At 38.6% G+C, this 118,332-nt stretch overlaps 2 protein-coding genes across 2 annotated transcripts; one reads left to right on the plus strand and one right to left on the minus strand.

Moving 5' to 3' along the window:
• The first annotated feature begins 15,056 nt into the window (after positions 1 to 15,056).
• On the plus strand, positions 15,057 to 38,111 carry NSG1 (neuronal vesicle trafficking associated 1). The gene is made up of 5 exons (XM_027457396.3): positions 15,057 to 15,374; positions 15,807 to 15,957; positions 19,276 to 19,392; positions 30,068 to 30,178; positions 35,497 to 38,111. Exons 2-5 carry the CDS (start codon positions 15,829 to 15,831, stop codon positions 35,695 to 35,697), a joined length of 558 nt encoding a protein of 185 aa, XP_027313197.1. The 5' UTR covers positions 15,057 to 15,374; positions 15,807 to 15,828; the 3' UTR covers positions 35,698 to 38,111.
• On the minus strand, positions 37,352 to 102,287 carry STX18 (syntaxin 18). The gene is made up of 11 exons (XM_038178294.2): positions 101,919 to 102,287; positions 69,235 to 69,302; positions 58,156 to 58,271; positions 56,697 to 56,774; positions 56,513 to 56,579; positions 52,780 to 52,895; positions 48,486 to 48,574; positions 41,377 to 41,435; positions 40,956 to 41,025; positions 40,285 to 40,365; positions 37,352 to 38,593 (listed from the first exon to the last, which is right to left on the minus strand). Exons 1-11 carry the CDS (start codon positions 102,078 to 102,080, stop codon positions 38,498 to 38,500), a joined length of 1,002 nt encoding a protein of 333 aa, XP_038034222.1. The 5' UTR covers positions 102,081 to 102,287; the 3' UTR covers positions 37,352 to 38,497.
• Between the last annotated feature and the right edge of the window lie 16,045 nt (positions 102,288 to 118,332).

Here is a 118,332-nt window from a genome sequence, read left to right on the forward strand (position 1 = left end):
GGCATTTCATTTCTTTTTCTCCAAGTAATTTGCATGTCAAATCTCTCTCTCTCTCCCTCTCTTGCGCACCCTCTCTCTCCTGTCAGTGATGTCTCTCTCAGCAGCTGTCTAGTAATGAATCACTCCTGTCATCTGAAGCATATTTTTAACACTTCTGGACGTGCTCTAAAAGCAAATGCTGTTAAGCAAAACAATTTGCACTGTTTTTTCCTTACGCTCTCTTCTCTTCCCAAAACCTTTCTTAATCATGGTTTTAGAAGCTGGGTCACAGGGGAATCACGTACTGGAAAATACAACCTTTAGTATTTGTGAGAGTATCATAATGTTACATCAAGTCCTCATAGTGCAGGTCTTCCGTCTGACTTGCAGCAGAAACAAAATTGCCTGAAGCTTGAGAATTTTACTTCATTAAGATTCATACGAATGTTGCCTTTGGTTTCACTCATTGTAGTCTGTACCCTCTCAAGCTTGAACTTCAGTTTGAGTTTAGGAATTGAGCATACAAAAAGAAAATCGCTGTCAAAAGCTTAGTTCAGCTGCTGATACGGTAAAGTAGATTAGATTAGGCCATGTTCACTTCAGAGCAGTTATTTTACAGCCTGAAGTGGAGAACATAATCATGGGACCTGAAAAATTCTTTGTCTTGTGGTCATGAGTTTAAGTTATTAAGAAAAAAAAAAAAAAAAAAAAAAGACATCAACCTTTAAGAGCTTTTGCTCTTTAAAAACTTTCACTTCTCTCATCTCCTTGATGGAAGGATTCCTGCTGGGCTGTTAGGGTGCCCAGGTTCTTTGCTAGGTGCCTAGAAGGCCTTGCAGTTCCATCCAGTTACAGTCACAGAGGAAGAAAAGTGTATTTTTTCTTCTGCCACTGGCTAGTAAGTGACTACTCTTGCAATTCTAATATTTGTCGGGAATACAAGGTATTAAACTCTGGATCCAAATAATTAATTACATCAGCACATGAGAAAAATGGGAATCCTGATAGCTCCCAACCTAAAAGAACTTTCTCCTTCCAATTAAAATTTGGATTTTAAATGCCTAAGGCCAAGTCAGCTTTGATTTTTCCAAAGCCTAGAGGCAATAACCCTTAAGGATGCTTTTGACTGAAATCTTAGTGTAAGCATTACACAGACAGTATTTATGAACCATGCACTTCCACTTTGTATTTTCATCTGGAATTTGTTTTATTTTCTTGTTGCTTTATGTCATGCTTTTTTTTTTTAATGTCCTTAGAAGAACCCTAGTGTGACCAAGTATCAAATAATCTTAAAATATAGGACATAAAAGGATACTGTGTAATGCATTTCTGATAAGTATGGCTCTTGTATGTGGACTGCAATATGGATTGAGTGACCTGATGATCCTGCATATATCACGTTGTCTGTGGTAGTAACCTGGTTGTAGTGGAATCATCAGAGAATTATCACTTCTGAAAGTTTTGTTTTAAACAAGCTTTGTCAACCAATATTAATATTGACCCCATTCGGCAGCTTAATTATCAGATTTGGACTGTTTGCTGTTCTCAAAAGTTCTGCCCTCTGATGAGGTGAATTAAAAAGGGGCTAGACTTTGGTATTGCAAGAAAAGACTGACATTTTAAATGCCTAGAAATCAGACGATCAAAAGCATTTCAAAGTATTTGTAGCCGTTATTTGTAAGTCACGTTTATGATGCTTTAGGATTTACTCACTTGATTTTTGAATGAGTGGTTAGTATCAAGTATTGGATTGCTTCGCCTAAGTTCATAGAGGAAGAAGGGAGAGAAAACAATTTATTTCCTCCTATAAATCCACTGGGCCATTCTCTCCAGCAGTGGTCCAATATAGATTAATTCAGAGGTGTAAATCGGTTTGTCCACGAGGTGGCAGTGAAAGCCTGAGTTAATAAAGGTGAATGATTCCTGTTCTCCACCTTCTCTAGTTTCTCTTGTGTAGTCAATTGTTCAGCTGAGTATTACCTTCTCGTTATACATCGTAGGTAATCAGACTGTGGCTTTATTAATAGTGATAAAACTCATTTCTTTGTTAGGAAGATATAATTTGGTTAACTGGTTTTCTATCTATATCTTTAACAAACTAAGGAAACAATTTCTTACTCAAGGCATTCCCTATGACCATATCTTGAGAGAGAAATTCTAACAGTCAGAATATGGCTGTACTTCACACTTCTTGCTATTGTGATATAAATAGAAATAGTTTTACAACTGGCCTTATCACCATATATTTTGTGAGCACATGCTTCTGCCTCATCCCGTACTTTACAGCTGTTCCTCCTGCTGCAGATTGCTGCACAAAGCAATCCAGCTCCCTAGCACTTCTGCAGCAGCCCTTTGGGAAATGTTCTGGCCACCTGACAGAGCTCTGTAGGCTGTGACTTATACTGTTCCTGATACGATTCTTTAAAGAAGCCCTGTACTACTTCTTCCACATAACCAAAAAGGATGCTCAGCACACCACGTAGTTTGAACACTATTCTATACTGAACTTATTGCTAATGGCCTGTTTCTTTCCATCCTTCCACTGGGTGATGCCAACCTGCTAACTCAAGAAGTCATTCCTCACTAATGTTCCCTACAAAACTACTGTCCTGGCTCTTACTTTTGGCAAGGATATGAATGCATTGCCTGGCTGCATATATTCAGACTGAAACAGTGAGGATCAGAAGAACCAGTCAAAACATAGTCTAAGTTGTCTGTGTTCAAAATGATTAAAGTGTTTGGAAGTTGCAAGACAGAAGTTGCTTTGCTGCCATGTCCCCCAAATGGGAGGAAAATAGGTCAAAAGTTGAGAAATAAGAATCTGAAAATGGTTCCTTTAAGAGTTAGCAAATATTCTCTTAAAAAAGTACAAAAAGTAGAATCTTATACTAAAGTGAAAAATAAAGATTTGGTCCTTACATGCAATTTTCAAGGATGTTGTAATATGGAATTGCAGTATTTGGCTTTGTGTTTTTGGCTTTGCAGGTTAGTAACAGGTGTAGATGAAACATTATGATTGGTTTTAATAGCTCTGGCAGCAATTAAGACATCTATAAAGTATTATGAGTCAAATAGTATGACTTTGTCAGTACAACCTGTTGTTTTACTATTTGTGGTAAAGGCTGTTACCACTATAATTGGCATTACCTCGTTGTTAGTACCTGTGTCACTGCCAGAAAAGCAGCAGATTGCCCAAGCTGGAGCAAGACGTGCACTTCCCTCTTGCTTCAACCAGGATTTTACTACTATAGCATTTTCAACTCTGTTCAGTAATATTTTTTCCAGTGAGTCTTAAATGTAAATTTATTTATTTAGTTGCTATTCTTTGAAAGCATATTGCTTTCTATATTTCCTGAGTGCACAGCAGCTGATAAGCACAAGTACTGTGCTTGTTTTTCACATGTATTTTAAGTACTCATCTCTACCAGAACTGTCAATTGCTTTATTTATAAACGTTTTATACTGGAGATCTGTTAAAATACTGTTCCCTAAAAACATTCTAAAGCAACTTGCATCAATTATTTTCTAGAACACATTTTTTTTCATATGTTTTTAATATAAGTTGGTAGTGTTTTTGGTCAGTTGGTTTTCTTTAAGTAATCTAAATGAGTTATGTACATTGGACAAGGATATTTAGGGTATTCAAGTCTTTTGTTAAATTTGTAAAGTCACCTAGCTGTCTCAAAAAGACACTTTCTTATAGGTAGGTGCCTATGTATAGGCACCTGTAAGCTTATGTGAGGTCTTTAAAAGTTGGCCTTCAGTTTTGAGCAAAGCTCGACTTTCAGCTCTTTGTGTATGCAATTTGTGTTGGGTTGTTTAGATCATTGTAGTTTCACATGAACCATATTACTATCCATTTGTAGTTTATATCATTATATGTGCTTGATATAACTGTAATTTTTTCCGAAGAGGAAGAATAATCTTTATCAGTATGAGATGTCTTTATATACATAGAATTGTCATTACCCTATGGTGTTCTGTGTGCATATTGATACTCATCTGAAAATAAATAAATGTCCCCAACAGACATTATTGTAGTTTGAACAAAAATCATGTTTCAAAAAGGGTCTAAACTTTCTCTGAAATCCCATGAATTAATATGCTGATTCTTTAGAAAAATGTCTCAAGTAAGAAATTAATTAAAAGCCTCTCTATCTTAAGATAGCAACTTTTCTCCAAAAACAATGTTAGAGATTTAGATTTACTGAAGCTTATTATTATCTGATTTGATAAATATGTATATAAATATGTATATTATTTGATAAATATATATATGTGTGTGTGTATATATATATATATAAATTAAAATTTATCCCTGTACAGTGAGATGGGGGCAACCAGTCCCTGCTGCTGCTATGCATATTCTATATTCTAGAATGTTTTCATGATCTCCATAGCTGCATGGTACATTGGCACACTCAGCAGGTTAGCTCTTTCGTGTCTGATATCCCTCTTTAGTAGAAGTGATAGATACTTCCTTGCCTTTGTCAAATATGTCCTTATGCAGCTCTTGTTTTTGACTTTCTAGTGGTTGACATGTATGTGCAATGATTGGAGACAGAAGGAAACAAGAACAGACTACTGGGAAACTACAAAAAATGTCCATCTGCTCGTCTTTTTGTCCAGAGAGCTTTATGGTCTTATGACTATCCACAATTTTTTTTTTTTCCTAGAGCCAGTTGGCTTGAGTTCAGCTGAGCAAAATACATTTAGGCAATTGGGAAGGCATTAAAGTTGCCCTTTTGACTTTTTTGTAGAGATTATAACCTGAAGATTGTCACTAAACTTCTACCATTGATTAGCTTGGCCATCCCAACGCTCCTCAAAATAATTGTCCTTTTCTGTCCCTCAAGCCTCAGGACTGATTTGCTTTTCTTTTGGAATGCAGCTTTATCTATAATGAGAAACGGAGCATGGAAATATTAGTTCATCTCTGTCCAGTGCTTTGTAAATGTAAAGTATTTTTGGAAGCTGTGTGGTTCAATTGCTTATACTCTCCTCAGGCAAAGCAATCTAGCATTTGTTCTTCACAGCTTGCCCATAGCCTAGCATTCAAGGAAGTCTTGCTCCCCTTCTGTTCCCACAGGGCAACTGGATGCCTTTACTGCCAGTTCTGATCGAAGGTACTCATTCAAGAACCCATTTTATGGAGAGTCCTAAATGCGGTTAGTGGAGTTGCTGTACTTTAGTGCTCAGTGGGAACCCTGTCTTTTTGGAATTGCTCCTTCCTTGTCATTTTCTTCCCCTATTTTTCACTGTTTTCATTTTGACTTATTCTTTTTTGAATGTGCATCACTTCTAGAGATTTGATTGATTTTAAACACCTAAGATTAGAATTCTTAGCATCTAGGATGCTTAATGCCTTAAGATGCAGTCTTCTAAAGTTACATAAAATAATTTAAGTATAGTGGTAACATTGCGGCATATTGTACAGAATACAAGTAGCTTTTGTTGTTGTTGTTTTTTAAGTTCTCAGATCTCTTGCTGTGCAGTATCAGTAATCCTGCATCCATGGTGGGATCAGTAATCAACATCCATGCTGTTTGGGTGTAGCTAGTCTTGGTTTTCTTTTTGTTTTTCAGCTAGTAGAGCAGAAACTCTTCCTGTGGCAACCAGATCCTCTGGGGTTAATACTATTTCTAGGAAGTTTCTACAGATACTGCTTTTTGTCATGGTTTTTCAAAGTGTCTTCTCTGACATGGATTGTCAGTTTAAAAGAATGCAAAATGGGTTACCAGGATTGAAAATCTCGACTGTTTTAAACCAGCGATGAAGCTCTAATCTTACAAATGAGTGTGATGTATAGCATACATAAGATCTCGATGAGGTTTTCCTTTTATAGTTCTTAACAGCAGGCAAGATTTACACATGTAAAATCCTTTCCACACAGAATATAAAATTGGATTATTATGTGTTATGGATTATATGTGTTAATAGAAGTACATTTTAAGTCAAGGATACCTTTCTGATATTAGTTAATTGGAAGAGTTACACAGTTTCACTTCATTCACAGAATTGCTCCATTTACTTTATTTAATTTGCTTCCCCCTGGAAAACATTACTAGTCAGCATAGTACCTTGCTGTTTAGTAACATCTCTGTTTGTAGTACTGTTTTTCAGTACTGTGTTTAAAGCTTTATCATAAAAAAAAATTACTTGCAGTGGAGAGCTGCTGCAGCCTAGGCACCTAATTTTAATAATTCATTACTTTCAAAAAAGAGCAATTCATCCGTTCAGTAAAGGTAGCTGGCTCATTCATTACTTGTTTTGCAGGCTCTGTCTTATATTTCTTCATAATTTCACTCACTTGTTATTTAGTCATTTGAAGTGAGTAGATGTTTTGTATTTCTCTTTGTCTTCAGACATCTAAATATCTTTGTCCATAAGAAACATTTAGGAGATACAAAACAACATGTGTGAAAACTGCCATAGGCAGCATTCAAAATTTAGGCTCATCTCTCATTTGGTTGTTTTTGAACACTTTGACCATTTTTCTTTCCATTCATTTTAGAATTTCTTCTCATCATATATTTAGATATTGAACAACTTTTTAAAAGTACTGACCTAAATCATCAAAAACGACCATTAATTTCCCTTGCCTCAGACTTTGAGTGCTCAGATTCAGAGCTAATCTTGAGTAGCTGGCTCCATTCCTCACACTTTCTTGAAGCCTTTCAGTTTCCCTTCTAAAGAGAGAAATACCCAAAAATCACTTGCTGCTTTTGGAAATTTCAGTCTGGAAATGAAATGAAAATGAAATCCTCTTAGAATGCTATCACAGCTACAAATTGAATGAAAGAGCATAGCCACAAAGATACAGACATTTGAATTTGCATGTACATTACAAAATGCCTGATTGCTTTTTTTTTTTTTTTCTTCTTTGTCCTGGACAAGTATTTGCAGACTGAAATACAGCAAGATCAATGCCATATGTAAAAACTTAAATGGCAGCTTTTGAAATATTGCCCCATTAACCTGATGAGTTTCTAATTACAGTAAGATGTAAAAGCTTTTTTTCCTGTACTATGTAGGATTTTGTCCTAACAGATTTTTTTAAAGATACCCTGCTGTTAAAATAATTTAGCTGCAGTGTTTGAGTATAATTTGTCCTATATTTCTTTTGCTTTCTCTGAGGAGTTACATAACTTTTTTGTTTCTAATGACTTTTCCTAAATATAAATTGTGATGTTATATTACGCACCTCCTTTGTCTCCAAACCAATTAATTTGAAGTGGTTCAAGGCCAAAGAGAAGTCTAGGATTGCATCCTAGCATTTCTGGTGAAAGTTTTGTTTATGCAGCTTTTGTTTTAAATAAATGCTTCAATGGTTAAGTCGATCTTCTGTTGAAATTAATCTTATCTTTTAAGTTCATGTAATGCTCTAAATTAATAGAGGATCATTTGAGTATCTGTATGGCCTTGTGTAACTTAGATGCATTTTAAAATCCATTTGTATAACAGCTAAAACATTATTTTGCTTTCCTAAATCAGATAACTTTAGCCATTTAAAGCATAAGCAGGATTAACCTGGGAAGAGAGATCAGTAAAAGATCAACCTCACTTTACCCCTAAAGCAGTGCTTCCTATAAGTGTTTCTCCCAAATTCCTCTGCCAGAGCTCTGCCTCCTCCTCATCGAACTGTCATCTTTCTGCCCAGCTTCGCAAGGTGGTGGGTCTGCTAGCTGCGAATAGCAAGGGGCCTGGAGAACAATTCATCTCACAGCACTCATCTCTCCTGCTGTATTTTGGCACCTTATCTTCGCTACGAGATGAATCTGCAGCTCTACAGGCAGGGTGAGGAGGTATGCTACACAACCTGCCTTACAGCACTATTTCTCCCTCCTGCTGCATTTGCAAGCTCAGAGCACTGACTCTCAGAGCAATGCTTGTGGCTTTTATTGCTTTGTACTTTATGGGGTATATCACTGATGTTTGCTTCACCACGTGAGAAATACTGCTCTTCAGAATCTGCGTGCTTAGACCTTCCTCTGTCTCAGTGTTATTACAATGCATGGTCTATTTTCCTTCTGAGAAGTCTTATTTAGACATCTACATATGAATTTAGGATGATTAACATTAGGAAGACAGGCTTGAAGAATTGTTTGATGTTTTGAAATGTTCACAGCTTTCAAGTGACTGTTTCTCAATTTTTCCTGGTCAAAGAAGAATTCAGCCTCCTCCTTTTCAGTAGTTTTTGGAAATTATAGATACACTTTCTTCAATACCTTTATTTCCATTCAGCAGTTCTGCATGTCTAACAGTAACCATCAGAAACTGTGTTGGGTTGAGGTTTTTTTCTATTTGTGCTTTTTTTTTTTATATATATTACTCTCTTCTATTATCAAAAAAGTATCACTTTTGTTCATGCATAGAGGTAGGTTCACTATCATAGAATGGCTTGGGTTGTTCTCATATACATTTCAGCATGAATTTAGCATTTCCAGAGTGGTTCATGCATAGGCCTGTCACATAGAGAGATCAGAGAAAAAAATGCTAAGGAGGAAGGATGCATTTCATTGTGTAAAAAGGTAAGATTTGGCTTCATTGCTCACCAGGTGTGGATTTACTGTGCAGGAAGAGGAACTGAAGGGGCTACATAAACCTTAGCAGAATCTGGTGAGGTCAACTCCTTGTTTGTATCATGCTAATAGCCCTGTGGTTGGATGTACCTGTTTGAATTTGCCATGCATTTCTTCAATCTTCTTTGTCACAGCACTTAATCTGTTTCCCTATTGCTAGGAGTTTAATAAAATTTCTGAAGACGAATTGCTTTCTTAAAATGGACCTGTGGTTTGTGAGCGTGGATATGAATCTGTTATTCTCCTTTTGGTATTTGCAAGTAACCTCAGATACTGAAGGGATGGACCACTTGATGCTTTAGAGTAAGTAAACTGCAGGGACACCTGACAAACAATAGGTAGCACTTCTTTACTTCAGCAGTTTGTCCCTTTTCATGAATGCTTATGTTGCACAAGCAATTGCTGCATTGCACTGCATCAGCACTGTTCCTAATCCTGATTTGGAAACATTAACTGATAACTTGACAAAGCGTGACACATGGTATGTTGAAGTGTTTTCAGCTGCACTAACACAATAAATTGTAATGGCTCCAAAAGAGCCATTTCAGTTGATTGTGTCAATAAACTACAGCCCACAAAGAAAAAGACATGTGGCCAACCTGAATAAAGTACTGTCAAATCACAAATAAGAGGTTAATGGTCCTCTTTTTTTCCTCCTTTTTAGAAAAAAAAAAAAAATTTGCAGGGAAAAAAAAACAAACACGCTAATTTCTTGAGCATTTGCCTCTGATGAATCAGAAGTCCAGCCCTATCATAGAATCTTAGAATGGTTTGGATTGGAAGGGATCTTAAAGACTATCCAGTTCCAACCCCCTCGTTCCTGCCCATGGCAGGGACAGCTCCCACTAGATCAGGTTGCCTAGAGCCCCATCCAGCCTGGCCTTGAACACCTCCAGGGATGGGACATCCACAGTTTCTCTGGGCAACCTGTGCCACTGCCTCACCACCCTCTGAGTAAACAATTTCCTCCCAACCTCCAATCTAAATCTTCCCCATTTTTATTTTAAAACTTGGCATGTGATCTCAGTTTAGGTCAAAATGCAGGGTGTCCCATGCACTTGGTCTTTCTCCTGCTTTTGTGTGACATAGCCCTACTGTTTTTTAAGGAAGATTTCTCTATTTATTTCCTGGACCAAGTGCCAGCAGACACAAGCTTAGCATTACTTCCTATTTTTTCCCCATTAAGTAGATCATTAGGAAGAACTACATCTGCATGATGGTAGTACAAATTTTCTGCTTTCTTAGTAGGGCTGATGATACAGGCAGTGTATTCTTGCCTCAGTGAGACCATTAGAGTTTCGGAGTAAGTAAATCAGGGTACAATCTGACTTAATGAGACTAGCCACCAGGTCATCAATTCTGTGTATTGGCTGCTTTTTCCATTGCCTATATACCAGTCAAAACCCATGAGGAGCAATCGTGTTTCCTCAGAGATCGCTAACATTAGATAAAGATTGCAGTCTGTGACTCTTAAGTGCCTCAGCAAAGATGTGCGTTATTTGTTAAGCACCTGGAACTTGCTGCGTTACCCTTAGAAAACAGAGATAGGAGGACAGTCCTCTCCCAGAATTTACAGCCCACTGAATAACCATAGCAAAATGACCTACAGCGGGAGCCCTGGCAGAAGGATGTGTGCTAATGTTGAAGATAATGTTACTTTCCAAATATTCTTTACGTTAATACTTACTTTTCTGCATCCTTAAGACAGCAATTTCTGCCTAGAAAGCATGGTAGTTTTCTTAGAAGAAAAAAATGAGATAAATTACTAAAACCATTGGTAGCAAACTGTGGTTATTTAGGATTAGAAATGAAATCCTCTTAACTGCTTGTTCAGATACCTAGCAAGCGGAGACACTAACCACAGATATTAGTGTAATATACATACATCTTTTCTGTTTTATCATAGTATATAGGGTGAATTGCACCTAAAATGAAAGACAATAAGCTACTTGGAGTAGTATCAAGTAGCAACAGTGCAGTATCTAGATGCTTAATAAAAATACTGCATGTGGATTTTTCTGTAAAAACTGGAGAACTGGGTAAGACTGTGCCTAGTTAGGTCACAAAGGGCAGATTGCCATTAAAGAAAAGCACGGTGCCAAAGAGGAGAATAACTTGCACTGTGGATATGCTACCCAAAATTAATTTCTCTACAAGACACACAAAACCAAGTGCCTTGTGAGTATACTCAAATAACTTTTTTTTTTAAAAAAAGCCTCACCAGTAAACTGGGGAATTCACCTCCATTCATCTTAATCATACTGATACTTTCTCAGGCACGCACTAAATACCCAATGGCCCATTGCTTTTGACAATCTTCAACCAACAGGAGGGCTCGGCTATAAAATCACAGAAGCTGGAGATGAAAGGACCCAGGCAGTCAACTTGTTTAAACATTTGCTATGTTATTTTTTGCTCCCTATAGCATACTGTCAAGTGTAGTTCTGATATTCACTTGGACTTTGATGCCATTTGGATTCTGAATGACTTTGGCTTCACACACAAATGAATGGATTACACTCATCCATCCGTGGGTTATTCATCTGTTCACTACAAGAATATTTATTTGTAATACAAGGGTATTGCCAAAATTAAATAAATAAAGTGCTTCTTGCTTTTAGGAAACCCCTTCATTTCCTCTTGCAGGTGTAATTTTCTCTATAAATCAGGTAACATTTTTTTCTATTTTCATAAATTGTACTTGGATATTTTATGTTTCTCAAGTAAGACAAGTTTATTTTACACTTTATTTACTTAGAACAGAACACCGATGGGAGAAATAAATGAGATAGGCAAGAAGATCCATAGTCAGAGATGTGATTTGCTTTATTCCACAGCTAAGAACAGACTCTGTGTCCCTTGCATCACAGACCATTGACCAAAAAATAAATAAAATAAAAAAAAATCTGTAATGCATTTTGGATTGGATAACTGGAACAAACCACAAAAGAAATCAGTAGGTATTAAGAGCTAATGACTGAATGCTGGCTATATCTGCCAGACACATGGGTCAAGATGCTCTGAACAATGCTACAAAAATAAGGCATCAAGAGGGACATAAACACTGCTATCCTTATCTTGCTCAGGGGTAAATTCACTATTTTAGAATCCTCTTCTTATTTGGTACAATCATCATCAGCAACAACAACAAAATCAGAACTGCTTGCTCAGTAATTGAGAGGCACAACAATCAATTTCTACCTTGAGAATGTTTTGTGTTGGTCTGGGAGTATTCTGTTCTATATTTGAAGTATGGTATTCCATTGAGAATGTTTTAAAAATAAGTAACAGCCTACGGTTCATTCTCATCTTCCAGTATGTTTGTTTCACTGCTGCAAAGGTAGTTAGCCAGCCAGCAGGTTAACTAATTAGACCGTACTTCCCAGAACTGCACTGACGACACTAGCATTATCAATGACGTTTATGACAAAAAACAAGTCCAATGAAGGAAAATCTATTTTCTGTGCCCTCTGAGAAAGAAAGGAAAAAAAAATCAATTGTTTACGAAACAGAAAAAAAAAGAAGAAATTATAGTAACCACAGCATCTTTCTGTGATTCCGTGATCTTTAAGGGAGAGGAAAAAAAGCATGTGAGATTGAGATTCATTTTGATAGCAATAGGATGCTGAACAGTCTTGAATAAATTTCTTTCATTATCTCTACATCATATTCACTGAAATTCTCCTATCTGGAGTGAAATCATGACTATTGTAAAGTCAACAGACTTTCTCCAGTGACTGTAATTGAACTCAGATTTAATTTGTACTCTTAATACCCAATGAAGGGTTTGTAAGAGAGCTGAAAAAGGGTGTAGGTGACTAATGTTATTTTCAGACAAATGGGTATACCATTCTTAGATTAAAAGCAGTATTTATCATAAAACAATAAAATTTGCAAGTTGAGAAAAAAAAACAACAAACATCCAACACACCACAAGCACAGTTTTGCTATGCTCTGCATAGAAAAGCCTAAATTCCTATTAAAGACACAACATCCTGACTTTGAGGTAGAAGGGCTCACTCCTGAAATCTCTCTGACATTCTCCATCTACTATCTCAGATCTCTGTGGACTCCACATTAGGAAAAAATCCCACAGACAGGGAGCCTCAAGATCCCATGTTTCCACTGGGTGCACAGCTGCTGCTGCTAAACTGCAGCGAACGCCCCAGGCAGCAAGAGATGGCACACATCTTTGGAAACGTGCAAAATTAAAGGGCTGTTTGAAACTCGCGTGGTGTATATTCACAAGATCCTACCAACTGACATATGACAACTTTTTTATGGGGGAGTTATGTTAAAGTGGACGGCGTAGAAAATGTATATAGACTCATTTGGAATTAGTGAGTCATGCAAGTTGCAGAATAGAGGAAATAAAGTTTTGAGGCAGCTCAGGCTTGTGTCTTTTATTGGTCTCAGCTCCGGACTGCTGACATTTGGTTCCGGCAGGAACTGTTGCTGAGGAATGGTAAATTTAAATAAGGGAGCCTGCACCCCAGAAAACGGGCATGTATACAGTAGTCATATTACAACCTTGCCCATTTTAGAATTAGATCCAATCCAGCCACTGATGACCAGTGTCTGGTGCTGTTAAATGTGAAAAAGAAAAACCATGTCTGTAACGTACCAGCTTGTAAGATAAGAAAAGCTGTAAGCAGCAGGGCTTGACTTTTATCTGCAGTTCATATATGCCCCAGAACTGCTAAATCATAGAATCATAGAATCATAGAATATCCTGAGTTGGAAGGGACCCTTAAGGATCATCAAGTCCAACTCTTGACACCGCACAGGTCTACCCAAGTTCAGACCATGTGACTAAGTGCACAGTCCAATCTCTTCTTAAATTCAGTCAGGCTCGGTGCAGTGACCACTTCCCTGGGGAGCCTGTTCCAGTGTGCAACCACTCTCTCTGTGAAGAACCCCTTCCTGATGTCCAGCCTAAACTTCCCCTGCCTCAGCTTAACTCCATTCCCGCGGGTCCTGTCGCTGGTGTTAATGGAGAAAAGGTCTCCTGCCTCTCGACACCCCCTTACGAGGAAGTTGTAGACTGCGATGAGGTCTCCCCTCAGCCTCCTCTTCTCCAGGCTGAACAGGCCCAGTGCCCTCAGCCGTTCCTCGTACGTCTTCCCCTCCAGGCCTTTCACCATCTTCGTAGCCCTCCTCTGGACACTCTCCAACAGTTTCATGTCCTTTTTATACTGTGGTGCCCAGAACTGCACACAGTACTCGAGGTGAGGCCGCACCAGCGCAGAGTAGAGCGGGACAATCACCTCCCTCGACCTACTAGCGATGCCGTGCTTGATGCACCCCAGGACACGGTTGGCCCTCCTGGCTGCCAGGGCACACTGCTGGCTCATATTCAACTTGCTGTCTACCACGACCCCCAGATCCCTCTCTTCTAGAATATTCTAATATAATATTAGAATATTATTATTAATATTCCTGGGGACTGGCAGCTGAATCCCAAGCACAAACCTTTGGTCCCTGCCCCTTGTGGTACCAGGAAGAATCTTGTCCAAATGGTAGAATAAACCAACCCAGGGATGCAATAAAATTTGAAATAAGAGCTCTCCTAGCTCTCAACCACAGTCTATCTTTTACCGTTTCAGAACATTTTGCTTTGAATCTGTGCTCGCTGGGAGCACAGAAGGGAAAAGAGAGGTTGCCCAAGCCACCACCTGTGAGAAGAGGTTGGTTTGTTCCGCAGCATGGAGCCAGCTCTTGGCTGAGCCCTCGTCTCTGCCTCTCCTCTGGCAGGAGCTGCCCACCAGCCAAGCCACTTGTTGCGTCGCCTACGGTGGCTTTCCCTCCGCACACTGAAGTAAGGCACCTGCAGGGCTGCAAAACGAGCATGCTGGCTGCCTGGGGGTTAGGGGAGGCAGGCAGGCAGCGCATGGGAATACGAATCCCTGTATTTATTTATTTATTTTTAAACAGAAGAGATCATAAGATGTCCTCTTCGCTGGGGCTGAAAAGCTCTGCAATAGGCATTTACCTTGAAGTGACGCGAGCGTCCATTCCACTATCATTTTTTTTTTTTCCCCTCCCTCTTTGCAGAGAGGAAAATCCGATTTTACCAACCCGAAAAGCACCTTTGTCCTTTCCCTGTGTGTACTAGGGGAGAAGAAAGCAAGGAAAAATAAAATTTCAAAAAAAAAAAAAAAAAAAAAAGGAAAGGAAAGGAGAAGAAGAAAAAAGGAGACAGCTTAAGGACAAAGCCAACCGACCTGTGACAGAAAAAAAAAAAAAAAAAAAGGCAGCGGAGCCGGAGGAAAAGGGGCTGGGCAGCCCCCACCTCAGGGCCCGGAGCCGCTGTGAGGCGCAGGGCGGCGGCGCCCCTCGTCCCCTTCGTCCCTGTCTCCTCCCTCGTCCCCTTCGTCCCTGTCTCCTCCCTCGTCCTCTTCATCCCCATCTCCCCCCTCATCCCCATCTCTCCCCTCATCTCCCCCATCGCTGCCCGCAGCCGCCGCCCCGCGCCGCGCGGCTCCGCCAGAGGAGGAGCGCGGAGGGCGGCGCGTTTCGCTCCCGTCCCGTCCCCCCGCCGCCTCCTTCTCCTCCTCCTCCTCCTCCTCCTCGTCCTCCACCTGCTGCCGCTGCGCCAGTAGCCGGCTGGGGGGAGCCGCCTCACACCCCGCGGGGTCCCTTTGTGCTGCTCCGGAGCTGCCCCGGCTGCGCCAGGGCCCCGCAGCCTCCCTCTCTCGCTCTCTGCCCGCCGAGGGAGAGCCGCCGCCGAGCCGCCCGCTCCGCCATTGCAGCGCGGGGCCGCGGCGGAACGACGCCTCGCCGCCCGCCGAGGAAGGGCCGGCAGCCGCGGCGGTGAGCGGGGCGGACAGCCCGCACGGCGGCTGTTGGGGGTCCCCTGTCCCCGGCCCCGGCCCTGTCCGTCGTGAGGGGAGGCGGGAGGGCAGGGGCAGGGGCCGGGGCCAGCCCCGGAGCTCGCCCGAGCTGAGGGGCGATGCCGCACCGGGGCCGGGCGGGCAGCATCGCTGAGGGCAGGCTGACGTGTGGTGGCGTGTGGGTGCCTTTTTTGTTAATGTTTCTTAACGTTGCTCGTCGTTTTTACTTCACAAAACGCCTGATTTGTTCAAGCCGCGGCTTAACCCGTAAATATGTATAAATATTTCTTTTAAATTTTACGTTTTTTGGGTTCTCCGGGGGGCTGTGGAAGGGTCTGGTGCATCCCGACTTTGTGACAAATCGCTCTGGTTTGCGTTTCTGCGTGTTGTGTGTGTGCGTGTCTGCTTGCAGAAAATCCTGCTTCCCTGGAAGAATGGTGAAACTGGGGAATAATTTCAGCGAGAAGAGCACAAAGCAGCCCCTTCTGGAGGATGGATTTGACACCATCCCCCTGATCACACCCCTGGATGTCAATCAGCTCCAGTTCCCACCTCCTGACAAGGTACAGTAGGCTTTAGTTTCCACCCTGGAGAATCACACCCAAATCTCGGGCAAACAACAAAAGAATAGGTTACATGTAGCGAGCGGCTTAGAAATGTCAAGAAATACGGGGTGTTTTAGGGAATGTCAGTTCCCTCTGGGGGAAAAAAAAGCTGACAGCGAAGCTAATGAAAATCTAGTAGTGGTGATTTGCATTTATAAAGTAGTGGGAAATGTTAGCAATGAGCGTATTTGGATTTCAGTGCTGCTGGATGAGATGTATAAATAGGCAAATGCAAGCTTCTCTCTATTTTATTGCCATATCCCTCCTTACTCCACGTCTTTCTTTTTAATATTTGGGAGGTACTAAACATTCTCTGTAAATGAGGTGAATTTTCTTGTTTCAGAAAAAGCCCCCCTAATGGGGGGATAGAGCACTGCTTTGTCTCTCTGCAAGATGTACGTAGGCAGACCGGCCACAGAGAGAACTTCCATATTCCTTTTGTGCCTCAGCAGGAACTTCCTGCCTGCTAGCCGCAGACAACGTGAAGTAATGAAATGAGAACAGCCCACTGAGTTTTTCCTTAGCAACTGATTTGGCCCCAAACCTCCAAATAGAGGTGGTTTAGGTGCTCCGTGGCTGCAAGAGGACAGTTTGAGGTGCAGCTCACAGGTTGGAAAGGAAGCATGTATCGTGCATTCCTTATCACATGGTTTGAATACTAGGGATTTAATTGTAAGGATTTAGGATGATGATGTAGTAGCCCATAAATACATTTTAATAAATATACTCAAAATAAATGTTTCTGTAAGGGTTACTGTGGATGAGACATACAGATATTTTTTCAGATATTTCAGTATCCTGTTTTTCAGTATCATATTCAGTAGGATATTTAGGTATTTTTCCATGTATGTATCTGGTAAAGAAGCTTTGTGGCCTTTGAAAAATACAAAATTTAACTGGAAAATGGTAATATCATCATGCCGATTTTTATTTTTGGCAATTCCACTTCTAGATAAACTGGTAGGTATACGTTCCTTATAGCTCAAAAAAAACCCCACATAATCTTATATTGGGGTAAAGCACTTCAGCTTTTTTAATATGTCTTGGTAGAGTATTGCTTGTAGGCAATACAAACAAATTTGTGACCTCAATTTTAATTCCTATCAACATCATTGTGTTGTGTGTGGTGATGACCAGTTGGCAGGCATAAATACAATAAGCCATAACAGCTGTTACAGAGCCTTAGGGCCCATTTTCTGTCCTTGGTTACATGGGTGTAAATCTTGTAACTGAGGACAAAATTGCACCCTAAGGCTTTAAAACAAGTTAAGTCTTACTGTGTCTGATACGCCTGCCAACTGGTGACTGGATATAACCAATTACTGAGACCAACATCCAGAGGAATTTGTTACATTACTGCACCGTTAAGCAGAAGTCTGAATTAGGGACCTGTGTGGTAATAGGTTTAACCTGAGCGGAGCCTCTGTGGCAAACCCAGGAGGTTCTGTGCCAGCCTGGTTGCACCTACTAGAACTGCGCAGGACTCCTCTTGTCTTTACAAGGTTTGCCTTGAACAAAAGCAAACATGCACCTGGGCTTGGAACTTACATAAAGGAATATTTGATTGACTCTTCTGCGCTTTCCACTGTCTATTTGTATGATAGCTTTCCTTTCCTTTTCAAACACTGAGGGAAAAAAATAAAGACACGTTTATTCGTCCTACTGGCTTCCTTCTGTGGCTGTGGTTATTCATGTAAATGTCTTCACTGGTTGCTACAGACACAAAGGGAGTAGTAGAGCAACTCATGTGAAAAATGGCAGAAGTATTAAGTCAAGATTGACACATGGATCAAATTCTGAAGTATGCAGATGCTCATATATAATGAACAGGAGTACATACTTCATGTATCTGTGCTTATTACTCACTTACAAGACTCCAGCATGGCAGTGAAGCATAACTTCTTCAGCAATAGTGACTGTAGCGACGAGAATTTGATGTTTTTGACAGCTTCTAAATTAAATGGGTGAACTGATTTAAATTCATATTTAGGTATGTTAAACAAAAGAAGACATTATATAACCAAGCAGATAGAACTCTGTGTTCAGTGTCAGCTGAATGTGATTTGAATTGCCTGAGATTATGCAACATAAAGGGGGAAGAAAAGAAGTGTAATGTTAAAAGGGCATTTCAAATGGTTTACTTCCATGATGCTGTTGGGCAATTGTGAAGTTACATAGTTACAATTATCTTCTTATAGCCGAAAATAGTTTAAGCTATTTCCCTATGTCCTGCACATATCTGTGTACTGCTGTATAAGAATTTAGTAAGCTTTGTGGTACTGAGTCTAGCTACTGTTACTCATTCTAGATGCCATTTCAGGGAAATGAGGAGAGGAGAACCCAAAGCTTTAATTTCAGTACCTGGATACCTGTAAGAGTTACGATCTTAACAGCAGAACGTTATAGTTGCCACTGATGCTGCTCTAAAGATAGCATCTGATTCTAAAAATCTGAAAGGGTCTCGATATTTGTTCTTTGGAACAACAGAGATAATTGACCAGATCTTAATAGCACTGTCAGTGTGATAAACTGCACCCTATTTCATGTGTGGTACTTTGAAAAAAAGATCCTGAGAAATTGTAGAAGACAAAAATGAGGCAAATAGGTTAGGTTTGTGAAAATTCTGTACAAATTAGAATGCCTAGGAGAGTACTAGAGACATGACTGACGTAATGAATATTTTAGGAATACAGGTAAGATCCTAAATTGTGTAGCTCAGGGCAATAGCTCATAGCAAGGAATAAACTGAAATTAGAGAGCCTTGGGTGTATCAAGAAATCTCATTATCACATAAGGGTTTGTGTACATCTTGCTGCTAATAACTCAAAAGTTATCTGAGATGTTAAAAATCACAGTGTGAAGAGCTTTTGTCTGGCACATACTGAGTTGCAACTAGATGGGTCATCACCTTTAAACTGAAAATCCTGCCATCAGAGAACATGGCTAAAGAGCATGCCTCTCCTGAAGCAAATGGAGGTGGCTGTTTTCAGACAATACAATGTGGGGAGTGTCACGATTTGGGTTTGGGTTAAGTAGATGCTTAACAACTTAATCTTCCATAGAAGAATTAAAGCTTAAATCTTCCATAGAAGAATTACACAAAATGGGGTGAGAAGAACAACAACAAAAATATTGTGCTAGATGTGCTTGTAAGCATGTAAAAGGAGGAGTATTGAGTAAATAAGGTTCCTGTGATGAACTTTATTCTGGTGATGTGCTAGTAAGGTACTGTCTACATGGCTTTTTGATTTTTGATTTTATTTTTTATTTTCAAAGGTTGTGGTCAAAACGAAAACAGAATATGAACCTGATCGCAAGAAGGGAAAATTCCGTACTCCTAAAATAGCTGAGTTCACAATCAGCATCACTGAAGGGGTTTCAGAAAGATTTAAGGTAAGCAGTGCAATCTGAAGATGGTGGTGACTCAGTTTTGCTCCGAGATATGCTTAAAATCAATCGCTGATTGTAGCTGAGACTGGCTGGCTGTAACAGCGCGACTGTTAGGGGTAGAGCTGGAAATGAGAAAAGGAAATTCAGTGTTAAAATAGTTCAGTATTTAGTGATTAGAAGCAAAAGCAAACCCTGCAGCACTATTGGTCCTAATCCCTCACTGGCAGATGAATTCAGAAGGCAATTTTCTCAGAGGAAGCGTTTCAGAACTTGGCTGGCCAGGGTCTATGTGGCTGCATGCAGGTACCTCTCGTGGCATGGGCAGTCCCTGTTAGTGTTGAAGGACAAGAACCAGAAGAGTATATGTTTTCTTTTTGGCGTATTATTTTTCTGTGTAGCCAAACCATTCTCTTAAAAGCACTGTCATAGTCCATTATGTATTTTTTTATAGTTAAATGCATGACTTGGCAGCTTAAGGATGTATACCAGAGCTCTTTGCTTGGTCCAATTGTATCGTACAGCCTGGTGACGACTTACTGGAGGATGGCAGATCAGCAGGAATCTGACTCACATTTACTCGTTAGTGTCCACACCCTTATTACTCCCCTGAGTACTCCCAGAGGAAACCAGAGAGCTTAACTGATGCAAGGATTGAATTATCTACCCCCCTTCTCACTGGAGGGCAGGTTTTCTTGTGCTGTACAAGTAAAGCAAAGCAGGAAAGAGTGCTTCAGCTCTTGCTTTCCTATCAGTTCCCTTAAAGAAGAAGACTAGTTTTCTAGCCCTGTTAACCTAGCATCTTACCCAAGGATGCCAAAGCACTTTTAAACAGCAGGCATCCACACTGTTCGGTGCCCAGTTACAAACATGTTTGGAAAGTTTAGTCTGAGGAACAAAGCAGGGTTTCAGTAAAGGTGTCTATTTCTCTTGCTATTGCATGCATGTGACATCCCTCTGTGTGATGGGAGTTTTAGGGCATACACAAATATTCCAGTTCTGTAATTAGGAGCATAAAGCACAGAATTTGAAGAATAAAACACAGGAACTGTGCCTGACCTGTGGTTCTGAACCTGTCCAGGCCCACACCTTCCTTCAGAGGTATCTACAGCTCTCCCTGGAATCAGAGTGCACAAAACACACAGGCAAAGTGAAGGTTCAAGGAGGCATTAGGAGCTTTAGGCTACATTTGCAAAGGAATTTTGCAGTGTTGCTGGGACAAACCTTTAAGCTCAGGTCACCTGGTAGGGTCTTCAGCCATACAGAGAAGCAGGTATGTTCCCGGTGAGCTGCGTGAGGGACTTACTGACAGGACAAGAAACCAGTTCTTCTGTTACCCGATTTGGAGCAAGGACATCCCATCCCTCAGGGAAAATGCTACCTTCTGACTGACGTTCCATCTTTCTCCTCCTGACACCATAGTGCTGCTCCTTGAGGATAATCCCTGTCCTCTCAGGTGAGGGTGATGCATGCCGGGTTGTTGGCTAAGGTGCAGGTGGACAGCTCAGAACAATGACAACACGTTTGGCTGTCTTGTGTGTGTCTTATTCGAACTGAAGTCATCTGAAAATGCCCACTACTTTGTAGGAGTAAAGAGGGAGAATGTGATTAGCTTGAGCACCCTGCTAGGACCTTGGTTCTAAGCAACTGAGCGGAACCACTGCCTGGAGAGTTGTGTGCTTAGCCACTAGCTGTAGGGTCTAAGGGATCTCATCTCTCGAGCATTAAAGTGTAGATAAGGAAGGGTTTTGAATACCTTAGTTGCATCTAAATGTTTTACACGTCTCTCTGTAGATCTGGGTTCTTTCTGTCTTTTTTTGGGACCGTTGAACAAGAAAGACCTCAGTGAACATCAAATAAATAGCTTGTCATGCTGTTAGGTAGTCTTTTCTAATTTGTATAGCTGAACAGTCAGAAGCCTGAGCTTTTTTATGTTGCATTTTTATATACCTTTGGATGGCGTGCTTAAAGTAAAATGTCTTTTAGATATTACTTTATGGTGATCACTCTGGGATTAATCTCATACTACAGGGTTGCTAGGTTTTGCTGCTAGGTAACTACTGCATCAGAGAGAGGTTTCAGGAAGATTTGGTATCTCTTGGGAATTGCAGGATGATTCACACTGTGGCTGTAAGTCAGCTTTTAAAGGAGGGTGTGGGGGTTGATCAATTAGGAAAATTGTGGTTCAGGTAGTCAAAAACAAGAGTTTAATGCAGAACATTCAGAACCTAAAAATGTCCCTTAATCTCTACCTAAAAGTTGAGGAATTGAATTATGCTGCTTGCATCATTTTAAAGAGGACTGACTGGTTCTCCAGCAGGGCTGACTGTCATGTTCACCACTCCCAGTAGTAAATATTTCATGAATAATTGATGAAATTTCATAAATATGGAGATGAAAAGTACTGATTGTGTGAGGTTTTCTCCTGGGTCCTTATTAATTGTGAGCCATCATGTTAACTGCTGCTGTTGATTCTGAGAGAGCAAAAGGATATTTGTTTGAAAATTAAATATTTGCTATAATTATGAAATGCATTATTTAACTGGTGAGGCTCTGACTTTGGCTTCTGTTCATGAAAAGAGCTTCAGATGCTGTTTTAATGACTTTAATACTGTACATCACTGATGCATAAGTTTGCTACAAGACGCAGCCTGAATCTTGTGCTAAAAATAAAAGCAGTCAGTCATATTTACTAATATTTCACATGTGTATTCCAAGATGTAGTCCTTAAGTAAGGACAAAGCAGATTGCATTTTTGGGATTCAGCAGTGCAGAACATCGAACGCTGTGCTTCTCGGGAAATTATATATTGTAACAAATGAAGCCACTCCAGCGTGTACATATGTCATGTAGATCATTTGGTGTTTTAGCAGCCGGGTGAATATGCAATTACAAAATGTATTTTCTGCATTCAATCCACATTACTGCAGTTATTACAACAGAGCTGAGAATGTTTACAAAGAAAACTGCAAGTATAATTTTCCTGCTTGAAGTCACGTTCTGAATTCAAATCAGGATCTGTCATGAGATTGTGAACCTCCTGATTCTGAGAATGCTGTTGCTGTAATTCAGCTTTATGGCAGTAGCCACTCCAAGGAAGATGGGACTTTCACTGGGGAGTGTGTTTTTCATTGAGAAATAAAAGTCTCTCTTTTGTTCTTTGAACAGCGTAGAATAATGTGGGGAGCTGGCCCTTCACATCTGGAAAGCCACTTTGAATGAGGCAGATTTTTCTCTCCTCGAGATTGTCTGCTATACAGAACAGAACAACATGGCTGGAAATGTCATTTCAAAGGAGTCTTATGAATCAGCACGTAGGAGGAAGCAGGAGAAAATTGATGGTATCAGTTAGCCAAAGCCAAACCTTTGCCTCCAGTGATGGAGCCGTGTTTTTACAAACTCCACTTGTTTTTTTTTAGTGAGATGTCTGTTCTGGCCTCCGTTGTTGGGAGTTGACAATTGACAGTTGTGCACAAGCACACCAATTTCAAAAATTGTCCAGTCTATCAAAGAATGAGATTTTTTTTTTCTGTCTTTGGGGAAACCTCAATAAATAACATTCAGAAGTATTTTGAAAGCAACCCTTTCTGTTTCCCAATACATTTCAAGCCCTTAAATAAACCCAAGCTGTGGTTTGCCTTAAGCCATTTGGTTCTGTACAAAGGCAAATCAATTCTTCAGACTTTATCCTTGACATCTGTACATACATCTAACTGCAGAGCCGGAGCCTGGAGCTTTTTTCTGTGGTAAGACCATATGGTGCAAGCCATGTACTATCAAGTAGCAAGCACGAGGTTATGGAAGAGGAATCAAGACTTCTCACAGTTTCACCTGCTTATTTTAAGATAGAAAAAATGTATTAGAAAAAGTATTCCATGATTGATCTGTCTTGAAGGGACATCTTTTAAAACACATTTCTGCCTCGAGACTTTTTTACCTGTTGTTCTTTGTAATACAGATGATGATTCTTACTGAAAAACTGACTGGAGGCATGGAAAATACTTCTTGTTGGTTTCTGTGTCTCTGCTTCCACTTAAAACTCAGCTAAATGCCTGAGATGTCAGCCGATTCTTGTGCGGGATAGCACTTCCCCAAGTAATTCTTGGTCTCTCAGCTAGTGCTGGAAGGATGACAGGTGCTTGCTGCCATGTGTAGTTCTCTTTTCTTCAGCAGAACTACTTACACGATTAGAGTTGCTCACTGTTATAACAGTTTGGCAGGCTCTGAATTTTTCCTTTTATCGCTTTGAGCAAGACAAATAAAGGAGATTCTTCTTCCAGTGTAACTGCTGGTTTAAAACTATTGATGTAAATGCACTCTATAGCAACTGTCTTTATTCCCTTTTTCTTATTTCTGATAATTTCCTGATAGGACATTGACAATCCTTTTGCTAAATTTTGGCTAAAAGGAATTTTTTGTATGGTCAGAGCTGGCAGATCTGAGTAAAGTGGGTAATGCCTAGCAGCAGCTCATACCTTGTTAGAAATCCTTTTCTTGGAGCAGAGCCTGGTGGCAGGGACACTGGTGGCAGAAGATGCTTTGGGTCTCTCTAGATGCAACACTTCGTACATCACAGAAAGGGTGTGTGATCTTTTCCAGCCTTTCTCTTGGCCTCACTAATCCCTTCCAGGTTTGTAAGGCAAGGTAACGAGATTCTCACATCAGGGACACAGGATGTCTTGGACAGTTTCCTCAGCTCTGTCGGTAGCAAACAGATCCGTGGTGTCTGTGTGATGGAAGATGATGGGAACACTGCCATGAGCAGTTGTGTTCAGCCACGGTGCTGCTTAGGCTCAGGAGGCCACTGCCTTGTTAATCTGGTTTTGTCTAACAGTATCTCCCTCAGGTTTCATTAATCAACTCCCTTGCAGGCTTGCTCTGTTGTCTTGTGCTGTTGCTGCTAAGAAGCACTGGGTCTGTAGTTCCTTTGCAGTTTTCCCTTCATGAATCTGTCTGCCTTTCGTGCTGCTATTCCCAGTCATCTCCAGGTAAGCATCCGAGCCAGTTCTCTCTTCCTCTTTGCCCGTTAGAGAAGGAGTCTTTTGACTTCTTTCTTCTGTTCCAGTCTATCCCAAGGCTGTCATCCTCTTTGAGATAAATAGATCCCAGTCATACAGCTAACCGTGACAGGTCATATTAGAAACACCATTCTGCAGTGAAGCACCTGGCTGCCTTTTGTGTCACCAGTCATACTGCAGGTGGATGTATATCCCCATAACAAGTATGGGAAGCCATACCATTTTCTTCAAACGGAATATTCTTTATTCCTTACATACATTGCTTCAAACACATCTTTTCACATAAACTTCGAGGGACAGGCCCAGGTAACAGCGAAGAAAATCATTTTAGAAAACGCAAGAGTGTAAGGGGGAGCAGAGAGCTGGTGTTGGTGTTCTCTGACATGCTGGTAGAGGGCATTGTGTGGCAGGAGATGCAGGGTTTTAGTGGAGAGAGGTGAAATGGAGGTCACGGCCATTTGCAGGGAAGTCAATGTGATGTTTTACGAATTTTCGTCTGTGGTATGTAGCCAGACACAATCTATTGTAATTACAGTCTGCTTACCTAAAATTCTCTTGTAGTTTAAATTGGATAGCAATGATCTTAATTTCCTGTCCTAAATGGTTGTGCAGAGTTGCTGTATTTCATCTTAGGGGGCTCTGTGTTTCACTGGTGAGCGAAACATGAACTGTTTGTAACTCACTTGATACGAAGAGTGCTCTGTAAATGTATGTCTTCACTCTTTTTGTTTGCTGCTAACACCAAGGATGTACCTAGCACTTTACAGACAAATCAGAAATGAAAGCTGCGTTCCCAAGGGGCTCCAAGTGAAATAGGTAAGGTGTAGATGTAGAATAGAGCTGTGATGTGACCAAGGGCTGGTGACTGAGCAGTGAAAGTCACTGCATGTGCTGTTAGTGCCACTTCCCATAATAACAGGAGTGCTTCTGGGTGGGTTTGTGTGCTTTCTGACAGGTGTGTGGTGGAAGGAAAAGAGTGAAGGCAGGCAGTGCACACAAGTGCAGAAAGAATGGATTCATGCAAGAATTTCTGCCAAGAAGGGGATGCATGAAGAGAAGTGTGATGGTTAGGGCATGGGATAAGAAGATAGCACTAAGGCTTTAGTGGGATACAGGCAGAGCAAAAGGAGATAGAGCTAAGAGGAGCAACACAGAACTGTACGTGCCTTGAAACGTAGCTTGTAATTTGTTCAGGGAGGATGGGAGCCAGGAAAGGGTCTGAGGCAAAGCAGGCACAATTGGTGCAATTGATGCATTTTGCTGTAACATTCTGGCTTGATTATAAAGGGAGCCCAACAAATGCTAGCAAAGGGAGGGAGGAGACTGCAGCAGCCAAGCATAGAAGAAAATACAGCTTGCAGCCTTACGCAGCTGCAGCAGAGCAGGATACACTGACTGGGAAGATTTAGCAGATCTTGATGGTAGGGCCTTATCACAGGCTGTTTACGTGTTAGCGAAGTTGTCAGATCCGGTGAGTTTCATTTGTTTGGCTAAATGCTCATAGAGTCTGAAGGTAGCGTGTGTTTTTTTTGTGGTTTTGTTTGTTTTTTTGCTGTGGGTACACTTAGTTCATTCATTAGTCATCTCTCATTTCGATTACTGTAATGGCTTCTGGCTAGACATTGTCCTTCTTCTGCTCTTCACTTGCAATCTATTCAAAAAGCTGCCACATACATAATATCTTGTCAGCTTTTGTGTTCACTTAGTTCTGCTGCCAGTTCCCCTTAAAACTAACCTTAAAGGACACTCCTGGAATGAAAACAAACCCACACTTTGGGTTCCTAGTTCAAAGAAGTTGTTCGTGCTAGCTTCTAGTTATTTCTTGAAAAGTATTTTTAAAGCCTGTCACCTGTGTGGCGCAAGACACCGTGGTGTTCTGCTGGATCTATGTGGTAGTGAATGATCAGAGTAGTTAAAAGGCTTCTGTTGCCACTGTGTGAGGCCCTGCACTCAGCCAGCTGGATGCCACAAGAAGAGATGCAAGGATTCCCTGTAGGAAAGGGAGTGGTGCCTGCACATGGATTGCATCCTCTCCTGCCTCCACTGGAAGGTGAGGGCGAGCTGCTGCTAGTGCCCCTGCAGGAAGAAGAAAGCAAGTTGGCTTCAGGCTGTAGTGAGTTTGCACATTTTTTGTGGAAGAAGGCAATGAGATGTCAGCTTTGGCCAGGCCTGTGGTCTGCAGAGCAGCTTGTTGTCCCCTCTCTTTGTGTGCCTTGGGTTTTGAAAGGCAGCTGGGAGGAGAGGGCTCAGAAGGAGAGGCAGGGAGGGAGTTACTGGCAGGGCAAAGAGGCTGACTGGCTGAGGGACAGGAGTGAAGCTGGGCATCTAAGGACCATCAGTGGTGGGTTGTGAGAGGGAAGGAATATGGCTGTTAGAAGGAAGAGAAGGATTTTCAGCTTACAAGAAAGAAGCAAATTGGATAACCAGGTGATTGGGATCACCTTGGAATCCAGGGATGGATGTCTTTCCATCTGTCACTTGCATGTGCAGCTGTCTTTTACCTAAATACAAGTGACTTATATCCTGAAGGATGGTTGGAGAGGAGAGCTCCTCTTCTGCTAGGAAGGAGACAAGAGCTTACTTGATTAGGGATTTGCAAATGGAGTGTGATTGCAAATTATTGGAGATAATGAGAGTAAAAAATTTACATGCTAATACCAAAATTAATAACGTTAGGAAGTACAGTATGTGAAAGGGAGAGGTTCTGGGAGAGTTATGAAGCAGGAGCCCTGAGAGCTCTTCCCAGGGGCTTGCTGTGTGGCCGTGGAAGAGCTGTGGTGGACGTGATGTGCAGGCAGTGAGCACCCAGCCCCGGGTAGGTCCCTGGAGCAGGCAAAGGCTTGAGCCAGCAGCTTTGGAACTGCCAGAATCCCCCAGCCTGCACAACGCTGGGCTTTTGGCCTCCTTCAGAAAACTTACTGACCTTCCCAAACACCTCCAGAGCCTTGGAGATTGTGCGATGATTGTGGAATTATAAATATATTTAGATTGCCCAATATTTGATCTGAACTACAAAACAGTTTGTTAGCTTTGCTGTATGCTCCCAAGGCCTCATCTGTATGCCAGAATGGTTGCAGCTGGGGAAAAATATTAGGATTTTACTCTTCCCTGCTAGTAGGATGGGCAGTGAATGTGGCTAAAAATGCTTTGAGATTTGAGAATGCTTTTCAAAGCATTTTGAACTGTTTACACCTGCCTGAGGAGGAGTTGAGCTGAACCAACCCAGAGCACAGCAATTGTCCTGCTTGCTCTGTCCCATGTCCTAGACCTCTTCTCTTAGAGCAGACGTTCTTGAAGGCTGTGTAGAATATATCCTGAAGGGCACAGAAACCTCTGCAATAATCTCAACTGGATTTTGTTTACTTTCCACACTTTCTAGTATCTCTTTTCCCTCTCTATCTTATTTTCTAAGGGAAAGAGCAATGACCATCAGAGCAAATTGGACAGAGTTAGAGCCATTGGATTGTAGGGGTGGGAGGTGAGTGACCCCAAACCTGGGGACTGGGCCATGAGGATGCTGTAGAGCTGTTTGTTTGCTCCCTCCTTTGTGGTTCCTCATCTCCCCGTGCTGCCCAGCTGGGAAAAAGAAAGCTGTGAGCCCATGGCCCTTTTGTGGAAACTGCGAGCTAAGGGGAGAAAGTTCAGTTTTTCTAGAGCTTGGAGTGCAAGGAGGATTCCTGGGGGAGAACAGAGGATAAGGATTATTACAGCTGTGGGGAGGGAAAGACTCTGGAAGACGGGATTCAAAGTTTGGGCCAGGCCAGAGGGTGAAGGACCGTGTACATGTTTGTAAGTGGGGTGGCTGGGGATACACAGGAAGGAGCTGCAAAAAAATGGAGAAAACAAAAGGGAAAGGCCTTACCACACACGAGACAGGCCAAGGTAGGACACAGCTTGGCTGGGCTGGGAGGTGTGAGGAGGAGAGGTTATGGTGGTGGTTACTGACCTGAGCCACAGAAGATAACCAGGAGGGAAGATGCCCTTTGGGATTCATCAGTGACATCCTGAGACATGGGACACGTGAGCTGAAAGTATGAGATTGGCAAGGCAGAGCTAACCTTTGTGTATGCAAACGAGCAATAAACCTGGGGAAGAGTAATTGGATTTGAAAATTGATGTCAATGTGAGGTTTTCTGAAGGTGATTAAGAATACAATTTTTTTATTCCAACCCAGTGACAGTTCTGGGAAGCTGAAGGTGTTACTCTGAACCTGAAAGGTCCTTTGCTCTGATTTACATTTCTTCTGCTAATTTACTTTTTGATCTGCAGTTCTCCCTGCCCTCTCCTCTGGTCATCTTTTTTTTTTTTTTTTTTTTTTTTTTTTTTAATTTTCTCTCTATCAAGAATCTTTGGATTCAGCAGCACACTGCACTCCCCAGCCTTGTTCCAGCCAGGAAATTTAGCACGCGCTGTTGTGTGTCCATCATTAAGTTGGCTTCCTAAGTCCCTAGAAGTTCATCTAAGTCCTTCAGCATCCCAGTCTTCTGCCACACACAGTTTGCAGTGTTGCAAATCGTATTAGTTCTGGGCTTTATCATAACGGGAGCATGTGGTTGGTTGGTTTATTTTTCTGAGAGGCAAAGCTACAATTTTTTTTGGTTGCTTTCTGAAGTACCAGATTATTCTTGTTTGTGTGATTGACCCAAATGTCCCTACGTCCTCTTTTTAGGAGGTGTATATAGCTGGTTTGCTTGTCTGTCCTTAACATTTAGATCATACTACATATTATTTTAATCGACTAATCATTAACTTTAAAAGTTTATTACTTTCTTAGGCTGCAGGACATGCTGGCTTTGCCGTAACTTTTTTTTTTTTAAAAAAAAAAAAAAAAAAAGCTCAACCACTCTTACTCTCCTCTTCCTGTAATCTCCAGGAGCTACTCATTTATGTGTCATTAGAAGGTTTAGAATAGTAAAAACCTTATGTCTGGGACATTCCCCCAAGGTTTAATCCTGGGAAAGATTAGCTTCATAGTGACACCAATTTCAGATTTAATTTAAGGCATCTCATATTTTTGCTCCAACACAGATTCAAGACCAGGGAGGCACTTAGACAGTGAAAGTCAGTGCCATGCAATGCAGTCTGTGATGTGTAGATTCGTAGGCTCCTCTGCAAGTGCTGTAGAAGCAGAAACATCTACAGCGGGTGCAACAAACTCTTCTCCTAACAAGAGGGGGCAGCCGTTGCTTTCTCCTTGCCCTGCTGGAGTCACCTTTGTATCATTCGGATGACACCTGTGCTAACTTACTGTCATCTGACTCTATTCTTGGACAGGTACAGGGGAAACCAACATGCTCATCAGCTGACATAAACTAGATTTACACTTACATCATCCAAATCCTGAAAAAGCAGCAGACACGAGCCACCACCTCAATGTGTCCTTCTGGCCTCACGTGTGCGCTGAAAAGAGAAGCAACCCAAAAAGCCTTGCAGTATAGAGGCAATGGGGCACTGACCATACCATCAGCTTTTTTCAGGGAGAAGCAGGAGGTAGAAGCACATGTGTTATTTCCCAGATTTCCCTCAACAATTAAGTAGCTGTTTTTATTTTCTGATTTTACTGCAAAGTGCGTTTGTAGCTAGCTTCTGCTGCCTGTGGTAACAAACAGCGATACGATGAGCAGTGCATTACTAACATGAGCATGTTTTGGTTTTCTTTCCAGGTAACTGTGCTGGTCCTTTTCGCCCTTGCGTTCTTAACATGTGTTGTATTTCTGGTAGTCTACAAGGTTTACAAGTATGATCATACCTGTCCAGAAGGATTTGTTTTCAAGGTAAGTGCTGTAGACACTACAGAAAAATGGGAGAGTGTGTGATGTTCCCTGTGCTGTTTTCTGCATAGCCTCGATTAAGTCATCCTGTGTTGTATAGAAACTTGTGGTTATTTTCAGAGGTTAGTGTGCTTTCAGCTATATTTCTTTCTGCTTAATTTGTAATAGAGATTGTGACTACCACACAACTTTCACGTTCTTGTTATTTTTGCTAATGCTCTAAACCTTGAAAATACATCAACAGTGCCAACACCAGTATCCTGCAGACCTCCTTCATCTGCAGCTCTTGGAGCAAAGCACTCATTTATTGGGTCATACCCCATTTATTGGTGTTGCATGTTCCTCCAAATTCATTTGTCATATGAAAGAAGAGAATGATAAATCTAAAAACCTGGAGGAAAAAAAAATGGACACTGGAATATATGTCAAAGACAGGCTGAAGTGATGGTCTCATTAAGAGTAGCAGAGTTACCTTAGGGTTATTTTTATAGAAAGAACTTCTTGTTCTAGAACAGTGACCTCCCAGCCCTACTGCCACAGGCCAAAAGTGGTGCCAAAAAAGGGAAAACACATTTATTGGAAAAAATACTTGCGCTAACTGAAAGGGAGGCAGGGGCTCACTTAATTCTTACAAGATGGCAGTGCTGTCTCTTCAGCTCTGACCTGGGCTGGAAGTCAGAAAGGTAGTATTGATTTCTCTCAGCTGTAAATTTAGCAGGGTTGAATGTGGCTGTAATTAGTTAAGAAAAGCAGCAGTGATGATGGCATTCTTCCCTCTAATTTTTTAAGACTATTTAGTCTCCTAATGAATAAAAAGGGGATCTAATAGGATTTTCAAAATGACGTAAGAAAGAATGACTACCTCAGCGCTCCTGCCAGTCCTGTTCAGGACTTTTGATTCTGTCACTGTAGGCACATAAATATTTTACAAGAATCCAGTCCAAAGGTATAAGCAGTGGTGCTGTAGTAGGTTAACTCCAACCATTCGTTTTTCCCTCGGTTCAAGGGCAAAAGAGGCTGTGGTTAGAACAGCTGGCTGTAGCTCAGGAGATACAGCTCTTCCTTCTGCTGGTTTTCTTTTTGTGTTGTCTCAGACAAGTTCTGAAACCTCTCTATGCCCATGTCTCGAGGGGTGCTAGCCTTTTTTTTCTAAGCTTACTCTTGGCTTTTAGCAATTTGGAACACAGACTGTGTGTTCATACAGAGCCTACTCTGATGTGATCCTGACTCGATGGGAATGGCCAGTCGTGTGCTCCTGTCACAATTCTAGTAACAGCCTGCTTCTTCTGCGTCCTTTCATACCGTGCCATCCCTTCCTTCGAATTGCAGCATTCTGGCTTCTTACCTGTTCTTTCTAGTGTCAAAGACATGTAAGAGGAGAACAATTTCTGAGCTTTATTTTGGCTGCACAGTGTGTGAAAAGAATCTGATCAGGTTTCTCGTCTTAGGACCCTGTGTTTGAAACACACTTAGGCAGAGCATCCTGTGCCTGATGCTTTGCTTTTAGGGAGCAGCACATACACAGGACTGCATTGCTATTGCTCTTCCAGTGCTGGGTTTTGTAGAGGCTGTTTCCTAGGTGCTTGATGGCATAAAATGCCAGGAGGCACAGCATCTTTTATCATCTACTTCTTAAGTTTTCTGTACAGGATAACCGTGGTACCAAATGGCGTGAGGCCTGGAACTAGCGATGCAGACAGAAATTTTTACTTGTTGCCTGTACATCTTTTTGGGGAGAGTCTGTAACATATCATGGCATAGCTTGGTACAGATGTCCTAAGAGAGATGAAGGAGAAGTCTGTGCCAGTTGTGTTCACCTTGTGGCCAGTCTCTCTGTGGACGGGCTTTGTGCTTCAGGTGAACTCAGCAATATTCTCTGGCCTGGATGTCACCAGGCTTTTGATGCTGATGTGATTTGCTTGTTAAGGGCAAATGTGTCCTGCCTCAGGAAGCCTGGTGTCATGGGAATCTCTGAATAAAGCCTGAGCGACTGCAGCCCTGAGTCAAATTCGCTTTTCTCTGCTTTGATGCTGTCATACACGGAGCAGTTCCAAAGGTTTCGGTGTTTTCAACCTTTTTGCTGTCCTACACATCCAGAGCTTGAAAGTGTAATTAAAAAGCCGCTCGTTTTCCTCTGCATAGCAGTCTTGAACAGCCTGAGCTGCAAATTTGTGCTTGCTGAAGCTGACGCAGGCACAGCCCTGTTGTGCAGATCGCTCCTCTGAAGCACTCCTTGCTGGCTCATGGTTAGACTCATCACAGCTCGTATTCTGGAGGAATTTCTCCAGGGCTTCAGTGTGCTCCGTACTGCATCTGTTACTCTTCAGCTTCCATTGCCAAGGCACCTGTGTTCTGTCAGACTCATGGACAGTACAAGAAAGTAATTTCCGTGTATTAAAGATAACACCGTCATCTATTAAGGCTGGAATTACTGACCCAGCAAAGTTAATAGGACAGAAGATACTATTTTGAAGTGAAGCGTTGGTACCACTGGAGTCCTTGTGTCAAGGGAACAGAAGGAGTCATCTTCATAGAGCCACACACAAGCTGGCAACCAGGATTTGCTCTGGCATCAAAGGCCTTAACCTGTAACTAACTTCTGAAATAAAAGGGATGTGAAAGAAATGTGAGACTGACAAGTTATGCTGGAGCATCCTGGTTTCTCCTCGTGCCCTTTCTTACTAGTTCTCTCACTTGGGAGCCAATGAAACAAAACAGGTAGAAATGTTCTGCGTAGGCTGAAGGTTACAGCAGGTGGCACAATGCGAACTGGCACCAGTTTCCACAGCTCAGGAGCTCTGGGTGCTGCCCTGCCTGCCTTGATGAGATGCTGAGCAGAGAGGTTATCCGTGGGCAGTACACAACGAACAGCAAGTATAAAGGAAGTTTTTGCCCGTCTTTTCCAGAAGCCTGAAATCCTGAGAAAAAATTCAGTCAGGATGGAAACTCTGATGGATATTTCTTTAGGCTCTTCTGTCAACTGCTGGGCGTTTGTGACTACAAAAAATAACATTACTGAGTCATTTTGGCCTGTTAAAAAGCTAATTGCTCCTTTAAGCAGTAAAAGATTCTGTGGCATTATTTTAGACTGGCAGTAATCTTGGCTTGTCTTCAGCACTAATAATTATATTGCATTTGCTTGAATTTCCTTGGCAGATCTAATTAGATCAATGGATTGTGTTCCTTCCCCCATTTTAAATATTTAGAATTGTGACTACATCCAGTGACTGGGTGAAATAATCACTACAAAGAGGTCTGTGTCTGAGTGCTTCTTAGTCATTTTATCACATCAGAAGTCGTGTCAGTTATCCCAGATGAAGCTTAGATAATGCTTCCAGAAGATGGCACGGCTGATGCAGGTGAACATGCATACCAAGCAGCTCAGTTCCAGAGATGTCCTCTGTGCTCTTCAAACTTAGGTCTCAGACTTGGAACTGACACTTGGATGAGGCTGGTGATTATGGCAGGGAAACCTCCATGATTTAAACAGTGCTGCCTGGCCACAAGTCTCTGCTTAGCTGGAGTTAAGCCCTATCTGCTTTGTAGTGCTAGTTCCAATAAAGCTTTGGGGCAAGATTTGCCTTGGCTGCTCTGTGGAAAAAAAAAAAAACAAACCAAACCTGGCTGGATGTGGTAACTTTGGATGCTGTTGTATCTGGCATGCATCTAAGCTTCCAGCGCGCAAGCTGGGTAGAACTGATGAGCTGCTAATTCCCTGGGGTGGCTGCTAATCTTGTGATAGCAAGTCTTCCTTCAGCAGTCAAATCTGCCCCAAGATCACATTCACTGGGGCCAAGTAGTTTTAAAGACTACCTGTAGCCTATTGTTTTAGCAGGTCTTGCTTTTTTCTTTCATACATTTTGATGCTTTATTCACCCCAACATTTTTAGGAGGCAGAATTTATTTTAAGCCAAGACTGCTGGATCTTTCCCCCAGCCATTTTGTGCTATATGGTTTAAAACATTTGAAACAGTTGCTGGTTTACATTTATGCTGCTTTCATCTTTTTTTTTTTTTTTTCTGATTAGAAGAAAAAGAAGAGGGGTTGACAAGAGTTCAACCCCAAAGTAAATGTGTACATGTGAGATAGTGTCTGGTCGTGACAATTTTTTTTGTGCTCAGAAATTTCTCCTATTAAGTTTTCCTTGCCAAATTCTATGAGAACAGCAGCACTGGTAAAAAATTGCTGTCCCGCAGTATTAGAAATTTTAATCTTAATTACTGGGAGAAGGAAGATCAAACAGCTTGTATCTTTTGAAATGAGAGGATAAATTATTAAACTTAACTTTTCCTTAAGCTGATATGAGTGCTGCAGGTACTCACAGATTTTAGAGGGTCAGCTCAGTTGCACAGATGACTGCCCAGGACCCTGAGGTGTTGTTCAGATTGCTTGGACTGGCAGATGTGGCAAAGGACCTGTGGAGAGACCCGTGCCCTTCTGGAGCAAAACCCAGTGGTCAGCAGGATATGTCCCAATCATTTTTTTTCTTTCAGTGCAACTTGTTGCTTCATAGGCTTTTACTGCATCGTCACAGGAGGGTTGCGAGATACACTGTATGGGCACATCCACTTGTTTTTTAAGATGACATCTGAGTTTGGATACTACTTGGTATTTAACTAAGTCAGGTATTTCATTTTCAAAAGCTCTGAGCATCTTGCAGTTTCTGTGTAGTGCTCTTAAACTTCTGGGAAACTAAATAATGCAGTTCCACAGCTAAAGATAGACTTTAAAAGCTTGATGCTGACTGTATCTTTCTGAAAATGAAGAGTGAAGTATTAGAATCACAGAATCATGTGTATGTACACATCTGCACATCAACAGGGCTGCCCACTATGTTTTCCCTCTGTGTATTACTAGGCTGTAAAACTGGTCATGCCTTGGCACCCCTATATTTATAGTAAGCTCTTCCCCACAGATTGAAAACAAATTCTATTAAGGTGCCTGAAACACTGCAATGTGAGAATGCAGGTATCTGTAATTGTAGATTGACCAGGTGGGACTAGGTAGAGAAGAAAAGAGCTGGAACAAGAGACTGAGTACTTTTAAAAATTAATTTGGGGCATGCATGTTTCTTAACTGTTAATTATTGTGGAAAACAGACACAGATTTGCCTGTCTGGCAAATGCAGGTGTAGGCTAAGGATTACAAGGAGGAACATTCTCACTGCAGTAGGATGACACTGTAGTAGTAATTGCTGTGTGTTTCACCGTGACTTGCCCAAAGTAAAAGCTTGCTTAGACTGGAGGGAAAAGAAAATACTTTGGTATGTTCAGTGTGTATGAGGTTGTATCTGTAATCTAAGTGATGGATTTTCTTTTCAGAATAATCAATGCATTCCAGCTGGGTTGGAAAACTACTACTCTGAACAAGACTCCAGTGCTCGAGGGAAATTTTACACAGTCATAAACCACTACAATCTGGCCAAACAAACCATCACGCGCTCAGTGTCCCCATGGATGACAGTACTGTCAGAAGAGAAATTATCTGAACAGGAGACTGAAGCCGCTGAGAAATCAGCTTAGTATGATAAGCTAATTATTAACACTATGTCATTTGAAGGTAACTAAGGGACTTTAAGGAACTTTTCATTAAATATAATTATGGATAATTTAGAGGTTACTCATGTTTATGGTGCAATTGCTTCTGTTTGCTGATACTGCTTTGCAAAAACAAAACAAAACAAAAACTTGCTGCAGAACATTCATGGGCATAAAACAAGATGCATATCAGCATTGCTTTAGAGCTTTGACACCATTTTCAATGTTAAAAAAAAACAAACAACTGTTAGATATGTTCTTGCAGTTTATTGGATACTGACAGATTTCTTCACTGGATTTTCAGGGCTTGGACCTTAAATCATGTGTTCTGTTGTCTGAACTGATACTTTATTTATTAATTTTTTATTGTTAGTCATTTTGCAAACCGAAACACCACAGCCATAACTAGAGTGATCTCTTGTTTAGCTGAGAGCTATATTTAGTATTTAGTTTTGGCTCAAGCAAAAGTGATAATCAGCACTGATATCAAGGGCATAATGTAATGACTTGTATGGAGAAAGGAAAAAAAAATGTCAGGTAGCATTTTTCTTACATTTTCTTTACTGTTATTTATTTGTAAGTGATAATGAAGTTCTCTGCAACAAGGCATGCTCAATGTTTTATTATTGCTGTCAACAGGATTTAACTGCATTTCCACTGTGGCTTTAGCATCTTGGTAAGGATATGCACTGAAACACAAACTAGATAGGCACTATGGAGAACCACAGACAATTCTAGTGATGGATGGTGAGGATAGTGTAAAAAAGTAAATATATGGTTAAGGATGTTCAAAAGAGAAATGCCATCTTTTGATCATACTTAAGAGGTAGAAAGCCTGTTCACAGTAGATGTAGTCCGCTATGTAATTTGTTGGATACAATGGGGGAGTAATATGTCTAAATTTTCTCTTTTATGACATTAACTTTTTCCCTTTTTATAAATTAGAGCTTTCAGTTTATGTATGGTTTGCAGTTCAATGCTTTTTAAAACAAAGCATCACAAGTGAAACAGTAGCATCTTAGATAACACAACTGGCTGTCTGAAAGCTACATGTGAAACTTGAGTGAAGAGTAGAACTGTTTATGTATGGCTTGGGATGGGAAAAGATGTAGAAGATCATAGTATTGTGGATGCACGTTAAAGTTCCATTGTAATTACAAACTTATCTATTCTTTGTGTGAAACCATGTTTTCATTTTTATTATAAATCTTAAATATATTACAAAAGAAGACATAATTAATTTAACAGACAAGGGTGTGAAACATCTGGGTAAGCAAGTAACCTTACTTAAATGCAACAACTTCTAGTGGACATGTCAAAAGTTTGTTTTCTGTAGAGATCATACAGAAACAAAGGGAAACCGCCAAGATCTATAGCAGAACAAACAGTCAGCTCCACTTTTACTCTTCTCCAGTAGAATTTAATTATCAGTAACTTTTTTTTTTTTTTAACCAATACAGTAAAAATAACCATTATTACTTAATTCTATAGATTTGATATGAAGTAAGCAAGTAATATCTGTAAAAGAATTTTTAAGTCCTGGTATGTGGAATACATAAAAAGCAGTAAGTTACGTGCCAAATTTTTCTTTGCATTTCAAAACCACAGGCCACATATTCAGATACTCAAAACTACCATGTTTGTATTTTGTAGTAGGCATAGGCTTTATTGGATGCAATCTGTAACTTTTGACATTTTCACTCTGTGCAGAGTAAAGAATGATACAGCTTGTTGCATATAATGTATAGGTATACACAAGTCAGAAGAGAGATAGCAAAACACATTTATCACCATATTTTTTACAGAGGCCATTCAGATTTTACAAGATAAAAAAGATCTCTTTCCCAAGACTGTCCTACATGGAAATGATTCATGATACATCTTCCTCCCCTTAAATATAGCACAATAAATGGCTTCAATGCACAAGTAAATACCGATGAGAAAGAACTTACTGCTCTCATGACATTAAAAAATACCAAGCTGTAGGATGTAGAACGCTGATTGCTTTGCAATTAAGTCAAGAGTCAAAAGCAGTTTTTCCATCTGACTTAAAAAGAGGAAGTTTATTGATTCTTAGCCATGGTTGGTTTTGAGACCCCCTTTTTTGGATACCAAATTGCTCCCACTTCTAGTACTTTGAAGAGTTTGCTTTTAATATTGTCTGTCCTTTGGCTTTGTTCTGATGTCTCAGAACCTCCATTTCACTGCACAATCGGCATTGTTATTATCTCTTTGCACCCCCAAGTAAAGCTCTTTAGCTTTTTTTTTTCTTTTAATTATTATTAAATCATCTTGATCTCTAAAGTAGTTGTCAAGGATTAGAAGTAGAGGTCATACATCTGCAAAATGATCACTGTGTACCGAAGTGGTGTGATTAAATAAAAGCCTGAAACAGTGTAGATGCTTTTGCACAACAACAATTTTCTTTTGACCTGTTCTGCGCACTGAGAGCTGGACTTTAAGTATCACAGGTGTGGCTCACTGACAATTATCACTTTTTATTTACTTATCAATGTTTACCCCTTTAGCTCTGCTCCAGCTTGTAGCCTTCTTACCAGCTCTTTCAAAGGTTGAAGTGTGCAGGACTCAGCGTGGTTTCACATTTGATAAAATGAATGCTATTGTCTCCCTCTGCAGCAATGGACATACGCATGTGCATTTGTTGGAAAATATTTCCATCACAGCAGCACAAAAAAAATGCATAAAATATACAAGTATGTATATACCCCATTCCATAGGAAAAAATGTCAAAAGTTTTACAAAGCATGTAGACAATTTCATTTTTTTAATTATCATACCAGTCCAGGAAAAGCAAGGAAAATGAACACATCACAAGGAAAAAGAGGATCCATACTCTAAATCCAGCATTGTTTTTGATGGCCTGTGAGGAGAAGATTATCTTGATTACTCTCACCAGTAAAAAGTACAGTACATATTTCAAAAAAAGACAGCCCATGATGACTGTTAGTGGCTTCAGAACAAAAAACAAAGCTGCCATTACTTTCAGGTGAATAAAAGTCAGGCTGGTTGTACCACTTTAGATTTATCACACTATAGCTTCTCACAAAATGTTAAAGTTGGTGATTTAAGAAAATAAATCCAGATCCCAGATAATAGAAAAACATCCGAAACGTGAAGAACTACGTCAAAGTGTACGTGCTTAAAGGTTAAGTTCCAAAAATGAAGCTCTGTGATTAGTCAGTCTAATATCACTCTAATAAATCTCTTGTGATTTAAAAAAACAAATAAAAATCAACACAAAGAAACTGACAACAGCTATTTCTACCGATTGCTTTAGGACTGTCTATCACATATTTCACCCTCAAAGCAAGTAGAGCAAGGAACAACTACAGCAAAATGCAGCAAATATTTTTCTAGGACTCTCCTTCCCAAAATTCAGACTGACAGAAAGGAGGAAACCTGCTTTTCTCTCTCATTTTCCAGATTTTTACATGGAACTCTTCATGTGATATAAACATTAATGAGAGTTAATTTTTTAATGACCTTTTCCTACTGTTTCTCAGCATGGTTTGGGAAATTTAGTTCCACATACAAATATGAAAACCAAAGCAAAAATAATGTAAGTTTATGCCATCTCACGAATACCAACTTTTTCTATGAACACTGGGACAATCTGTTGACCTGTCTGTACCTTTCCAGTGTCCTATTTAATGTCAAGTGCTTAAGAGTCACACATAGGCATGGTAAGTGTATGCTAAGTATTAGTACATCTACTGACTTAAGTCCTTAAAAAACAACAAAAACAGCATCAGAACTGAAAACTCCCTCACATCTTCCCCACGATCTGCCATACCACCATACCTCTTGGACAGCTGCTGAAAATAATAGTCTAAATCTTTCCTACTCTACTCCAAAAAATATGGAAATAAGTTCCCAAATCAGACATTTTAAGCACCGAAGTTATGCTTGCTAATGATTGATGCACTTTTCAGACTAGCTGAGCAGTAGCTAAACTCAACCTTGAATTACATTATTCAATGTGCTTTCAGGAGGAAAAAAAAAAGAAATAACTAAGCCAATTACTCCAGAGGCTAATTTGGGAGCTCAGTTTTTATTGAAATCGCAGCTCCTGAAGGAAAGCATCATCTCATTCTAATTAGTAGGATAACGGGACAGATTTGTTTACTAGGTGCATGTGAGATGCCTTCCGCATGGTAAAGAGACTCTTCTGGTAATGCTTAACGTTTAACTCCAGTTTCAGCAATTGCAGAATTGTCTTCTGATTATTTTTTTTTAAATTAAAACAAACAGAAAACCCCACAAAATTTCAGATGAGCTTAAATGCATACCACACAACCTTCACGTTTAAAAATAGGTAGGGCCAAGCAGATTTCTGCAGACTCATTTAGTTTCAGATCATGGTTAGTAAGACAAGCAGAGTGGAATGTGTAAATTAGCTAAGTGCATTCACAATTTTTTTGAAATCATGTCCTGATTCCCCAATACACACAGTATCATGCATTAACTTTTACATGCTGTTTACAGTAACACTTGGGCAAAACTGAAATTCAGGAGAAAGAAATGAATTGAAAAACACAGCTTAGACATTACCTCTCTTATGTCTTCATTGCCTTCTTTGATATTCTCTGTTGCACCCACAACTAGTTGATGGATATTGTCAATATCAGTTTCCTGTTTTTAAAAAAAAAAAAGAGAGAAACAGTGACAATGTTTAGAAAAAAACATCTGTAAGGATTTTGGGGACAAGCAGAACTCAAATATAAAATAAAATCTGGTATTATTAACATCTTAGCTTTATTTATACTTTCTTCAATGATGCAAAGGCATAGAGGCAATTAAGTTGCAATTTTTTTAATGTGTTGTTATGAGCCTGATCCGAGGCCTCTAAGATCAATAGGAAGTCTCCTGTTTACCCAGCATCAAATCTGGCCTTATTTTTGTTGGCTGTCCTGGAAGAGGTGCTACCATTTACAGAAAATAAGCTATTAAATAATACAGTTAGTAGAACACCAATTTTGAGACAGAAGGATCACTGTAACACACAGCACTTTCCATTCCCAGTATACACTGATACGTAATGGTAGTAATTACCATCTTGATTTTGCTTTTGGAAGAAAAAAAAACAAAAAACAACAAACCAAACCAAAACAAACTTTCCCTTCACATTTGTGCCAAAGTTCGTTACTCTCATGTTTACATCTTGCACAGAACCAAGACCAAAACACCCCCAGGAAAACCTTCAAGCATTAAATTACACTAACCTGTTGCAAGACTTTTTCAGTGAATATCTCTTGCAATCTGGAGATTTCTACCACTTTTCCTTCAATTTGTCTTGACAAAGAACAGAAATATTCCATTAGAAATTTCTACAAGCATTACTCACTGCTACAGCTTTAGACCCTCCAACCTGTTCAACCCAGCAGGCTGTTCAGCAGGCATGGCTCTGTTAGCAGTCTTATGTGGCGGTAAGGTGGGATGTCTGCACTACGGGAACACAACCCCGTGTACACCCCTACAGTTAATTTCCAGGTTTTACATGGAATTGGGCATTCCTGTTTTGTCTCTCCCTCCACCACACCGTTACAATTCCTGCAGCAAGGTGCCCAGCAGCAAATGTGTGGATGTTATCCTGATTACGGGACCAGCACATGCAGCAACCTGGCAATAAATGGAAAATGGTACCTGACTTCATCAAACAGATTGTTCATTTCTCCAACAAGCCTCTGGTTCTCCTGTTCAAACTGCAAGAGAGGGGAAAAAAAAAAGTCTTGTTAGAGTTCACAAGCTTAGACTCAGTGAACTTTCCTCAGCCCTCAGCCCTAGCAAAGCAACCTTCACCTTCCTTTACAAAGATCTCCAAGGATGACTATCATTAGCTTCAGTGAACAATATGAGTCTGCACATTTATCATTCATCATGTTTATCATTAACATCATAGTGTTATCATTCTAACACTTGTCAGTTATCCTCCCATTATGAACCAAACCCAAAAATAATTTGCAGATTTTTCTTGAGTTCTCTGCACTAAGCAAAAATGTAGAGGATGAATTTTGTCCTTTCTCATTTTAAATATTTGAGTGGGGAAAGCTCTCATAGCATGTGACACCTTTACACCATCATTCACTTTATTCATGTTCTACCCATGGCACAAAGTTAACAGCTTGCAGATTTTGCTGTAATATGAAATATTTTGATGTCTACTACTTCATACTTTACCAATGCATTGGCTTGATTTATTCCAGCCAGCCTCTTTCATTTAGAACTACACTTTTGGCACTACATTTTTCACGTGTGAGCACAAACACAAAACCTCATACAGAAAAACAAGCTTTGATTTTCTAGATATACTTCCCTGTCAGATCATTTGGGATTCAATGTGGAACGAGCTATGCTGCAGCAAGTACGGTGACAAGATTTGCTTTAGATACGCTGCTAGAATACAGCTGAGGAAGGCATCACATCACAACAGTTAGTTGGAAGCGGCATTGTAAGGACTGCATTTTAAACAGGACCCATTACCACATTCTATGGTGGGATTTTCCAGGTGCCTAAATCAATGAGCTCAATCCTGCCACCTTGCCAGCCAGACAAAGGAACGAGCCCCACAGTGTGCTGCTCCCACCTCCCCAGGCTCTCAGGTGTGGGCAATGTGCTCAGATCACCATCACCTGCCCCTGCCAAAAGGATCCTGCCAACAGAGTATCTCGTCCTGAAAGGGTCACAAGTCCCCTTCTGGCTGAACAGAGGGGAAGGTTAGTCGAGGTGTTCTACCAATTAATTCCCCACGAGCAAAAGCTCAGTACCAGCTGGACGTGTGGTATTTGCACGTTCCTCACAAAGCTAGGAAAGCCCTGTCTCTGCCACTGCACAGAAGTAGCACCCAGGATACATTTATCCTGAAATTATTACCCACTACGTGCCTCTGACAAGCCTCATTTCTAAATGCTGAGTGATATATGCAGCAGCCTGAATACCAGAAAACAGGATTAAAAATCCAAAGGATGTGACACTGGCACTGTGCAAGACAGCAAGCCCAGTTCTAATGCAGTTAATCTACTTATTTCAAACTAGCCTACATAACACTTCTGGATTTCGGTGTAATTCAATCAAGTTACAATTTCATTAGCAGTATACAGGCAGCATTCCTCTCAGTCACCTTGCGAGGTCTCATTATCCTTCTTGGGACAAAGCAGTGCATTGTCAGAGACAAAAACAGCAGCAGAGCAGCACTGCTTACAGATCAGACTCTGTTTCCAGTCTGTGCAGTAGTAATTGCTCACCACCTGAGCAAAGGCCCAACGCTTGAACTTGCAAGAAAATGTTGTGATGCCCAGAGAAGACAGTAAGTATTTGAAAGGAACTGTTATCTTTTGAAAAAAAATGAAGGGACGAGGAGAAAAAATAATGTCTGAATCACAGAGAATTAACAATAACAAAGGGGGTAGTGCTGCATAACTGGAAGGCAAATGAGCTTTTAGAACAGTAATACTGAAGTAGCTAAAAATGAAGTACCTAATATTTCAAGGTAATTTAAATAACAACGCAGTTCATCATTAGGATGCAACATGTAAATTGGTGGCTAGTTCATACAGGTCATCTGACCCACAGCTTACTTCACAGAGCTAATCTCTAGAAGTAACTAAGTTACTGTTATTAGACTGCTATGTTTGGTGACTATATATTGTGACATCCTCCCTGCCCCAATCATTTCATCAGCATCTCTAGCCCGATTCTTTTAAGATCTTCCTTCTACAGCTTGTTCACCTCCTTGTACATGTTGTTCCATGTGATGATTTATGCATTCTGTTAAATGATCAAAAATATTCTGGTTTAAACTTCTGCCATATCTAATACTTTCATAATACCTACAGAGAGAAAGAAAAAGACAAGCGTACAAGAGTTGGACTCGATGGACCTCGTGGGTCCCTTCCAGCTCAGGATGTTCTGATTCCACTTGGGGTACAGTGGAAGACCTAGAGGAGCCGTGGAAGGATTCGTCTTGCTCCTATCTCTCCCTGAGTACATAATCTCTCCTGTACACAAGCTGCTGCTCGTCTGATTTCATGGGATGACATTTTAGCTCCCTGACCACTTTTTTCCTGAGTTTTCTACTAAATCAGTGAACTGAATCTCACCACAGGAGCACACGGTACAGCTGAACCAAGGGAGAGCCGACAGCAGGAGCTGAGCAAGACTTCTAAACTGCCACAGAGTAACAGAAAAGAGGGGAAAAAAAAAAGGCAAGCCACCTGTCATACCCATCATCTTCATCCCCTCCTCACAACCCACACCATCTCTGCTGTGTCCCACACTTCCTGCTGTAACATTTCTCATCTCGCTTCAGTCCCACCAGGCCCTCAGCAAAGCACTACCTGACTCCTTACTGACAGCAAACTACAGGTAGAGCTGCGTGACCTAGGGGAACATGGTTATGTTAAAAAACAGAAATTTGTTACTGGTGAGTGTGAAATGACACCTGTTTTAACAGGGTAACAGTTAATCTCTGAGAAAATGGTTTAGTCTTCTAGCAGGCAGTCTACATAATAATAATAATAATAATAATAATAATAATAATAAAGTTTTTCTATTTCTTTTAAAATACACCTTTCTGTACTAGAGGTTCACTAGCTGCCTGGCTGGCAAGAACAACTTGCTTTTCTTGGTTAAAGAAATAAAGAAAGTCCAAGATCCCTGATGCTATCATGCAGTGTAACTTCCACTGTGGGGCCGAGTCCTCAAGGCAGGAGCCCAGCCCCGTGGGACTGGTGTGGGACAGCGAGGAACATAATGCACAGCTCCCTGAAGCCCCACTGATGCCCACCCTAAAGATTCAATGGTTCTGCTAAGTACAAAAGTACCGGTGTTACAGTACTCTAGAGTGTCATTATCACTGCTGTCTGTGGCATCTCTACAGAGCAGAGCATTTGTTAAAATACTAATGCAGTGATACGTGCTTCACAGCAGCACATGGTTAATGGTGTCTCACCACTCCTTTACATTGACCCCGCTGTAAGTCTCTGATTTTAGGGGATTCACTTCAGAGCAAAGCCAAGGAACGAGGCAATAAAATGGATCCATGAGCTTTAGCACAGAGCTGACTGCACAGACATTAAGTGACTATGTGGAGCCACCAAGCTGTAATTGGTTTCCTGACTTCTGTACGAATAAGTATTTCTCCACAAATATTCAGCATAAAAAAATCCCTATTCTGCTGTCTTAGCAGAATTGAGATGATAATTAATTTAGGAGGCAAATTTTCAATAAAGAAACAGTGAATGCTTTTAATCCCTTACAAATAGCACAAATCCACTTGAGAAAGTACTATTTAAAAATCCCTTTGATATCTGAAATCCTCCACTGGCACAGATTGCTTTTTAAACTGCTAAATAGCCTTTGCAATTTGAAATTAGGGCTGAGGGACGGCACGGCTCCGACAGCAGCAAGATGTGGTGACACAGCCAAGTGAACAAGAGGTAAGAACAGAAGGACACGTCGCCTATCGTGTGTCACAAAGGGATTTACATGATGTGAACATACAGCAAGCTCTAGCAATCAGTACAGCTCAACGATTTATGGCTTGTTAAAGTAGCCTTTTTTATGGCAGTGAAATATTCTGCTACCAAGATATAAAGTGACTGCTTAAGACATTTCTCAAAGCCTAATGCATTGAAAGAATCACAGTTCTGTTTTGTTATCCCATGAGATAAATCATGAAATGTACTATACCTGAACTAAAGACAAAAAAAAAAAAAAACAAGATAAGAAGTCAGAAAACTGTAGATTTTCACAGCTCATACAGCAGAACCACATATTCCCCACCCTACACAACCACAAGACATACGCTCACAACAACTATGAAAACATTCACGTACCTGTGCACAGAGTTACAGAGTGAAATTTACTGTGCAAATCACACAACAGCCTGCAACTGATGTAAAGAACTCTTTGGGTAGAATACTGAAATAAGTTGCTGCTGTAACAACATGATAGTGCTTTAATTCATTATTTTATCTGCAGGAAGGATCACGGAACCATGAGTGAGAATAGTTCGGTACAATTTGACGCAACACATTCCAATTTAAAAATCAATACAGCAGTTTCTTACACTTTAACCTACCCTCTTCTGAGAACTGCCAGGGTTTCTTTTAGTAACTTAAATGGACTTGGTCCACTCTTCACAAATCAAATGTTTAAAAAGTAGAAATTAACTTCTCTGTAACAGCAAACATAATGCAGAGGATAAATAATTAGTCCTTTTAGCGGCACAATTTCCAAAAGCTGTAAAGGTTCACTAAGAGTTCCTAAAGACCCTTAAATTCCTGCATTAAAAGCACAATAAAGTCATTAAGTATTGCATATTACTAGGAAGTATTTACTTAAGCAATGAATAAAATCAATGCACTTTCAAGTACTCAAATCATGTCCCAGTTACACCTATAATTTACACCTTGGATCCAAATTTACACGAAAATTAGAATAATGGCTTCCAGTGGCATTGAAGTCCATTAAGGTTACACAGTATCCAACTTCTACTAATAAAGGTCAACACGTAGCTATAGCTTGAAAATACACTGAAAGCAGTCTTGCTGTGGAATAGTCACTACATACATCCCTAGCCTTTGCAAACTATAGTGTTCCTAAACCCTAAAAAATTAAAAAAAAAAATATCTTTTTAGGTCCACAGAGCAGAATAATGGCTCGCTCAGCTTTGAGTATCAACATATTACTAGCAAAGTTTACATTTGAAAACCTGTGGTGCACACATAGGTATATACAACTCCTGATTTACACTGCAGCAATCCCAATATATGCAATCCAATCCAACTATAAAAAATTACCTGACAAGAAATTACCTCTATCAAGGTCATTAACTAGAACTAGAATCAAGCAGCTCGCTTCCTACTTGGCAACTTACTGGTGGAGAAAGAAAAACTACATATTAACAGTGCCATGAATGCTGACTCACTTCTTTTTTAAGTCTTAATCAATGTATACTCCTTCCAAGGTATAATAACATGGAAGCAACCAATGCTTGTTAGCTTTCAGCAGAGGTGGAAATGTATTCTGTATTTCTTCATAACTGCCAGAATCGTAGATTTATGCTCACTATAAGAAGAATCATAGAAACCATAGTAAAAAATAATAATAACACAAAGCATAGCATGGGAGAGGTCTGAAAGGACAACGATTAATAATGCATTTTTTGTCTAATGGTTTTCCCCTAGGAAGAGCTGGGCAAATGCCTTGCAATAAGCAGTTCAGGACTGAAGGACTTCTGGGCTCCTGAATCTCCAAGTATTAAACTATAAACATAGATTTTTGTGTTACTTTGGCTTGGAACCATTCCACTTCATGAGGCAATAAAGAGAACTTATTCCAGAGAAGAAAAAAAAAAAAAAAAAGTCCCAGGTTATCTCCAGGTTATCTTCCTTCACTCAATAACAGAAATAGAACAGAACTCACAGATCTAACAACTCACATAAGTCGTGAGGTGTGCTGGGCCTTACTCTAAAAACGATAAAGGGATGCAGTCATTCCCAAAGAAAGAAATGCATTCATTCCCAAAGAACCACGGCAAAGGCTGTAGCACACTTAAATCTCACCAGAGCGCGAGGCTCACAAAATGCAGCCTAACATTTAGCAGTCAGTTATTAGCAAGCACTTTCAGAGTTGTCACCTCTGATGCTTGTTACCTCCTGATCCTCTGGAAGCTTACACCAAGGGGGCTAATAATGTGGTCCCTGAACACAGAAAAACAAAGCTATGCGACAAATTCTGTTTCGAGAGAAAACACAAAGCAGGAATAAGCCTTCTGATTTCAGACTGGTGCTCAAGAACAATGTGATAACATCAGGAGCAGCCTCTGAAGAGCCTTTTCTCTTTGACAAACCAAAACCATACCGTAATTATATGCAACTTACTCATCTCTGACGGGAAGTGATGCTTGCTCTGTTTGGGAATATCTCTAATCATTGCCAAGGAAGCCTCAGATATTCATGATGCAGCAGCCCTGTGCTGCAGCACACCATGTTGAAAACTCTATGGCCACTGGCTACTTGTAAGAAGTTTTTCTTTCTATATATGAAACAATACAACGTGTGCTAATACAAAGCGAATCTGGAGCCACGTTCAAAACAAGAAATTGTAGGAACATCAAAAAGCCTAACAGGTTGTCAGCAATCACTTACGTCAAATTTTGTAGCATATCAGTTCAATTGCAAACAGAATTGGAACAAACAATACATAAAACTGCTGATAGTGGAGGATATACAGCAAAGCTAAAAATACATGAGGTTCTGGTGTGACTGAAAGCCTGTAGTTATTCCTTCTAATAAAATCAATGTGATTTTGATCAACCTAGAAAAGAAGAATAAAACGAAATACAGCTATTTGTGTACTAGAACTAGTCCAAGTCAAAAACAGCCACTCACAAAATCTTTATTGTTCTTATTTTTTTTAATGCATTCCCGATGCTGCCTTCACTTCCACTGTCTCCTGACTAAGAAAGCATTTCATAATTATATTTTTTAAAAAAGAATTTCTCTTTCAAAGGGCACTTCCAATTGCTGAAAAAATAGTTGGTATTAATGTCATGGCTGCATGCAAATATTTTGCATCTTTATATATTAGCAGCTCCCAGAAGAACCAGGAAGCCATGTATAAAGGCATATCTTTTTGTGGCATTATTCTGCATAAAATGGAAGTTGTAAATGAACTTGGGTGAATTTGGATACAAATGGATACAGCAGAAAATATAATAAAATGGCCAGTAATGCTGAAGATACACTTACCATTTGTATTTCCTCAGGTGACAGTTCATCTTCACCTTTGCCATCTCCCCACAATCCAAGGTTAGACTGAGCATCAGGCAGACCCCTGTCTGTACAAGAACCACCAAAAGCTTGAGACAATGCAGGGCACTGAACAGTGAAGTAAAAAACATTTTTCATGATTTCAGAATTCCAATGAAATCGTTAATGTCTCATTTCCTACTAACCAAGATTCACCATATAGTTACACAAGATTACACCAATAACCTTTAACTCCTGAACTGGAACAGAGGTATACACATTTAATTATGTGAACTACGAGAAGTTGCACTAAAATATTGACAGCAAAACACGTAAAACAACTCACAACACACTAAGACTTGTTAGGGCAGAAAATACAATCACATTTGAATTGTAACAAGAACACACAATTTTCAAAATGACAGCCTGTATGCAAGGCTATTATCTTCCACTGAGATTTGACAGAACCACCAGCTCCTCTTTCCTCAGAATGTAAGCACAGACTCTCATAGATTTTTTGAGCTAAGTTTGTAGGACAAACACTGTTCAAACTGCATAACACAATACATATCCTACAGCACTCTGTGCAAGGGGTCCTCCTTCATGTAACAGGAGTCAGATCTGAACCCACAAACTTGCCGCATTGTAGCTGCTCCATTGATTTCAACAGCACTTTCCCTTTGATTAAAGCTAACCATCTGCATAAATCTTAGCAGGAGTTGGGCATAAAACATCTTGAATGGCTATTTCTAGGATATTTCCCTCTAGAAGATTTATTTTTAGGCTTAATTATATACTTCTAATTATAGACTAAGAAGTTAGAATAGGAAAGAAAAGAAACTGTACAGCAGGAACCTACAGTTTCTGAAGCTGTTCTAGCATCAGTGCTTAAAATCCTAATGATAACGCTGCAAACTTGAGAAGGCCTTCTTCCCCACTGGCTGTGGCATTTTTACAAAACCCAAAAGAGAGAGAGATTTGTACCAACACTGAACAGATTCCAAGCTGAACTGCTTTGATTTATCAGATGCACACTGCAAATTAAAATACACTAAGGTTTAGTGCATTTTATAGATTTTATAGACTTTTTCATAGATTTCAGACTTCCTGAGAGACTTCAGACTTTATCCCAGTTCTTCATGTGTTGTTTTTGTTTTTACGGCATTTATAAGTGTATTTTTATTTGCTTTACTATAATTTTCTAAACCTACTTTTTTTTTTCAATTGCATAAGCAGCACTGATGCATCATCATTCTGATCTTCTCTTGGGAAGCCCCTGAATGGGGTAGTCCTATTTATGAACAAATATATTAAAAGTATTTTAAGAAGAATTTCTCCCCTTTTATTCTTCATTAGAATATTTGTGAAAACTCTTGAAAAATAAATAAGAGTATTATTGCGTGCATCTCATTTACACATGTATATTTGATTCCCACCAACCAAACCAGGATGACAATGTCAAACCAAACGGTGACAATGTTATAAATGAGGGCTATGGGTAAGGCATACAGTCTTTAAAATGAATAATTAAATAAATAAAATCTGCTCTTTCTTACAAGTAATAAGGAAGAAAAACAAGGGCATTTCTAAATATTATTTAGAAAGAATTCAACTCAATGTTTTCCACTGGACATCATTAGTATTTCCAATCTGTTTCACAGAGACACAAAGTTATTTGTTTAGATAATCAATACATTTACATTATATTGAAACTAGAGTGACATATTTACTGGATTCAAAGAAAAGAAGATAATTAGTTTATGGAGCTAAGAAATAAGATGTATTCCTATTTTATCCCAGAGGAACCAATTACTTTCAGACACTGTCAGCTTTGTTAAAAAACAGCACCTGTATCCAATGTGATTGCTAATAAGCACATATCCAAGCAAGAGGTAAGTGAGAAACACACATCTCCCCAGAGTTCCTCCTGTCACCATGGTACATTTCTGGCCACTTCGAAAGTTATTCTGCAGCTTTTGTAGAGCTGGCAGTGCTTTTCTACAATTCATCCAGCAAAAGCCAGACAAAATAATAAAAAAAAAGCTAACTACATATAATTTGCAGAAATAGATGTAATTAAAGAATGATGGAGATACAAAGTAAAGATCAAATAATCTCAACCTTTTTCCATACAGACAGGAGACAGCTGCTAAGCTAGTGGACAGGTTCAAAAGCTACTCATTATTTACATGTATTTCCATAAACTAAATGTCAGATTTGTAATATGCAAATAAATACAGTCAGCATATTAAAGTAAGCTCTAGAGAGACTATTTTCCTACCACGAAGCATGTCCGGTATAATGCCAATGTAAACATGTGCTTTGTCTCAAAAACAATCACATTTTGCTTTGGTACCTGCCAAAACACCAGACAAAACCCAAGCTGTGGTTCAGCACCCCACATAGGACATTCAGCTGTCCGTCTTGATGTTCAAGGTAAGGACAGGACCAAAACCTCTCTCAGAAGACCATTACAGCTGCAATATTTAAGCAAGGAACCCAGACACTCTGATGACCTTTCATATTTCATAGACATAAATGATTATGATCTAAAACACCCATGTCCTGTGGATGAAAGAGTTTATTTCTCTACATAACTGTTTCTCCAATTTCTTAAAAATTTGAAGTTACTTGTAAAACAAACAAACAAAAACAATTACAAAGGCTATATGACTTAAACCGAGCTTTTTGTTTACTAGTCATCTCATTCATGTTATCATGCTTCAACAACCACCTACCAGTGAAGTCACAAGGCTGATTTCTATAAACAGCAGCAACCAACACTTAAATGAGGAACCACATATTGTGTGCATCTACGAACTATTTCAGACAGGTTTTATTTTGATATACCACTTTCTTAGTGTTCTCAAAGACTAGTCAGCATCCCCTTGTAAGAATTGCATCACAAACCCCTATGTCTAGCTACTTTCCCATACAAAATTAAAGCATGAATTAATAAGAGTGAAAATGGGAGTAATCAAAATTAATGTGCGGTAAACTAAGCTTCATTTCTGTTTATTGCAAGTGGTTTACTGCATCCAAGGAGAACAAAGAATGGTGTTTCCCGTGGCATGGCACAGTTTTCTGAGCTAAAAATTGTGATGCCACTTTATGTGGTTGGAGTGTACACTTTCAGAGATTGCGGAGACATTAAACAACAAGAGCAAAGAACTATGAAGATGCTACAAGGCTGATGCTTTTCTGTTGGCACTAGCTCACAGCTGTGAAATACTGATAACGTGTTAAGGTGAAACTCATCTGTGTGCCTGTGTGCTGCATCACTTAAGACATAAATATAAAAATGTAGTAAGCACTAGAAATGACACATAATCAAAACCTTGACTTCTTACAGTAAATTCAGTCTTCTGAAAAAAAAAAATCGTATCAATAGGGCTGCAGAAGTACAAACTGGTTGGAAGATAAGCAATACCGTGTCAGAAAATGAAACGGTTTGCACATTGCGAGGTAATTCAGTATCAGTCTTCGTTCAGAAATGGAGTACCCACTTCACATGAATCCACCCTTTGTACAACCCTCAAGTCACTACCCAGAGAAACTTCACTCTTTTAATAAATAAGTAAAAAGCAATAACAGATTTGCAGAATAATGTAATGTTATATTTTTCCACAGTTTCTGCTTCCCTCCATGAATAATTTTAACACAGTAATCACACTGTGTCTTAGACTTCTCTAGACAGTCAGATTTCAGAGTGGGAGAAATCACACCACAGAAAGCAATTCTGAAATCATAGAAACAAGATAACTCTTTCGGTACAAAACCTGAAATTATTGCACAATGGTGGTACTTGGACACTCTGTAATGAAGGTATGTGAGTGTACACACCCCAAACTGAAGGTCTCTGTGCTTAAAAACCAGAAAACACTCCTAGAAACTACTAGAAAGCCATCAAGCTACTTTCCTATTCCTTACCATCAGTGAAAAGGATATGGAAAGATCAGACAGGTTTCAGAAGACATATAACTAGACGGATAGTGCAAAATTAATAAATTAAAAGGAGAGAGTTCACACAAAGTTTATTGAAGGGATGAAGAAATCCATCAAGACCAAAGACCTTTTAGGCTGGTTGAAAGAAACGTCACAAAGCTGAAGATTTTGCTTCCCCAGTCCCACAGTGTGCATCACACAAGCCTGATCAACTCAGGGAAAAAGAATAGAAAAAGTACATGTTCCAGGAAGAGGCCTTCTTGGAATAGGCCCTTGTAATGTGAAAGAAGTACTGTTGAATAGAAAGGGCTTGCTACAAAACAAAAATATAATTATGCTTTATTCTTACCTTTGCTTTCCTCAGAAGAAAGTTTTTCTTCAGAATCATCTAAAGGATTCTGTGAATTTTTTTCAGGAGAAAGAGGTGATTTGGAAATGTTGCTCTGCTCAGGTTCAAGTCTGGAACTAGAAGCATAAGATTCTCTCATTTAACTAATATAATGCAACTGAATTTCTCTAAAACAAGAACAACCACAAATTACTTGCATTCATTGCACTTTAACCTGGTCTTGAAAACTTCATAATAGAGTTCGCAGTCTAGATGCAAAATGTACTTAGCTACCTTTACTGAAATACTATTAGAAAAGCAAAGAAAGCATGAACAGTATTCCTGTATAATCTATATTCCAATATACATTACATGTTCAGAGTTGATAAGAATTTTGAAAAAAAAATCTGGAGTATGGGAATATGTAACATTTTGGTCATACTGAATTTTTTCAGTAGCAACAGCCAACTCACCTATTTAATTTTTTCAGGTAATATTTGGATGTTTATATTATCAATTATCATAAGGGAAGAATAAGAAAATACAACAGAATCAACTTTTTTTTTTCCTGAAACAAGTTTTATTATTATTATTATTATTATTATTATTATTAATTAATTAATTAACTAGCTATAAATAATACTTTAACCTGTATGGGAGTGATCCTTACCTTGTGTGCCAAAAGAATCAATAGCCCATTTAGAAGCAAAGCAAATAAATACTGTATGTAATGGTCAGATACATATTCCCTGCTATGCAATTTCAATAGAAAACCAATATAAAAAATGAGAAGCATGTTCAGTGATTATTTCAGTACCTCAGTACTTGTCAAGTATTTTTCACTATGGCACCAAAAAAGTTTAAAATGAGTGACTAAATATTTTTTTCCAGTAAGCTTTGTGGTTCACTGCTGTCAACAATGAATCCTATAACCACTACATAGTAGACAGTTAAATGCATAGCAATTATGCTGATAGAGAAGCTAAAAAAACAAAAAACAAAAAAATAATGGGCTGAATCACCTGCTGTGCCACCTTCATCGCTTCCTCCCCTCTCATATATAATCAACAGTTAATCTCATTATCATCTGCAATCTTCCCCTGCTGCTTAACAGAAGGTGTTGCATTTTGTGTGCCTTTCCTTCTTTGTATTGTGTCTAAATTCTAGCCAATAATTAGAAAATTCTGAGAAAAACAGAATATAATGCATTAGTCATCACTGACAGACTATGTTATTTAAACAAGAAAAAAATAATAACAGGGAACATTTATTAGTTCTAAAAACTCTGCTACTGGGCTTTGTGTAGTTTTACACAAAAGAACTTTTCATTCTCCCCTCTTCCGAGTCACAAATTTGCCTAATACCAAGGAAAAAAAAAAAAAAAGACTTATTTGGATGGCCATGCCATTCAAATAGTACTTCTGATACTAATAAAACACCAATCACCCAATAATAAAAGTTAATTTTTATTATTGATTTGAATAACTGCATACATAACTCACAAGAAATTCAAATGGAAAATTAGTTTAAAATTGGAAATGTAATATAAATATGAACACCTATAAACATAAAAACTGAAAATTGCAACCAAGTACCTTTATAGAAAAATTGGTTTTGTTTCTATTTCTCAACATTTGATTCTATGGAACTAGTCCTATGTAACTGGCAGAATTTTTTAATCAAAAAATATGAATTAGTATATAACATAACTTATATAACAAACACAACTTACATAAGAAAATTATAACACGAGTTTTGGAAGAGCTTGGGATGTTTACATAAATGTTTACATAAAGTAAACATAATGACATGTATTTTTACTGCAAATTTCTCAGAATTGTTTAAGAAGTACATACGTTATGCTGACTAAATTGCAGGAAAAAAGACCTGCACTAGGATTAATTTACTTTTAAATAAATGTATTCCTTCATTATTTATTGTCCTTACTTTCCACGGTATGCTAATGTATGAAAGTTTTCAATTAAAAATGAACAAAATGCCTGGAATTTGCTACTTAAAGAACGCCTAGTTCATTTAAGGGATGGAGCATACTCCTATTATCACAAAGTGCTGAAATCTACTGAAATCCTGGGGGAAATTACAAATCAACTAGTTGAAGGAGCATGAAAAAAGACAGTTTTTCTTCAAGTCATCATAAAGATTGGTTTATGCCCTGTGATTTATTTAAATTGAATTTTAATTTAAATGATAATTTATCCATTACATCACATCTGCAATGCATACAGGCTCCAGCTGATCAATGTCTGCTTTTTAGTTCTTACATTCGTACAGAAGAGGCCAAGATGTATTCCTCCCATGATTCACAAAAGGACCGCATCTTCTGGGTTATTTTTTAGGCCCTTACTGCTCAATTAAATAAGTGATATTCTAATTTCTGGAATAGTTTTTTTTTTTTTTTTCATTGTTTCATGCTTCGTATAAAGCAGATTGACTTGTCTCATCCGTTTAGTCATCTGAGAAATCCTGAACCTTGCATTTGACATGGGAACAATGACAAGAGTACATCAAGCTAAATAGCTGGTATTTGTTAGCCAACTATATCTCACAGCAGGAACCACGCTAACTTTCTTCAAAGTTCCTTAATATGAAGAATATCAGTAAGGTTATGTATTTTTGCCAGCTAAAAATATCACACAGTATGGTTTTTTATGTTTTCTTTTCTTTTTTTTCCCCACAAAGTTACAGGCTCTTGGTATTTTTGTAACTCTTATCTTACTTTTCTCATGTGACTTTCTAATAAATTTCAGATCTGCTCTGGGGTATTTTGTTTACTTGTACTTATACTTCTATTTTTGTCTCAGGAGGATATATTTAAGTGAATCCAGTCGTATTTAATCATGTTGAATCACTCTGAATAACAGATACTTATGGACTTCTGAAAACATCTCTCTAATTTCAATGTAATAGATGATCAAGCTCAACACCAAACTGATAAAGCCGCATCAAATCTTGGAAAGGTACTATATCTATTGATGTGTATATTCTAAAACTTGTTATTTTTATATGAAAATATGCATCATGAAACTTAAGGCTAGAATTCAAATAATGCAGATTTAGAAGACATGGAAAGCTTAGCAGCTTGAATGTATGCCATGACAATAGGAAGTAGAAGCTCTTTTGGTTCAATTACAGAAGTTACATATAAAATTTTGATTTCAAGCAGTTTTCTCGTTGCCATGAAACCCCACCATCTCAAGCAGAATTTATTAACAGCATAATCACTTGCTTTAGCAGAAACATAGCGGTCTAAAGAAGGAGGGAAAAAAAAATGGGAACATGAGAATGGGAGAGAGAAGTAGAGAAGTGAATGTCTCTTGTACTTAAGCAGATGGTATCCTAAATAGCATCTTAAGACATATTATCAATGTGCAAAATTTAATTCTAAATTATTTTATGTAGAATATTACTTAATGGGACATGCAAAAATATTTTGTTGTAAGTGTAGAAGTCCATTAGGTTTATTACCTCACTTTTTACTAATTTGGTGCTTTGATCATTGACGTATATGAATTGTACACAACATTGTATTGGCATTTTGCCATTTTCAGAATTAACTTTACATGCCAGAAGTATAAAATGCACCTGCTGATAGTGGAAGTTCCTCATCCAGCTACAGATTTCCATTTAAACCAATCTCCTTAGAATCTAAACATGAATAATGGTTTTGTTGAATAACCTACAAATGAAAGGCAGAGTTAAACTATTTTTTTGACAACAAGAGCTCACTACTCACAGTCTCTTCTTATCTATCACTCGCTTAACTCGGATGGCTCTTTGTTCAGAATACAGCTTACACACTCCTGTTCAAGATATCAGTAAATAAAACTTCAGGTTAGAAGAGCATGATATCTTTCTTGGAAAATATAGTTACATGTTCATTTTTAACCACTCAGTATTGTAGAAAAAATACTACATACTTTTTAAGTAATCTTCAATGAAGTCTAAGACAGCTGTTCTGTGCTCTTTCACCTGAGCAGACTGGACATCCTTGTGTGCTGAAATGAAAAAGAAAGATACAAGATCTTTTAACATTTTATTGAATTACACACAAGTTTGCATTTTCAGTTCAAGTTATATCCAAGAGGCTATTAACATTTTATCTACGTTATATACATACAACTATTGTGAACATTGCTATATTTAAATATACATTCTGTAAACCAGCAAATTATTACAAGAAAACAAAACCTCAAACCAACTTGCATCACACAGTGTTTGTCATTCTTTACGTATGCCACTGACTCATATTACATCAATTAAATTTTTAAACAAGAATAAATGTCATCAAGCTAAGCACTGCAAAGCAGGTCTAGAGGTTTAACTTGTTTAACATGTTGAACTTCTAATGCTTTAAATTTCCCAGAGCACTTGCTACATGGAAATCTTGGGGATCTGTTGTGTCAAGCATCCTTTTAGTTCACTTATTTCTTGTTTTGACACTATGAAGTTCCCATCCATGAATCGCTTTTTGTGATTCTGAGTAATGCTCTGAGCAGGTTTAGAAGTTGATGAAAATCTTTGTTATACTGGTAAAACATATGCATACAACAAGACAACTTAAAAATGACAAAACAGAAGTTCTCTCTTCAACTTACATGAAGTAAGTGTTGTAAAAGTACAATTTCATACACAAGCTGTCAAAATTATCCTACTTTAGCAGGACTCTCTTCAATGGTAGTCCCATTAAGAAAAGCAAAATTGTTAATACTTGTCACAATGAAAATTGTGTCTTTTGATATACTAGTAAATTATCTGTTTAAAATATATATGTATATACACACAATATTTTACAATTAAAATATATTCTGAAGAATTGCTGAGTTTTGTTTTTTTGCTGGAGCTCAAATTTTTGAGGGCTATATTCAACGACTCAAGAAAATGTCTGTAGTTAATAAAAATATTTGAAGAGTTAGTGTAATGATATAGATGTTATTATGTTTTGTACAGTGATGTAATTATCTCAAACATAGAAAGAGAATGTAAAACTTTACAGGTGGACTACCTAGAAAGAGACAGCCATTGACTTTCATTAACTTTAGTGAGATTTGGTTCAATTTGGTTCAGGCCTCTATGCCCCAGTGCTAAATTACTACTAAATAGTAAGTATTTAAGATTTTTTAAACACTTGCTAATTAATGTACTTGAACAAATAAAATTTTATGCTGAGGCTTATCCTTTCACTTACATTAAATAAAACCAAGCATGGTGCTAATCGGTCAATAGGATTACAGAGATGCAAATAAAAGGGACAGTCTCTTTCCAAAAGCATTCCAGGGGCAGTCTCTTTCCAAAAAACATTTCAGATCTCGCAACACCATGTAATATTCAGCTTTTATCAGTAACTAAGAAAGAATATTTCGAAATTGCTCTGTTTACCTTCTGTTCTCAGCTGATGGATGGCATCTGCACATGTCCTCATAAATATCTGAGCATCTTGATCTATCTGATCACGTTCTGTATCTGTCATCCTCACATATTCAGACATAATATGGCTAAGAAAGAAGACAAATTGTCACTTTTAAGAAATCCCCAGCATAGCACCTGTAAGCACACATTTTGGACCTTCTTTCCACTCACCATCTCCCCAGAAGCTTTCTTGCAACACTGATTCACACATAAAAAGGAGATACAAACTATTTGTAAAAGTAAAAAGTGCAATATCCATCACTTCTATAAAGATGAGAGGGATTTAGAACATTTTTTGAAGTGGTAAACGATACCACAGATAGGAAGAGCAACATATCCTATCATCTCCTGTATAACCAAGTACCAAGGAGGCACAGTAAAGCAATACAATTAGAAAATAAATCATCACCCTCAGCATTTATTCCAACAAAACAAAGAAACAAGAACAAACCACCATCAAGTAAGAAAAGAATAGTTCAAATACTGAAAGAAATACAAAAATTTTGAACTTATTTCACTTTTTTCACTGTTTTTATCTTAAATCCTGAACTTTATTTTAAAAAGTAGCTGTTAAAAAATCTGTGAATCCAAACCACACTAAAGAATATCAGAAAATAATGTACATTTTATATCAAATAGATTACAAGACTTTAAGACTTGTTTATTTCTATTTTAATTATACATTATGTATTTAATATTTTTAATAGGATTAACATATGCTTTTTTTAGTAAATTAATGAAAATGGAGGCCAACCACAAAGGCGAAGTAACGGCACTGTGTTTTAGGCAGAGATCTCCATTCAGATGTTAACTGTGTCCAGTATACGTAGAGCTTTACTTACAGTACACTTGTAAGACTTTTTGTCCCTTCTTGTCAGTAAAATATTAATACAACATAGATAACCACCAGGAAAAACATACTGTAGGGAGACATTTAGCAGTGGCTGCACAGGATGATAAGACTTTGCTACAGCACGTTATCCAACGTTCATCTTGGGTTTCCTGATCACTCACCACAGCCTATTATGCCTTTAAACCAGAGAGAAAATTTTCAATATATGCACACATTTTAACTTAAGATTTTTACTTATGAGTGAAAATTTTCCCTCTTCTTCAAGGTATGTATAATGCAACTGTATCAATGAAATTAAACAGGTAAAAAGAAGAGATCTTCGGCTTCCAAAGCTAGCCTGATACCCTAGAGATGTCCCTCATACTTCACCACAACAATGCCAAAACTTCCCTACGTCTGCTACAATGCCTGCCACAGGAATGCCCTACAACCACTTCACATCTTCCCATCTCGTTCTCCTCTATCACCTCCCATCACATGCAATCCCACCAGTTGCTTCTTGTACGTCAAAGTACTCTCAGTGTGGTTCTTCCACTGCTTCTCCACAAAGTTTGAAGCTCACTCTATCATCCCCAGGTATCCCAAAACATCTTCACCCTCACCCTGCGTGACTGGCTATATATATATCTATATATATTTAAAAAAATAATAATAAAAAAAAAAGCATCACAAGGTTCACCTTGCTTGAAAATTGGTATCTGCTGTATTGCAGATAAGCACAAATTAGGCGACGAACAGAAAGGCAAATTAATTATAAGTAATATTTTTTATTTTCCCCTTGTTTGTTTCCAACACTATCACATATTTGACATATAAATATTAGGGATTTTTTCCCTCTGATTAAAACCACTCTAAATATTGTAAAATTATTTTGTATGATTTACAGAAGATTTACAGAAAAGCAGCCATATATAATGTTTCCATTTGATTTTCAAGAGCTGATTTGCTCTCCTTTGCTCAGGAGAGATGAGTTCCATATAATTATGGCAAAAGCCCTATTGAAATTGTAATCAGTGCTAGTCTAAACTGGACCTCTCACTTGCATTCTCTTAGAGAACGGCTTCTGAACGATGAAAAAATCTGACATTGTCTCATTTTAGAGACAGCCTTTTCCTACCTGATTAAAATGACATACTGATGGTTACAATGCAGTGTAAAACAACCCACACCATTAAATATATTAGGACAGACTGCTTCCCTATTCCCTTTGCACAGCTTACACGGAGTGTGGTACACCTTGGTTCTTGTACCCTGCCCAACTGTGTGGTATTTAATGAGTTCTGTGCTTTCCATGCACTTTTTAACTGTACAGGGTAAAGATTACAAAATGCAAACAAGAATTTTCATTTAAATCAGCCTTAGAAATACATATGAAAAAACTGCCTGAGGCATGGTTTGTTTTTACTAGTAGGGTAACTATTAGTGATCCTCAGTGCATCACTATGTTACTGACACCTTTGACAAGTTGTTCTGTTACCTTTCATAGCTGCAAAAATAAAAACAGGGTAGGTCAAATTTTTACAGCAGTTTCACAGCTTTGAAGGCAGCAAAATGCGACAATCTAGATAAAGAATAAATAGAATACTCTCCTTTTTTTTTTTTTTTTTCCCGTTTATAGCTTAGTGTCTGGCACCAGCACTTCTGAAGAAGATCTAGTCAAGCCACCCAGAGCCAAGGACACATGAAACTCCAGCCTCCTTGTGAAGGCAAGGATGGAGCCACCCAACTGCATGGCATTATGCCAAAACACATACAGCATCCACTGGCATTAACAGGGTCCCTGAGCCCCACTGCACTCCTCAGGAAGTCTGCACGTGCAGAAAATCCATCTAATCAACAGCTTCTAACTTTACTGGAGAAAGAACCATTTGTTTAAAAGGAACAGGCCAAAGGGACATCCCCTCTCCCTAAAACAGCCAAACAAAAAAATCCCAAGCCACCTACATGTCAGAGATGCAAAGACTTGCTTCTGAGTACTACCAGCAGCAGTATCACTGGGCTGCTACATCATGAATCAGGAAAGGTCAAACGAACCATTTTTTTTTTCACAAAGAATCACAAGAACTTGCCAAAGCATGAGGCACACACTGGCAGACAAAGAAGGGGAGAAGGGTGCACAATTCTTGTAGATTTTTATCCTCATCAGCTGGAAATAGCTTCACAGGAAATTTGGGTTGGACAGCAACTTAAGAAGAGGGGTTAAGAGTGAGATAAAGACAGTGGCCATCAAGTAGGCAGACTTCAATGGTATTAAAAAAAAAAAGGAAGATAGGTTTCCTTTTTCTATGGAATTCAAAGACTTAACAGAAAAATTCCAGGTGAACTAGTATTCTTCCTGTGGAAATGACATTGGGATAATTTGCAATTCTGTCCTTGATCGAAGGGAAGAACAGGCAATGCAGTAAGAGATGAACTATGCTATTTCAAGAGCTCTTCATTGAGTTCAAATACAATAAAGCAGAATACAGAAAGTGCAAATTAGGTCTGATTGCTACTGGCAACTTTGAAGGAACACAGCACATAAGGATGCAATCAGAAAAGGGTCAAGTCCGGGATGAGACACTACTGACAAGGGACTGCCTAGGATAACATGAGATTACTCCACAAATATTAATAACAGAAAGACCAAAGAATGTGTTGGCTTGCTACTCAGTAAAGAAATAAAAGTATATGCAGAGTATGAAGAAAACCTAGATATTTATGGCTTTCTTTGCATTAGCTTTCATCTCCGAGGTCAATTGTAAAGTGCAGTTACTACTACCTTTAGCTTACTGTTACTAAATCTAGGCCCAATTTAGTACCTCTGACATTCAGAAAAAAAATAAAAATCAAAGTTATTTGTTGATATTTCCATCAGTAATAGCAAGTGACAGGTGTTAGGTAGTAATAACAGGATGCTGAGCGTGTATGGTGCCATAACAGGTCATGGCATGAGTGTTTCTAAATGTGCAGTGCTTCTGAGCTAATGATGCAAGCAGAATTCAAAAGTATGTATCCCTCCTATCTGTATGCCAATGGTGTGCTCTTGAAGGGAACTCACTGGCTTCAAAAAAATCCCAGGGTGAATAAACATCATACAGTTTGCAGAAACAGGAGGCCAAACTCTGGAATAAAATAGAAAATGCATCAAATTAAAGGATGTATCTTTGCTGCCAGGAATTATTGGAGGATAGATGAGTTCTAGGTAGATGAAAAAATGAAACTGTAGCATCTGTATTTGAAAAAAAAAAAAAAAAAAAAAAAAGTAAAGGATTTATAGACCACTCAGCCTAGGAAAATAAAAGAACAAATGATCAATTTTTAACTGCTTAGAAAAGAACAAAACGATAACTAATATCTATGATGTATCACAAATAAGTCACATACCGAGCAATTTACGTTGGGAATGTAGCAACAGGTCTCACGGATGGATGAAGACCAACCACTGCCATATATCTTCTCTCTAGTTTTTTTACCCTCCCACATGACATTCTCATAAGCTACCAGCAAATAAGTAAGTTACAAGGAGCAAATATTGTACAGATGTGAAACTGTTTGGAAAGCTGAACACAGAGTAGTTATACACCAAACCAGGAGGAGGTACTGAGTTGTTTTCCAGAGGGGCTGTCCTGCTTCTGATACTGTTAAATACTTGCATAACAACTCAGTGAAATGGAGTACAGAGGCAAAGTAGTAAGCAAATTAAAACTGTTTTAACTGAACAAGACTTCAGTTCAAAACAATATTGCCAACATGGAGAAATGACACGAGGAATTTGAATAAGGGATGGTCAGAGGCTCTTTGTTGCAGCAGGAACAATTACCTGAACACACAAAGCGTGGGGAACAAGCAATTAGGAAACAGTACTTCAAAAAGCCATCGGAGATCATGCTGGACCATAAACTGAACGTAACAACATATTATTGCATAAAAGTGATCTTTACTATGGGATGCATAAGTGTAGTACAACCCATTGCAAATAAAAGGCAATCTTTCTGCTGTCCTGCGCTTTTGGAGTGTTGTTTCATTTCTGCACCTCACTGCAACACTGGCTGGGATAGTGTCCAAAGGAGAGGAAAAAGCAGAATAAATAAAGAGAAATAATAAAGAGAACATGTATAGAAACACAAAGGTACACATTCAACAGTAAAGACTACGGAGAAACCAGTGTATGTTATTGAGGAAAAAAATAAAAAAAAAAAATCTAGGAGCACAGATAAGGAAACAAGACACAAATCAGAGGGAGAATACAGAAGGTCCACTGCAGGATATTTTTAAAAGTAAGGAAGGCAGAATGTTAGGAATGATCTCGCCATTTGCTTTTTGAATGCTATGCTCCACCCAATCTATCTTTTCTATGATCCTGTTTTTCTGGAAGAGCACAGAGAACGTCCTGCGGAGGCATTACACCAGGTTTTGGAATCAGTCACTCTTTCTGACGCTGCCTAAAATATTTTCTGCTTACTCATTCAACGAAGACACCAAACCAAGCAGAATAAAGTTTCTGCTTGAAAAGCTTTTCCTGCAACAATGCATTACAAAATAAAGAAGTGAGAAGCTGAAATCAACCAGTTCTAAAATACAGATGTGGACTATGTTTAATGGAAATAAACCTGACTTACCACATGCAGTATTGTCTTACAGATATATACATATCCCCCCAGAAAAGTGTGTATGTGTATGTGCATACGTATATACATGTATATATATGTATATATATGTATATGTATGCATAACCTTAGTTGTAAGTACAGCAGACATTTCTAAAAACTTCTTTCCTTTGGGCAACCAGTACATTTTAAATTATTATTATTTTATTTAACTACTAAATTCAAATAATATTTATTATGCTTTGGGCATTTTAATTTACTTCCTATTTCCATCAAAAAGTTGCTCAACATAAATCCAAAGTAAAAACCTGCCTACTCTAATGACAAAACATCTCACAACAACATACTTAAAACATTTTTCTTAAAGTCTGTGGGGAAGCTTCAGCTACTACAGCAGGCAATAGAGGCACACCTCAATTAGTATTTCCAGTTCTGTAAAATATTGCTAAGAAAATCCAGAATGATGTTAAGAAGAATTACTATTTCTAAAATGTGATATCTGAACTTAGTAAAATGAGAAAATAAATTCTTTGAAAATAATTCCCTAGATAACAAGGAAATACTATACGTTCCCCCATGAATAGGATGCTAGACTTTCTCTTGAAGGCTATCTCCACTTTTTACTGTCTTAATGTAACAAAGGCTTGCTTCTTATAAAAACATAATTAAGTCAGCACAATAAAGCAGTTTGGCATTCTAGGGGAGCCTGTAAGAGACTATTTTTAGAATCCTTTAATGGTGACTTATTTTCTTTAATTAGCTACATCAAGGGAGCACTCTCCACAGAACCCAGGGCATGCATTCAACTATCTTCTATTAGTGGTCAAACATGCAATTGATTTATTGCTTTTTTTTTTTTTTTTTTTTTTTTTTCCCAGCTTTACTAGGTAGATGAACGTTGGAGCAAGAGGAGTAATTAGTGGGATCCGATATCACTTAAGGAAAAAATGCTTCTTTAATAATTTTTCAAAGTACATTAACTGCTGTAAACAACACATGAAACTTTCACACTTAACTGTACAGAAGGTCCACAGAAGCACATAGTGAAGATGTATCAGAAGGCACCCATCCCACCTTTCCCATGGAAAAAGCATTGTTACTCAGAACCAGTCTGCACAACACTGATGGACCGTATAAATATCTCTACAGTTGCAAAAGAGAGTAAATAAGATGTCAAATTAACCCAGACAAACAGTTGATTTCCCTTTCAAGTATGAGGTGTTCTACTGTCAAAAAATTATCTTAATTCTTTTCCAATGTCTGATTAAACTAAAACAGTAAAAATAACTACTGGTCTTTGAATTATCTCAACCTAGAAAGATCTCTCAGAGAAAACAGAGACCTCCAGAGGATCATTTCCAATTCCCAATTGTTACTGTACTACAGCTAGTTCCTAGAACCAGATGTAACACAACTAAACTGCCTTGGTGGTTCAGTGGTCTGAAGCATGTAGGAGCTCGTGAAGAAAGGCAAAGAAAGGCACAAGTTGTTCACAGACTAAATATCAGACAATTTACCGAAGACTGAACAAAAGATCTCTCGTGGCAGAGTGAATGTGGGAGTGTATTACAGTAAATGTACAGAAAGAAAGAATACATTGAATACATGGCAATAATACACTAAAGAAGGGAAGTCACTTAACAGCCCTTATCTGAAAGGAATGATCACTGTTTGCTTAAAAAGAAAAAAAAAAAGTCACCCACACCTTGTTAACATCTTTGGGAACGAAGAGTTTCTGCCTCTTCCTTTGCAGGATGAGTGATCACCTTGTTTTGTTGGAAACCATTTATGACTAAAGGAAGACAAAGGAAACAGCCAACGATCCCTACATCTAATTCTACCCCTGCATCTAATTCATCACAGAACTGAAAAAGAACAGGTAGCAGTCAGTTATGTCAATATAAATGAGAAATTATTCCACTAAAATCAACAAAGCCTCATCAGAGCATCACTTAGAGAAGAGTTTGGTATTCAGACTTTACAGAGTTAGGAAAGGGTTTTGTTTAGTTTTCTTTTCTGCTCAGCTCTCTCACTAAAGACAGCCATTTGCTGAATGTTACATTGCAAGGTAAGTCCTTAAAGATTGCAATTTAGCAGGGATAAATTTCTAATATTTAAATTTCTGGTGTTTACCATATTGGCTAATCAATTGAAAATTACTTCTGTGATTATCAAGTAAATTTGATAATAAACCTACTTGAAAAAAGCTGGTGAGGAAGTCCTTAAGATAAACCAGCTATTAACAAATATCCAAATACTGTTTGTCAATGCAGTTTTTAAGTACTGTCAGAGTATTTTTTCAACAGAAACTGATTAATTTTCAAACGTTCTGAGATGTCTTACAGCATTACTTGATTGCTGAGTTTCACTTCCTTCCAAAGATGCTTGGAGAGTGACTGCAGTTAAAAATATGCAGTGATAGCTCAGTGACAGCTACTATTAGTAGGAGCGGTGGTGATGCAGTCGCCCATGATTTAGCTACTTTCTTATAAAATACCCTGCCACTGAATGTGCTCACTGATCATGATGCCCAAAGGGCTTCCTTAGGTTTGAAATGTATAAATAGTAAGGTGAATAATGAAGCCAGCACAAAAATAGTTAAACTGATCAATAAGTTTGCTACTTTTATATATATATATACACGCATTTATTTTTTATTCTAAGACAAGGCTCTAATGCCGAATAAAACAGCAGTATTTTTCCTTAAGATGTGTGAGGTAGAGAAAGCCCAAGTTTTTATTTTATTGACACAGATTTTAACAGTAGTACAACACATTTTTTAAGCAAAATGCTAAAAAAAAATGCATGCATTTGGAGAGATGTTTGATGGAAGAGATTCTATATGTACCCCTCTGTAAATCAGAGTCTTCTAACAGGCCGGTTTCCAAAACTGCCTTCCACTCTAACTTGTGCTGCCAGCGGAGGATGATACCAGATCATTGGTACCACGCACTAAAGCTCTCAGAAGTTCTGACCAGAGGAGAATCATGGTAGACAGGATACAACAAGAAACATGACAAAACAAAAAATCCCTATTACAGAAAGCTACAAAACTATAAGGGAAAGTAAGTGAACCCTGATAAACAGGAGAGGATAACGGTGCAGGTGGCTTAAAGTGCACCTCAGACCATTTGCATCACTTGTTTAAGGTTTGCCTCTCAGGTTACAGCTAACAGCCAATTCAAGAAGAAAAGAGGTGAACAAGCAATTAGTAATTCTTGAGCTTTTCAGATTTAAATTTAGACACTTAAAGTTTGATTAATTAGGCCTGGACCTTAGTTTCAATTAACCTTTCTTCCAGTTGTCTTTCTCATCTTCCTCTAAAAATGAACTAAAGATCTCCCCTCTTCAGGATAGTTTATATATGCCAAAAACAATAATAATAAAAAATATAAAAATAAAGAAGTATTTACTGGAGAATTCATTCTGTAAAAGTAAGGTCAAAGAAGCAACCACACTTCTGGATGTAACACATTGTGAAGAAGTTCCACAAAGCTGAGTAACTCAACCACATAGCTCAAAAGACAATTTTCACTGACACATTCTACTATAGTTTAAAAACAAATAGCGGAATTGACAAAATACAGAGTATTCAAATTTCATTAACAGAATTAAGCCTTCTACATAAATTCCAGCTCTTCTTTTTGTATTAAATTCTTTACAAATTTTCCCTATAATCTGTTATTAAAACTTCTGTCTGGAATGAACGAGGCATTTAAGACTGAGACTGCTGGCATGGATGCTACAGTCCTCTTTGTATTCACAAAGTAGAATACCATGAGCAATCTAGTAGCGAATTTGACAGCACTATTTGTTTTATATTTGACCTTTAAGGCCAGGATCAACTGCAATCAGATGAGATTCACATGATTATTGTAAAGTTTAAGAAAGGAAATGACAGTTCTTTTTTTTTTTTCTCTCCTTAGTTAATGCCTAAGGCAGGGAAAAATCACTGAGAATTACCATGATAACTGGTTAAAAGAGAGTTTACAGAAAGAACATTATAAACTTTCAGAAAGCAAAATAGCTTGGATAAATTTTTACTCCCTTTTATCACCTCTACTTTATGCACACTATTGCTAATAAAACACAAATAATAACCCGAAGTCATCTGCTACTGACAGGTTGTTCTCTCTGCAGCTATTTGCAGTTTCTCAGTTTATGCATGCACATGGAGTTTTCACACAGTAAGAAGTTATTTCTGAAATAACTTCGATTGGTATTCGATTGGTAGCTCCACCTAGTGTTGTTCATCATCTATTCCAAAAGCAACTGCAAAGCAGAGAGCTAGACAGAACACATAGACTTTTGCTCACTGCTTGTAAAAGCAGCTCCTCTTATGCCTTCCACATAGAACTGATTTGTGCAACACCCACGCAGGAACCTCATTTTCACCAGTACTGACTAGGAATAGCACTCATTGCCATACATTTCTAAAACATGCCAAACTCTTCATTTTTGAGGCTTTTGGAGAAAGGCATTAAATCGATTTGGGACTCAGTATCTTCAATACACAGACGCCTTTACACTGTGTTAGCTCTACCTGAATTGCAGCAACAGTTTAGTTGTAGTCAGGGTTGTGGCAGAATCACAATGCAGACAGGGCTGATTCAATCCATGCAACTCTGCCGTTATGTCGGAGAAATACAACACAGGAAATAGTGAAGCTTACATAAGAACCTTCAAAAGGGAAAGTATTCTGGAATGGAGTACTGTACAAGCTATAAGATGACTACTAAGTTTGCATGTAGGAAAAAATGTTTAGTTAAAAAGCAAGTTTTCTATTTCTCAAATTAATTGATTATTTGTATTTAGTTCGCCAAAATACGAGTTGCAGAAATGTTTAGGTCTTAGGATAACTTGATATAATAATTCATTAAGCATGTGAAATCCGCAGATCATGATTTTTTTTTTTCTTACTAGCACCAATCTGTAAAACTTCCATTTTACTCTTCTACAAATCATACGAATAAGGCTAACAGCAAGTAAGCAGATCCAGCAAATCTGAATGTCTCCTAATATCTGAGGAGAATTCAAACTTTCTCTACACAATAACTACCAGAACTTAAGCAAAAAGTTTTTGTCACAGAAAAGCAAAACGTGTGCTGTTGTCCCAACACAACACCATATTCTAAGTGATGTCGTTCATCTAAATTCATGTTCTAGAACCTGAAGAGTTAACATCACTCACCTCCAGGCCCTGCTGACGCTACTGACTATATACTTGGAGACAATAAAGGACGTTTAGCATCACAGAGTGGAAGGCATAAACTGGATGACCGAATCTAGTCTTCTGCTCCCTCAAGAACCACAGCAGAAACTTATTCTGCAGGTCCTTAAGAGGTGTTGGGCTCAGACAGACAGCCTGTTTCAGATCTCACCCTGAAAGCCAGAAGTCTTATTCAAGTTCTGAGCCTCTTTTTATTTTGGACCAGTTTCTTTATGTGCCTGCATTATTATTCTTAAGTAGCTCATGGTATACCAAATAATAAGCAACCTACGTTTTGTTTTCAATCGTTATGCCTATAGATTTTTTGGCAGTCTACTTTATAAATCTGAAAATAAATTAAAATAAATCAAAACTATTAAAAAAAAATACACACTTGCCTGTAAGCATTAATGTAATCCTTTCTGTGTTGCAGAAGAAAATCTTTCAGCTTCCCAATATTGGAAATCTAAAAGAAGAGAAACCATATTAAACGCCAAAGTTACATAAATTAATATTTTCTTATGTTTAAAGTTCAGTAATTCCATTCCTCAAACATGAATTAGTAAAATTAATTTTGTAACAATTAATTTTCACGTTTTTCAAGCAATCAGTACATAAAAATCATGGAAAGCTCTGTTGTATGAAGGCAGAACTTATAAAGGAATAGTAAAAATGTATGTCTTGTGTACAAAAAGCATAAACTAAATATTAAATACTAGCAAACAAATATTAAGCATATCACTAAACATTACTAAACTTTTCAAAGTGATATGAACCAGAAACCAAGAAGCCAACATATATCTCAGAAAATAAATTCATTTCAGATTATAGAAGAAAATTTTTAACATTTTGCTGATGAAGAGCGATGCAAATACTCAAATTCAGTTACGAGAACTTGTAGAGCAAGGTGCTGCCCCCTCCTTCCTATTTGTGCAGCAATAGAACGAGTGACCAGTTTGTGCCTGAACCCAGGCATCATCTCTATCATCTGGCATGTTTTGCCAGGGAATATATCCATTCCCCGCACCCCCCCCCACCCCACCCCACTTTTTCTGGATTTCTATTTCTGGATTTCCACTTGACCATGGATACATTTTTGATGTAAATTCATTTGATTATCAAAGCCTTTACAGAGATCTTTAGAAAAGATTAAAAAAAAAAAAAAACTCCTAAAATATGAAAGAACTTTGGAAAACTTCAGTTGAATTTAAAAGATTTGGTGTAGCATCAGACGCTACTTATCTTAGAGAATGGAAGAAGTACAGAAATCCAGTTTTAAATCAGACATGGAAACAAGATGAGTACCAATATGACTTCCTTAACAGGTCATGAAGTAGACACGATGGGGCCAAGGGCAGGGAAGAAATTATATACATTACCGGTAGGTATTTTCAAGGTGGGAAGTGCACAGGGAACCCTTCTAAAGCATATTCTCAAATATTCATTAATAATTCAGCTTTAAAAAGCAGGCAAGGAATTTTACAGAGCAATAGTTGTTTTAGTTTACAAATAAAATAAATGTGGTTTACTCCATGTATCTGGGAAAAGGCATCAGAAGCCGTTCAAGTCTTAAAATCCTATTTTCATGCAAATGGTCCTTGTAATTAAACAAACAAAAAACCACAGAGAAAGAACACAGAGTAGTTTGCATAAACAGAAGATTAATTCCCCCAATTATTTTTCACAAGATCTGAAAAAAAAGAAGAAAAAATATACTTAGACAGACTGCTGTGATTTGCAGTCTAAATGTCTAAAATGCATTTTCCTGCACAAATAGATGTGTATACTTTTCCCTGTTATCACTTGCTGTTTCCTTTTTACTATAACCCATGGTATCAGATAAGAATTTTCCCAATTTCCACGTTTTAAGTTTTCCATATGATTAACAACACAAAGAATTTTATCCCAGTTACAGCAAACGGAGTTTGGTCATTATCTCCAGTAGATCCAAACTTTCCTAAAGTGTGTTAGCATGGTCATAAGCAACAAGAAGAGAAATACTGAAATCACTCCTCAAGATCAACAAGGCACGAAAATTAAGTCAAACCATTCTATAGCTGTTCCTCCCCATCACCACCAGAACATAATTTTTGTATTCTGATCTCTTTCTCAGCTCCGACTTCGTACATCATGAACTTTGCTTAATAGGTAAATTGAGCTTGACCATAAAAGCAGAACATTTTAAAAAGTCATACAGTGTTTCAGCAGAACAATAATCCTTAATAGGCAGAAAGAAAGTGCTATGGAGGACAAAGAGTGGAAACGTGAATTCAGAGACAAACTCCAGAACATTTACATTAATACGTGAACAAACACTAGACTAGAAAAGAGATTAGCAAAATTTTATAAGTAATAAATCTTAATATTATTGCAATAGCCACAATTTAGGGGTGATTAACAAGCAGAAAGAATCAGAATGACAAGCAAGAACACTGTCTTACAGTAATTAATTCATCTAGTCACAAAGAGCATTCTATTTAGGCTAAAATTGTCATCGTGTGTTTGAATTGCACTGACCCCACTTTGCCTCTCCTTCATTTGTAAGGCTATTTTCATGAATTTAGAATGACACCATTATGCCCATACTTGCATCGAGCTCTTAGTTCCCAAGATTTGCATCAGAAGTGAGACTTCTTGTTCTGCTTTCCCTCAAATCCTAACAGCATCCTCTGGGATCTTGCACTGAGGCTATTTCTCTTTTGCCTTATCTTATTGTGGACTACTGGCATAGTTGTGAATTCAATTTGTCTTTACAGCATCAACAAAATAAAGCGATTTTTATGAAAAAGGTCTCACTAGCATTAAATAAAGGGACTGTGAATTTTATCTCACACACACACACCTTTTTTCTTTTTCCTTTTTTCTTTTTCTTTTTAAAGGTACAATGCTTATCTTCTACAGACACAAAATATCCATGATTATACAAATATAAATCTTAAAGATATCTCCAGGGTCATCAACTGGCATTTATTCTGGGGTTATCAGAGGCACACCATACACTCTTTACAGACTTATCAAGCTCCATCCTAAGGGCAATAAAGCCTCTTCCTCTTCCAACCGACGGCCTTTATGAGAATCTTACTGCTCTTACTATGAATTAGAACTGCCAAAATTTCAGGTTTCCTAATGACCAACTTCCACCCATCTGTTCTTGTTTCAAAACAGTCCTTTCCCTTAAGAGCTCTTCTTCCCTTATGAGTTTACTCTAAATTATCTTCCCAACACCTTCAACCCAGAAAAAAGACCCCGAGCTTTTAGTTTCTTCACACAGGGTAGTTCTGAAGTTGCTTAATTCGTAAGTTTTCTTTGCATGTGGTCCAGTTTCTATCAATCCTCTTCCAAAGCAAATGTCCAGAAGGGCACACGCTGGTGTTCATACTTCGTTACTCACCTGGAAATGTTTTTTGCATTTTTTTTTTTCATTTTGCATAACCAATTTGCATTGGTTAGCTCAGAGCTTACTCCTTGTTTTGGTCAGCATTTGGTCAGCATTTCCTCATCACTGCATTTTACCAAAATCTTACTTTTTTTTTATTACCCCAAATGAGCACAGTGTTAAATATGATTACTTTTAAAACTCAATCCCAGAGTAATTCAACCATTAACCTTCAGTACAGCACTTCTTTCAATGCAGAACTACTGCTTCTGCTACAGCCACATCGTATTCAGGTAGTATTTTCTCTGCTAATCTCCTCTAGACTTATTAGCACTTTATCAGCCCCTTTACCATCAGACACCAGATCTTCTTAATAAAGGAAATACGTTTTTCTTAAAGCATCAAGTTGGTTGGGCATATACTATTTTTAGTACGGCATGAAATCATACTCCACTGTATCTTACTTTCTATTTATCTTTTTCCACTTAAAGTCTTTCCTGAAGCCTGGAACACCTCTGCATCAGACTAAAAGCCCTGCTGATGCCATAATCATTTTTTCTCTGAGGACTTAATTATAGGCATTAAATTTTGCCCTCTGATCAAATGGTACCATCACCAACTCAATGTGTTTTCACTAAAAATAGCTGCCATTGGACTTGTTTCTGAACACTGCCCAGGGATTATCCGATAAGTGTGACTTGACTTCATTAACACAGAGATTTGCTACAAGTTTCCAGCCTCATGCCCTGGTTCCCAGTACCTACCTTGCTTTTACCCTGCTGGACCATGGCTCTCTCCATATTAATTCAGTCTGGAAACCACAACTGAGCTTTTCATAATATATACTCCAGCTGCATGACAAATCCACTTTTTTTCTCTCATTCTCTTTTTATTTACATACTTAGAGTATTTTAACTTGCAGGCTTTTTCATACCATTAGTTAAGTCACCGTGAACTTTCCAAGCCTGAACTTTATCCTTACAAAGTCTTCCCTTCTGCAACAATTTTCTTGGTCAACCAGTCTCTCCTTCTGCCATGTCCCCTGCTCCTTATTGCTTCTGGGCTAGTTTTTCATATATATCTATATATTTTTTGTTATCTTCTCTAATTAATCTTTCAAGCAGACACGGAACAATTTTAAATCCCACTTGTATTTTAGTGTATCCATTTTTCCCCATTCCGTTTTCCCATCCATCGTAATTGCAACTTCCTATCTGCCATACACGCCTGCTTTCAAAACAATCACCCCACCAGTCTACACAGCCTTCAAAAGGATAGATGAAAGCAATTTGAAGATGAAGCACAAACACATCTCAGTACTGGCCTCCCGTCATAGTTCTTGGAAATTAACTGTCTTCCTCTCTGAAAGTCTGCAGCAGAGAAATAAACCTCTCCTTCAGCCTTGAAACAAAGAAATGGTTTCCTTCTTTCCCCGGAGGGATAGGAGGGCTTAGAGAAATGCTCTTCACAGTTGCAGTACTCTTGCTCTATGTTAAGAGCAAAGTTATCTTATAGAGAAGAACGCCACTGAATTTCTGGATAACTGACACTTTTATGAGAATCTGGGGAAAAAATACATTTCCTCCCAATATTGCCAACATCAGTTATAGCGTTACATTAACAGCATGTTCTCAAACTGCTGTTCACTGCCAGAATACCAAAGATTACTTTCTTTTTGACAAAAACATACAGTCCCAGACTTTCCCTCATCCATCCGCGTTCCCACCTGCACTCTGCACTCTGGCTGTCCCGTGAGGGTCAGTACCACACAGTGACACACTGGAATGATTTTCTTAAAATTATTCTTCTGGAAATTGGGCTAATAATGTTTAAGAGTAAATGCAAACAATCTCTTGCATTTGTTTTGACACCCAAATATTTTTATCACCGCAAGGCAGAAGAGAAGCTAGACAGCACCAGTAGGGAACTTCCTAAAAGATGCATCTGCCATGAAACATGGTGCACATAATTACAACTTAAGAAACTTAAAATGATAACCCACACACTCAGGTACAGAAGTCAGAGACTCCAGGTGTTACTTAACCCCCCAAGCAGGGTTCTGGCAATGGAAACCTGTTTCTCTGCAGTGAACCAGCAATCATTATCCACTGGGTGGCAACACCAGGGTAAGCACTGTGCATCATGTAAGTAAAAAGCTCTCTATAAATTCACATTAAAGTCTGTAATGTAACTTTTTAAAGTCACTTTAGGTTCCAGTTTATACTTTACCTTCATTTCAAAGATCATCTTCATTGTACACTACCTCTTTAACACATGTATCTGTGTTCTGTTGCCCCTGCAGATTTTCAAATGACTTTTATTAAACCATAAAAGCAACTATTGCATATAATGCAGGTCCAGCACAAAAAGAAGCTGTGAATGGCTGCCATCTGCTACCACAGGTGGCATGCACAGCTCTATTTATACTTGGGGCCTGCACTAGGAAATGGTAGATGTTGTTCTGTTTAGAGATTTTTCTTACTATTTTAGAGGAGCTTATATTTTTAAATAAGAAGATAAACAGGAAAGCACTCCCAGCTAAGCAGCATCTTCAAAAGATGTGTATGCTTTGAACAAAGACGCTGATTATGTTTCTTGCAGTATCTTAGCAATACATACAACATTTCTTTCCACTCGCCACAAAGAATTGATCGCTCACGAAACAGTAGGTTCCAATTTGCATACGCTTAACCCACTGCAAGAAGCAGCAGCATTGTTTACGATTAAAATGATTGGGGTAGGTTCCCGTGACATATTGTAGGGAGAAGTTGACTGTGCTGAATAGTCATTTTCACTGAACAAACATAGCTTTTTATCAAGTTTACTTTGCTACCGGAACAATGCGCAACTATTTGCTACCGTATAAAACCGACTGTTGCACTCCGTACTATGCTTCCACTCTGAATTTTGAAAAGATGTTAAAGAAAACTTTAAAAATACTTAAAAAGAAAATATAATGGAAAGACTGCAACAGTTGTAAGAGACACTGCATTTACTGTTGCTTGATTCAGCAGCACACTGATAAGCACAACAGATGAAACTCCCTTGTTAATTGTAAAAAAAAAAAAAAAAAAAAAAAGTTACCAACAGGAATTTTACATTGAACTTTTCAGTATGTCCAAAAAGACTGATCTTCAAATGTTTATCTAAATAGATTTCATTTATAGATCCATTAAAACGTAGCTACATTTTACAATCCCCTCCGCAAAATGGAAAATAATAATAATAATAATAATATCATCTAGCTACCTATCATGTTTCCATTTCTAAAATTACAGTCAACCTGATTATTTCAGAAGAAATTCAGAATTTCAGTGAAATATTAGGTGATGTTCAGGGGCTGCATGTTTCAGGCCAAAAAAGTACAACCTTAGTTCTAGTAGGAGGTATAGCAATCAACAAAGAAATATAAACTTTTTTTTGTTTAATCACACATGAAAACCTAATTGTTTCAAAAAATAGAGGAAGTTTTCCATGCTTAGTGCAAATGTTTTCTGGAATTGGCAATGAAACCTAACCAACATTATAGATACCATAAACAGAAAATCAATTTTTACTAAACAAAGTGTAGAATTAAGAGCTTGGGCTCTTAACAAAACTATTGGAGTTGGGAAAGGCTGGTTAGGAAGGCTTTGATACAGAAATGTCTCCTATGGAAGCTTTTTTCACTGCAGAATACCTTTGATGAGATAGAGGTATGAACTTTTAAAAAGAATTGTATACGAAAGACCAGATTCCACTATTTCCTTACATGTTATATTTTAAACACTGTAAACCCACTGAATTCACCACAGTTTCTGCAGCATTGTTGCCCAGAAACATATTGCTTTTCTTTTTTTTTTTCTTTTTTTTTTTTTTTTTTTAAGAAAAAAATGAGTTCTGCACTTCAGAAAGTTGAACCTTCAGAACACGCAGTGATGCAATTCCCTGCTATGATGACACACACCAAAGATGACACCGAGATACTGAGCTTCAGCTCTGAATCTCCTTGGCAGTGTGGAAAACCGTTGGTTAAAAAGATGTTGATGTTAAATTATTTCTAGCCCATTAGGTGGTGCTGTCCTACCGGAATGCACAGCCGAGGAGCACTGCACCGCCTCAAAATGCCAATTGGCCAGTTTTCAGATGATTTGTCTCTTGAGGGTATACATTTGGTTTAGGTTTCCACAGCAAACGGTAAAGTTTCTAAAATAGGTCACGCGGATCAATTGCTCTTGTAATCTGAAACCCAAAAGAGCAAATAATATCTAAACAATGGCATGGGGGTGGCCCTACACTCAAATGGGGTAGGAGAAAGCGAGGAGACAGTCAGCCTGGCTACCTCTAATCTCATGAAATTGGGACTTGGTTCAGTTTCTGCTTTCCATCAGCATATATGTTACAGCAGCAGCAACGGGCAGGGAAAAATTTTAATTGCGTTTTATTAGTAGTCTTTCATTCATAGCGAAGTAATGAACAGAACCAAGAATGGGTATGTGCTGTATTTAAAAAAAAAAAATAAATAGTATGGTATGTGGGGTAAAAACATTCAAAATTAAAATAATTCGATTACAACCATGAAAATGAAGTGTTTACCTTTGAAGAGTGAAAAGATGGCATAAAAAAAAAATAAGATCAAATATGTAATATTACCAGTATTTCTATAATTTAAAATAAAATTGGTGGTGGTGGAGATGATAGAGTTATAAGGAATTATTACAAAAGTTTACATTAGCCACCAGTTCACATTTTGAATACTCAGCCTCTAATTACACTTTGGATGTGCATTTAATCATTTTGATATATTTTTTTTATTCACTGTTGATTTTACAACCTGGAAAATTTGGTAATAAATAACTCAATATCAGCCTAAAAGCTTCAAATCTCACCTTACTGTGCTTTCTTTAAAAGATAATCTATTTGTATGGGATATACGATTTGATGAAGTAAATGATGGAGAGACTGTTTTTGTGATTTTCTGGCACAATTACAAACTATTTTTCTTAAAGATTTTTCTAGTAGAAGCAAAGTACAATTAAGACCTAAAAGCATGAAAGCTCCAGTTCCCCACTGACCATAATAAAGACCAAAAACACCCAGTATTATCACTGGAATTAGGTTTTATTGGGGTATTATTTGGGGTGGTATTTTTTTTTTTTTTTAGTGTGTATAGTGCCAAGAGCAAACTCCGACTGTGTAGAAAAACTATTTTACAGGTATTGATTAAAAAATCAAACACTGAAATTATCATAATGCATATTGTGTGGTGTAACAAAGCATTTAAATGGTTTTATTCCAGGGATTTATAAACACAGGAAAAGTCTGTTTTATAGATAATTACATAGAAACTGATTTTTAATTCTAAATCAAAAAACTGCAACACATGTAGAATTTCAATAAAGACATCTGTGTTAGTTTTGTCACTGTTTTCTTACATCTTGTGGGAATAAACTTGTTTGATACCCACATGTACAGAAGTGCATCTAAATATTCTGAAAACTGCAGAGGGTCAACAGGAACATGAAGTGACCTTGAGAAAAAAAATAACAGCCTTTCTAAAATGTAAAGTCAAGCTAAATGTTTTTATTTAACCAGTCTTCATCTACTCTCTCTGTGGCAACACATACTTTCAATAAAAAAAGCAACATCTGACTTTAATAAAACTTACTATTTCCCTTTTTCTTGTTTATTGTCCAAGTCTAATCATAACTTTCTTTAGCATTTATATTTTTACACAATCATCCAAAACCTCATTGACTAAAATATAAACTCCACAACAATTGTGGGGAATGTTTTGGTTGAGAGATAAAAGTAAATTGGCCAAAAATACATATTTGCAATAATTGGCCTTTACCATTGCTGTTCAAAACACCCCACTCACAGCACTGCAGTGACTGCGTTAAACTTTGCTTGTGTCTGCGAGAGAAATTTTTCTCATCCCTTGTTCTCACAGGCTAAACTCATTTAGTGTTACATATTCCTGACTCAAATATGTTTTACGATATAAAAAGATTTGCAGTCCCATTTAATGCATAGCCAGTAATGAAAGGTTACTCTATCTCAGCATCATTATGAAATTCAGGATCCACATTTTTACAGCGCAATTCACAGAAAATTCATGTGTTTAACTTTGGGACTAAACTCAATCAACGTCAGTGGAAGTCACCATGGGGCGCAGAGGCAGTGTGCACGTGGCATCAGCTGGGCAGGCTCCTCTCCGCTGCAGCTCCCTGCTCTTCTTGCAGGCCGACCCTGCTTCCACTTCTGCATATTTTCTGCAGACACCAAAACACCCATACCCTGATGCAGCACCATAGAAGGAACTTACTGCATCTCAAACCCCTACCACCCTGTCCAACACAATGCAGGGGAACCAGCTCCATTTTGTTTCAGTGTTCAAGTCTTTCTTTATGGATTTTTGTAACTGGCACAATACTGTTCTTAGTACAGAAATCTTTTCATTACATTTCAACACCTTCATTTTTATTATGCTGGTGTAAGATCACTTCAGTGGTTGCTTTAGTACTTGCATCAAATTGTGAGGTTCTTCCCCATTAAAACACAAAGAGGACGGGACCAAGGAAGTGTCTAGTCTGCAAAGAGAAAGTCATTGCTCCTCGCCTAAAGGACATGTAGATCAAGCGCAACAGCAAATAAATAGAAGTCTGGGAAGATGCTAATTATGAACACATTAAGATTTCAGTTCAAGTGCTTTATGGTATTGGCAGAAAAATTAAGACAAAGTATTTACTTTTTTTTTCCTCCTGTTCATGTAACAGAAAACCCCAAGACCTGGATCATCTACCGTAAGTTTTAGGAGCTCACTGGGCTACCTGGTCACTGTAGGTCTGTACATAGTTGATGAGGAAAGGCACTCCAACAGTGGCTATTCACATCAGAGGTAAATCTATACAAAAAGTCTCCCAATTTAGGCAATCAGACTTCTTCCATGCCACGCCATTTGAGATAGGCTGCTTCGTTGTATTTTCTGACCGGGACAAACCAACCAAAAAAAATAAAAAAATAAAAGCCCACCTTCATCCCAGGGAAAAATAACTCAACTCCACTCATCCCAATAAAAACAAAAACAATTAGCAAAATAAAGGGGGGAGGCGGAGAGAGAGAGGGAATAGCAATTATGGTTTTAATAACTTTTACCAGACATGGATAAGAAGAGAGTAAGCCTGAAGAAAAGTATCAAGTCTGCTAATACTACTGTTCTCTCCATCTACCCTCTTTATAGTAGTGTCTTATAAAATGATAACTAAGGCAAACTACAACAGGTTCTCAACTCCACAGCAGTGGCCAGAGGTTTAATCAAAGCTCAAACTGACTTGAAACCACCACCAAGGGCTGGGGTGCCTTCCTTTATCCCCCGTAAAGAATCTTCTACCCGAGTTAGTGAAGGTCCAGCTGTAATGCTGGACAAAAGTCCCCTCCTTTAGACAACATCACTTTGCCATATTTCTGTTCAGTTAGCTACCAAATAAGCATCAGCCCCCCAGGTGTACCAAAGTGGTACAAAAAACCATCTTTGGACCTCTTAACTACAAAATGCTCTTCATATTGGTTTTGATCTGTCTAGTAAGTGCCAATTGTTTTGGCACCTGAAGAAACAGGGATAGGAGGCATGGGGAGAATAATTTCTGCTTGAAAAAAAAAATACAGTAGGTAGTCACATAGAAATTTCTCCCTAGAAAGTGCTTTCAAAATTCAGGATTGGAAAGCTTTAGCTGTAGTTAAAGGAAAATCAGTGCTATTTCATGTGTGAGTAACACCAACAGTTCAAAAGTATATTTTTTAAATCACTGAAAAGCAGAAACTCCTGACAAAAATTCAAAGTTGTAAAGCAAGACACCTTTTCTCTCCCCTCTCAGCCATGAATCTTGGTAAGATTTTTTTAAATGTCCATTTCCTGTAATTTTTGTAATTTTAGAGTGTAATTATTTATGCATGTTTATGATGCCTTTGAGGTATCATTATAAATATTTTTTAAGCATTTAAACTTAGGAAAATTAAATTATAGCTTCTCTTAAGGAGAGGCTGTCAGCCCCATTCTGAATAAACATTCACTTTTAAAAGCAATCTAGAGATTTAGGTCCCCTGAAACCAGAGAAATTAGTCTCAAGCTCATAGAAAATAGAGTAAAACAAAATCAAAACAGTACTGTTGCAAATGAAAGTTAGTTTTCTGTTTGTTTTTTTGTTTGTTTGTTTTTGTTTTTAATTCAACAGACACCTTTGTATGCAGTCATAAGATTTTAGTTGATGGGCTACTTACAACTTAATCGTATTTAATTATTTTACTTACATACTTAATCAGCAATTTGAACAAAGAATCATTAAGGTTAGAAAAGACCTTCAAGATCATCTCTATGTATTTTAATTTTACTCAAGATGCATGTAAATCAGAAAGATAAAAAGTTACAGACTTGTAGATTTATATAGCTGAAGTTATATGTAAGAAACATTTTTAAAGATAAAAGCAATCATGAGAAGCTTCTATGACACTGTGAGACCAATGAGAAGACAGCACATTTTCTTTTTGTGATTTTTTCATATAACTTTGGGAACAGCAGAGAAGAAAGAAAAAAAAAACAAACAAACAAAGAAGCATTTTTAGATGTCAGCATTGCTGAAAAATGACATTATGTTCAGGAAAAAAAAATTAAAAAAAAAAGAAGTGTTTACTATAGGGTAAGAGTACTTATGAGGTTGAAAGAAACATTACAGCATGCCCACCCTGAAAAATAATAAGTAAAGAACCTCAAGGTTAAAATAATTAAGTATTGATAGCTCAATTAAGTAACTAAAAGAAATGGCCAGATTCACAGGTATGTTCCACAATATAACATCATGACAAGAAACCACAGTCCAAAACCTAGAAAATTTTTCACAGTGCAACAGATTGAAATAGTTTCCTGCAGGAACACCCAGAACAGACACATAAATCTAACAGAAGTTGTGAAAACTATACAGTAGAAGGAATCTTCTTCAAAAGAAATATAACTGAACGGGGCACTTCTCTTATACCTATACATATCACGAAAAATTATGGGGCATTTCGAGCTGTTATATTTTCTCCATATACCAGCTGCTTATGAACCTACCTCAATCATATCAACAGAAATTATCAGACCATATTAGAAAAAAATAAATAATTGCAGTCTTATTTACAACTAGAAATCTGAACTCTATAATCAAAACTTCTAATCTGGTTCTTTTCTTATCTATTATACAACGAACAGATATATAACTGAAGAAAAGGAAGAAAGAAACTTAAGCTGCCTAAAAGCCAGAAGTTTCTAAACATAAGCACGGGAACAATTCTGAAGTCATTAAGACCCCTTTATCTACATGGTGTGACTCACTGCCTAGCTTGGCTATTTGAAAACCAGAAAGCCGCTATGATACTTGCTGCTTGAAACTATAGTTTCCCATAATTTAAATCTTTATGTTGACTTTTAGAATTTTTCTCGCTGTCTGTGAGAAAGAAATGCGTCTCCAGAATGGCATTGCTCCTTGCCTGAGGGTCCTCTAAAGGATGAAGTGAACAACGGAACATGAAAGAGCAACAGTTACAGTAGTGTTCATTTTATAGAGTATTTTTTGTTACCAATATGTAAAATTATGCCATTCTTTGCCCAAATGACTGGGTCTTAAATACGCCTATCAATTTAACCAGACTATAATCTGCAGTATTACTAGTTTTCTCCAAATACTTGTGCCCACAGATCCCTGTGCAGAACCTCATTTGAGCAAAACTGGCACCTAGCTTTTAATTCACAGCCAGAAACCAGAGCGTTACTCACAGCCACTTCAACTTTTATATTCAAGAAAACAAAGGTAATGCAAATGACACATTGCCAATATTTTAACAAGAGCTCACTCCAAAACGCTTGTGCTCTTTCCAACAGAGTGTATTTGACTTTTCCTGGCAAAGGGACTGTCTCCTGTCTTGCACAAAAGACCGAATTACACGCTGTTACTAGTCTTTCCCCCTCCATCTTTCACACACACGCATCATCCCAGGAAGAATTCTGAATTCTTCCAGCTGCACCCAAAGTCTGGGGACTGAACTCACTTCCACATTCCTCTTACCAGCACCTCACAGACCTTTTCATAAAATCTCTCTTTACCTAGCAATGCTTACCAGCAATGGCAGTAATATGTCAGAACTGCGTGCATTTGGGGCCTGCAGCAAACCGTCCCCCCAATGCCTGCTCTTCCAAAATCTCAGTTATTAGTCGGCAGCAGAGGAAACTTGGATGTGACTGTGGCAAGCTGAGCAACTGTACATGATGCATGAACCACTGTTAACGTGTCAGATGTGAGCTTCTGGTCCCCTCCTTTTCCCTCAATCTGTAGAAGAGAATGATGTTGGAGAACCAGCCAAACTCAAGGCTCACACAGATGTAAGAAAACTTGCTTAAGATGAAGTAGAAAGAAGAGACTCCGTGGAGTGAACCTTGCAAGGCCATACAAGAAGCCAGTAAGACACTGGGAATGCAACAGCCTGCTCCCATCTCCTAGCTAACTCACCTGCTTACTGCCAGGCTGCCTCTCCCTACAACGTGACTCAATTATGAAAGCATCCTGGCCACCTCTACAAGGCCTCAAGCTCACAGGAACCCACAGCTTAACGTGGCCTGTAGCTTTTTAATGGTATGCATCTACGTGGGGGTAGGGAACAAAACCAAAAAACAGCCAGTGCACAAACACGAAGAGAGAACAGAAATGAAACCCCGCATACAAACAAGGCAAAAAATTAGCACAAAGGTAGAAGAAAGAAAGAAAAGGCTTGGCTGACATAAAAGCAAACAGCATCTGCACTGAGACCCAGCACAAGTACTGAGGCAGCCAGCTGCAAAGGGCCTACATGAAGAGAGGGCTGTGGGCTACAGAGCTACCTTCACGGCTGCCTAAGAAAGGCAGCCCGCATTCTGGAAACATTACGTGACTACAAATACAGCCAGGGCTGTGGGTGCCCAGCCAGGTGAGACGTTTTCGGAAACAAGATGGCGAGCCACACATCGAGGTATTTCATATGTATTGATAGATTCATGCTTACAAGCACTGTGCAGGTTATCCAGCACCTAGGCACACTAAGAGATGGAATCACCAAAGTAAACCACCACACCACCAAGTATGTGTAAAAGCAGACCACAACCTCACAGACAAAGCTGTAAGAGTTACTAAAAAGGTCTTAGTAAGATTCAGCATTCATCACGCAGTTTCATGGTGTCTTGACAAACTGTATGCAGTGAAGAAATCAGCTCTGCCCTGTATCTTTTGTCACAGCAACTAGATGGCCCGGGTTTTGATAAAGCATATAAATGCTTTGAGGGGGGTAGAGTAACAAAACAACCAGAAAATACTTGCGTTTCAGAGGATATGAATATGTAGAAATCAGAGTAGCTATTGTAGGATGGATATCATTTGTTATGAAATTTTAACTATATCCTTGAGTAGCATGCTACTGTATTTTGCCACATCAGTGTTTCACAGCTCTTAGGTTATTTTTTTGTACAGTGTTGCATGTCAAGGACAGGGGTGATGCTACATTAAACACAACATGGACTGAACATAAGTAGAGTGATCAATATAACAGGGGAAGCATCGTGCAGGCATATGACTAGGAGTAGATGCAGTGGGGGTGGGCAAACTCACTGGGGCACAGAGATGGAAATATAAATGCAGTACTAAGTAGTACTGAAAACTGAAGGATGTGAAGAATTGAAAAGATGATGGAAGAGAGTAAGAACAGAGGACAGGGACTGAGGTAAACAAAGAAAAAAATCACAAAATATATCTTGGCTAACAATTATTTTCAGTGCAAATAGGAGAGAGGCACTAGAGACAGAAGAGCTAGCATGAACTTGCAAGAATTTGTTTAGGACCTTTATTTATTTTAGGACTTTTATTTAAGGTAATAAAGCAAAAGCATAATCATGATCAGTTTGAGGGTTTTTATTCTTCACCCATTAGAATGTAAAATATTCTCCTTACTGTTTTCCTTGAAAACATGCAAAATAGCCTAAACAAAACACTATATACTATATATATGCTAGCAGAGAGATTGCTAACATGACCTCCTGTTTTTAGTAGCACCTTACTCCTCAGCAGATCAGCAGTAGAACCAGAGCACCCCAAAATTATTGTTTTTCTTCCCAAGAAACACACACCAAATTCAGAAGTCTGCAACTCAAATGTTATACCAATGGAAAAACATGTTGTTGAATGCCCTATATAGCTGCATAGCTGTACAGGGGAAGCTTAGATACTGAAAAGCCAAGCAACAATTTGAAGATACCTTTTTGTTTTTCATCCTGAATGTTCATCGGTCCCCTTAGTAAGGATCCAAAGATGATTTCTGCAATTAGCAACTCAAGTGTGTCTGACATAACTACAGCATGGAAGAGAGACCCTCCCCCCCAAAAAAAAAGATATTAAAGAGGAAAAAAAAAAAAAACAGAAGAAAAAGTAAAAATAAATAAAACAAACATTAAAACTTTCAATTTAAACAAGCTTTTATCAATGTAACTTTGTAACTTGTGTCTAGTATAAAATTAGCATAACCATGACTGTTTATCAAATTTAAGTAACTCATTGTAATTTATTTATATTTATACTAGTTTGAGGAATTTGTGCTTAATATAAAAGCATAGTTTTAACAACTCCATACAGCCTTTTATTGCTCAATCAGCAGCCTTTATTAATGCTATGGAGTCAAGAAAGGAAAGAGTCCAAAAAGAAAAAGCAAGGACAAAAAAGACAAAAGAAATATAAATTATAGAGATTGCAGCTTCACATGGACAGTTTTTATAATTTCTTCACCTTATATGACAAATTAGATGGCAACTGAAAATAATAAGCCTACTTTTTACTGCAGAAGCCATTGATATTTGTGAGTGACCAATTTACCCTTCCTGCAGTGAAAATTATTTTACCAATTAAATAAACAAGCAACTATTATTTCTGTGATATGTGCTGGTAGAAAAAGCAGGAAACATATGGTAAAAAAGGACTCAAATGGAGCTTGAACAAAGAAAATGCTGATAAGAAATCAGTGACACTGAAGTCATGAGGGACAGATTTCAACAGGACAGAGCTATGACCAAACACAACACACAGGGCCAGAAATAAAAAGCACACGCTGTCAGAAAAATTAAATGCTGGAAATAGCAAATGATGGCAAAAAGAATGTTACAGCTTTTTAAATGAATGAAACAGGACAGAGCAGGAAGACTCCCAAAGAGACAGTACTTTTGCCAAAGCCAAGTTTGGAGATTTTAATAAATTCAATATTCTCTTTAGATTTAAAAATGATACTACATGAAAAACTATATTTTTAAATGCATTTACTTGAACGTTTGAGGCAGTTAAATAAAAGACATGCTCTCTTTCTGACTCTGACCGCCTGCATTCTCAGTTCAGAGGCTGTATATGCAATTTTAGGAACTGACTTAAATAATCTGGTTTGAAAACAGTCAACACAGATTTCCACTGAATCACAAACAACAAATATTTTCTCTTATTAAACTCCCCATTCCATTAAATTGAAGGAACAGTCTATTCTTTAAGAAAATAACACTTCTTCCTCTGACTTTACAAATATATAGTGCTTCATTACTCTAAATAAATAGTGCAATGTATAGCACATGGCAGTAAATCTATTAGGAAGTTGAATGCGACTGCAGTAAGTTTACTTACTAAGTGCAATTCAGTAGTTTACTGAAACAGTCGCAAACCAAACACACACATGCTAACAAGCTGAGAGGTGGAATCATCCTACCCAGACCTGATTTGGGCCAACTACAGCGTTGACAGGGCCATCAAAAAAACTTGAGAGACTGTGCACTGTACGGTGAAGTGGTCATTTTTCTTTTTTTACTGTACCACACTTTTCGTCTACTACGGCAGGCAATACTCTTACTAAAGCAAAATATTAAAGTTTAGAATTTAGGAAAAAAGAATGAGTGTCACTGGATCTTAGAACTAAAATTACCTAGAACAGACTAAACAGAATTCAAAACAAACTATATAGTCTTTTCATTTCAGGTAACCTACAGACTGAAAGAGATTGCCTTATGTTGCTCTCAGCATGCTTTAACTATTGGTCTGAAACACCTGAGTTTCAGAAATGTTGAAAGGGGGCACCAACAACAGATTCAGCATCACTGATGTAGTTCTCTAACTCCTATGAAGATTTTTTTTTTAATACATTAAAAAATCGTAAATTTATATTTGATATTAAATGCCCTTGCTTTCAATTACAAAAGCTCATGTTACGTTGAACAAGCCTTAACAAAATTTTCAGCTGTATTGTCCATTTCTTATGACCATTATAGTAAGGAGGACTAAAAAATGTGCTGACCCAAAGAGCTCGCTGTTCTTAAGACAGTGCATGGTCCTATCTTACAGGATAAACCTATAGTACAAATATGATCACACAACAGAGTATGACAGTCATCATTAGTAACAGATGAAAGGTGATCTCAGCTCCTAACACGGAGCTAAGGAAGGGAGCAAACAACAGGTTCTCAGTGCTTTTGTAAATAGGATTTTGATGGACTGAAACTAAAGGTTGGACTTCTGCACTGCTTAGTGTATGACAGCCTTTTATATTTCTTGATGGAAGAAAGCATACTGATGTTATATACTGAAAACTGTTATAGGATTCTTCATCATATATTATTTAAAAAATGCTTTGAAATTATGATTATGAAAATAACTGGATATATTTCGTGTTACCTTTTTTTTTTCATCCAGAAAACTACTATACACTAAAAAAAAGAAAACTTTTCCTATTCTTATAAATATACAGAAAAAAATGGATTCAGAATAATCATATGCAATCTCTTAGGCCTGTCAGCTTTACAGATACATAACATTTCATTACATCAGTTGTTCCTTAAGTGTTACAAGGAAAGCCAATTAAACATCAAAAGATTATTGCTTGCCACACCAAATGCAATGCTCATTGGAACAGTATGTCTTATCCACTAAGTGTTGACTTGGAATTCACTGTGACCAGCATTCTTAGCAAATGACAGCATCTACTACAAAATACTGATTACTATTAAGAATCAGTAAGTTAATGCATCAATTATCACAGCCATCATTTACCAAGAAATGCCATCCCAGCAAAAGCATGCTGCACAACTGTACGTTAACAGCACAACATTTATTTTGCCCTTAATTACCACTTCTACACCACTACCAGAGCCCTAGGAAATGTGCCATCATAACAAGAGGTCTTGCACACTACAGTTGGTTTCTGCACAGCTCAGCAATTTCCTCTGCCAACTCCACACTCCTTTATTGCAAAAAACACAGTCCAGGAGATGGTTGCACATACATCGTCCTGCAAGGAATCAGGAATCAGATGGTCACGTTGGCAACACCATTGCAAGGCTCGGCGAGCGTAGCACGACACTTCTCAGCAGCATGCATGCTATGGTGTGGTCTGCGTAGTTTGTGGGTAATATCAAGAAATGCCTAACCTTTGACTTGGCAGTCAAAAGGGTTACCTGTACTATCCAACACATCTGTGCATGTATTCTTTAACACTACATATATGGCTGAATGGAGAGTGTCTCCCCTAACTGAAATAAATTAATAAATTAGACACAAATGTATTTTTATCATAGTTTCTAACAGTGTCAACTGCTGGCAAAATCACAGCCAGGTAGGACTGGGAGTTGTTCTTCCAAAAGAGTAAAAAAACAATGAAGCTGTTTTGTTTTTATTTTTTTAATCTGAACATTAAATATACTTATGTGAGCACAGAATGCAAACGATATAATTTCCTCCAAACCTTTCAGAGTCTCACTGTAGCAACACTGACGACTCAAAAGAGCTGGTTAGCCCAGTTTTCATTACAATTCAAATGATTAATCCAGTAAACTCTTGCAACTGTCATTTTATTAACTTCGCTGGGATAAAAATATAGCTGTAAACACAAAAGTAAAAATTTCATGATCTAGTGACTAGGTAGCAAAATAAATCCTTTAAAAACTATCAAATGAAGCTAAAAATAAAATTAGATATAAATTCAAGTTTTAGACTGTGGTCAATTGAGGTCTAGACAAAACCCTATGTTTGTTCACTGCCTAGTCTCCAGTCTGCTCCAAGTTTGAAAAGGTAATTGAACTCAGTCTATAATTACTGGATTAGATACAGATGGGCTCTGTACATTTCAGGGGAGGAAAGAACTGTTTTGATTCATTTTATGATTGCCTGTAAGGTCAAACTTTTCAAAATGTACTTTCATCTGTTAAATGGTTTCTCAAAGTCCCAGGGGGACATCTTCAATAACTGATGTTTTAAGCAATTTGGGTCTATCAGATCCAGTCTTTGAATGTAATATGCCATCCATTTTCTAGAATTATAAATGTGCATATAGGTTAATTGCTACAACTCTTACATATTTTCAAAACTGAACTTTCTTGAAAAACTGCAAGTTTTACCCAACAACTGTTATGCATAAATACTCATATCATTATTTCTTTTTAGGGTAAAGAATATCTTTGAAGCAGGAATAAATAACACAAATTAGAAACATCCGTATTCATAATTCCTTCCCATTTGTCAGAAATTTCTGAGAATGATCTCTCAGGACCCAATTCAACTCACAAATAGCCCCAACAAATTCAGTTCACTTCTTACAAACCAAGAAGAGAGGCATTTACCTTACTGAAGAGGCCCAGAAAGCACTTTAGAAGACTTCTCCCTTAGTATTATCTTTTTTGAGTCTTCATCCTCACTCACAAAATACAACATGGAACAAACAATAAGCATTAAACTTTCATTCTAAGATTTTTTTTTTGAAAATCTTTTCTTCTATTCACATTTTTTCTTCAAAACACAACACAAAATTAGAAGGCAATATAGTAATTCAGTTCATAGCCCCAGACAACAGAGGAAACAACTTCACTATTCAAAATGTTGAGTGTTGTAATGCAAAAAAAAAAAAAAAAAAATCTTCTTGCTTAGAATATTTTTGCTTAGAATTTTATTTGTTACAACATAAATTGTGTTTAATAAATAATACTACCTCACTGGGAATATCCTCAGTCAAACAGTTATCTTTGTAGGATCTGACACCTTTGGAGTTCTTCTGTCAGAGTTAGTATTGTCCCCATTACCAGTCCTTAAATAACACATATGTTAAGGTAATCTGCCTCTGTCACTAAGTGTGCTAATAAAAGAGATTAGGAGCATTGCCAACTAACTCATGTCATTTCCATGGTTAACATTTTATTCACATTATTTCAAAGCTTTCCACATAAGGGACAAATCCTGAGGCCAGACCCAATCCCCACAAAAGCTTCAGCAGAAAGATGTTGCATAATATAAGAACAGTTATTAACTTGTCTGCCCTGACAGCAGGTTTTGCCCATCATGCAAAGACTGCAAAATTCTCCCTGAACAACGAAACTTCAACCACTTTATTTAAAGAACTGATACAAATCAGTTTGTTCTAAACACTTCAATTTATAAAAAGCCTACAAATAAATAATTTTTATAGTAATCACTTTTTAAAAACATCAGTAAAAGCCACTTATAAACAAATCAAGAAGCAGTCTTTGAAGTAAACTTCTGATTCTTGTTAACATCAAAATCAAGCAGGCAGATGTACTCAAATGATAAAATCCATGTAATATTTGTATCATCTCCCTTCCCATAACCCTAGTGGATGCTTTTAAATGCTATTTCTTTAAAACTTCTTTAAAATATTCATACTAGAATTTTATGTTGTGCTTAATTCAGTAAAAACAGATTTATATTTTGAGTTGTATAGAAAAGGCTTCTTTCCGTTCATTGTAAGAAAAAATAAAAAGTTTTGCTCAGAAAAAAAAAAAAAAAAAAAACTTTCATGCTTTATTTTCCCTACAAAATAAAATTATATCATGCATTTCAAGTGTGTTGTGTGAACCCACAAACCACTCCTAAAACTACTGCAAATTTCAGGACAGGGACAATAAATTGTGAAGCAGTGTATGGTAGAACAGTAAAGTCATAGCCAGACCACAGCACTGTGTGTTCTATATGCGGTAACACAGAAAAAAATAAACATACAGAACCATGGAATGGTTTGGGTTGGAAGGGACCTTAAAGATCATCCAGTTCCAACCCCCTGCCGTGGGCTGGGACACCTCCCACCAGACCGGGTTGCTCAAAGCCCCATCCAGCCTGGACTTGAACACCTCCAGGGCTGGGGCATCCACAGCTTCTCTGGGCAACCTGTGCCAGTGCATCACCACCCTGAGTGGTGATTCACTGAGTGAAGAATTTCTTCCTAATATCTTATCTAAGATAGCTAAGACCCTCTTTTAGTCTAAAGCCATTCCCCCTTGACCTATCACTACACCCCCTGACAAAGAGTCCCTCCCCAGCTTTCTTGTAGCCCCCTTTAGGTACCGGAAGGCTGATCTAAGGTCTCCCCTGAGCCTTCTCCAGGCTGAACAACCCCAGCTCCCTCAGCCTGTCTTCACAGGAGAGGTGCTCCAGCCCCTCTGTCATCTTCACGGCCCTCCTCTGGAACGTAAGAAGTTATGGTAGACCCCATTTTAGCTGAACAGAGTTTAACTCTTCGATACTGTTTTCCTTTGTTTCTTTCCTTTACATTTTGATTGTCTCTTGCATGTATTTTTCCCCATATTGTCTGTATGCTCCTTTACTGTATATAAAGTTTTTGAATATGATATAGCAGAGTTCTTGTGAGCATTTCCCATCTACACCACAATGGATTCCATAACGAACTAAAAATCTTAGGAATTGGAACAACATCATTAATACAGATAAAATCTTTTCTTACAACCTAGATGCACTGCCTTTATAATGCATCATTGTGTTTTTAAACAGATCAGAAAATGTACAAAACAAGGAGATACCCAGCTCATAAACATGAAATGGGTTGAAACAGACTACAGCAAGGTAGTACTGTTATATTAAATAGTATCTCACTTCGGATAATGCTTTTTTTTAAACAAAAAAAAAAGTTAATTTAACTGTCATTGTACATCCATACGTCCTCTGAAATTTGTGAAGAAATCAAGAAAAACGTCATAAATGAAGTAATTAACTTTGCACTAAGTAACTTCTGTGGTAGATACTTTCATTAAGCACCCTGGCAAGTCTAACACAACTATTTTATTTTAGAAATACTTTAACACATTGTTTCCTGTAAGTTCATTTATAAATAAAAAAGAAGACAGAACAATCATACATTCACACAGCCTAAGGTCAGACTGATCAGAGTCATAGGTCACTGGAGCAGTAGTCTGGGATTTGGGAAACCAGTATCCAATTCTTTGCTTTGGTAAGAAGCAATGTCCCACATGTAAAAAGGAATTCCTCAGCCACCCTGTGTATTAACTCCTGCATTACCCATTGACTACCATATGTATATTACAGTGTGTGCACTTGACTTGGAGCCTTCAAGTGGTGCAAAATCTCCCAAATCAAGGGTCAGCTGAGCCACACCACAAGAACGTACTTTTTCCAGCAGTGTATCTTGGTTTTGGTTTTCTGTACAATCCATAGACAATCAGACTTTTTTTTTCCTCTTGTGATTACATCTCCTAACAAAATAGAAGGAGGAAATTTCTCACCACAAAGAATACTTTTGCAGACTTCAGATCATTTTTGTAGCTCTTTGCTGAAAAAACACACATATGTTTTATATGTTTATATATTAGTTATATATATAATATATATTTGTTCTGAAAATGTTTAAAACAGATGCGAGCACAAAAATTTGTCTTTTTAAGAGCACTACAGTCTCTGCCTTGATTTTGCAATTCCCTCCATATTTCATTAAACTTTCATCTTTTAAAAGCTTAAGTATCACTACTTTGGTATTGTCTCCTGTGTGCTTCCTAGGAAGCCAAACAGACAAACTACGCCCTACAATAACCATGACCAGAATTAATAAATACTCCACTTACACATAAGGGTAATATCGGGCCAAAGAATCTTTAAATAAAGTAAATCACAGTTATGAAAACAGAGTTGAATGAACTGTGCTTCAATTTAAGCCTAGATAAAAGAACCCGCTCCTTGTATAATATGGCAGAAACTACAGTATGCATCACACTGTCCAGCTGAAAGCTGGATTGACCCTAAGAAAAATATATACAACAAAGACAGCTAAAGAAAGGGGAATTTTACATTATTCAAAAATTTGTAGCTGTCACTTGAAAATGGGTATGCAACAAAGTTCTGAACGAAGAATATCCCAAGAACATGCACATCTGTTTAATATTACAAGCTAACTGTCAACATCCTAAGTGAAGTTTTAATTTAATATTTTTTCTTTCTTGATGTTTTACCTTTAGAGAATGCCTCATGAGAGTATCAGCTTTCTATAAGAAACTGTTAAATATAAAGAAATGTTATTGTAGCATGTTTATAAAATCATAGTTCGAGAACTTTTTATTTTTCTAAAGCCTGACCACAACTTAATTATCTGCAGGACATTCCAAGCTCACAATTGCAAGCTCCAGTTCCCAAGCAATTTTAAACAATATCTACTGTACAGGACACACGGTATTGCAAATACCACAACATGGTAATGTTTCCAAAAGTCGGCATTAGAGCCTTTAGACATGGTTTTTATTTTCAATAAATATTTGTTTCTCCGCTAATCATTAAATCGTTTTCATCACCATTACATGTTTGTCTTTCACATGTCAGTTTGCTATCACCATTTATTTTTAGTAGGAGCGAACAAGTTATGAATAATACAGATATCAGATATAGCATGCTTTGTGTTATACATAAAGTGTCACAAGACCAAGCAGTGTGCTCCTCCGCAGCTCTCACAATGTTTTTCTTCTTTTTTCAGGAAAAAGCACAAGTTAAAAGGCTAAACTGGAGTTAAGGGGAGGGGGGGTGGGACGGAAGAGCATTAGCTCAGCCAAAAACTCTTAAAGAAATTACAGCTTTCTTTTCAGAAAGAGAAACGAAAAGCCTGGGAATATGAAAATGTTGCTGCTTTGTGAGAACATCCAAACCACCTGAAAATAGGCAAGAATAAAAAATCCACAATGCAGTTGTGTTTGTACTTTACCCACATCAATATGAAAGAAGACAGCAGCTGATACAACAGTTTCAGAACTCCTCAGAGGACCCCCAAAAGTACACTTCTTACAAACATCCCTGTCTTCCTACTTCTTTAATGAACTCTCCTCTTGCCTGGAGACTGTTTAGGACTCTATGTCCAGCAGTGTGGTTATTTCTGGTCTTCTAAAGTAAATCTTGCTACCTTTCACCTGTACTAAGCATTTGAGGACTTCATATTTTCACCCAAGGCTTTTCCATTTAAAAAATAATCAGTGAATGACCATATTAAAAATCTGATTAGAATATTGCTCCACATTAGAAGTCTAATCAACCTACTGGACCATTTTTAACAAGTCACAGAACAAGACCCTTCCTCTTAGTTTCAATCCCAGACCAAAGAAATACTTAAAGACCTCAGCTGTCCTCACAGAACCTCTGCTGATGTTCACCTGAAGCCTATTTCTCACTTTCCATGCCACAGAGACATGGAAAAGTAGGAAACATCAGTCAGTCCCAGCTTGTACTGCAGAAATTAAATATTCAGTTCAGAATCAGTAAAATTAAGTCCACATTCAAAGCGGTTTAAAAGTCAACCAAAAAAGGAAATACCCGCTGAGAAATGTCAAGCAGGCAATCTATTAATAGTAGAAAAGCAACGATTGAAAGGGACTTGGGTTACATTTAACTATCTGGGTCTTGTTTATTTCTTTCAAATGCTGGACAATACCTACGGAAGTGGAATAGATTTAACCTTCAGCAGATGCTGTACACCCACCGCTCTCACTGCTCTCAGCCAAAAAGGAGCACACTGAGTCAGAATGGAAGGATAAAGAGGGGCAAGCACACACCTCAAGGCTGGCACCCCGTCACCAAGAATTGTCACATTTGGCAGACAAAAAGCTTTGCCACACCACCCTGAAGCCAGGAAATATGTTTTCAATAAAGTATTCGTAATTTACAATTCTAAACAGTTATATTAAACTGAAGTATTTCAGACATTAAAGAAAGTTTTTCCCACAAACCGTTGCCAACAGTTCGTATCTCCAATTTTCACCCTTTAATTGCTTTCACGGAAACTATCATACCAGGCTTTAATATCTGCCAGCCTGAACAATATTTTCATGCATAGTGGTCTGACATTTCAAAGACAGAGCATCTAGTTTCAAAGTCTTTTACTGGTAATTTATATCATTTTATCTATGGTGGAACAACAACTAAAACAATGTTATTCCCTCGTTATCAAAAAATCAGAAGGAATTTGAAAAAACATGCCCAAATTAGCAAAACCAGAAGAGTCTCAGTACAAGTAGTTGAAGGCAATGAGTTCATTTTATTTGAAGTTGCAATCTCTTTAAGCTTTGAAGTACCTGTTCCCTAAAAGGGTTTAAACATCCTTTTTTATTATTTCAACAGTATGAAGCATAGCACCCTAAATCATCTCCCCATTTTATTATTTCAATGTATTTGAGAGCTCAAAGCAATTACTATCTGTGATGGCTCAGAAATTCTGTTAGCTAATTGTCACAGAGGAGAAAACTGTTTGGCCTGAGTCTAGATTTACTAGAAATTAACAGAAGTAGTACTCTGAGACAAAAGAAATGCCCCTCTCTGTGTAACTGTACAAGCATCCATATTTCTGTCCTCTCATGTTTGACTGTCCCTTCTCGAACCTGTATCAGACTATTTTCTTCTTGCTACGCCTGCTGACTCCCTGCTGCGCTTGTTATCATTCCCTTTTATCACTCCAGCTTCCTGGATCCCACAGACCTGACATCCTGTCCCTGTACCACCATTTTTCTTTAGATGTCATACAAAAGACTACCTATGTTTGAGAAAGGAAGGGGGCAACACGAGGAAATCTGAGGTTTAACATCCAGTTCCATTCAGACAACAAACTTCCATTGAGTTTATCCTAATTTTTAGCAAGGCAACAAACCAACAGGTCACAGGAGGTGTCAATAGACAACCATACCTTGAAGAGAGTTCATAGTGACCAGCTACGCCAAATAATTCCTCCAGCAACTGCAAGCCAGGAAAGAACTTCCCACAAGCAAGCTGGCCCTAGAAGGAGGGCAGGAGAGGACAACGACAGGGGGCCCTTCACCCTCAAAACATGAACTGCAGCACTGGGGTTCTCCTGGACTCCTCAGCACCACATGAGGTCCAGTTAACTGAAACAAAGCTAATGGGCAACTAAGGAAAGCTGTCTCCCAAGCCAGCTTTTAACCCTGCTGTTCAGTCTACATTCAGAAAACAATTCCCATGGAGTTAAGAATGAACTTAAAAGCAAACAAACAAAGGGAGGAGAGGACAACAGACATTTGTACAGACATTTCAGAACTTCCCAAAATATAAGAGTTCAGAACTCCTCCCCAAAGGCTGACCTATATCCTCACCACTGTTACTGATGTAAGTTTTGCTAAAACCAGAAGCATCACATGGGGAACATTAGTGATCTGGCATTTAATCCTACTGCGTAAAACAAGGTCAGCATTTCGTTCCTCTCCAAAAATGTTTAAAAAAAAAAATCTTTCTTCTGCTGTTTCCTTAATTTGCTTTTTATGTTTCTAGCCCCATAATTAAAGTTATCAACTTCTTTGCCTTCCACCTCTCAGGCTAAATTTCTTCTCAAACAAGGATGAGAGGTAAAAACAATAAACATACGTAATAAGAAACTATCATTAACCATCATTTGCAGGGAACAAGAGATAAATCTGAAATATTAGAAAGCAGCATTCTGCATCTTCCCATCTGAAAACGCATAATTTAAGACTTATGTTTTCTGCCTAGCAAATGAGGGAAGAAAACCTGGAGCACAAAACACAGCCCCACCGGTGAACTTTGAGGGGAAAAGTGGCCGCTCGGCACGGCACGAGGGAGACGTCAGAAGGAATTCCGATGACCTCAGCTATGGGCCCAATTTATTAGAACTTACCTCTCATTAAAACCTAAAAAGTGAACTGAAATATCACTTGCTGTCCAAACTTTGGCACAGTCATTAATTTGCAATAAAGACTGTAATTGGTCATACCGTAAGCAATATATATTTCCCTTGCATCCAAATATCCTCTCACGGGAGTTATTCTTATGTAAGCGTTAGAGCCAAAACGATCATATAAACTAACCTGAGTAAAGCAGGTTAGAAATTTTCAGTCTGCTTTGTGTAAAAAAACCCCAAATTAAGCATATCACCCTACCCATTGCTGACCATCTCCCTCAGAGCACTGGTTAGGGTCAACCACTGCAGTACATCGGGATAATTCGCTCCATGGCCACGCAGTCTTTGGCTAGCTGGCTGTGCGCTGTCAAGGACTTTTAACGGTACCAATCTCAGCTACAGAGGTTTTCAGGATTAGGTCCCATTCAGGTCTATTCTAGACCTGGCAAACGCACGTCCCATCCTATAAAAAGCTATATAGCAAGTGGGTTATTTTATTTTAACTGGTATTTCCAAGTGAAAAGGAATATAAGTACTTAACATAAAGAAGTTAACTGGAAGTTGGCAGGTGGTCTTGATAAATACAGTATTGTTGTGTTATTAGAAGTGTGTGTATAACTGAAAAAAAAAATCAGAGCAATTAATACTGAAATGTTGCTTTCCCTGGCAAGAGAACAAAGCAGGCCAGATTTTCACTTGAGTCTCCTTTTTCACACATAAACTGAAACTAAGTAGTGATAAAGTTGGGGTTGTCTGCATTTTAGTTGCTCTGTCTCAGGCTAGTAGACCCCCCCCCCCTTTTTTTTTTTCTCCTCTCTTTTTAGTATTTTGAATATTTCTTGGTTGTTTACTAATTTAGAAGTAATTCGCTATGCTTTGCAACTACCGACCCAAGGCTGACTCGGAACAGGCAACGCAGTAACTGTCATATTCCAGTGAGAAGCTTAACGCCCGGCACTGGCATTTTGGCACACATTTTACTTTTAGACCAGCATACAATCCCTACTTCTCCCCTCCAGACCCTTCTGGAAGTGTCACTACCACAGCAGCTGCAGGTGGCTGAGGCTGAGCACCAAGGCCAGCACAGACCCACGGGAGGTCATGGAAAATCCTTCAGACCTCCCAGTCCTTATGCACTTTAACCAGGCACATTACAGAGTTATGGGGTCCTGCACTTTAGTCTTGATCCCTCTTCAAACATTTTGGAATAGCCTGCCAGGGATCAGAAGGTAATTATGTTTAAAACCATTTACTTTTAACTGTGCTGTGTCAATAATTCTGTTGTGCTATTCAAGGTGGTACAACACAGTCAGTTTGGGAGTCCAACTCCTCGTTTGGGCATTCTCCAATGCTTTTTTAGCCTTCGTTAACGCCATGCAAAGATTCAGGAACTGTAAACATCATATACAAGCATGCCTGCTCCTTTCTTTCATCCTACAAGGATGCTCTAAATGCCAGATTGTGCGAAGATGTGCAGCGAGATCCCATGTTTGGGCCCAACGACAAAACATCAGTTCTCCCCCTCTTCTAATAGCAATGTTAGTAACATCAGTAACATCAAAAAGCAACAACAGAACTACAAAACAAACTCCAACAACTGGAGCTGATCTGTAGTCAGAACAGTACGCTATGAAAGTTAGGCCACCTCATAATTAAAAAGTTTGCTCAAAATTTATATTCAAAGTCATTTGTTATGGCTTTCACAAGAACTAGTTCTGGAGACAAGTTTTATGTGGGGATTTTTCCTCCTCATTAAATATACGTACAGAGCAACTGAACATACTCTTGATGTGAATGCTGGCCTACCATACCCATTTAAGAAAAAAAAAAAATCAGTTAATCATCCTATAGAATCCATACACACAAGTTATATGAAGAACAGATGTCGTAGCCTTGTGAATCTGGCATCCTTATGTGTTCAACAGCTTCAAACACAGACATTTGATCATTCTGAAATTTTGCATTTAAAGACTTAGAAACATTTAACCTTTCAAATTTTCCATTCTCAAGGATATGTTTTCAGAATGTCTGGTATTGCTTTTGAAGAATTTGTGCTGTTGCACTTCGGTTTTTGGCTCTTTAGAAACACCTTAAAGAAGATAATCTCCCTAGCACAACAACAACAAAAAAAGTGATTTATGGTTGTAATCAAGCCTATCATGAAATTCTGTTTGACCATTAATTTTTTTTCTGTTAATAGGCCGTATCAGCCGTGATTCCACATTGAACAGTGAGCAGTGATTGAAAGTTCTCATTCCTTCCATATTTTCAAATAACTAGGAAGCATATTTGACAGATCTTCCCAATAGCTCAAAAACTTTCACTGCCATAAAAGCAAAAAGGAAAGGCTTAAGTAGTAAGATTCCCCAAGACTGCTCTAAAATAGAAGTTCAAATGCCAAACACCTTCCAAAATTGACAGTCATGTAAAATAACCAAAACAACAAGTATAAGGCTACAGTAAAGCTGTGAACAAGTGTTACATGAACTGGGCCTACGCTATATTTGTTCTGGATAATTTGTCATTCAATGCTTAATTCAAACCCAATTTTATTTATTTATTTTTTTAAATGTTAATATGTCTTGTCCTTACAATTCTTCCATCACTTAGCAAACAGCTCAGCTTGATGCCAAATCTGATACGAAGTCACTGTGTGAGCATGTAGAAGCGTGATTAAAAATCTTTAATATCTCCATATACGGCACTTTAAATAGTTATGTCACAATTTAAGTTTAAGGACAGAAAAATAAAATGTTGCTTTTGTTTTAGTTGGCCCAAAATCACTCATACACACAATATAAATTCTAACGGTCTTCTATAAATTTCAAGCACTGAAGAGTTCATCGCTGTATCATAATTTTCTTGAAGGGAATCATAGAAGTCAGCTCTTCTCTTCATCCTAGTCAATATGTAATCGGCAAACGGGCAGAGATTCCAACAACACGCACTAAAAACACAGTTTCTGTCATTTTACATTGCATGTAAGACAATCAAATGCTTGAAAAATGCAGCTGACGGATGAAGAAATCCTACATACACGAAAAAAGCCAGAAATAGGTCAGTGCTGGGGCAAAGAAAACGTTTTTATAAGTTTGTGGCCATATCAGTCTTCTTTCATTTAGCAGAGCACTCCTAACCAAACTGATCAGTTTCATCTGAAGTCTAACATCACCAGCAACAGCAGTCTCTACAACTAACATTACACGATCCTTTGGCCGTGCTGCTGCCACCCTGCACAAAGTCAGGCAAGACACCCCAACCGTAGCACGGAAGAGCGTGGCTGGGTGCAGACTCCGCAGAAATATTTCATCACTTCTATACCTGCATGTCAAACAGAGGTCTTCAACTATTGCTCAGCCAAATAAGGCACAATGGAAGTACTGCCCAAGTGTAAATTATTCAGGGTCTCCATTGCTATCCTACCTGCGTATTCTGATTGATATCCTCCAGGGCAAGTTCTAAAGACAACAGTAGTTAACAGCTTGATATGTTTCTTGGGTTAAAAAACAAACAGTACAAAAAAGTACAAGGGGAAGAATTCACTCGCTGTGTGTGTCTTTAAAATAGAAATGTATTAAATAATTAATGTGTCTTTAAAATAGAAATGTATTAAATAATTAATGCATCTATCAAGTATTACAGTTGCAAGGTGAGTTGCATGGTTTTGGCAAAAGCAGCTCAATTTTTAATGGGTAGGCAAATTAAAAATTGCTATTTGAAGAGAGGCTTTGACACATGTAATCAAATCAAGTTGTATTTAACTGAAGCAAGCAAGTGAAATCATTTATTTCACTACAAAGCTTACTCTTTCTAGGCACAGTTTCTATGGTTTGTTCACACATAGAATCAGACCTTAAAGAAGGCCTAAAAGAAGTGTTATAAAGACTTCTCTGGTCCAGCAGGTATCTGGCTCTGCTGCCACCAACTTAATTGAGCTACAGGAGCAGAAACAGATCGAGCCTGATCTATTTCACTCCAACTCATTTATTGACATATTCACAGCATTCATGCTCGTATCTGCTTTGGCAAGGCCTTGCCTTTTTCTCCAAAGCCATTGTTTACATTAGTACCATAATTAAACCCATTCTCGCCATCAGACTAATAGGTCAGGTCATCCATGGTGGTGGCACTAGCCGATTACTTCGCTTGGTACTGATGTAATTAAGCAAGATACTTCCAGACACATCTTTGCATTTTTTCCTGTTGCCTGGGCAGTGCCCTTAGGAAATTAAGAAATGACAAGGAGCTCAGAGAGAAGACTGAGACCAAAAGAAAATGGTAGCTGTGAGGGGAGGAGGGAGGGGAAGAATAAGGTAGGAAGAAAAAGACGTACATCTAGCATGCCAACACAGCACAGGACAGTGGCTGGGCAATGAGAAGAGCATGAGTGTGAAATGTTTTGACAAGGTGTCCAAACATTGGCTAGACCCTTAGATGATAACAACCTGCTCTCAGTGTCAGTCCAAGTGAGAGTGTTCTATAGAGTAGATTTAAAATTTGCACCTGTGATGATGCAGTTAAATGCCACATGATGTCTCATGACAAAAATTCAATTATCTTGGAATTCCAGGAATTTACACACACAAACTGTATTTAAAATCATAAAAGTCACCCTGTTCTCAGGTAAGATTGAAGAAGTCTGATCTAACACCACAGAATTCAGTTAAAAGCAGAAGCTGGGGAACAGGGAGGGTGGGCAGGGGAAAAAAAATCAAGTCTTATGGACGAAGTTCTTGAATGTAGCTTTACAGACAGGTCTTATCACCGCAGACTGATCCCCAGCACAGAACTCACAGCTGACAAGTCACTTGAATCAACTTTTCATGGACAGTTAATAATTACGTGATCAATTAACAGGCACCCCATTTGACACCCTCTGCTTAGGCCTCAAAGCAACCACTGAACAGCTGGTGTCAAGCGTTGCAAAATACATCAACTTTTAAGTGCTTTCTCTTAGAAACTGGAAAAGTGCAATGGAGACAGAAATTTGACATTAATCTTTGTGTTTGAAACTCAACTATTTATAAGGCAGACGATATTAGGATGAAGGTTACTTGTCACTCTTTGCTCAGTCCTGAACTTGCACATTTCGGTCGGGCTGTGCTCAGAGAGCACACTCAGCACTCTGCTCCCCTTACAAAATACAGTCCAGTGCCTTACTAAAGGTGTTTTTCAAACCCTGCTCTGATCCCTGACTTTCTTCTCCCTCCCTTTCACCCGGTACAAAGGCGAAGGTTAGGCAGCAACTTTGCTTTTGCAGCACTGCTGACGGACACTATCGCTGCTCCGCCGCTCCGGCGATCTCTCAGCGCTCGTCCCAAGCCTTGCGGCGTCCCGGTGCTCTCGTCACCTGCAGCTCACCTCCAGCCGGCACTTGACAGCCGGAGGACGGAGGGCACAAACGCAGGACGACAAAACGGGCGGCCCTGTGCCACCAACACCCGCTGCCCCCTCGGCTCCGGGCGCCGTCTCCTACGTGGCAGCCGCTGTGGGCAGCGCCCCGGGGGGAAGGCGGCGCCGCCCCGGCAGGAAGGGGAGCCCCCGGGGGCGCCGGGCGGGCTCCGAGCCCACCGCCGGGCTCGCAGCCCACATCCGTCCGGGGTAGGCGGGCGGGCTGCGGGCACTCGGGGCTCCGAGCCCCGGCTCCCCGGGGAGGGCTGCCCGGACCCGGCTGCTGCTGCTGCCGCCGTCCCCCCTTTTCCTCCGCCCCGCACTCACCACTTCTCGTGCCCGGCCGGTGAAGTCGCTCTTGGAGCGGGCAGCGCCGCGCTTGAGCAGCTCATCCCTGGCGCTGTCCCCGGCCGCCACCCCCAGCGCCTTGTTGCGGGTTTTCACCGTTTTCACGCTGGCCTTAAAGAGCAGGGTGATGTCCACCGCCATGGCGGACGGTGCCGCCGCGCAGCCTTCCCCGCGCAACGCGGCCCCGCGCGACGCGTTCCGCCGCCCGCCCGCCCCCGGGGCCGGTCCCGAAGCCTGCGAGGGAGCGTGGTGGGGCCGGCTGTGGGGCTGGCCGTGGGGCTGGCTGCCGGGACCCTCCGCTGAGCCCGCCGGCCCTGCGAGGTGTTTTACCCCCCGGCCTGGGCCGCCGTGGAGGCCGGGCCGTGTGAGGAAGGCCTCGGCTGCGTGCAGCCGCGGCCAGGGACGGGCTTCGCCGCCCGGCTCCGGCTCTCGGCGTCCTGAGGGGCTCAGCCAGCAGCTCAGGGGGCTCAGCCAGCAGCCCGGGGCTCGACCAGTTCTTCCCCAGAATTTGGGGAGCTGCCGTGTTGATCTGCCTTCACGGGCTCACCCCGGGGAAGCTGGAAGAAGCATGTGTCTGCGTGTGTACTGGAGTGTCGGGGTAGTGCTGTAGGAGACTTCGGCACTGCAACGTCCTATCACATAGCAAAACTTTGCGGAATAAAACTTAAATTCCAGTAAAACTACGGAGTCCGTGCCGCCGAGCTCTGGTGGCATGGCAGGTGTCACCAGGTGGTGCTGTTATACAGAGGCATCCAGGCCTTCAGCCTCAGAACTTACTCACGGAAAGACAGGTTAATTAGAGCTGATTAATGTGCTTTAGCAGGTTTGTAGCAGGATCGGGGATTAGTGCAGGTGAAAAGTTTGCAGAGGAAACAACCACATTGATTATTGGTTATTTATTTCTGAACTCTAGAGATAGAACAGGCTCCTTACACCTGGAGTGTGCGACCTGGAACGTGATTTCCTCCTTACCAGGAGGCTGATTTCAAGGTTCCTGAGACCTGCTGCCATCTAACACTGGGACGGTATCACACTGGTACCTGAAGGACATACCACACAGGGAATTACAATAATAGAATCATACAATCATAAAAGTTGGAAAAGACCTCCAAGATCATTTGGTCCAACTACCACCAATCTCACCCACTAGACTGTGTCCCTAAGCACCACGTCCAACCTTTCCTTAAACGCCCCAAGGACAGTGACTCCACCACCTCCCTGGGCAACCCGTCCCAATGCCTGACTGTTCTTTCTGAGAAGAAATGTCTCCTCATTTTCAACCTAAACCTCCCCTGGTGCAACTTGAGGTTGTTCCCTCTAGTCCTATCACTAGTTATCTGTGAGAAGAGGCTGACCCTCAGCTTGCTACACCTTCCTTTCAGGCAATTGTAGAAAGCAATAAGGTCTCCCCTGAGCTTCCTCTTCTACAGACTAAACAGCCCCAGTTCCCTCAGCTGCTTCTCATAGTACTTGTGCTCCAGGCCCTTCACCAGCTTTGTAGCCCTTCTCTGGACACATTCCAGTACCTCAATGTCCTTCTTGTACTGAGGGGCCCAAAACTGAACACAGTACTTGACGTGCAGCCTCACCAGAGCAGAATATAGGAGGATGACCACCTCCCTGCTCCCGCTGGCTACACTATTCCTGATACAAGCCAGGATGCTCTTGGCCTTCTTGGCCAGCTGGGCACACTGCTGGCTGTTCAGGTGAGCATTGACCAACACGCCCAAATGCTTTTCCTCTGCACAGCTTTCCAGCCACTCTGCCCCAAACCTGTAGCACTGCATGGGGTTCTTCTGACCAAACTTCAGGACCCAACATCTAGCCATGTTGAACCCCATCCCACTGACCTCTGCCCATCAACACGTCCTGTCCAGGTCCCTCTGCAGGGCCTTCCTACCCTCTGGCAGATCAATACTTCCCCCCAGTTTGGTGTCATATGCAAACTTACTGAGGGTGCACTCAATTCCCTCCTCCAAATCATCAATAAAGATATTAAAGAAGATGGGCCCCAACACCGACTCCTGGGGAATGCCACTTGTGAATACTCACTTATTGGTCATTTAACTGAATCTGAAGAAAGCTTTTTGAAATAGTCTTTGCTATGATTTCTGTTGAGGCGATTTCATTACCTTGTTCTGTGCAGGAGACAAGCTAGTTGCAGGGAAATTGTATGGCACAGCAGGTAAAACTTCTGACCAAATAACCAGTGGTGGTGACGTATATATGCCATATAATGCTTTGGGGTCCAGCAGACACTGTAGTTTTTAACTGTGCTCTCACTGACCAAAAGAAAGTTCTCTGAAACAGTCTCCAAAGAAGAAAATTTCAAAATCTTGCCTCTGAAGCTTAATCCAACTATTTTTCATATCTGTTCTGGAGTATCAGACTTTATTCCATTGATAATTACTACCTTGCTTGTCAGTTCACTTCAATCTTAGCAACAGAGGCTCCTTCATAGTTCTACTGTGATTAGGATCCATTCATACTCTGTTACCATTGCTCTATTCTAAATCATGCTTTATTGTGGTATGGATACGTATTTCTAATTATGCAAACATATGGTGTTAAGTCACTGTCCTCGGTGCTGGATTTACCATTAAATATATTTAAGGTAATAGCAAGTGGACAGCTAAGGAAACGAGGGTTTCTACTACAGGAAAGCCAGCAGTATTTGATTGGACCTCAACCCACATGCCTCTGCCTTTTCTAGATATAGTTCAGATGGAAGGGACCCACAAAGATCACCCAGTCCAACTGCCTGACCTCTTCAGGGATAACGAAAAGAGAAGGCATTTTAATGAGAGCATTCTCTAAAGGCCTCTTGAACACTTCCAGTCATGGGGCATGCACCACCTCCCTAGGAAGCCTGTTCCAGTGTTTGACCACCCTCACGGTAAATAAATGTTTTTTACCCTCCAGTCCGGACCTCCCCTGGTGCAGCTTGTTGCTGTTGCCTCCTGTTCTGTCATCAGTTACCAGGGGGCAGAGACCAGCACCTCCCTCTTGCCTTCCCTTCCAAGGAAGTTGTGGAGATCTCCTCTGAGACACCTTTTCTCCAGACCAGACAACCCAAGTGTCCTCCCTGCTCCACACAGGACATGCCTTCCTGTGTACCTATGAATCTATATCCAACATTACTGTATCCCAGCTGCAGAACCTGGCATTTGCCTTAGCTGAACATCATGCCATTGATGATGGATACCTGTTACAGCAGTTTTCATATGCTGTGATTCTGCCATCCGTAGGGTAACTATGCCTCACACCATAAACACATTACTTCATAGACACTTGCATAGGTAACTTTGTGCCAGTAGAAATAAGACATTCACAACTTGGGCCAGAGTAATAAGTTCCTGAAAATGCAGGTGACAAAATTAACCTCTCTGTTTTTGTGCATATTTCACTATAGAGCTTGTTCTTACATCTAATGAAATTAACATTTATGCTCATTTGACGTATTCCCATTTAAGTGGATTTTGGATAAGAATCTATACATTTTTGCTATTTAAGTGTTGTTGCTATTTCACATTTAAACTAAAAGGAATATGAATGTTATTTTGAAATCTTGAACTTCGTCTTACCTGCCAGGTTTTAGAAACAACTTACCAGTGCCTATACCAGGTTATAGTTTACTCATTTTCTAAAGAAATTTAGGTACTCAACAATAACCAGAACACTCTATGTTTTTAGATGAAAAAATAAAGAAACTTCAGTACGTTAAATTTTAACAGACTTACTATAGTTCACCTCCCAACTTTGCAAAGATTTATACACATACCGAACCACAGTGATTACTGTGAATACTCCCACTGAGGTCAGTGGAGACACACAAGGCGCATACAGTTAAGCACGTAAAGCTTTTATCAGATCAGGACCTTGGCTTAAAATTCTTTGGGAATATGATTGTGTCTTTATTTCTACTTTTATCTATTTATTTGTGCTTTATGTCCACAAATAACAGTATGTGTGTGACCAGTAGTTACTGAAAACCACCCCAAAACAGAAATAGGAGAATTACACAACCAGTTGTGAACCTCAATGCTCTTAAACTATTCAGGCACAAGGAAATAAGCAGAGACACATTTTAAAAGAAACACAGTATTAAAATTCCATATGGCTGATCTCATCTGTCAGAAATGGACTGAACAGTTAATCTGGTAAAGGAAAAAGTTAAAACACCTTTTCAATGTGAAAGAAGGTTGCTCAAATGGTCTAACTCATTAGGTATATAATACCCAGGCCTCTGCTGTAGAGATAAATAGATAGCTTTGAAGATTTCAATTACTTTCAAATCAGTTGCTAAGAAGTGGTGCCCAGAGCTTTTATTTGAACTTGATCCTAGCTTCCTGTATACAGTAACTGCATCTCTCAGTAGTTATTTGCACTTCCACAACCACCTTGTTTTGAAAGTTTAAAGCTTACTTTGGAGCAGATAGGTTTCAATAGTATATGCTGGAGCTTCCTGTAATTGCTAAAACACTAACCTTGAAATTTAAGATTTTAAGGTTGGAGTAAAATTCTAAAACACACACAAAGGGCTACAGTGCCACCATAAGCAACACAGGTAAATCTGTAGGAATGCATGCACTGTGCACTCAGTCGTGCTTCAGCAGACATATGTCTGGAACAGGAGGAATTAGGCGTTTGCAAAATACTATAGTTTCATTTGCAGTGTGCTGATCATCAGGTGTTGGTGTGTATCTGCTTAAATACCATATGCAATAAAATAACTTTTCCCACCAGTGGAAAGGAGGCCAAAGCTCCCCTGTAGTTATCAATTAATATAACCATTAAACAGGAGCTGGTGGGTTTCATCCCCACTCAGAGGTAACCCCTCAGTTGGTAAGTTCTGCCTGTGTGAGAGGTAAAAAAATGGGGTAAAGTTCCTGAACTCTATCCCTTACAATGCACTCCAGTTACATGGGTCCTAATTTGGCACAGACAATAGAAAACTCTATGCTGTCCATTTTATACATTTCATATTTTTTCTGGCATAAAAACAGTAACTTTCTTTATGTGATGGCAGTGTTACAAACTAAACAAGATATCAAAAGGAAGGCAATTTGCTTACAGTGCACATCTGTAATCGAGACAAATCAAGAGGGGAGAAGCTGTATTTGATGATTGTTTAAACTTTCAAGCCAATAGCATGCATGCTTATTGGCTTAACATGAAAGTAAATATAATAAATTTGTGAATGTGTGAAGAAATCTTTTCTTGGTGTTTAAAAGTAGGATTGGGAGACAGTACAACCTGTACAAAGAAAGTATGCTGACTGTATACAGTGGTGCAAAGTTCTGTGGAAAGAATGGATATGAACTGCAGAGTTACTCATGAGTTTTAATGTCTGTGGAAACAAATATTGACTGCCCCAAACCAATTCCATTGGCAGTAACATGAAGGTTCTGTTATTCCTCTTGAAACTAGACCATCACATCAAAATTCACACACTCAAAAAAAAAAAAAGAAAAATAACCAAACATCACTGAAAGTATACCTTTTTTCTTAAAATATATCAGAATATATGATGTCTAACAACACAAATTCAGGAAAAAATGTTAACTCGATTTTCATCTTGTTTAAAGGCATATTTAGTTCTTAGTGATATCATATATAAAAAAACATGTTTTAGTTGTAATTTAACTCCTAACATAGTATATTCTATCCAAACTACATCATCAAATGATAGGTGTATGTATGTGTGCGCTTGATGCAATTAAGCTTGAAGTATGGAGATGGTAAAGAGCTGGCTTTTGCATGCAGAAGGAATGCTCAGGAGGGCCAATTCTTCCTTATGTAAATTAAAATATTGTCACTGCCTTTGAACTTTGCATGTAAAAAGCAGATTAAATTCTAAGTGAAATTCTAAGAAAATTGTAGGTCTTCACCAGAAAAAAATAATTATATATATATATATATATAGACAAGGTGTCAATAAAAAAGAATAAATTGGGTTGTATATACGTCACAGAATCACAGAATGGTTGAGGTTGGAAGGGACCTCTAGAGGTCATCTAGTCCAACTTCCCTTCTCAAGCAGGTCCACCTGCAGCTAGTTGCCCAGAACCATCCATGATACATGTTACCATACTTAACCTATGAACCTAAATAAATGTTATTTTCCAAAGTAGACAACTTCAGAAGGTAAGATATTCGGTTCAGTGCTCACAACTGAAGTTGTAAACTTGTAGTTTATAACACATTCTCATCCCCCAAAGCTTTTGATTTTATAGTACAGTGTATATTAAGTTTTATTGATGTCATTATTACTCCTGCTTCTTGACTGTTTCATCATCTGCAGTAGCTACAGCAAATGTATTTCTGTAACAACTCTGGACATTCCTGGTGTTTTAAGCAGATTATCATCTAACTTGGACAGTCCTGGTTAGTGGGTCCAAAACAATGGTAGCTAAAAAGAAACCTAGAACCAAGGTCAGGTCCAGATAGGTTGGATTCCCCAAAGGTAATTAGGAACCTAACTTCTATATAAGATCTGAATGCCATTCAAGTTTGTTTTTTTTTGTTTTATGGCCCAAAAACCTCTAGGGTCTTCCCCCACTCTGCCTCTGGCCCAAGACCTCATTTCAACCCCCCCAGGACCATCAGTCCACGGTGGCCATGAAGGATGCATCCCAACCTGGCCTTGGTTTGTCTCTGTCCCCAGAAAGCTGTCTGATATCCTGGGCTGGGGATCCCCCAGCCACCCTGCTCCCTCACTTTGGGGCAGTGGGACAGGCTGGTGAGGCCCTGCCCTGCCATGGTGTCCACTTGGCTCCCCATCCCTAAGGGAGCAGCTGGACCTCACTCTGCCATGACAATTGGGCACCTAAATCTCATCATTATGACTGCCATAATTAGAACAAATAAAGCCAATAGTTTCTACGGCGATTATTTACCACAACCAGCACCTATGCTTGGAAAAAATCAATAGAGATACTGTGTTCTTTGTCTTAAATTTTGCTGTAGAGATTTTAGCTTGTTCAAAACCTTTACGAGCCTTACTCTTGTAGAGGAATATATGGCCTACCTCCTTTGAGAACTTTCCATACCCTCACAGATTCTTGCAAACTGTATAGTTTCTGCTATGAAGCTCTGTAGAAAAATAATAAAGCTGGCACTTACACAAAGAAATTCAGTCTACTGAATTCTGTATGACGCTACGGCAGAGACTCACAAAGTCACACTGTTCCTACTTAGTTTTTCAACAATATCAGTCAACATTCATCTAAGAAGCTGAAAAAAATCTCAGCCTCTACATCTAGGAACAAAGCAATGTGTTGTCTACCAGGCAAAAAGAGAGAGCAATAAAAAAGATTTGTTTAATGATGATAAATATACAATAACAACAGGCATTGTCTCTCTTGTGCTTGGATAATCATAAAAGATGATGAAACAACTGGATTACCTTTTAATTTTCCTTGGTGAATTGAACTTTGAGACCAGTCACTAAAATATTAGCAAGATAATACAGGAAGGCTTGCACTGTCACTACCCCAAGCTATTATTTTTATGTGCCTTGAAAATGTTGTGTTTTGTTCTCCAAGGGTAGCATGCACATAAAACCATAACATGTATTTTTGAGGAAAACATTTCATGCATGAAAAATGTATTCAGATCTTCCAAAACTACTGGTTTGGGAAATCCTGAAAAAAAAAAATAGTTCAGTATATACTCAGAGTAATTCTATGTACAAGAATCTTGTGTATCTCTGTTGTTAGCCCTGCAACATTGGCAGACTTGTATATTCTATAGTTTATTATACTGCTGTCTGAAGAGCCTTTCCTTGGAGAAACGATGGCAGTAGGAAGAATAGGAATTTAAGAATGAGAAAAGAAACAAAATAAGCTTAAAGATCAGTTGAAAATGTAAGAGATGTAGATAAGGTCTACACCAAGCAATTCAAATCTTACAATAAATACAAGCTGGGAACAAATTTTAATGGGAAAAAAAAAAAAAAAAAAAAAGAAATTGTAAAGCACACTGGGGACTGGAAGGTTCTGGAGCAGAGCACAGACAACTGCACGTAGCTGAAGAGAGGATTTTAAGAACTGTGAAAATACACATGGCAGTAACCCAGTTGGGACTAAGTGAGACCTTTGAACACTCCCTGTATGGCACTGATGAACGTAAGAGGCAGCCCAGGAATGTCCAGATGTTTTAGGTACAGCTTGTTTTAGTGCATAGTACATTCACAAACTAGTTTGCTGCTCATAATCTTCCCTGAGTAGACAAACCCTTCCAAACTAATCAGCAGCCAACACAAAGGAATCTTAGCACAAGTATAATTTAATGTAGGTAGGGAAGAGAATGAATATTCCCAACAACTGCTTATGTGGCTGTCAACCTATGTAGCCTCAGAAATGGGATACCACAAACACACAACAGATTTTCAACAACACTGCCCACCATATTGGACTTAAGGGGATTTGGCTTGGAAATATACATGTATATGCAATAAATATTGTGTACGTGGGATGCTCGTATTGTCCCACAGGCTCTGTGTTACTGGCAGTAAGCAGAACTAGAAGTATATATGCAAGAGATGTTTTTGAAATTTCCTGAGAAAAATAATGTTGATATGCACTGTGAAAAAAAAAGAGAGAGAGGCTGAAATGTTTCAGGAGCCATCCTACTATGAAGAATGAAAAGCAGCACAGATACAGGAGATCCCATAGTATAGTCCAAATTCAATTTATTTGTCATGATTCATGGGTTTAGGGGTTAAATCAACCCAGCTACTTCCTAAAATTCCAACCTCTTTATAAAAATGGAGAAGAAAAAAAAATGCTATAAAATATTAGGATAAACTTGAAACAAAGTACAGCTCTTCAGATTTCGTGTTAGTAACACGCAGAAATGTTGGTGGGGTGGCCCTTAGAAGAGGTTAGGTAGAACGAAAACGACAATAGGGTACAAAAATGAAACTGCAAGAAGAACTTTTTTAAAGAACTATTTACACAGAGGAGAGACAGGGAAAAGGAAAGACTGGAGCTTTATACAGACAATGGCATAGGCTAAACAATTTTGAAATATAGACCAATTATATTACATTTTCTCATAAGAATAAAATCATGGTGCACACATAATAATAAAATGATTGGATGGGCTTGAATTTACATTGAGTGCTTTAAAAGTAAGAGTAAAAATCAAACTAGGATTTTCGTTCTGTTTCATTTGATGTCCACTGCAATGACCAACTGATAAGTCAGAAAAGCAATACCTTTGCCTGAGTGCACCCCATGTTTATAGGGTCAGAAATAACAGCAAGCCCGATTAAAGACATTTCCGTCGTTGGGATTTGAATCAGGCCCAGTATACGTCACTAGAGATCCTACAAAGTCTTTGCCAGAACCACGAAGGACTGGAGTCATTCCATAGCTCTGTTCTGACATTTCTGAGGTTGGGCAATGCCTCACTATCTGCTAAATATCATGCAGATTAGCAGTACAGTGGCTTGTCACACTGGCTTTCACAATAAATAAAGCACCAGTAAAGATAACAAAGTAATTGACATTGCAGTCAACCGAACTTTTCATGGCCGAGTTACACAAAGCACTAACGTAACTTGTAATTACAAGGGAAGGGTGAGAACAGCTTAAGGACCAAAGGGTAGAAAGAGACTGTAACAGCCCCAGCTTATGTTGGTTTATTCTGTCAGTAAGTAGACCCCAAATTAAACCAGCATAAATGAACCAGGCAGACCAGCCTAATGGAGAATAACTTTACTCTCATTTATTTCAGCTCAGTTTAGTGGCTCCACAAAGCCAGAGAAGAGGCACAGAAAACACAATGTCTGACTCTACTCTTGCTTATCTTGTCAGAAGTAGGAGTTAAATTTGATCTAAATAGGTGTCAGAGCACCATGACATCTTTACAGCCTTCATAGCAGCTGGCTCCAAGGAGGCTACTATGTCCACAGTGTACTGGATTCAGTGCCCTGAATGTTTTCTGCCCGGGTGTAATCACACCCCTTTGGCCTTTCAGTTTAGACCTGTACAAAGGCATTATTATTACTATACAGAATTTATCTTACCTGTTAGGGTCTTAGAGACAACTTGTACTTTTCATGTTGGTGACTGAGAGTCAGCATCCGGGCTGTTCTGCTTGTCTGTCTTTTCCAAATAATTAATGGCAAGTTTATAGCAGAAATTCTTGTTAGCCCCTAAGGGGAAGAGAAGGAAAGCATTCAGAGTCCTTAACTCTAATCATCTAAAAGTCGGTACACAGTCTCAGCTCTAGGCACCTCTAGAGCCCACAGTCCTCTTGGCAAAGTGAGCCATTCTTTCCAAGGGATATGTGGTGGGCGAGACGCATTCATCTCCTTCTTGCAGTGCCTATCTTCACAGTCTAGTTTAGCCTAGACTTTCTGCTTAGACAGCATCTAGTTTTGAGACAGCTGTTTTTAGGTAACATGAATGCTATCTTTCTGGTCATGGTACTTCACGTGATAAAACTGGAATACACCAAAATAAATTGATACAATACTTACTTGAGAACACTGGAGGGAGCTCACAGAAAGAGACAGGAAGAAAAGAGAAAAGGTGACAAGAAAGAAGTTCCAATTACGTGAGAATTTACATTAATACCTACACCTATAGGTTGTCATTTCAATCCATGTACAAGTGTAGTAAAGAGATATTTTTGTTAATACTAAATGCTAGTAATTTTTATTGTATTTGTATCCTGGCGTCATTGTAACTTTCTATTTTGAACATGTATATTTAGAAAACACCCATAATGGGCGTTTTCTTTTTCATTTAAATTGATGTTTATGTGAGTTCTCTTGTTTCTGTTCACTTGGCTTCATTCTCTGCAGTCTGATATTTAATCTAAAATGGGGGAGAGCAACTTTGGCAAACTGTAGTTATACATCCCTTAGGAAAATACCATCATCTTCAGTGAACACAATATAATGAGGAGGTGTCCTATTACATAATTGAGGAGGCATTGTCTTTTATATGCATTCTGGTTCACTTTTCACACTAAATTAATCTTAATAAGCATCTGCTTTGAGTAAAGAAAGTTTTGTGATATTTCAACCATGACCTCTCTGGAAGTCCAAATGATTTCACTTTACATTTCAGACTGGAGTATTCTTTTGAAACATTTCCCTTTACTATATGATAATCAGTGTGTTAACATGAGCTGATTAATCCCATCAGTCTAACACTGATACCACAGTTTTTGTGCCCTTTCACCAATAACCTGATGGCTGCAAAATCACTGGCTTCTTAAATGAATCCAGGGCAATCTTACAGATTATGTTATATGGGAGGTCAAACTTGATGATCACAGTGGTCCCCTCTGGCTTTATAATCTATGAATCTGTAACTCAAACTGGAAGAAATACAAATAGCTGCACAATAGAAGTAACTGAAGAAATAAAACCAGCTACTTTTAAGATAGAGTTTGATATATTTATGAAAAGGACTATATGAGCTGGCTGCCTGCAATAGCTGGAGCATGGATTTGGTGGCCCTGCAGTCCACTTCCACATCTATTTTACTGCCTCAGCTGCTCATCAGCTTGCTCTCATTTTTAGTATTTATTTTAAAACAGTTTTTATACAGTAACTAGGATAACAAATTAAAGATGGATTTTAGCTTTTTAAAGAAAGGTCCTCTTTCATTTCAGATGACAGACTGAATCGAGGCCTATGAATAATGCTTGTGTTGACCTGCCAGAATATGTCTTAGCAGCGATGAATTCTCAAATACCCAGGCTGAATTTATTCATTTTGAATTCAATGAGAAGGAAGGCAATACAGCCCAGTGCTTAATCAGGCTGCATTTTAACATCAGTGATCGTATACTGTGTTTTAAATAAAATAAATAAATAAAAAGACTTTGGAACAGCTACATTTGATTTTGTGTGATTTTTGCTATATAGTTGATTTGCTTAAAATTATGCTACCCTACTGCATGTATTAAAGTAAATGTTCAAAATTTTCTGCAAAGTTCCTTAGTTACAGTTCTCTTCTGCCCCAGTGGTTTGCAAGACTTAACAGAGCTGCAGCTCAGAGAAGAGTTGGACTGGATGAATATGGGAAATGGAGACATTTCCAAGAAAAGTAGGAAGTGGGTTTGGTAATTTATTCAGTTGCACACTGAGGATCTGGTCCAATTAAAATCATTGGTAAAATCTATACTGGCTCAGAGGGAGTAAATAGAGGACTAGCTATTTTTAAAACAAGCTTCTTCCCTACTCTGGAGATATGTCTGAGATGACACAAAAAGAGATTCCAGTTTCTGTTTGTCATTACCAGTTTCATGGCAATTGTTAATAGGGTTGAAACTGGAAAAAGGATTGCACACCATCATGCCTTGGCCAAATTTCATCTCCAGTAACTGTATTGAACCACCTTAATATCTTCCTGTGGTTTCCATTATTGATCATATTGCTACGTTTTATTGCCCTTGCTGTGTTTTCCTCAAGATGTACTGCCTTTTGCTGGTAGGTGACTAGTTCCTGATAAACTTTTGCTGCCTCTTGTTAAGTTTTAGGGGATTATTTAGATATTTGTAAAGCACTTGTAAAACTACATTTTTGAAACAGAGCTTGGAGATGCTGGTTCGAACCCATTCTTGCTGTAGATCTCAATATGTAAATCAAAAGCTTAACATGAGAGCATACATAATTTATGTTCTTTTATAAACTTTCCAGTCTTTTTCTCTTCTGCTTTCCTCTTGCTCTAATATGAAGTTGAAGTATTTATTCTTTATATCCTTTATTTATTTATTTATTTATTTTAAATTATGTTTATCTTCTAATTTATTTATGTTTATAAACGGTATTTTCTTAAGGGATGTGTAACTATAGTTTGCCAAAGTCACACTCTCTCACTCTCCCACTTTAGATTAAATATCAGCCTGCAGAGAATGAAGCCATAGGTTGGCCCTGGCAGCCTCTGCCCATGTGCTGCCATTGCCACTTGTGTGGCTGCCCAGTCAAACATATTACCTTGTATATTCTGTTGGGTTATGCTTCCATCAGATTGGCTTGCTCTTCATCTCTTGAGTGCCAGCATAAATAATGAAGTTAAAGAGTGCATAAACAGAGGGAATTTAGGATTCCTTCTTTTCAGCAATGACCCAATGTAAGAGTGGCATGAACTGATGGAGAAACCACACCTGTGATTTTCAAAGATGACTAGCAATTATATTTTCAAAGATGACTAGCCCCTGCTTCTAAGTATAAAAATTCAGATATTTTTAGGATGTGCTAAATCCAAAATCCATCGATAGCCATATCTCTTTAAGGTGCTCAAACTGAGCTCATCCAAAAATAAAATTATTTTGAAAATCATAGTTATAATTCCCTTTCTTAGGGCTTTACATGTAGGGAAATCTATCAGACAAGGATTATTTGATTGGTATCTGTAAAAAGCTGAGCACCAGAAAACCTCTATAAGGTACAATAATTCAAACAGGAGATATCAAAATATTAAACTCATATCCTAAAGTTAATATCATCTGAGTGGATTTCAAAGATACATTTAAAGTCTCATTTGCTTTGTTTTAAGCAGTTAGTTAGTAAATTCCTTGCAGTACCTCATGTCACGTGGATTTTAACATCCCCAGCTACAATCCAAATTTTGAGTCAAGATTTGATTTGAGTCAAGAAGAGTGGACATCAGCTATCATGTGTCACCAAACCCAATTATTCTGTTCATTGTCCCTTTCCATTTCCCACCCAGAATTGCCCACAGCATGCGTGCTTAAGCTTGCAACCGTAATTTATATGTCATCACTTTCCCATTAACTAATCACAAATTATCAACTTCATGTCTATAGGTCTGAGCACAGGTAAGCTTTCCCTTTCTTCAACAAACTTTAGAGCTCCAATGGAGTTCTGGACTGTGATTACAAGTGATAAGATATGCAATGATAGCAATATCTTGTGCTTGACAGGACATATTTAGACTTGCATGCTTATAATTACATTTGCGTTTAACTAAATTAGGATGAACCTATGGTGTGCATATAGTCCTATGCATATGCATATGGAATTATTCAGTGATATTTAAAAAAATTACTAGGAAATTTATTACTTAAAAACTAGCTTAAATTGTAAGAACTATAAATGTACAGGGTATGATTTTAAATGAATGTTATCTGTAGGAGAAACCTAAGTGTGAGCTAGAATTTTCCATGGAGAAGAATATTACTTCAGTGTAGCTGAGGTGTTCGTTCCCAGCTGATTTCCCAGGGTAAGAATGAAGATGAAGCATCTATACAACTCAAAACCACTTCCCAGAAATTCCATGGCAGCATTGTTAGAAAAGTTCAGTTCTCACTAGTTCTTTGCAAGCAGGGATGAAGGAGCTGTGGGTCTGTTGGGAACACACCCACAATCTCACTGTGTGGAAAACTGTGTGGAAAACTTCACAGCTGCCACTGAGGTAACTCTGAAGTGCTGTAGGGCTACTGCGGGACTGACAGCACAGCAGCAGAAGACTTGTGGAGTTGGACATAGGAGTTGGACTCAATCCTTGTGGATCCCTTCCAACTTGGATATTCTATGGTTCGATGTGCTTCCAGCTTTATGAATTCAGAAACGTTAGGTATTCTGTATGATGGCTGGCAGCATATGAGCACTGGTGAATATGAGTCTCTGGAGCCTGTTTGTGAAGTCAATTTTTCTACCAGAAGAACCAAACTATCTTCTTATTGTGAATTCAGTTGTAGACAGTGTTAATTGGGCTAATTACAGATACTAAATGTAGCACAGAGCTTGAAGACATTGGTCTCCATGAACATAAAGAAAATATTACTCGGCATCACTTATTACTTATTAGAGAACACTACCTAAAAGTGAAAACAAAAATATAATCAGAGAACTCTAAAACCTTTCCAGTTGTACTTCTGTTATATCCATATATAAACTCCAAAAAAAAAAAAAAAAGTTATTTTTTCTGTCTATTCACATCTTAAAGATGGCAATTTTTTCACTGATTTGAAGATTGGAAGCAAGGCAGATGTAAAGCTGGTGAAAATATATAAATCTGACTCCGGTTTTATCCAAAAAGGGCATAATTTGGTGGTCTTTTTTAAAAGCAGAAAAAATCTTACTTTTTATTTCAGTGGATTTGTTTGCTTTTAGGACAATTTTTGTTTCTCATTCATTTTCTTTCAGTAATTCATTATTTGCATGACAGGTTTTACAAGCAAAACAGTTGACTGCAAAATATTAAAGACCTCTGACAGCTTCTTATTAAAGCAGTGTCACATCCTGAAGTCCTTGGTAAGCTTTTTCACTCTTTTTCACTAAGTTTCTGTCCCTGACTTAGTGACTCAGTGAAAAATAGTTCGAAGAAAGGAAATACAGATTTTAGCATTTGGTCCCAAAATATTTTATAAATTGTGAAGTCTAAATTGCAAAGATGCTAACCAGTCCACTTACATGCATTCATATGTTTCATTTATACCTTGAAGTCAAATTGCTGCAATCCTACAGATGATCAGTCTTTGTGTGAGATGATTTTTTAAATCATGTCCGGTCAGTCCGTGGCAAAAGTAAGCTAAATTGGCAAAGGATTGTTAAATCAAGACCACCCTTTTATAGAGACTATTGTATTTGTACAAGCATGGTCATAGTTTATCTGTTCACACTTGACTGAATTTATGACAGTTTAACTACTTTGAAAAGAAAATGTTATAATAACTGCACCGAGACAATGGGATTATAACAAAATTTATTTGTCTTCTTGTTTGTTTGTTGCTGCTTTTTTAAACTTACTGATTTGGTCAAATTGTTGGGTGCAAAACCTGAGTGTAGATCAGGCCTCGGATCATGCTCTTATTAGCAAACCAAACACTGGTTTTGTTTTTGTTGCTGACGTTGTTTGTTTTCATTGCTGTCTGAATGAGCCTTTTATGGTCTCTGCCTTTGCCTGGCTGACTGCACCCGATTGTATTTAATTACATTTATTCGGTAGTTTTAGCCGGGATCCCCGGCCATTACCCATCAAGTCCAATCACTATTATTTAAATCCAGCGACTCAGAATCAGAGAATTTATCTTTTGCACAGTTATTGCCTAAACATCCAGCATAAACATGCAGGGATCTGGAGGACTTGTTCTGACTGTGCTGATTAAAGGCAAAGAGCAAGATGGATGGAGTCGGTTGTGATCAGCAGGCTGCAGCGTCCTGCTGCGCTCCAGTCTCTGCCATTGTGCTGGCCTCTGGGTACCAGACTCGCCATGGTCCTCCCAGCTCCAAAAGGAAAGCTGGCTTTGTTTGCCTGTAAGCATCTGCAAACTGTTCTGACACATGATCTACCCTCTCAGCAAGGCCACTCATTAGGCTGATTATCACTTCAAAGTTTGTATTATCATCCATCTCTAAAGGCAATTAGGAATGGGTGGCTTTGAGTATCAGACACTGGGTG

Source organism: Anas platyrhynchos, chromosome 4 (genome assembly GCF_047663525.1).
Source record: "Anas platyrhynchos isolate ZD024472 breed Pekin duck chromosome 4, IASCAAS_PekinDuck_T2T, whole genome shotgun sequence".
In the NCBI taxonomy this organism is placed as follows: domain Eukaryota; kingdom Metazoa; phylum Chordata; class Aves; order Anseriformes; family Anatidae; genus Anas; species Anas platyrhynchos.

What these genes read in the sequence shown, in the direction of transcription:
- NSG1 (XM_027457396.3), top strand. Translation starts at nt 15,829, where the DNA reads ATGGTGAAACTGGGGAATAATTTCAGCGAGAAGAGCACAAAGCAGCCC. An exon ending in GGGTTTCAGAAAGATTTAAG is followed by an intron (nt 19,393 to 30,067) that starts GTAAGCAGTGCA and finishes TTTTCTTTCCAG; the next exon opens with GTAACTGTGCTGGTCCTTTT. An exon ending in CAGAAGGATTTGTTTTCAAG is followed by an intron (nt 30,179 to 35,496) that starts GTAAGTGCTGTA and finishes TTTTCTTTTCAG; the next exon opens with AATAATCAATGCATTCCAGC.
- STX18 (XM_038178294.2), bottom strand. Translation starts at nt 102,080, where the DNA reads ATGGCGGTGGACATCACCCTGCTCTTTAAGGCCAGCGTGAAAACGGTG. An exon ending in CCATCAGCTGAGAACAGAAG is followed by an intron (nt 56,775 to 58,155) that starts GTAAACAGAGCA and finishes TTTTCATTTCAG; the next exon opens with CACACAAGGATGTCCAGTCT. An exon ending in CACCTGAGGAAATACAAATG is followed by an intron (nt 41,436 to 48,485) that starts GTAAGTGTATCT and finishes CCTCTCTTGCAG; the next exon opens with TTTGAACAGGAGAACCAGAG.